Here is a 144,179-nt window from a genome sequence, read left to right on the forward strand (position 1 = left end):
TTTAATTAACATAATATTTAATTGCTATATTGCTACTCTGTGGAAAGGGGAGATTTGGCTATGGTAGGTGCTCTTTGGCAGATGAGTATGGTGGGCACACAATAAATAAGGAGAGAGAGAAAAAATAAAGTAGAAAGTATTAACATTTAATGATGTTTTTTCAACCGTTATATCTCTAAAAAATCTATGGTTTAAAAATGTGTAATTCTTATGGAGTTACACTAAGTGTAACTTGTACCTATCTATCTATCTCTCTCTCTATATATATATAGAGAGAGAGAGCAAACAATAAAATTAACAATAAAATTTGATGGTGATAACCAAAACAATTAAAACTCTAGAAGAACAACTAACTAGAGTAATCACTACATTCTTAAAAAAAAAAAAAATTAGAGTAATCATTAAATAAATACTTGTTCTTGTAGTCCCAACCAGAAAGACCACCTGCTTCACATAGAGCTTCTCTCCACCGTTGTACTTTCTTGTTATCATTAAATTTTTCTTCATGCATAGTTAATGCTTTACCAAACGTTCCTTTTTTTACGCATTTCTGATGGATCCACTTTGTAAAAAACGGATCGCACTGACTGATTTTTTTTCCTACACTCAATAATCTTAGCAAGCTCGTCCAAACACCAAGTTGATGATACATAGTTTTCAAAAAATACAATTATTGATATGGCTGAGTTCTCTATGATTTTGAGAAGCTCTCTAGAAATTTCTTCTCCCCATGGGAGATCATCATTGATGAAGGTATGAATACTCCATTGACACAAAACATGGTATAAATGGCTTATAAAACCACGGCGGGTATCTTCACCTCTGAAACTTAAAAAAATATCAAAATTCTTGGATTGGGGGGTGAAAGAGGAAGATGAGGCCATCGGATTTATGAGCAGATGGATGAGAAGATCTGAAAAGAGAAGATGGAAAGCAGTGAAAGTGTTTGTCAATATAACTGAGCTAAGCGAAGGACGAATTAGGTTTGTCAAGCAAGAGGAGACTCTGATGTAGTCTTACTTTCGGTGTGACAATCATCAAGTTTAAAGAAGGAAATCTGAAAAAGAAGAAAACTTCGTCAGTTTTCTTATAAAAAATACAAGAGAGTAGATATCGATACCACTTCCACGCAATATAAAAAATTCAATTTAACAACAAATTTATAAAAAATAATAGAAAGTTCAAAGTGAGGCCCGCACGTTTTACTTTTCTGGGAACATAGCAATACTTTAAATATATATATATATATATATATATATTCTTACAATATTTTCTAAACTATAGTTTTACATCATTTTACACCACACTACTCAAACATATCTACCTAAAGATTCGGTGCCTTCAATACTCGCCACCTAAAAGGCAAAAAATTAATTAGACGTTGACCCTTTATTCTTGTGCATAAAATATTAAAATTTTATGCTGCCCAACGTTCACACCAATAAGTCCACCTTTTTGCTGAAGTCAATAAGTCCACCTTGTCATATATGCGCGTTGAAGATATCAGCGTGCAGCACCCGAAATCAGGAGAAATTATACAGTTACTTGGTGGACTATTTCACTAAAACAGTAGATCACGTTATTTACCTATGTTATTTGTTTCCTATTTTATTAAAATAGTAGACTACATTTTATGTATTATAAATATTTTAAATATCTATCGTTTGCTTAAAAAAAAAAATACTTTAAATACATATTTTTTAAACTATAATTTTCATATCATTTTATACGACAATACTCAAACATATCTGCCTAAAGATTCGGTGCCTATTGTTTTTTGTGCATCAAATTAAAAGATTTGGCACCTTCAATACTCGCCACCTAAAAAGCAAAAAATTAATTAAACGTTGATCCTTTATTCTTGTGCATAAAATATTAAAATTTTATGCTGCCCAACGTTCACACCAATAAGTCCACTTTTTTTTTTTTTTAATTGTTTCACATTGCTTAAGAGAGAGTGTTGTGTGCAATATAATTTGCTCCACCCTCCCTTAAAAATTACCATGGTTTTTTAGTGGACTTATGGTGTGCTTTTGTGTTAAAACTCATTTCCCTCCCCCTTATGTGTATGTGTTTGTTTCTCAAAAAAAATAAAAAAATAAAATAAAATAAGTCCACATTTTTGCTGAAGTCAAATAAGTCCACCTTGTCATATATGCGCGTTGAAGATATCAGCGTGCATCACCCGGAATCAGGAGAAATTATACAGTTACTTGGTGGACTATTTCATTAAAACAGTGGACCATGTTATTTATCTATGTTATTTGTTTACTATTTCATTAAAATAGTAGACTACATTTATGTATATAAATATTTTAAATATCTATCATTTGTTTTCCAAAAAAAAAAAAAAAAAACTTTAAATACATATTTTTACAATATTTTTTAAACTATAATTTTCATATCATTCTATACAACAATACTCAAACATATCTGCCTAAAGATTCGGTGCCTATTGTTTTTTTGTGCATCAAATTAAAAGATTCGGTGCCTTCAATACTCGCCACCGAAAAAGCAAAAAATTAATTAAACGTTGACCCTTTATTCTTGTGCATAAAATATTAAAACGGAATCAGGAGAAATTATACTGTTACTTGGTGGACTATTTCACTAAAACAGTGGACCACGTTATTTGCTCACGTTATTTGTGCACTATTGTTGTTCAAGAAATATATACAAGTATTCATATATCTACATATTTAGCTTTACTTTTATGTTATTTTGTAACTGATTATATAATATCTTTGTGTTGCAGGTAACAAGGGTTTTACTTGTAAAGTGGGGCTAGGCCAATTGAATCAAGCCAACTTACATCGAGCTAGGCATGAATTCAAGAGAAAACTAACCCAATTAAATTTAAGTCCAATTAGAGTAAGGAATTAAAGGAAATTTGCACCAAATCTAAGTCCAATTCGGATTAGAATTCCAGCTGCACATCAGTTAGTATTTTTGGCATAACTTTTGGCTCAAATGTCCAATCGAGATGATTCAAGTTGGGATAGAAATTCAACTTAAAGAGCTACAACTTTGTAGTTTACCAAAAGTCCAAATTATGAAGTTAAATGGGCTAAAATTGTCGGTTAAGTAAAACCTAAAAATCTAGAATTTTCTCCAAACTGGAATTCAACTTGTAATTGGATTCCTTGACCTATTTAAAAGCTCTTTAGGGAAAAATTTAGAGGAGGCTGAGGTTAGTGCTAGGGCTGAGGGCTGAATATATAGAGAGTTGCAGCTACCTCTTCCATGACAGTTAGTTTTAATGATTTTTTCTAGTTTAATGTTTAGTATTTTATTTTTGTGTTTTCTTTCAATTATCATGAGTAGCTAAATTTATAATTAGGGTTGAGGATGAAACCTTGTTAAGGATTATTAGTAATATTTATGTGATTTGATTTTTTCCACAATAGTTGTTTTTTCATGATTTAAATTGTTCTCACTTCATATCAATTGACTAAAATAGGATTCTATATATGAGTTCAATCATGTTTTTCTCATGATTTAGGATTTGTCTTAATTAATTGAATGCTTGGTTTATTAATTCTTGATTATAAAATTGGATATCGCTTGTGATTTGTCTGTCAATTGATACAATTTATGATTTGATTTTTAGAATTAGATATATCTTGTGATTTGTTTGGTTACGGATACAATTGATGATTTGATTTTATACTTAAGAAGCGAAGAAGAACATGCTTTTGATTTTTAAAATAAGGATTTTAATGAGGATATTTTCCATGATAGCAAGATTGATTTCTAGATTATCATGTAGTGAGTTGGAAAAAATTAATGATCATAAATATATGCTGATATGACTTACCAAGCAGATTCCAAAACTTTAATTCTTTTCCCTTGATTGTTTACATCTTTTTATTGCTTTATATCTTTTGCTTAGTTTAATTATTTGCTTAATTTTATTATTTGCTTAGTTTATTTAATTGCAAACAACCAATTTTTATTAAACTAGATTAGGATTAATTTGATTAAGGTTTAATTAATTTCTTACGTTTATTCAAGTCCTTGTGAGTTCGACCTCGTTCTTGTCAAACTATATTTCGGTACGGTTCGTACACTTGTGAGTACTTTAAAATTTTACAATAACTATTTTACTAAAATAATGGACTACATTTTATACATTATAAGTACTTTAAATATTTATCGTTTGTTTTCAAAAAAAAAAAGAGGTACTTTAAATATATATTTTTACAATATTTTTAAATTATAATTATCACATCATTTTATGCAACAATACTCAAACATATCTACCTAAAGATTGGGTGCCTATTGTTGTTTTCTTTTTTTTCTTTTTTTATTTTTTGCATCAAATTAAAAGATTCGGTGCCTTCAATACTCGCCACCTAAAAAGAAAAAAATTAATTAAACGTTGACCCTTTATTTTTGTGCATAAAATATTAAAATTTTATGCTGCCCAACGTTCACACCAATAAGTCCACCTTGTCATATATACGTGTTGAAAGATATCAGCGTGCAGCACCCGGAGTCAGGATAAATTATACTGTTACTTGGTCGACTATGTAATTTTAATTTGTCCATTATTTTATTAAAAGAAATTTATTTGTTTAAAATTATTGAGTTAGTAATAAGTTTTTGTTTAAAAAAATTTTCTAACTCAAATATTTTAAATGAAAATATTTTAGTAGAATGGTGAAATACATTACTTGTCCACCATAAGAACCTTATAATTACTCCAGAACCAGGGCGAGGAGACTTTGATTTTGATATAGTCTTGCTTTTGATGTGGCTGTTGAGACTAAGGCTAAACCTCAGTCAACTGTCAAGCTAAAGCTGCTTCCCAATTCTACACCAACGGCTAGTTAACGACTAGTTTATTTCAAAGATCAAAACAGAGGGTCTCCATATGACACCGTTTGGATTAATGACCCTATGCCACGCTGTCACTCTTGGAGTCTTAGAGTTTGTTATCTTTAGGCGGGAAAATCAGTTGTTATGCTCAACTGATTCCCTGATTTGTGGGATTAGTCCCGTGATTTCAGGAACTATAATTATACAGTTATTAGATCCAATCTCATTGTATATATAGATTCATCTTGTACTTTGTATTGATTAGGCAAAGCAATTCTTCTAGAATTCTCTTTCTTTCTTTCACTCTCAGTTTCTTCTCTCACACTCTTAGTTCTTCTTTTCTTCTTTTCTTGTTGATCTCTGTAAATCTGATTCACTTGCTTCACTTGCAAGCTCAAGCTTTGCTTAGTTTTTCTTCAGTGGCCAGTGAAACTTTTTAAACTTTCCAAGTCACACTTTCACATTGCAAAACCATGGAAGTTTTTGAGTGAAACCCAAAATAGCTCTTTAAACTTATTTACAAGTTACAACCATACCTGTCGTTGCGGTCTAGCTTTTCACATTGCAAAATCATAGAAGCTTCGCACGAAACCAACCAAAATAATCTCTGAGTTTGAGCTTTACAACTTTTATAAGCAAAACTCCCCCCAAACGTAACAGTGAATTCATTTCTGAGTACTTACCAAATAGGAAAAAGAAATTATTTTCTGAGAACAGTAAATAATAAATGGCTATGTATTTGGGCAATCAATATAATTGATGACGATGCCACTTAAACAACGTAATAAATGTTGTTTTAATTTTTTTTTTTTTGAGAAAATATTTTTTTTTTATGAATTAAGATAAACCATAAGAAAAATATCAACAGTTTATTACTAGACACAGTTTTGTGTACGCACAAAAACTTCCCTGTCAACAGTTTTGTGGAGTTTTCTTGTAAATTCACATTGTCCTCAAAAGGTCTTATCCTTACATGAAATTTCATAAACACATACTAGACACACGATGTAATAACCCTCAATATACTGTTTCCATGGTTGTCATAGAAAATTTCAGAACTTTAAATTATCAAACGATTCAACAGATTAGCACAACTTTTAACAAGTATATGAAATGCATAAGCTCAAATCAATCAACGACACATGCAGCACGTAAATAAGCAATTTAATAGGTTCATTTAGTCATTTTACTCATTTAAACACTTAATTACCCAGAACATATTTTGCCTTAATCTATCGTCTAAGTGTACATGCAAGCATAGGTTTCAACTTTTTCAAATCAAATCATACATGCAAGCCATATTCTTGGGAAATCACCACACCCACATGTAAATTCTTGTAACTACTTAACTTCACAGCAACGTCCATTAGAAAACAGTTTCTACAAGAAATTTCTCAAGCGCAAACAACAACCAACTAATAATTTCATGGAGATTCATGGTTAAAAGAGTTTAAACCTAGATTTTTCTCACCAATTAGCTTAGGGTTCTTTGAGGGAAGTGGAGCTAGAATCAGTTTAGCATGAACTTGTGGTGGAAACCTTGTTAAGAAATGAAGGACCCGATCGAGGGTAAAGACGGAGAGAGTGCTTAGAGAGTTTTTTTGTTTTCTAACTTCTTTTTAGAGATGATAACTAAATGAGATGAGGATTGGCCTTTAATTTGCATGGCCCGTTGTAGGGTATTAAGTGGAATAGGTGTCACTCATGCATGATAACTTGGTCCACGTGTCTTACTTTGATTGGCCACTAGGATGTGCGAGTGAAATAACCAATTACCCTTCCCTTTTTTTTTTTTTTTTTTTTTGAGAATCAGATACCAATGTTCTAATTTACTAATATATATACCACTTTATATATCTATTTGTCTACTCAAGGAAATTAACCCAATATAGGATATTTATATTGGTTTGCCCCTACAAAGAGATTTTATAACGTACACGTTATGTGTAAAAGAGGAAGTTTAGTTTTTTTTTTTTGTTGATTTACAGATTTCATACTTGATGGTGGCTAATGCCTATCCAAAACTAGTAGTGCAGTTTGCTTCGACGTTGGTATATAAAACATTATTAATTCGTAAGGGACTATCAGGGCCACGTTGAAATAGTTCTTATTGTCGTTATCTTGAAGTTGTGGAAAGCTGGGGGAATATACTTTTAGGACAAAGTACTCTTATGTACCATATTCTTTAGATTACTGATTACAATGCAATATACAATTTCTACCTGTTTTTCAACCAAAAAAAAGAAAAAAAGAAAAAAAAGAAGAATAATCTACAAATTGCCTATGACACTTGGTCTTTCACAATAATTGAAATTAAATTTTTCATATTGCAACACTTCCTAATTAAAAAAAAAAAAAAAAAAAAAAAAATCACATACCAAACCAATTTTTTTTCACATTCTTTTAATTTAAAAGGTTTTGTAACTGAATTATATTTCTTCATGCACAAAGTTTGAAGAATTAAAGGGAAATAGCTTGAGCTACCGGGTTTAAAAAAAAAGGGTAAAATGGAAATTGAACTCTTTAAGTTTGATTGAAATTATTTAAGTTCTTTAACTTTAATTTCTTCAACTAAGTCCTTTATGCTTGTAATTTATTCAATTCTGTTTTTCGTTCAATTATGTTAAAAAAAAAATTGTATTAAGTATGCAATTAGTAATGAAAACAAATTCTCACCTAAAACATCGATAAAATAAATACTTTCTCCGTCCCATTTTGTTTGTCCTCTATTCCATTTTGACTTTGAGATGTCCCAAAATATTGTTATGTTTCTAAAAATAAAGTCATTAATTTACTAATATAACCTATTATACCCTTATTAATTTACTAATTCATTTTTTGATAAATTTATTTAAGGGTAGTTCTGAAAACTTATATATTTTTAAAAGGTAGATAAGACAATAAATGATATTCCCTTAAAAAAATTGACTTTTCAAACAGGACAAACAAAGTAATCTTTCTCTCACTCTCAGTTTCTTCTCTCACTCTTATACATTTTTCTCATGTGAAAATAATATTTTTTTTTAATGAAATTTTTAACAAAATTAGATAGAAGACATGAATTAAATAAATTTGAAACTTAGAGAACTCAATTAAACGAAAATAAAATTAAAGGATTGAAATGAATTTAGCCAACGTAGAAGGTGCGATTTACCTTTTAGCTAGCCTTCATCCCTTCACTAATTGTTTTTTGCTTCAAATTACATATTTAAACTTCTTTACGTAGATTTTTTTTTTTAGAAAAAACTTTATTTACGTAGATTAATCTCTTGAATTAATTTTTATTAGTTATGAATTGATTATTGTTTTTTTTTTGTTATATAATTTTTTAATATATTTTTATTAAAGCTGACTATATATAATATATATATATATATTTTATCAATTTCGCCTCTAATCTTATCTTTTAATCTTGCCTCCTAATTAAAATCCTAGTTTTGCCATTGTACATATATATATAACTTGCCAAGTAATTACTATCAACTAACCACTATATATATATATATATAGAACTAACTAACTCAACAATCACTTATAGACACATCAAATTAGCTTAATCTATGCTAATTGGCTATTAAGAGCCATTGCACTTAATTTAAGGTTCTAAATGGTGTGGGGCACTGCACATTTTCCGAATTTGGAGCACAATGAAAACACAAATTTTATAATGAGGTAGATGTTGGACTTTTCAATAAAAATATATAGAGTTTCAGGTTAGCTTAGATTGTAATCCATGGGATTAAAGTCAAGGTTTTCAGATCCGGACCGTTCATTGAACCATAAAAGTGAGAGGTTCAAGGTTTTTGAGGTCGAACCAAGGTCGAACATTGATGACGTCATAATTAATTTAATAATTATTTTAAATATATATAAAAACATTAAATTAATAAAAAATAGAAAAATTAACTAAAATAGTCCAAAGCAAATATAGATAGTATTTTTTATAACATAACTTTCATAATACAAATAAAAATTATTAAATTCTAAAAAAACAATAGCTATTGAGTTTCTAAATTATTTTTAAGTCGTGACAAGGTACACTTTAGTACCCTATAATTTTTATTTTATGAAACCCAATAAAATAATTAAGAGAAAAATAAGTTTATTTGCTCATGGCCAAGCCCATTTGACTGCCAATCTTTTTTTTTTTCCCAAGCCCATTTAAATAGTCAATGTTCACCACTATATGTACTAAAGCATTATACGTGGAGAGCATTATATATTTATATGTACTAAAGCATATTCAAATACTATGGTTCCAGTTAGCTCAACTGGTAAAGTTTCTGATAATTGTATAAGAGATTTGGGGTTCAATCCCCGCCTACACTAAAAACTGATTGGTGTCTTGGTCTAATGATAAAGAGCTATCATTAGGAGCGGACGTCATAGGTTGAAACTCTCTAAAAAAACATACTGAGAGCTCTTCTTTTATTCAAAATTTAAAAGCTCCCAGCAGCTAGTGTTAGTGTACTGTAGACACGTGGAGAGCTTAGGAAGCTTTCTATATTTCCAATGCAAGGCAGCTAGTGTCAGTCAGAGTAGTCATAACAAATACAAAGAAAGAGAAAGTGAGAACCCAGACCACATACATAACAAAGTTCAGCAAAAAAGAGAGAGAGGGAGACAGACAAAGAAGAAGAAGAAAAAAAAAAGATAGAAGAAGAAGAAGCAGAAGCAGCAGTTGCTTCATGGCGCCACCCCTACTACATCGTCGTCGTCTTCCTTTTCTCCGTTTTTTTTTTTTTTTTTTTTTTTAAAACCTTATTTAGAGCATTTGTTGAGATATATGATATGCTCTGTGACTTTGAAGTTTGAGATATACTTTTATTCCTAAAATTTTAAGAAACGTAATGCAATAGAATTTTATTTAGTAAAGAGTTAGCTAAAATTTAATGAAATAATTTTAATTTATTTATATTTTTTATTGTTGTTACTTATGAAACATTGAGTTTGAATAATTTTAAGTGGCTTGTTTTTTAAACTTAATTTTAGTTAATAATTTAGGCTTGCCTTATATTTTTTAATTTACATAATTATTTTATGATTTTTTTAAAACAATTTTTTATGATTTTTCAAACTAATAAGTTTTATATATATATATATATATATATTTTTTTTATCTAACTTTGAAGTTCACCTGGTGACCCATTGCCTAGTAACCTAGCTCTTAAATCAGGTTAAATGTGGTTCAAATCCCCCAAATCTCTTGTTTGATGATAAGAGATTTTACGAGCTAAGCTAAATTCATAAAATTGAGAATTTAAAATGGTTCTTAATAAGGGATTTAAAAAAGAGGACTTAGGGTTACTCCTGTAAAGCCCTCTCTTTCCTACTAAAAAAACATCAAAAAAAGGTTATGCTATATTGCTATTGAGCCTCCAATGAAACAATACCACATCAGCTAATTTCAAATAAAAGAATATGAATTAGCACACTCAATTAAAATCCTATAATCTTCTCAAAAAAAAAAAATCCTATAAACCCCTCCATAAATTTTTTTTTTAAAAAAAAAAAAAAACCGTATAAAACCCTATTTAGTATCTACTTTTGAAATATTAAAAAGAAAAGAAACAAAACAAAAGAATCGAAGTAGTGTTGCGGTAACCGGTTAATAGATGCATGTGAGAGATTTGAGGTTCAATCACTGCCCACACAAAAAATTTATTGGTGTCTTGATCTGATAATAAATAACTATTATTAAAAGTAGACGTTATAGGTTGAAACTATCTCCAAAAAAAAAAAAGGTTCTTGTGAGTTATTTTTATATTTTGTTCTATTTTTTGTTTTCCATCTCCATTTTATGGTAAAAGACTTTGAGAATCTTTGGCAATTCTGTGTCTAAGATTAGTTATCATGGGATGTGATATTCTAGGCAAAGATGGCATCTTTCAATCCGTTAGGAATTGAAACGAGGTGGTTTGTGTTTCCTTTCGCAATTTTATTTGGTGTGAGTTTGTCATAAGCTTTTTAAAACATTACCTTTACAATTACAAGTACATTAACCCATTTTCAACAAAGAAGACGACAAATTTAATGATTCCAAATAGACACTATACATAGCGTTTAGGTGGGCTTGGTGGAATTTGCTCAATGGTTTACTTGATTTTGTTTAGAATTAATGAATTCAGTGAATTTCTTTCCAGTGGGTGCATAGTATCTGGATTAGTTTAGTTGAATTTTTCTTTTTCTTTAATTATTTGTCAACTTTTCTTAGTTTATTTTGAAATTTAATATTACTTGAATTTTGCAAATATAAGTACAAGCAAGCAAGGAAGAATTTGAAATAATTCATATTGTGAAGATATGATAGAAGGCTTAGTATATATTAAGTAGGAAATAATAGAATTTCAAAATGATGTAGACTTGTTTTAGAATGATTTATAATAAACTTTCTACATGTCTTGGTATGATATTTGATGATTTAGAAGATAAATGTGTATATGTTATAATGTATATGCATATGATTTAGTAGGGGTGAGATAGTTCGTGTTGAAGGGTATTTTACTATATGGGTCTAATACTAACTCAATCTATTAACAATTGTGCATCCGTCGTTTACTCTCTAGGGGTAAGTGGCTCTAAAGGGCCTTGGATTGGCGAGGTTCCACATCATTAAATTAAAAAAAACAAAAAAACAAAAAAAAAAAAAAAAAAAAAAAAGTTGACATGATTCATGAATAGAACCTATTCACTCATTTAAAGAATATGACTAAATTGATTAATATATTTTTGTGTTTTGTAAACACATATATATTATAATAATAATTGTGTTAAAATACTTAGTATTCTCAAAAGAAAAAACAGTGGGGTAATTCCATATTAGAAAATGAGTGTGAGTTATAGAGGTTTAAAGTCTATGTTGTGTATCTAAAAGTTAGGCCTTTTTGGATATACACCACTATTAGTTTCTTTAATATCTTATCCTCTCTCCCCTTGTGCGTGTGCGTGTGTTAAAATACTTAATATTCTAAAAAAAATTATAATAATAATTGTAAACAAATAAATTCTACACAACTTCAGATAACATCAATTAAAATACTAATATCATACTATAAGGACTGGAAAAGAGGCCCAAGCCCAATTAACTTAATAATTTCTAGTTCTTCAAGCCCAGTACATTAAATTTGTAAGAGAATGGGCTTACAAGTCAATTGCAATGCTAAGATGGCTACAAGCTATAGAAAAACAATACTAACAGGATTAACGTAAACGAAAGAGACCAAGATTTAACATAACTCTATCCTCGGGTAAATCCGAGGATGGATTTCTTACAATAGTTAAGGCTAATATTTTTACAATCTCATACAAATTTTCTCTCTTTTTCTCTTGTAGAATGTTCATCCCATTTTCAAAGGGATTTTCTTCCTTATATATCCATTTACATTGCATCTTAGCCCTCCATTTGTACGTCTCAAGGGAGCCATTTGAATGCTTGTCCCATCAAAACCCTTCTGGAGGTGGTTGAGAGAGAGAGAGATGTGAGTTGTGTAGCTATTGTTCAGGTGTCTTTTCCTCATAAATGCAGCTAGTTCAGTTGGTGCAAAGCATTAAATGTGGAGGTGGTAGTCACCTTGCCAGATGTTTCCCCCTTCCATTGCTCACACGACTCTGTTATCTCCCTTAGAGCTTTACTTTCCTGTGTAGGGAGTCAGATATAGGACTTCCAAGGTGCTTCTACCTCCCGTGGTCCTTCGCGACAGGTTAGTTAACCTTTTCTCCTCGGACCTCTTACTCTTGGCTTTAGTCCGGTCCTGAATGGACTTGATCTCTTCCTTTCTCAGTCTTGACACACGTGCTAAACCTTGGCTTACACATGTGTGGGCCTTTGATCGTCCTCGAGCCGGACCCATAGCCTTAATATGTCCTCGGACCATTTGCTTCCACACATACAATCTAAAAGTTCTTATTTCATTCCAATAAAGTTTTACTTAAAGTTAGAAACGCATAATCTAAGAAAGATATAATGAAAAAAGTTTTTTTTTTTTTTTCCTTTAATAAAATAGTCGAAAGCTTAGAGTTTCGAAGAATAATTTTATCAATAAAACTGATGATACGGTTGATTAGTGGTGTGTCCTCGTCCACAAATACCCGCAAAGAGGAGTGAAAGAGACCAAAAAACTACCACTGGTTTGCCAACGAGGGATGAAAGGAATTGCTTAGGAGATTTTCGTAAGGTTAAAGTTCATACCTTTCATGGACAAAATTGCCCTTTGCCCTTTTCGGGCAAATTATATAGCCTTATGCCCCATTTTCCAAACTAATTAGAGAAATGTCCTCTTTTAAAACTCAATTAACTACAAATCGAGTTTAAAAAAAAAAAAAATTTCCGAAGCCTTATAGTGACGTTTTAAGGAGCCTATAATGACATTTTAAGGACCTATAGTAGCGTTTTTTAACTCGACTTCCATAAAATCAAGTTATAGGCAATTTTTTTTACCTATAACTTGAGTTCATCAAGGCCGAGTTCCAAAACGCCATTATAGGTCCTTAAAACGTCACTATAGGCTCCTTAAAAAAACTACTATAGGACTTAACTTGATTTGTAGTAAATCGAGTTTTAAAAGAGGGGTATTTCCCTAATTAGTTTAGAAAGGGGGGCATAAGGCTATATAATTTGCCCGAAAAAGGCAAAGGACAATTTTGTCCTACCCTTCATAGATTTTTCTGTCATTGTAGCTTGAACTTAAAATTTGAATTTTATCTAGTTTTGGAGATTAGGACGAGAATTGGGGACCTTGGTGGGGGTAGGTACTTAGAATTAAATATGTTTCACTATGAGGAATTAGTAGACTTTGAGATTTTCTCGCTCAAGAGAGCTTGGCCTAAAGCTCCTCATGCATTTGATAAGCTGCCATGTTATCTCAATTATGCTCATTCTTGCCACACATCATAATTTCACCCATCAATGACCATTCAAACTCTTTTAATTAAACAATTTTATATTTGAAATTAATTTTTTATAAATAAAATAACGTTGATTTATGTGAGTTAAACAGATTTGTATCTAAATGAGCGCCTTGCACAAATAATGAACCGAGTCATTTCATGCTGGTTGCAAGTCATCAAACTCTTTTCGTTAAATAATTTTGTATTTAATTTTTTAAAATAAAAATAGCATTTATTTGTATGGATTAAATAGAGTCGTATCAAAATGGGTTAACTCATCTTATTGACACAAATAATGAACCAAGTCATACCACCGCACACTTTTGGTGCGATGATCATTCCACAAGTATAAGTGTTTGTGGAGTGTGGGAGGCAAGAGCCGGAGTTCAAATCTCCAGGAGAAAGCTTCACACATATATACATTTAGATTAGGCTAGAGTAAACTTCTATCTTATAAAAAAAAAAAAAAAAAAAAACAAAAACCGAGTCATTAATATTTCGCATTGATTGCAAGTCAACATGAAATGAACCTATTTATTAATAATTTTAAATTTACTCAACCCACCTTGATATGAACTTGTTTACACTAAAAACTTACCCACAAAAAAGTGTGCATGTTTGACTGCCACTCTATATATTAGCATTTGAATTGTGAAATGAATATATATATATATATATATATATATATATCACTTATAGAAGATTTCTATTTGAGAGAAATGTTTCGTCATAAAGATATCAAAAGAAAATAAGATTAGGTTTACAACCTGAAAAAATGAGAATTGGATGCACTAAAAAATGGATTGTAAGCAAGTTTGTGGCTAGTCACAATTATGAACTTCTTACTCCTATTTAGTATGCGTATACTTTGTGGACAGAGCGATAACCCATGCCCAAAAGAATCTTATAGATACACTTAATGAGTCAAGTGTGCTTCCAAAAAAGATAATGCCAATATTGAGTAGAGAATCTAGCGGTGACCATAACAATAGTTGTGTTGTAGTTGATGTTCCAAATTAGTTACGTAATAAAAGAAGAAAGTTTCTTGAAGAAGGAGATGCACCAAAATAATAAAATAATATATTTGTAGAGATAAAAAGATAAAAATAAAAAAAAAATACTTGTAGAAATCTTTTTAAAAAATAGACAATACTTGAAATAATTGTTACTTTTTATATATTATATTCTATTATATAATATTTATATATTTCTAGGCATTATGTAGATTTGTGACCAGTTTAAGCTAATATTCAAAACACTAAACCCTCTTTAACATTTGGTTTAGAATATCATAAATTGATAATACTATAATTAATTTACAACTCCAGCAAATCGATCAAATGAAGCAAATACACCGAAAACACACCAATCCAATTATTCGCAACATTGTTTTTCCTAGAAAAATTGCCATCAAAGTATGTAATAAATAATTATGTGTNTGGGTAAGTTTTATGTGTAACAGTTCATATCAAGGTGGGTGAGAATTTAAAATTATTAAATGGTCAATTTCAAAATGTTGCTTGAATCATGGATATAATGAACTAGTTCTCTTTTTTCTTTTTTTTTTTTTTTTTTTTTTTGTGTTTTTTTCTAGCCTAATCTAAATGTATTGCCTAAGGATTAATAACATAAAATTGAATGTAAAATTATTAGTTATATGTACCTTTGATTCTCCAAAATTTAACCTTCAGGAAATCCTATCAGTAGATTCCCATTTGACGATATCACCTATGTATCTCCCTTTTGCATACATATATCAATCAAAATAATCACCGCCTTAAGCATTTTAAGTTGTCCTAATCCAGTCAGCCAACTACCTTCGGCCCATTGCTAATTTCTGCCTAAGGATTAATAACATAAAATTGAATGTAAAATTATTAGTTATATGTACCTTTGATTCTCCAAAATTTAACCTTCAGTAAATCCTATCAATAGATTCTCATTTGACGATATCACCTATGTATCTCCCTTTTGCATACATATATCAATCAAAATAATCACCGCCTTAAGCATTTTAAGTTGTCCTAATCCAGTCATACAACTACCTTCGGCCCATTGCTAATTTTTGCCTAAGGATTAATAACATAAAATTGAATGTACGAGGGGTCAATTTGCAACTGATTCGAATCCCAAGAGGTCTTTATGTAATTTAACCTTAGGTTTTACTTTTTGACTTTAGTAGTTTTATTTTTTATTTCTCTCAATATCTGGTAAAACTTCTATGCTTGTGGTGATTTGATTTGTAAGATATGTAACAATTAATTGGATTTGTTGCATCATAGGAGACAATGTATTAGTAGACTCTTAACATGGAAATCTTATTGGAATGACACAGAATGTTTGGAAAGAAGAAAAAATCTAGTCCACACCACTTAAAACCTTCTTTGGTATAAGGGCTGCCCTTGAATATAGGATAAGGATTGAAATAGGAATAAATAAGCCAACCAATATAACTGCAGAAAAGCTGCCAAGAGTACTATAAACCAGATACGCAAACTGATGTTGTTTGTGGGTAGGAAAGCAATGGAATGATCGAATTGCATGAGTGAATTGCAAACTTATAAGAGGGATAGGGACAGAGCAGTATTGGCTGATACGTAGATTCTGTTTCTTTCTGAAGGTCTTGTTTGTGGAATTGTGAGTGTGACACTCTCATGTGCAAGTTAAGAAGAAAATTAGGCCAACACAATTTGAAGAACTCCACTCGCAATTCTTTTTTTTTTTTAAGAAGAACATTACTCACAATTGATTCTTGTAGAAATTGAACAATATGAACTTCTAACACATATTTTGTTTCTGATTTATTTATAAGTGAACCTGAACATAGAATTTCATAGTACCTCCCAGTGCAAGGAGATCATAAGAAAGTTATAATGATGTTTAAAGTTCTGGTTTCAGATTGCAAGCATGCTCTTTTATTATCACTTTTTCTGTAACTTGTTCTCTTTTGGGATTTTTCGGGTGGAATTTGGGAAACTCTGTTAATGAAGGGCCAAATGCGTCAAGATAAAACAAAGAAACTAGTGTTTCACTTATGGAACCTCAATGTTATTCGTGGTACCTAAAAAAATTACACCTAAGGGTACCGATCACGAGACCCCTAATAAGTGAACACATCGTGAGGCCTATAAATTTCTGGGTTGCCAGAACCAGACATTGACGCTGAATACAATAACAGCAAATGATCAAGTTAACAGTGTGCATCAACTTTTAGAAAATAATGATTATGTGCAATATAAAATGTTGCTATAGTCAAGATTTCAATCTCTTGTGACCAACATTTACTACAACAAACAACCAAAATCACACCAATGTACTTATTCAACCAAAAAAATACAATTTCTTCTAACCAACATTTACTACAACAAACAACCAAAATCATACCAATGTACTTATTCAACCAAAAAAATACCATTGCCATAAAATTAAAAATTTAACCAAAAAAATAAAAATTCATTACAATATCAAATAAAAATACCATTGCGATAAAATTATGATGTGAGTTTTTTACCTGAGGTGATACAAATTTTACTTGAGTCTGGACGCAACTGTGGAGCAAAGCTGCAGAGTGCAACCAGTTCAGCCGAAATGCAAGACACTCTCAATGGGAAGGGATGAACAGATAATATACGAGAATAACTCGACTCTACGGAGTTCGAGTATACTTTATAACTCGATTAATACAATATCGAGTTATGTTCAAGACTTGTACCGTACACCTGACACCAAGACAGGATAGACAGATATTTAACAAGCGCATAACTCGATAGCTGCATAGTCGGTTATATAACTCGGTTTTTGAATTATCGAGTTTTTCAGAAACAAAATGCCACGGTGGTAGTCCAGAGTGGTACAAAGTTCACACATAACTCGCCTATTGAATAATCGAGTTTTTCAATATAACTCGATTTTTCGTTTGTCGAGTTACAAAACAGGAGCATTTCCCTATTTAGTTTGGAGAAAAGGGCATAATGCTGCTATTTTTGCCCAAACAGGGCATTTCCCAATTTTGTCCCAATAGTTGTGTTGTAGTTGATGTTCCAAATTAGTTACGTAATAAAAGAAGAAGAAAGTTTCTTGAAGAAGGAGATGCACCAAAATAAGAAAATAATATATTTGTAGAGATAAAAAGATTAAAAAAAAATACTTGTAGAAATCTTTTTAAAAAATAGACAATACTTGAAATAATTGTTACTTTTTATATATTATACTCTATTATATAATATTTATATATTTCCAGGCATTATGTAGATTTGCGACCAATTTAAGCTGATATTCAAAACACTAAACCCTCTTTAACATTTGGTTTCAAATATCATAAATTCATAATACTATAATTAATTTACAACTCCAGCAAATCGATCAAATGAAGCAAATACACCGAAAACACACCAATCAAATTCGCAACATTGTTTTTCCAAGAAAAATTGCCATCAAAGCATGTAATAAATAATTCTGTGTTTACAATATCTATAAAATATGAAAAACATACATCATGATCATAAAATACAAAACACGTGGATTATTAGTTGTAGTTGTTTTTTTTTTTTTTTTTTTAATGGAAAATTATTAGTTATATGTACCTTTGATTCTCCAAAATTTAACCTTCGGGAAATTGTATCAGTAGATTCCCATTTCATGATATCACATATGCATCTCCCTTTTGCATACATATGTCAATCAAAATAATCACCGCCTTAAGCATTTTAAGTTGTCCTAATCCAGTCATACAACTACCTTCGTCCCATTGCTAATTTTGCCTGAGGATTAATAACATAAAATTGAATGTACGAGGGGTCTATTTGCAACTGATTCAGATCCCAAGAGGTCTTTATGTAATTTAACCTTAGGTTTTATTTTTTGGAAATATGTGTGAGTGAAAAAGTATGTAGAAATACATGTAATATTGTTTAAAAACTGAAAAGTGTTACTTAAATTACCATACCAAACGGCCCTCTTAATTTGTAAAATATGTAACAATTAATTAGATTTGTTGCATCATAGGAGACAACGTATTAGTAGACTCTTAATATTGAAATCTTATTGGAATGACACAGAATGTTTGCAAAGAAGAAAAAATCTAGTCCACACCAAAATTGTTATTACACATATCTTAAAACCTTCTTTGGTATGAGGGCTGCCCTTGAATAGGCTTGAATATAGGATAAGGATTGAAATAGGAATAAATAAGCCAACCAATGTAACTGCAGAAAAGCTTGCCAAGAGTACTATAAACCAGAGACGCAAACTGGTGTTATGTGTGGGTAGGAAAGCAATGGATTGATCGAATTGCATGAGTGAGTTGCAAACTTATAAGAGGGATAGGGACAAAGAGCAGTATTGGCTGACACGTAGAATCTGTTTCTTTCTGGAGGTCTTGTTTGTGGAATTGTGAGTGTGACACTCTCATGTGCAAGTTAAGAAGAAAATTAGGCCAACACAATTTGAAGAACTCCACTCGCAATTTTTTTTTTTTTTTTTTTTTTTGAGAAGAACATTACTCACAATTGATTCTTGTAGAAATTGAACAATATGAACTTCTAACACATATTTTGTTTCTGATTTATTTATAAGTGAACCTGAATATAGAATTTCATGGTACCTCCCAATGCAAGGAGATCATAAGAAAGTTATAATGATGTTTAAAGTTCTGGTTTCAGATTGCAAGCATGCTCTTTTATCACTTTTTCTGTAACTTGTTCTCTTTTGGGATTTTTTGGGTGGAATTTGGGAAACTCTGTTAATGAAGGGCCAAATGCGTCAAGATAAAACAAAGAAACTAGTGTTCACTTGTGGACCCTCAATGTTATTCATAGTACCTAAGAAAATTACACTTTAAGGGGACTGATCACGAGACCCCCAATGTTATTCAATGCCAATAAGTTGACCGAGCACTTAGCAACAATTCCTCCAATTATATATATATATATATATATTGACATGTACACCCTTTTTACCAGCTCTTCCTAATAGGCAATTAGCTATGTTGATTATTATCAACTTTAAACAGGGTGTATTGCCTATAAACATTTAAAAGAATGTCAAGCAAACAAACATTGTTCCACATGATATGAGCTAGCTATCTAATTCTACACTTTGTTTTGAGAGTTCATAAAGGAATGGAATGGAATGAAATGAGTAAATCATAAGGGAATGAATTGGAATAGAATACCGAAATGGAAAAGAAATGAATGAAGTGAAATTAAGTAATTCTTTTCTTTTTGGAAGTTTTAAAATAATGGAATGGAAAGGAACGGAAGATAAGTAGCATTGTTTAAGAGTAACATAGGAAAAAAAATGTGGATTCAAATTAGCTAAATTGGTAAAGTCTCTGATGATTAAATAAAAGATCTAGGGTTTAATTTTTGTCTACTCCAAAAACTGATTAGTGTCTTAGTTTAATGATAAAAAACCATCATCAGAATCGAACGTTATAAGTTGAAACCCTCTAAAAAAATAGAGAAAAAAATTAATGGAATCATTTAATCATAATATTATGATTAGATCCCCATTTTAAAATAAAATACTTAATATATAAGGGTATTCGAAGGGGAAATGAAAATTTAAGGTTTTGAGGAAATAAAGAGAAATAAGCGTTCTCTCCTACCTATTTCATTCTCTCCTACTTAATTTTACAAACACATGAATGAACTTTTCATTTCTTCCATTAAAACTCTCAAATAAGAGAAAAAAATGAATATCCTAAAATTATTCTTTTCATTCATTTCTATTCCATTCATTTCCCTCATCCTAAATGGTCAACACTCAAGTGTCAAACACTCTTCAAGTCTAAACATCTCATCCATCCACTAAGTCAACCTTGTTATATCCTTGAGCAAGACAACATTTGGGTACATGATGTAGAACAGACAGCACATACCTTCCTGGAACAGCAGAAGCGTAGCAAGTCACGACGCAAGATTAAAGGGAGGTGCCAGGAGAGGCCATTGGGGCGAAAATGTTGGAATTGCATGAAATTTGGCAGGTTGAAGGGAAACAACATTCTGATCTAGACGCATACCAAATGCCATGAGCATCGCCAAAATTTAAGCGAATTCCTTCATTAAGACCTCAAAAACAGTGTTTTTGCTATTTATAGTAATTTTTTTTTATTCTTACTAACTTTTAGTTTAAAAGTCAGAATAAAGTTCCGTCTATTTTGAGATGACCGTTAAGGTCAGTAGTTTATGATTTTGCATTTAACTCAATTTTCTATTTTTGGTAAATTTTGGTATTTTGTCACCTAATCACGTAATTAATGTGAATTAAGGTTTTAGATGTTTTTCACAGTATTTATACGTTTTGTAATTGTTAGAGTTAAATCAGACTATTATCAATAAATATAGACGTTTTGTCAAATTTTCTTCTGGTGGATTCCAGTTTTTATTTCCTTATGAATTCATGAAAACCCCTCATGGATTCAAGGTTTACTACCAAAAACTAACAGTTTAATTTTTGTTCTATAAAGAGAGCATCATGTGTGCTTTTTTCAGGCTTTTGCAACTTCAGTACACAACTTTCTCCAATTCTCTTTATAGTTGTATCAATTCTCTTTACAGTTGTATTCTCTCTAATAACCCTAATCCAATCTATGGAAAAAGATTCCACTATAAAACTTCTGACTTTTCTTGAACCATTCTAAATATTAGCTTTTACAATTTATATTGCAGGCCAGCATCTAAATTGTGTTTTGCCCCAGCTCTTATTTGACCAACATTGCATTATTTCCTTGACCCTCATACATAGAAGAAAACAATTCTACCCTATGTTTTGTGCTTTTGTTCCAGAAAATCACATTTGGTCTTTTTTCATGTTGTCCTTGTCAAAGAAGAACCTTCTTTTTTCCCTTGAATTAGCATCAAGTATACAGTCAATTGAACGTTCTAATTCCTCTACTACTAACATCCCCCACTTGAAAGATCAAGATTCTGTAATAGGCTTTTACAATTTCTGGATCAATTTAATTTCTAAAATAAGACATAGAAGATTTTATAATGGCTCTATTTAATGGAATGTATTTAGCATAAAGGATAATAATGTACATGCAACTAAATAGAAAAACATTTTGGCAGATATATACACATACATATCTAAATAAATATGTTTGTACACACACTCAAACATGTGTGTGAGAAAATAAAAGCATCTTTTTTTTTCTACCATTTGTATTGCAATTAACCAAGCCAATCAACCATTCCTCTCTATTGTAATCACACTTCAAGATTACACAGAACTAAACAATTTGTGTTGCAGTCAAGCCTACTAAATTCAGAGGAAAGAAAACAGAACAACCCTGAAGAGGTTTTGCTATGGAAGCACTTTTCCAAACAGAGGCATAGGTAAACAACTGATTCAGAGAACAAAACCCAATTCATATTCAACTATTTGATTTTTATGACATAAAAAAAAAAAAATTGTCACACCCAACTCTCAATTGGCATGATATTGTACACTTTGGGTTGCTCCTTGCAGTTTTTAAGGCCTCATATCAGTTTTGAGTTCAAGACATTCCTTGTAAAGCGCAGGACCTCACCTTACCTAGGCAATGTAGAACTCAGCCATGATTTGGCTCTCCCTCACCTCACCCCATTTAAGAGGCCTTTCGGCCTTTTGGGTTCCCACAAAAGTTCTATCAAGTTTTAATGATGTATAATAGTAAGCTTATACATCATTTAAAATAGATAAAGCTTTTCAACTTAAGTCAAAATCCACATTGAGATGAATAATCAGATATGAAATGACATGCAATTAATCTTTCGATAACCATTTACAACTATAGGATGTTCTAAAAGTAAATTACCGTCAAATAATGTGTTAGAATGGAGAATTGGTGGCTCCTATCTTCTTGGGTTGAAGTTTATAAGCATAAGCCCAAATCCACCTAAAAGATTACATTAACTAGAATGGACATACAGTCAATATTTTAAAATTTTATTTTCCTATTGATACTACAAAAAGTCCTGGTACAACAAAGAACGCTAGCCTCAGTTAATACCTGATATGAACAGAACAAAACACTTGCATCCCGTGCTTCAGTAAGTCAGAAGTGTCTTCCACTATCACTTTCAATCTTCAAGGAAGCCTTCTCTTCTTTGCGTAGATATCCTCTAATATATGACTTGCAATCAAGACAACTAGGTGAGTGCGCCCTTTAGGCTTTAGCTGTCAAAAACAATTTTTGGTTGCCAAATGTCTTAGCAGTCTTTTTTACTTGATGTATTGCAGCTGAAGCAACCAGCAAACAGTTCTTCATGTGATTTGGCAACAAAAGCTGTCACCTCTCCCCAACTTGGAAGAAGCTTGCCAAAACCCTTTAGCAGTGATCACCAACTGCAACTACCAGGAGCTGTGCACATTCTAACAGGCCTCTCTGGTCCTAGATCTTGAGGTTGCGAAGCCTGAGTTGTTTTGAAAGCACTTGAGTACCTGTAAAACAGAGACTTAGATAGCATTTGGACAGATGACAAAGACCTTTCTATCTTTTTTTACAATTTATTAGTAGAGAGTGCTTAAGTAAATCACTCTTTAGATAGTGCATTAAAAATTAAGGTCAATAAGTTTTTGCCTTCTAGGGTTATACCAACTAGCAAGCTTCCCAACTCATCAATATTCACATATGTTTACATGGCCTCTCCTCAACTACTCCTTGATGGCTCTTTGAACTTTTTGAGAACATGCTGGGCCCAACAAAGTTGCGTACTTTTTTGTTTTTTTTTATTGAATAAGATATTCAAACTCCCAAGATGGACATTGCATATTCTCTATTATCATCAATGCCCATCCAAAGAGCATTAATGTTGATCTCCACTTTTATCTCCAAATAACTTGATCTACCATTCAACTTTCATTACCTGAAATCAATCCCAAAATCACAAATCTGAGATCCTATCTCTGTATGCCATTGCGTGTGGATGCTCATGCAAACTGTAATTTTTAAATGAAAGCTACTCAAAATTATCCTATTCAATGCTCTATGATAAATATGAATTATGCTCTACAACCTATGTTACCCACTAACATTTTATTTACTTCATGAAGAAAGTGTTAACATCATTTCATCAAGGGGAAAAAAAATCCTAGCAACATTACTATGGGGTACTCTTTAATGACAACCAGAGGAAACGAAACAGCAAAATCCTCAATCCTAGCAGCATTACTTATGAGAAAACTGGTCACCTGGATATAAGTTTCCCAAATATCATCATCAGCTGTCACTGTTTGGCAAATTTCATCACTAGCAAAGCCATTCTGAATGGGGAGATCCTTTATTTCCTTGTAATCTGCCATCAAGCTTAGATTATGATCTTCTAGTACATCTTTGCCACCCAGAATGCCAAATTTTCTACTGCATGGTGGAATCATCCAGGTCAAAGCTTGAGCATTGCATGTAGGACTGATCTTATTCCTTCTGCACAAATGCTATAACTCAAGGTTAATATAATCCATGAGAATCACTTCTAGCAAAGAAGTGGTCATCCTTTTCACCTATAACTTCAAAAATTACTCTCATTACATGCAAGAATTTATTTTACAGGGAACCTGAAAAAATTGGAACAGTTATTTTGTTTCGTATTGTTTAACAACATCAATCTCAAACATTACTTGAAATGGGGAGATTTCATTGTTTTTATATGACACTTTCAGGAAAACTAAATGCAGTAATTGCATCATCATGAAATTAAAACATTTGACAGCAATACTTGGTCAAAGTTTTACATTAACTTATGCTAGAGTAGTTTTCCCATGGCCTTCATCTATACTTATGCAGATGGCCATAAAATATTGGTAAAGTCATAAATTTAATATACAAATCCTTTCTACCTATAGGCAGTATTGAGAGAGAGAGAGAGAGAGAGAGAGAGAGAGAGCATCAGTCCCAGCTCATAGCCTCAATGTCCAGTGAGTGACTGCCTTTCATCACTATTGTAATTTCCGTATATCAAAAAAAATATTTGAAATTTGGGAGTTCTATTATGTATGTTTATTCATAATATCTTAATTTGAAACTTATGAGAGTTATATGAAATTTTGCACCTTCCGAAGAATTCTAAAACAGAATAAATATGGGGAAAATCTCACCAAATGCTGCAGCCTGTTATAAGCTTGTGAAAAGAAAATCTCACCAACACCATTACATGCAACTGATATCTTGACCCACTTGGATATACCCTCCAACAGAAGCTGGATTTCCATAAATCAAGCAGAAATAAGCATAATTATCAGTTCTTAGACATCAGACTTAGGATAGTAATGACAGACATGATATAACTGAAAGAATGCTGATCTTGTAGGTTAAGGAACAACACAATAAATAAGAATATATAAGCAGGAAATAATATTATTTGAATTATTGGGGAAGCTCTCAATGCTGAAACAAGAAATATACCAATCATCAAATTGGGGTCTTTATTGTTTAAATCTGCATTGCATGAAGATATTCTGCATCTTCATTAGAAACTCGTTCAACATATATAACAGCAATCTGTAACAACTCGGAACAGATTAATTTCAATGAGACCAAGCATCAGGATGCACTTGGATTTTTTTATATATGAGCAGCATAATAGGAAAAAAAAATTATCTAAAGATACAAGAGTGGATAATTGGCAATTCATCTAGATATAAGAATCCTACACATAATCTCAACGGTCACCAAGATAACCCACTCTATTGAAGAACCTTTAGGTCATTATATTGCCTTCTCAAATGTGTGTATCTATGCCTCAGAGCATCTTTGTCATGATGAGACCAATGTCCCATTGAACAGCTTGACCACTTCAGTCCAAGCCTCAGCAATAAGTCCATGACCTACTTTATTCCCTCCAAGTGCCTGGTTTCATAACAAATCAATGAGGTAATATTCCATTGTTGATGCAGTACTTATTCTCAGACATTTACTATTGGGAAAGATAAATCCATTGGGTCCTAATAAAATCTTATTTATGGAGATAACTATTCATTCATCAAAACATTTTAGGGTGCTCTTTACTTGAATGCATTTAACTTGCTGGGACAAGGTTATTCATTGTAACACCTAATTGGTAATTAGTTTTTATCCATTAAAAGCAGATGATACTTATTAATTATACTGCCCTTAGTTCTTATTTAGTTAATGAAACAACAAATTAAGAAAATTACAATCACTTCCATAAACAGGCAAAACGGAAAAAAGATCATCAAAGCCAATCCAATCAATCAAGTATTTGCAAAGCCAAATACCTTGTGTGCTGATTTCTCTACAACACTTTCCTTTTACCCCTTTTTTTTTTTTTTTTGGTTATTGGGCTAGGGGTTTACAAGTGTTAATTTCTCCCATAATAAAGACATATTTACAAAACCTGTCTTAAGTCTTATTATTAGGTACTAGTTAGGTCATAATTGGCTTAGCTTACAATAACTATAAACAGATTACTAATTCTTGTGCAAAGCAGATCACTGTTGACTGCCCATTTTTCTTCAAAATATATTAAATTCTTGTGGTAAAAGAGTCCATCTATGTTTGAATTCACTCATAATAAGAGATGTGTGAATATTTCAATGCAATAACAAACACGAAAGATCAAGTGGAAAACAGTTTCGTTGAAAATAACAGTACCTTGCCATGTTTCTTCGAAATTTGATCAAGTGGTTCTCAATTTCTTGGACTCTGGATATGGACTGAAGTCAGAATCATCATTTATAGAGGAGGAACCCAAATCAAACCCATCACCAACGGTTGAGTCCAATCCAAAAGCAAACTCAGACCCATTTGCGACATCCATTGGAAGCCCTGAGTTAGATGGCAAGATTACCAAGGATGACCCGCCACCATCTGTATCACTTGAAATAATCTGACTTTCCAAATTGCTCGAATGCACTGAAGCTTGTCCTGCTGAATGTGTGGAGCCCACCTCCTTCAGACACCGACAACAGTTTTGAGCTCCACATAAACATGTGCAGCTCCTTGCTTCATAGTTGTCCACTGAAAGTCCCAAAGCTTCTACATTTTGAGGTTGAGGGCAATTGCATTCTACATGGACTCCTATCCGTTTTATGATAGAAGGAATGTTAGGAGGAAAACGTAGATAAGGAGCAGCAGCAAAAGTTTCACAGAAGAGCTCAACATGATTCTGATCACCTAGATTCAAGTCCTGAAATATTTTCTGCAATGAGCTTTGAGGTCTACAGTAAAAACACAGATGATGCCCATACTTCGATAGTGAATAGCAGATTGAGTTTCCGAACGACCGTTGAATACCATTGATGGAAATGTCGATAAGAATAAGTATAGTACTATAGAATTCCTCAGTAGAAACCTCCTCCTCGTATTGAAAAGCTAGACAGAGAGCAATTGTTGGAAATTTGGGACCAATTGAGAATGATATTAAATTTCCAACACGTTGATGGTTAAACCAATTTGGAATTTCATTCTCTTCTCCTGGTACTAGAATGTGATATTCACTAAAGTCACAAGAGAGGCTTTCTCTATATGAGAATGAGTGTGGGGTCTTTAAAATGTCGCTTGTCACACCTAAACAGGGTGGTAGATTTGGTCGAAGACCTATCATTTCTCGAAACTGCATTCAATTAGCAAATTCAACAAATTACATCTCAGAAAATCAAGTCAAGTAATATTTGTGAAGGTAACAAAATTGTTTCTTAATAACTTTGAGAGAGAGAGATACCTGATGAAAGAGTAATTGTGAATCTAGCGAGTGGCTATTGAATGCATCTACATGTTTTATACTTTGTGGAAGCCTTGGAATTTCCCGAAGCTCATCGCAATTTGTAATATCAAGCCTATGTAATCTCTCAAATCTGCTTATGCTTTCTGGGAGGGTAACAAATTTTTTGCAGTACCCAATTACTAACTCTTTCAATGTGAGGGGGCAACAACAATTGAGAATAAAATCTATTTCTGAGCGATTTGTAAAGCTATCAAGACACAGTTTTTTCAATCTTGGGAAAACATAATTGGAAAAGCCACCATAAGAATTGCACAGTGGCTGTCTATCAATCTCCACGTCCTTTGGAAATGTGACACAGCCAGAGAGATCAAGTGTCTCTAGATGTTGTAAAGTATAGATGCTACCTGGAAGTCTTACCTGTGTTAAATGCGCTCCAATATTAAGCGTCTTAAGGCCAGTCAAATTCCCAAATGATGGAGGCAACTCACTGATACCCGTATTCAACAGTTCTAACTCTCCTAAACCATTCATTTCGTGCAAGATATTGGGGAACTTCTTAAGTCTCTCGCAGCCGGATAGTCCAAAAGATGTAAAAGATTTCATCGTGAGACAGCTAGGAAGAGTTTCAAGTTTACTGCAACCCTTAAGGTCCCACACTTCAAGCTTATCAAGACGCCCCACGGAGTCATCAACCTCAACCAGGTTTTTACAATATCTAAGAATCAAATGCTTTATGTTTGGGGTCATTGATATGTCAGGTATTTTCCTAATCAATTCACACCCACTGAAGTCCACATATGTTGCGGCTTTGAATGCGCAAATCTGTAGAAGAAAAAAAAAATCGAAATTTAAAATATATTTTAATCTTTAAATTAGTATTTAAATTAGTAACAATTTATAAATACTAATGATCATACCTGCTTAATTGGCTCCTCTAATTGACTACGAGACATGTTGAGCACAACCAGACTTTTAGGACAAAAATTAGATGGCCAAGAAGAAAATGGATATCCATACCAATCGAGCACCCTTAATCCGTTGGGTAGATATTTAAGGCGTCCACGACAATGTACATTATGAATTGCGAGAAATTTAAGATTTTTCATCTTGCGAAATACTTTTGCCTCTAATTTCACCTCTATTGGTTTTTTTTCAGGCGACCACAATCTTATGGCTTGAATTTTATTTGATCCCTAATTGAAAAAATGGGTAAATAAATCACCAAAAAAAAAATATAAAAATAATAACAATTATTAAATTTTAAACAAAAACCATAAAGAAAAGTGATTACAACTTTCATGTGATGGAAAAGGAGAAAATGAATCATAACAACTTACCATATCTTCAGTTAGTACTTCAAGAGCATCCTCATAACACCATAATCTGCTACGTTCTCCCGGGTTTTCTGGTGATTCTTGTCGAACAATTTCCCTACCCATTTGTTGAAGCAAGTCATGCATTGACAATTGCTTCAATTCATTATTACTCAAAAGACACTTATCAATAAGTTTTTTAATACCAGTTTTTGGGTATAAACCACAAGCCTCTAATATATCTACAACCTTATCATAATCCATGCAGTATCCCTTGAAGAAACATGCAATATCAAGGAAAATATGTTTTTCAGTATCGTCTAATCCTTCATAACTTATTTTCAGTATTTTTTGAATATCTCTATTAGGAATTTTTTCATATTTATTTAAGGCACTTTCCCATTCAAGTTTAGTTTTTCCATACAAATCAGCACCCATTACAACTAGAGCTAGTGGAAGGCCTTTCGCATAATGTACAACTCGGTTTGCAAGTTCCAAATAATCTTCATTTGGCTCATGGCTTTGGAAGGCGTGCTTGCTAAATAGTTCAATAGCTTCATTTTTATCTAATCCCTTAACTTGATATGCTGATGTTGATACACCATTTCCAAAAGTGGCTAGCAAGCATTTATCTCTTGTTGTCATAATTATTCGACTTCCAGGAGCAAACCAATCACATTTTCCAAGCAAACTTTTTAACTGGACCAAATTATCCACGTCATCAAGAATGAGAAGAACCCTCTTTTGGGAAAGAATTTTATTTATCATGTCGGTTCCTCTACATTCGTTATGCACCTTCAAACTCCTATCACCTAAGACCTCAGAAATAAGAGTATCTTGTAAATGGATTATGCCTTCATTTGTCTCTGACCTCTCTCTAACATTCTCTAGAAAAAATTTTGCTTCAAAATGATATGAAATTCTATTATAAATAGCTTTTGCAATTGTAGTTTTGCCTATTCCTCCAAGACCATAAATCCATACCATGTGAACATCATTTGATTCAACATTTAAACATTTTAGTACATCCTCTACACGAGAATTTATTCCAACTGGGTATTCAGCAACATGAAATGGCATCTTCTTTAAAGTATACTTTGAGATATCTTCAACAATTTTTTGAACAAGTTTAGATTCATTACAGCTGCCATTCACAGAGCATTTAACACATGTAGAGCGAGTTAGACTATAAAAGAGAAATAAGAGCATAAACTAGAATTATAATTGAAGTATTGCTAAATAAAGTAAGCGGCATGTAAATCATTGATTGAAAAAATATTAGTTTATTTACTTTTTTTTAGGTAGCAAATTAGCTTTTAGACGAAGTTGATTGAAAAGTCTGAGTAGAGGAGGACAAGAATCCCATTACTTTATCATAATACATTTAAATTTTTTTTTTTAAATAATATGCTGCAAAAATTCCTAATTAATTAATTGGTAAGATTTTTTTTTTTTTTAAAGAATCATAGTTGGTAAGATAATATAATACTAAGTTCTTTTATTTCGATCATTATTGCCATAATAACTAGCTTAGTAGAAGATATGAGAACAGAAGAATACTTTCATATATATTTGATGCTGCAGAAGAATACTTTCAATAAGTGGCAGTTTTTATTTAACAATAAAATTTGATGGTGATAACAAAAACAATTAAAACTCCAGAAGAACGACTAACTAGAGTAATCACTACATTCTCGAAAAAAAAAAAAAAAAAAAAAAAAAAAAAAAAAAAAACCTAGAGTAATCACTAAATAAATACCTGTTCTTGTAGTCCCAACCAGAAAGGCCAGCTGCTTCACATAGAGCTTCTCTCCACCGTTGTACTTTCTTGTTATCATTAAATTTTTCTTCATGCATAGTTAGTGCTTTGCCAAACTTTCCTTTTTGCTTACGAATTTCTGATGGATCCACTTTGTAAAAAACAGGTCGCACCGACTGATCATTCTTTTTCCTACACTCAACAATCTTAGCAAGCTCATCCAAACACCAAGTGGAGGATGCATAGTTTTCAGAAAATACAATTATTGATGTGGCTGAGTTCTCAATAGTTTTGAGAAGCTCCATAGAAATTTCTTCTCCCCTTGGGAGATCATCATCGATGAAGGTGTGAATCCCCCGTTGACACAGAGCATGATATAAATGGCTTATAAAACCACGGCGGGTATCTTCACCTCTGAAACTCAAGAAGACATCAAAATTCTTGGATTGGGGGGTAAAAGAGGAAGATGAGGCCATCGGGATTTATGAGCAGATGAATGAGAAGATCTGAAAAGAGAAGAAGGAAAGCAGTGAAAGGGTTTGTCAATGTAACTGAGCTAAGTGAAGGACGAATTAGGAAGAAAGTGGGTGAATGCAAGCAAGAGGAGATTCTGATGTAGTCTTACTTTCGGTGTGACCATCATCAAGTTTAAAGAGGGGAAATCCGAAGAAAAGAAGAAAACTTTACTTTTATATCAGTTTTCTTATAATAAATACAAGGAAAGTAGATACCCACTTTACTTTTAGTCTTTCTTTCTTTCTCAAAAAAAAAAAAAAAGTTCAATTTAACAACAAATTTATAAAAAATAATACAAAGTTCAAAGTGAGGCCCACACGTTTTTACTTTTCTGTGAACATAGCAATCTTTGGTTACACTCAGATACCAAGCATCAACTAAAGTTTTTCATATAGATTTCCCCTCTTTTTTTTCCTTGAGATTGCCCAAAACCAATTCTGCTATGCACGCATCATCAGAATTTCCCCCTCTTTTTTCTTGAGGTACACTCATTTTTATCGAAATTTTCTCCTCTCTCCTGGTCTCCTCATGCTAGAGCTAGACCCACCGCAACAAAAAGGAAGGAACATGTGAAATGTCCATTGGGCTTGTTTGGTTTGGATATCTGATCAACAGTTTTCAGTTTTCAAGGTTTAAATACTAAAAATTGTGAGGTTTTAAAAAAAAATGTGTTTGATAAGTGTGTTTTTTTACTGGAATGTGTGAGTTACATTGCTCAGTTTAGGGTGTTTAAACACTGAATTTAAAAAACTCTTCTTACTAGTTTTCAATTTTTTAAGCATCATTGCTCAATGGCATTTTAGTAAATATTTTTAAAACTGTAAGTCTCACTAATTAGATTGTGTCATAACTTAAAAAAAAAAAAAAAAAAAAAAAAAAAAACACATATACATACCAAACATACATGCGTGCGTTGAAAGATATAAGCGTGCAGCACCCGGAATCAGGGTGAGGAGACTTTGATTTAGATGTGGACATGTGGTCTTGCTTTCGATGTGGCCAGTGAAACTTTTTAATCTTTCAAGTCACGCTTTCACTTTGCAATATCATGCAATTTTCTAAGTGAAACCCAAAAGAACAAAGTTTCTCTCCAAATTAGTTTGGAGAGAAACTGTTCAAACTTCTTATATATTTCTGTTTTAGGTGTAAATTTTGAAAATCTAACCGTTGAATTTCAAGTTCCTTATGTTCTTAACATACGTATCAAATTTCGTTCAAATTGGATGTTATTTACTATTTGATCAATTAACTTATTTTTATATACAACTTTAGGTTACAAAAACTTAAAATTATAACATTTATTTGATGACATAGTAATTGATCTTTGATCTTCTTGAAATTTTGTAAGCATTAAGAATGTAATAAGAACATGGAATCTAACGGTTAGATTTTCAAAATTTACGCTCAATATTGATGTGCATGAAATATATACAATAAAGTACTCACATATCTACATATTTGGCCTTACTTTTATGTTATTTTGTGACTGATTATATAATATCTTTGTGTTGCAGGTAACAAGGGCTTTACATGCAAAGTGGGGCTAGGCCAATTGAATCAAGCCAATTTACATCCAGCCAGGCATGAATATTAAATTTAAGTCCAATTGGAGTAAGGAATCAAAGGAAATTTGCACCAAATCCAAGTCCAATTCGGATTAGGATTCCAGCCTGCACATCAGTTAGTATTTTCGGCATAACTTTCGGGTCAGATGTCCAATTAAGATGATTCAAGTTGGGCTGGAAAGTTAACTTAAAGGGCTACAACTTTGTAGTTTACCAGCAGCCCTAATTCTGACGTTAAATGGGCCAAAATAGTCAGTTAAATGAAGCCTAAAAATCTGGAATTTTCTCCAAACGGGAATTCAACTTGTAATAGGATTCCTTGACCTATTTAAAGGCTTTTTAGGGCAAAATTCAGGGACGGAGGCTAGTGCTAGGGCTGAGATGCAAAACAGAAAATTGGAGCAAGAGGCAGTGCCGCATGTGGCTTCTCTGTAGCTTTTCTCCATGATAGCATTGTGACTATTTCTTTCTCTATTTTATTTGTCTAGTCTAATGTTTAGTATTTTATTCTTTTGTTTTATTTCAATTACCATGAGTAGCTAAATTTATAATTAGGGTTGAGGATGAAACTTTGTTAAGGATTATTAGTAATATTTATGTGATTTGATTTTTCCCACAATAGTTGTTCTTTAATGATTTAAATTGTTCTTGCTTCATATCAATTGACTAAGATGGGATTCTAGATATGAGTTCAATCATGTTTTTCTCATGATTTAGGATTTGTCTTAATTAATTGAATGCTTGGTTTATTAATTCTTGATTATAAAATTGGATATCGTTTGTGATTTGTCTGTCAATGGATACAAGTTATGATTTGATTTTTAGAATTGGATATATCTTGTGATTTGTTTGGCTACGGATACAATTGATGATTTGGTTTTATACTTAAGAAGCGAAGAAGAACAGCTTTTGATTTTTAAAATAAGGATTTTAATGAGGATATTTTCCATGATAGCAAGATTGATTTCTAGATTATCATGTAGTGAGTTGGGAAAAATTAATGACCATAAATATATGCTGATATGACTTACAAGGTGGATTCCAAAACCTTAATTCCTTTCCCTTATTATTTACATCTTTTTATTGCTTTATATCTTTTGCTTAGTTTAACTATTTGCTTAATTTTATTATTTGCTTAGTTTATTTAATTTCAAAACAACCAATTTTTATTAAACTAGATTAGGATTAATTTGGTTAAGGTTTAATTAATTTTCCTACGTTCATTCAAGTCCCTGTGGGTTCAACCTCGTTCTTGTCAAACTATACTTCGGTACGGTTCGTACACTTGCGAGTATTTTAAAATTTCACAACAAATATAAAGATATATGATGAGTTTGTAGCGTTTCTCTCCAAACTAGTTTGGAGAGAAACTTTGTTCAACCCAAAATAGCTCTTTAAACTTATTTACAAGTTACAACCAGTGGCGAATCTAGGAATTTTTTTCAGGGTGTTCCTTAAAAATTTCTAAGTTAAAGTCAACACGAATTTACTTAGAAGATAAAGATGAATTTTGCACAGTAGATAAATCTTGGATACGTGATTTTCTTATCAAATACTTGTCCATAATTCTAGCAAAAGAATAAACAATAAACTATACGTTTATTTGAAATATTAATAAAATTATTAATTATTTTTATTTAGTTGTTTCATTAATTTATTTGTCTTTTATAAACTATAATTTGTTATATTGTTGTTTCATTAATTATAAAATTATTAACTATTGTTTAGCTTAATATAGTAACATAATTTAATTTGTTTGTTTTTTATAATGTATTGGTTAATTAAATTATTAATTATTGTTTATTAGTTACTTCTTCCAATTAATTATTGGTTAATTAAATAATTGTTTATTACTTACACTGCTGCACTAGCAACGCCAACGGATAACTCCAAAAACAGGGCAAATATTAATAAAAATTTATAGGACTTTGTTAACAGGTGCCGGCCAGCACCTGTTAATGAACTAGCTGTGGTTTATTTATTACCTATCACAAATTCCACTACATTGAAAATTGACAAAATTTTACTTTTTAACTGTGATTTATCACAAAATAATTTGACTTTCTCTATCTATACTGACACACATGCATATTCAGTTTTTTCCACGTTCCTAAAAAAAAGTGAATAATTTATTTTTAATTTTATCACATTAACTGGTGCTGTATAGCACCCGTTAACAGCACCCAAATTTATAAAGTAAACTAAGTAAAAGGCAAAACAACAGATAAGACTAGACTAAAGCCAATCACAAGACTAGACCCAATCAAATAAAGCCAATTAATTGTATCTCACCAAAAACACAATACCAACACTAAAAGACAATTAATTTATCACACCATCAGCACACCAATACCAACAGATAACTTCAAAAACAGGCAAATATTAATAAATACACCATCGGATAACTCCAAAAATAGGGCAAATATTAATAAAAATTTATAAAGTAAACTAAGCAAAGGCAAACCAACAGACAAATGACAATCACAGACAGTTCAAAAAGTCTTAGAGAGAGAGAGAGAGTCTGAGTCACACCTATGTACAACTCCTCAAGGCTCAAACTCCTCCGACAGATCAGAGAAAGGAGTGACTCCATGGACCACCGTTGGGTCCAGCACTTGGTGAAATTTGGCGATCTCCTTCTCCGTCCGTTCCGTTGGTAGTCTCAAGGGAAAAAGCGAGTGACCCAAGGCAAGGAAAGCAAACATTCCCTCATATCCAGGGCTAGCGGCAACGTATCCCAGTCGTCCATTGTTATCCATGCCAAGCGCGTCGCCTCCGAAGCCGCCGTCGTGTCCAAGAAGCTCCTCTGTAGCATTGGCAAGGCGGCGTGGATCGCTGGCACCACTTTCCTGATCCTAGCTGTGCCACTCATCATCAAGATGGACCGCGACTAACAACTCACCGAAATCGAGCTCCAAAATGCCAGGCTCCTCGGCACCGCTCACAGAGAGAGAGACCTTATTGCTTCTTTCATTTTCAATTAGAGTTTTCGAAAAGTTTCAGACTTTTTTTAGAGATACAGACAGAGAGAGAGTTTTTAATTTGGGTTCTGCTTGAGGCCCGATCTGATTTTACTATATTAGGTTAGGTTTTTTTTTTTTTTGATAATCCATGGGCTATTTTTGGCTTGAAATTATAATTTTTTTTTAAAATTTTTTTATTGAGGGTGTTCCTAATTTTTTTTTTAAAGGATAAACAAATAAAAAAATTTTAATTAATATATATAAATTTTTTTTTTCAGTTCAAGGTGTTCTTGGGAACACCTTAAACATAACGTGGCGTCGCCACTGGTTACAACCATATCTATCGTTACGGTCTAGCTTTTCACATTGCAAAATCATAGAAGCTTCGCTAGAAACCAACCTAAATTATAATCTCTGAGTCTAAGCTTTACAACTTTTATAAGCAAAGCTCCCCCAAGCGTAACAGTGAATTCATTTCTCAGAACTTACCAAACAAGGAAAAGAATTCATTTTCTGAGAACAGTAAATAATAAATAGCTATGTACTTGGAAAATCACTATCAATATAACACTATCAATATAATTGATGACGCGCCACTTACACAACATAATAAATTTGTTTTTTTTTTTTTTTTCATGAATAAAGATAAAGCATAAGAAAATATTTAAATTACTATATATTTTACTATAACCTACAAACTAATGTGATACTGAATGTGGTTGATGAATTTTAAAGTATATTATATAAATGTCAAAAAAAAATTCTTTTTTTGTGATTAGGGACAAGAATTTATAAATATTACATAATTAAATCACATAAATAAAAAAAGGACTTACATGGAAGGTTATTATTAAATGAAAATTGAATTAAATTAAGATTTGAATTTAAAATTCAAAATTAATAATTAAATTTCAGTAAATGATGAGAGAAAATGAGAAAATTAACCAAAAAAAAAAAACCTAAAGAGAAAACCCTACTAACACTTTGCTAAAATACAGACTCATCTCTAAGTCCAAAAATCAACTCTTGCTCCCTTACAATCAACTGAATCAAGGCTAATCCCTACTTCTTCAAATCAAAGTAGGAATTTACCTTCAACTTCCTTTTGCTTTAGTTTGGGATTAGGCCAACAACCCTCAACATCAAATCAAATACATCTAATTACACATCAAACTTGGACACATCAAAGTTCTATTCAAGATCAAGCTTCATAACCATTTGGATCTTAAAGCATTGTGGAGATCAAATCAAAGGAATTCATTGTCTTCTTTTATTATAAAGAATCAAATAGAGAATTGTACCCACTTTCATACAAGTCAATATAAACTGATCATTTGTTGCACTATTTCATGATCGTGTAATTTATCTCTTACGAAATTTTGTGCGTACATAGCCAAAAACCGAACTTTGACCCTAAAACAAATGGAAGATCAAAGTAATAGAGGTGGACAGCAAATATTAATTATAGAGTTGGCAGGTCTTTCTCCTAACCTTTCCTTCCATTGGGTAGCTAGGGGAGCAAATGTGGCTGTCCATACTCCATACTTTGGCCAAGAGGTTTTTCGAAAATAGATTTGTGGGTTATTTTGTATATGGCAATTGCCCTCCCTGTTTTTGTGCTATGTTCTCAGGGAAGAGGCTATTTTGTTCTCTCCTTTGTAATTCCCCTGCTTTTTAATAAATATTTCTAGTTCATAGAAAAAGAAGTAGACATCCGTCTTCCATGCAATCTCAACGAAGTCAAAAGAGATAGGCCACACGTTTTTTACTTTTATGAAAAAGTAGCTATCTTTTTATTTCTTTCTATTTTATTAAGAAAAGAAAAGCAAGCTATTTTCAATCTTTCACCGTTCCTAGGGGGATTTTAGCCTTTTACCTCTAATTTTTAAAATATTTGATTCGTGCCCTTATTTTGATACTCGATTACCTTAAAATCGAGTTTCCATGAAATACTCGATTTCTAGAAAATCGAGTTATGCAAGATCAAACTTTGAAAAAAAAAAAAAAAAAATTGCATGGAACTTGAGTTCCATGCAAATTTTTTTTTTTTTTAGTCAGGATATTAAAAAAAAAAAAAAAAATTCCCCCACAATTTCGGCAATGGTATTGCCGAAATTGTGGGATTTTTTTTTTTGGGCACTCACACATTGCACTCCTCACACGCACAAACCCGGGCAGATTGGGCAAAGGAATTACGGCAATACCATTGCCGTAATTCGAGTTTTTCTCTCTCCTCCAATTTTCTCATTCTCTCTCCTCTTTTTCTTGAATTTCGGCAACGCTGTTGCCGAAATTCAACATCTCTCCTCATTTTGCCAAAAAACTTCAAACAGTACCTATAATGCAAAAAAAAATAATTAATAATTTGACAATTTTTTTCATTTTCTTTAAAAGTAATGTCAAATTTTTTTTAAAATAAATTATTAACCAGTACTAACCCCTGTTAACATGACATTGTTTTATTATGCAGATTCGGTGCCGTCAGTACTCGCTACCTAAAAAGCAAAAAATTAATTAAACATTGATCCTTTATTCTTGTGCATAAAATATTAAAATTTTATGCTTCCCAACGTTCACATCAATAAGTCCACTTTGTCATATATGCGTGCGTTGAAAGATATAAGCCTGCAGCACCCAGAATCAGGTTGAGGAGACTTTGATTTAGATGTGGACATGTGGTCTTGCTTTCGATGTGGCCAGTGAAACTTTTTAATCTTTCAAGTCACACTTTCACTTTGCAATGTCATGCAAATTTCTGAGTGAAACCGAAGAGAACAAAGTTTTCTTATATTTTATTTTTAGGTGTAAATTTTAAAAATTTAACTATTGAATTTCACGTTCCTTATGTTCTTAACATACATATCAAATTTCGTTCAAATTGGATGTTATTTACTATTTGATCAATTAACTTATTTTTTATATACAACTTTAGATCACAAAAACTTGAAATTATAACATTTATTTGATGACATAGTAATTGATTTTTGATCTTCTTGAAATTTTGTAAGCATTAAGAATGTAATAAGAACATATAATCTAACGGTTAGATTTTCAAAATTCACGCTCAATATAAAGATATATGATGAGTTTGTAGGGAGTTTGGAGAGAAACAAATTGTTCAACCCAAAATAGCTCTTTAAACTTATTTACAAGTTACAACCACGCCCTATCGTTGCGGTCTAGCTTTTCACATTGCAAAATCATAGAAGCTTCGCAGGAAACCAACCTAAATTATAATCTCTGAGTCTGAGCTTTACAACTTTTATAAGCAAAGCTCTCCCAAGCGTAACAGTGAATTCATTTCTCAGACCAAACAAGGAAAAGATTTCATTTTCTGAGAACAGTAAATAATAAATAGCTATGTACTTGGAAAATCACTATCAATATAACACTATCAATATAATTGATGACGTGCCACTTACACAACGTAATAAATTTGTTTTTTTTTTTTTTTTTCATGAATAAAGATAAAGCATAAGAAAAATATTTAAATTACTATATATTTTACTATAACCTACAAACTAATGTGATACTGAATGAGGTTGATGAATTTTAAAATATATTATATAAATGTCAAAAAAAATTCTTTTTTTTGTGATTAGGGACAAGAATTTATAAATATTACATAATTAAATCATATAAAAATGACATGTGTCATAAGTCACGGAAAGCCATGTGACAACATCATGTGACAACATAGAAAAAAGGACTTACATGGAAGGTTATTATTAAATGAAAATTGAATTAAATTAAGATTTGAATTTAAAATTCAAAATTAATAATTAAATTTCAGTAAATGATGAGAGAAAATGAGAAAATTAACCAAAAAAAAAAAACTTAAAGAGAAAACCCTACTAACATTTTGCTAAAATACAGACTCATCTCTAAGTCCAAAAATCAACTCTTGCTCCCTTACAATCAACTGAATCAAGGCTAATTCCTACTTCTTCAAATCAAAGTAGGAATTTACCTTCAACTTCCTTTTGCTTTAGTTTGGGATTAGGCCAACAACCCTCAACATCAAATCAAATACATCTAATTACACATCAAACTTGGACACATCAAAGTTCTATTCAAGATCAAGCTTCATAACCATTTGGATCTTAAAGCATTGTGGAGATCAAATCAGTGGAATTCATTGTCTTCTTTTATTATAAAGAATCAAATAGAGAATTGTACCCACTTTCATACAAGTTAATATAAACTGATCATTTGTTGCACTATTTCATGATCGTGTAATTTATCTCTTACGAAATTTTGTGTGTACATAGCCAAAAACCGAACTTTGACCCTAAAACAAATGGAAGATCAAAGTAATAGAGGTGGACAGCACCTCTCATGCTTTTTTATATAATAATAATAATAAAGCCTCTCATATTATAATAATAATAATGTACAAAATAATGCCTCATTGACCAAAGGCTTAGTGGTTCACATTCAGTGGCTCAATGTAAAATAAATAAATAAATAAAAAAAGGGAGATTTGGCTCACGTGAGAGGCACAACAAACAAAATAAGGCTTAGTGGTTCACGTTCAGTGGCTCAATGTAAAAAAAAAAAAAAAAAAAAAAAAAAAAAAAGGAGATTTGGCTCACGTGAGAGGCACAACAAACAAAATAAAGCCTCTGACCAAAGCATTTAACAATGCTTTTCAAAAAAACAAAACAAAACTTATAAAAAAGAAAAAAGAAAAAGAAAAAAAAGAAACAGAATAGAACGGCAGAAAAAGGAAGAAGACGAAGAAGCAGAAAAGAAGAAGAAGAAGAAAGGGGTTAAGCTTAACAGTTAAGCCGGTGAAGACGGCAACAGCGACGTATCAAATCCACTGGTATTTTCAATTTTAAGTTTTTTTTTTTTTTTTCCTTACCGGCCAATTTCCTTTTTCCAGCCGAAACCCACCGATATTCGGCTGATACGATCCGATTTGGCCCGAACCGGCGCGAATCGGGGAGAAAAAAAAAAACACTTGGCCATACGCGACACCGACGTGCGGTCAGCAGCGTCCCTCTTGCGTCGCCGCATCGCACCGCATCCATACATCCCAGCTTGCGAATTGTTTTTGTTTCTCAAAAAAAAAAAAAAAAATCGCATCTCTTGTGTAGCGTGCAAACACTTATATCTTTCAACGTATATATATGGCAATAACGTATCTATAAAAAAATTTTACAACTAAAAAGTGATGAGTTGGAAGAATTTTCTTAACCCACTACTCAAACTACTTTATTATCCATTATTTAAAACTTGTTATTCACTTATTTGGATAGTTGCGAAATAAATTGACTCTAGACTTATTGTAAAATTTTATTTACAAGAACGAACAAAAAAAAAAAAAAAAAAAAGAGATCAAAGTTTAGTAGAATTGATTTTGGGGAATCTGGAGGAAAAGGAAAAGAGAGGAAATTGGTTGGAAAAAGAAAAAAAAATTCATAATTGAGGGTAGGGGTGTCCATGGGTCGATCTGAATCGGATTAGGGTCAAACCGTCTCTCAACCAGATCAACTTGAGTTTGGGATTAAGCCACCCACTGTCGACCATGCGTCTCCAGGTCTTCGACTACCATGGCTTCATGAATCCGATGGTTGGATCAATCTATTGGAGATTTGATGGATCTTGCCGAATGTGGCTAAGATGAAGATCTTGCTAGATTTGGTCGAGATTTGACTGAAATCTTGTGGAGAACGGTGGAGAAACCATCATATTAGTAGAGAATGGCAATATCCAATGGTGGAGATCATTCAAATCAGTTGCAATCATATTTTCTTGCAAAGACTCACCACTCAATTTGATCATGTTGTATTTTGAAGAAGGCAATCCATCATCGACCACTACATTGGGCGGATAGGTCAAATCTTGGATTTGGCCCAATCAGATTGCTCGGTTTGTTGACAAACTAGATCAAGTTTTGGATAGCCCTAACTAAAGAGAAATTATTAGATCAATTGAGAGACCATTGAAGTGGTCCTCCTTGACCTCCTAACCAATAAAATGTTGTTATTTATATAAATATGACATTACCTGATAATTTTTTATTTTTTTATTTCTTATTTTGATTAGGAAGCTCATTNTTAATATTACAAGAACGAACAAAAAAAAAAAAAAAAAAAAGAGATCAAAGTTTAGTAGAATTGATTTTGGGGAATCTGGAGGAAAAGGAAAAGAGAGGAAATTGGTTGGAAAAAGAAAAAAAAATTCATAATTGAGGGTAGGGGTGTCCATGGGTCGATCTGAATCGGATTAGGGTCAAACCGTCTCTCAACCAGATCAACTTGAGTTTGGGATTAAGCCACCCACTGTCGACCATGCGTCTCCAGGTCTTCGACTACCATGGCTTCATGAATCCGATGGTTGGATCAATCTATTGGAGATTTGATGGATCTTGCCGAATGTGGCTAAGATGAAGATCTTGCTAGATTTGGTCGAGATTTGACTGAAATCTTGTGGAGAACGGTGGAGAAACCATCATATTAGTAGAGAATGGCAATATCCAATGGTGGAGATCATTCAAATCAGTTGCAATCATATTTTCTTGCAAAGACTCACCACTCAATTTGATCATGTTGTATTTTGAAGAAGGCAATCCATCATCGACCACTACATTGGGCGGATAGGTCAAATCTTGGATTTGGCCCAATCAGATTGCTCGGTTTGTTGACAAACTAGATCAAGTTTTGGATAGCCCTAACTAAAGAGAAATTATTAGATCAATGAGAGACCATTGAAGTGGTCCTCCTTGACCTCCTAACCAATAAAATGTTGTTATTTATATAAATATGACATTACCTGATAATTTTTTATTTTTTTATTTCTTATTTTGATTAGGAAGCTCATTCACATATTTGTATAGGTGGCATTGTCTCATTAGTTGGGAGGACCATTTTAGCAGTCCTTTTGGTGGACCAAGTAATTTATTTATTTTTTAGAGTTTCAACTTATGGTGTTCGCTCTTGATGATAGCTCTTTATCATCAGACTAAGACACCAATCAGTTTTTGGTGTAGGTGGGGATTGAATCTCAAATATCTTATTTAAATATTTAAGATTTTATCAATTGAGCTAATCGGAACTATTAGACCTAATAATTTCTCTTGACTACTAGGAATGGGGGATTCTGGCATTTTACTCTTATTTTGTAAAAAATTTAGCAATATGCCCCTGTTTTGAAACTATATAGGTTCGTGCCCTTGTTTTGATACTTAATTACCTTAAAATCGAGTTTCAATGAAATACTCGATTTGTAGAAAATCGAGTTATGCCCGATCAAACTAAAATATATATATATATATATATTTGCATGGAACTTGAGTTCCATCAAAAACACCACTATAGGATAATAAAAACGTAGCTATAGGTTATGCCTGATCATACTTTAAAAAAAAAAAAAGAAAAAAAATTGCATGGAACTCGAGTTCCATTAAAATCGCCACTATAGGACAATAAAAACGTAGCTATAGGTTATGCCTGGCTAAACTTAAAAAAAAAAAAAAAAAAAAAAAAAAATTTGCACGGAACTTGAGTTCCATTAAAAACGCTACTATAGGACAATAAAAACGTAGCTATAGGTTAAGCCTGACTAAAAAAAAAAAAAAATTGCATGGAACTCGAGTTCCATGCAATTTTTTTTTTTTTTTCAAAGTTTGATCTTGCATAACTCGATTTTCTACAAATCGAGTATTTCATGGAAACTCGATTTTAAGGTAATCGAGTATCAAAATAAGGCACGAATCAAATATTTTAAAAATTAGAGGTAAAAGGCTAAAATCCCCCTAGGAACGGTGAAAGATTGAAAATAGCTTGCTTTTCTTTTTCTAATAAAATAGAAAGAAATAAAAAGATAGCTACTTTTTCATAAAACTAAAAAACGTGTGGCCTATCTCTTTTGACTTCGTCGGATTGCATGGAAGACGGATGTCTACTTCTTTTTCTATGAACTAGAAATATTTATTAAAAAGCAGGGGAATTACAAAGGAGAGAACAAAATAGCCTCTTCCCTGAGAACATAGCACAAAAACAGGGAGGGCAATTGCCATATACAAAATAACCCACAAATCTATTTTCGAAAAACCTCTTGGCCAAAGTATGGAGTATGGACAGCCACATTTGCTCCCCTAGCCACCCAATGGAACGAAAGGTTAGGAGAAAGACCTGCCAACTCTATAATTAATATCTTTATTATTATTATTATATAAAAAAGCATGCTTAACAATATATAAAATATATAAAAAAAAATATTTTTAATAATTTTTTAATTACCAAGTCCCGCCGCACCCGCACCAACCTTTTTCAAAAATTGCCGAGCCCCGCACCCGCACCCGCACTCGAGTCTCGAAAAGCACCCGTGCTTCATAGTTCACAAGCCGCGGTGCCATGAGTTGCGCAGTTAAGGCTTCAATCCATTTTTCTTTTGGGAAAAATATTGATTAGCATATTTCATCGACAATCAAGGAAATCAACCTTAAATTCAGTTACAATTAAGCCCATGTCATAAACTTCGTATGAGTATCCTATATTTTGTGAAAAGCATGTGCCAAGAATTTATTTTCCAATTTTAACAAGGAAATCATACAGGACATTGCATTGAAAAATGCCTTTACATTAATATGGGATTTGATTTACTTGACAAAACTCAGAAAAAAATGAAGTACCAAAATTATCTCACATTAACAAGCAAAATAGATGCTACTATTGAAGCTTTTCCAATAACCACTTTCTCCATGCCATGACATTGATGGCCACAAACATCTTGGCCTTTCTCTCATCTTCTAAAACTTCACAAGCCTCTAAGAAGAATTCATTAACTGTCTCTTGTATCTCTTTCTTGATGGCTCTCTGAACTTTTTGGATACATGCTGAGGTTGACAAAGTTGCATAATTTTTCGTTCTTCTCTGATGAGATTTTTCATACTCCCTAGCTGGAGATTTCCTCGTCTCCAATCATATCATCAATCCCCAATATCCTAAACTACATGTGCATGGCGCTCATCACATAAGTCGTGAATATTTGTGGTTTGATCTAGTCAGTAACGTGTTGCCCTTACATTAATTGGATATTAGTAGAGTTAGAAATTGATTCTGTTTCATAATTAATTCTGGTATTTCATCTACTTCTATTTCTCTCTCATCCTCAGCTCGTGTCTCTGAGTTTTTTTAGATATATATTAGCTTCCCAAACATCATCATCATCTGTGACTTTTTGGCTAATTTCATCCCAAGCAAAGCCATTATGATTGAGCCGATCTGTGATGTCCATAGTCCATACACTCTTTCCTCAAGCTCTAATACCAATTGGTTACAAAATAGTGAGAGAGGAGTAGAGAAATGGGTTTTGGGTGCATTTTGATGATCCGAAATGGTAATACTTTGTTTTTTAATATTTTGTTTTTATTTATTTTTTGATACAACCAAAAGGAAAGGTTTGTACAAGTTTTTATTATAAAGATCAGGAGATATTCATATATGATTTAGAAGCTAATTTAGTAAGAACCCTGTTATGAATAACAAAACCCTTCAGCAATTTGGAAGAATCTTGACAAAACCCTTCAGCAGCGAGTACCTGCAAAAGAGAGACTCAGGGAGCTTAGGACAGATTGCATAGAGCATAGGGTCTTTTTTTAACAATTTAAAAGTACAGAATGCTTATGTACATCACTCTTTAGTCAGTACATTAGAAAGGAAGGTCAATAACTCTTGCCTTCTAGGCTTATACCAAGCTTTAGCTTCCCAAATCCTCCTCAATACTCACATATGTTTTGACTACACATGGCCTCTCCTCAGTCCTCACTACCTGTATCTCTTCGTTGATGATTCTCTGAACTTTTTGAGAACACTTTGGCTCTTACAAAGTTGCAGATTTTTTAATTCTCTCTTATAAGGTTTTCGAACTCCTTAGTCGTCCATTCCCATCTGAAGGGCATTACCGTTCATCTCCAATTTTAATGCCCAAAAATGTCATTTCGAAATAGAAGCTACTCAAAAAATTATCCTAGCAACATTACTAAGATAATGGAAATGTTAGCCATTCCATATGAGGAGATCCTTGATGTATGTATACTCTTTCATTAAGCTTAAATACTGATCTTCTAGCACATCTTTGCCACCAAGGAGTCCAATTTTTTACCGAAAAATACAATCTCACAGGTCAAAGCTTGTGCAATGTATGTAGTTACTATTTATTCCTTCTACGCAACTGCTTCAACATAAGCTTAATAAAATAATGGGCCATGAAAATCACTATTAGCAAAAGATCAGTCACTCTTCACTACACTTCAAAATAATTCTCTCTATTATGAGAGAATTTATTCTAAACCTGTAAGGTACCAAAGAAAAAATGGAACAATTCTCATTTCAAATTGTTTAACAAAATCAATAACCTCCAACAAATAAGTTTACGACACTTTCATTTTATCATTGTGAAGTTAAAACTTCACAACACTATTTAGACAAATATTTTACACTAACTATAATAGCAAATTGACAACTAATGCATCTGTATTTTAAACATGCTAATACAGTTTTCACATTAATTAAAGCCCTAAATTGATCATACCAATCTGGTCAACCAATATGTAGTATTGAGAGAGAGATCATTACTCCAGCTCATAGCCCTCCACATTCAGAGAGTAACTTTAGTAATTGCTCACTAACTACGGTATGCAGAGTTACTTTCTTGACAACATGCTATTGTTATCAATGCATTCTGAAGAAGCACACATATAGTAAGACACATTGAACACCTCAACCAAATTGCTTATTAATTACAGTCCCACACACACACACACACATATATATATATATTGGCATGCCGGGAGTTGGGGGAACAAATGCTGCAGAGTGTTTACAGGTTAGTCCAAAGAAACCCACACCAACACCATTACAGCCAACATCTAGACCTGCTTGCCTAAACCCTCAGAAGTTAGCTTTCCATAAATCAAGCACAAATAAACTTAATCTGGACAGAAATTTGAGGGGCCTACTGCATCAGATTTTGGATAGCAGCGACAAAAAACTGAGATAATTCAACTGAGAAGACACTGATGTGTTAAGGAACAACACTAGGAAAATATAACAATATAAGCAGACAATACATTCTTGAATTATTTTGAAAGCTCTTATTGCTGAACAAGGTGGATTAACATACTAAAGACTGGAGAAAAATGAAAAAAGGTTGACAAACTCCAAAGAGTACTGTTAAAAGAGAAATCCTGTCCCCTTTTGATAAATACAATTTCTCACATGTCCACTTTTGTTCAATCATCAAATTCTGAACTGGTGAAAACAAAGATCATAGTTGCAACCACAATGAAAATTTGGCATGGGAAGAGAACTCACCTTACAACCTAGAACACCAGCCAAATCATCTCCTGCCCAAACCTATTCAATCTTAAGCGAAAACTTATTAGAATTTGCACAGATGCTAACAGTTGAGAAACCTAGGATTGAATGGATCCTCCAAATACTGCCTTACCAAATCCTCAAAACCCATCCTGAAATTCCAATTTAACCACTATTAAAACCACTTACCCCAACCATGGAATCAAGTCTTAAATAAGCACTAGGCGAAAATATAAGAAATCAAAATGCTTATATATTGGAGGTGGATGTATTATATTGATTCATTGAGAAAATAACAATCATCATTTTCCTTTTCTCTCAAGAACTCTCTTCAATTCTTTCTCTCTATTTCTCTCTCGTTCTCTCTTCTCTTCTCTGCTTCTTCATACAATTCCTTTTACTGTGTTGAGTTTGAATCAAAGGTCAGTGTGATTAGTTTTGTGAAACTTGTGAGTTTCTTCACGGACCCCAAACACAAAGCACCACAAAGAGTGCCTGTGCCATTGGGCCAGTTCAAAACCCATGCACTGCCAATGTTTTTTATGTTTTTCTCCCCTTCTTGATCTGTTGAAAACAAATGCTTGTACTAAAGCTGGAAGCACCAACGTATAGAAACAAAGCAGTATTTTTGTTTCTTTTTTGCTTGATATTTTTGAGCTTACAAATATACTAATGTTCTCATTAAGAATCTCTGTTTTTTGGGTTTATAAAATAGGATACTTGATACGTAAACAGGTGAATAAGAGAGAGAGAACCTAATATCATGTGATGCCCCTCAAGTGAACTTCATCATTAACAATCGTACATATAATGTTAACATGAACATTTAAAATATCTTATGGTATATAATTCATGATCTTGATTCAAGGGCTAAATGGAAAACCTTTGAATTTATCCAAAATTAGTAAGATGTGCAGACATAACTATTGAACGGAAAGAAACACTCACTAACTGCACAAAACACTTGTCTTTTTTCTTCATTTTCTTTCACTTGATCAAGCCAATAAAACTCCCCTCCACTAAGCCTTGAACATTTAGAAAAAAAACACTTCTTTCAAGTCCTCAGCCTGTAAAGACATGAAAAATCAAGAGTGAGAAGATCATATAAATGCCTATAAAAAGAAAAAATTGGGCAAAAGGTTAGAATAAGAAAGAAGAGCAATTTTTTTTTTTTTTTTTAACTTTTGAGCATTCAACTTTTAATAAGAGAAAGGGCTACCTAACATCTTAAGCAGAAAATGTACTAAAAACAAGTCCAACTAGGAAGGCAAAAAAATAAAAAGAAAGTTTGCTAAAAACAAAATTGTTAGCTCAGAGTCCACAGAGTTTGAATAAAAAGAAAGGGCCATAGTTCTAAGGCAACATCTTAAGCAGAAAATGTATTAAAAACGTGTCCAACTAGTAAAAAAAAAAACCGATCAATGCATAAGATTTCTCACTTGGTAGAATCATATGGTACATGTTTATTTGAATACGAAATTGGAGGCCAACTTCTGGGAGTGACAGCTTACCAAAGCCAATTATTCTAACCCTGCAAAGTAATAAGCCCGTGCGATTATATTTATTGATCATATTACTAATTTCTTTCATTAATTCTTTTCTTTTCTTCGCATTAACATATCCTTCCAAAGATACCCAAAGAATGCAAATCAAACAATACAACTAAAGAGAGAAACATACTCTGGCATTCAACAACACAAAATCAATGGAACAAAAACTACTTAATGGGAAACAGTACTCTTTTTTTTTTTTTGGCCAAGTACTTAATTCAAATACCCGTAAGGAGGAAATCTCTACACATTTTTTGGATACATGCTGAGGTTGACAAAGTTGCAGTTCCGCTTTCTTCTCTGATAATGAGATATTTCAAACTCCATAGTTGAAGATGGCATATCTCCAGTTTTTTATATCCCAAGCTGGGTGTCATTATTATGACACTACATGTCGCCCAATATTTATTTATTTATGAGTAGTTTTGTTAAGTCTGACACGTGTCATACTTATATTGGATATTTGTAGAGTTAGTTAGGAAGATATTCTGTTTCATAATTCAGTTATTACTGTTCATTGTGCAATGGCATTCATTTCTGGGTATAGGATTTAGAGAACAGAGACAAAACTTTCACTCTCATTTTATTTCATCTACTTCAATTTCTCTCTCATCCCCAACTCATATCACTCAGCTTTTCATATATATATATATATATATATATATATATTATAGTTCCCAAGCTGAGTTGTAGGCTTCAAAGAAACTCTGAGAGCCCCATTAGAACAAAGCTTAGAAGCATAAGCATTGCGAACTTAGGGTCATTTTTTTACAAGAGCAGAGTGCTTAAGTAATTCACGCTTTAGACACTACATTAGAAAGTAAGGTCAATAACATTTGCCTCATGGAGTCAAGGTTATACCAACTAATAGGCTTCCCAACTCCACCCAATACTCACATATGTTGAGTCTTTTGAGTTTGACTACACGTGGCTTCTCCTCAAATACTGTATCTCTTCCTTGACGGTTCTCTGAACTTTTTGAGAACATGCTGAGGATTATGAAGTTGCAAATTTTTGTTTCCTCAGATAATATCTTCGAACTCCACAGATGCATATTGCATATCCCCAAATATCATCAATCTCCATCTGAAGGACACCATTGTTGATCTCCAATTTTATGTCCAAACAAATTGACCCATCATTTTGACATTCAATACCAGAAATCAAGCCCAAATCACAAATCTAAGATCCTATGTCTGTATGCAATTGCATCTGGTGCTCCAACAAAATGTCATTTTTAAATGTTCAACAATAAATATGACTATGATGTGCAGCCATTGTTACCCACTAACANGAACATTTAAAATATCTTATGGTATATAATTCATGATCTTGATTCAAGGGCTAAATGGAAAACCTTTGAATTTATCCAAAATTAGTAAGATGTGCAGAAATAACTATTGAATGGAAAGAAACACTCACTAACTGCACAAAACACTTGTCTTTTTTCTTCATATTCTTTCACTTGATCAAGCCAATAAAACTCCCCTCCACTAAGCGTTGAACATTTAGAAAAAAACACTTCTTTCAAGTCCTCAGCCTGTAAAGACATGAAAAATCAAGAGTGTGAAGATCATATAAATGCCTATAAAAAGAAAAAATTGGGCAAAAGGTTAGAATAAGAAAGAAGAGCAATTTTTTTTTTTTTTTTTTTTACTTTTGAGCATTCAACTTTTAATAAGAGAAAGGGCTACCTAACATCTTAAGCAGAAAATGTACTAAAAACAAGTCCAACTAGGAAGGCAAAAAAATAAAAAGAAAGTTTGCTAAAAACAAAATTGTTAGCTCAGAGTCCACAGAGTTTGAATAAAAAGAAAGGGCCATAGTTCTAAGGCAACATCTTAAGCAGAAAATGTATTAAAAACATGTCCAACTAGTAAAAAAAAAAAACCGATCAATGCATAAGATTTCTCACTTGGTAGAATCATATAGTACATGTTTATTTGAATACGTAATTGGAGGCCAACTTCTGGGAGTGACAGCTTACCAAAGCCAATTATTCTAACCCTGCAAAGTAATAAGCCCGTGCGATTATATTTATTGATCATATTACTAATTTCTTTCATTAATTCTTTTCTTTTCTTCGCATTACCATATCCTTTCAAAGATACCCAAAGATGCAAATCAAACAATACAACTAAAGAGGGAAACATACTCTGGCATTCAAATAACCGTAAGGAGGAAATCTCTACACATTTTTTGGATACATGCTGAGGTTGACAAAGTTGCAGTTCCGCTTTCTTCTCTGATAATGAGATATTTCAAACTCCATAGTTGAAGATGGCATATCTCCAGTTTTTTATATCCCAAGCTGGGTGTCATTACTATGAAACTACATGTCGCCCAATATTTATTTATTTATGAGTAGTTTTGTTAAGTCTGACACGTGTCATACTTATATTGGATATTTGTAGAGTTAGAGAACAGAGACAAAACTTTCACTCTCATTTCTGGGTATAGGATTTAGAGAACAGAGACAAAACTTTCACTCTCATTTTATTTAATCTACTTCAATTTCTCTCTCATCCCCAACTCATATCACTCAGTTTTTCAGATATATATATATTATAGCTTCCCATCAGACCTTCCTTTGTTAAGTGCTCTTTCTCTCCCCCCCTTCTCTGTTTTTGATTGAGCGATGGACTACGACAATTTTGGGCCTTATATCCACACTTTCTTTGGTTTTCTCTAACTTTTTTTTTTTTAATTTTCAATTTTGTAAATTTCACTTTCCCAACGTTTTTTATTTTATTTAAAAACTTTACTTTCCCATTAGTATAGGACAATTACAACGTTTCTTCTAATTTAAAAAAAAAAAAACCAAAAAAAATAATAATGTTTCTGCGTAATTTTAAAAGTTAATATGCCCTACATAAAATTTAAAAAAAAGTAATAATGCCCCCTTTAATTTTTTGCAATAACCATTTTGTCCTCATTAATATCTTTTGTAAAATGGACAAAAACATATATTTTAAAATATTTTGTATTCAAGCCCACACTTCATTGAGAAGTACAAATGTCAAAGTCTATTTCTATGGGTTAGTTTCGAGTTACACCTGGTGTAACTCTAAGAATATTACATCCATCTAATAACTTTTATAGAGTTCATATTTTGAAAATCCCACCGTTGAATTACATGTTCTATTGTACTTAAATTCATGCCAATTTTTATGTCAATTAGATGTTATTTACCATTCAATCCGTAAACTTATTTTTTATGCATTATTTTAAACTACAAAAACTTGAATGTTAAACAATTGATTGATGACATGACTATTATTTTTGAACACCTTGAAATTTTGCAAGCATAGAAGAATATACAAAATAATGTAATCTAACGGTGGATTTGTCAAAATTTACATTCAATTAAAAAATATTAAGTGGTATAATATTACTTAGAGTTACACAAGGTGATAACTTGAACTCTAACCCCTATTTTATATTTATTATTCAGATTATGTTTTGACCTATAAAAATGACATCTATTTATATATATTCTTCCATCCATCTCAAGAAAAAAGCCTTGACCGACCATTAAAAAATTATATTATGACAGTTTGATTGGTTTAACCGAAAATAGTTTTTAATTATTTATATTATTTCCCTTTCCTAATTGATTTGAGATTTTATTTTAGATTATGTCATTTCTTTTTCCTAGTTGATATTATGATGGTCTTTTTATTTTTCTTTCCTAGTTAAGTTGTGTTCCTTTCTCTAACCGCAATTAGACTTTATTATTTCTTTTTTCTAAAAGGAGTAGGAGAAAATTTCTTCCTATAAAGACTCTGTAGAAAGAGGTGTGACTACTAAGTTGTTATTAATAAAGTTTATTTTGATAGGTTTAAGATCCTATGTCTGTATGCAATTGCATCTGGTGCTCCAACAAAATGTCATTTTTAAATGTTCAACAATAAATATGACTATGATGTGCAGCCATTGTTACCCACTAACACCCAGTTTACTTTAAGAAGACAGTATTAACATCATTTCTTTAAGGGAAAAATACAAGTGAAAGAAGGAAAAGTGTGTGTGCACGCGCATGCCATGCTGTGGGCTACTCTTTAGTGATAACCAGAGGAAATGAAATAGGAAAACCTTTTGTCTTAGCAAGATTACTAATAAAAAAGAATGATACCTTGATATAAGTTCCCTAAAGATCATAATCTTCTGTCAGTGTTTGGAAAATGTCATCCCAGCAAAGCCAATCTATTTGAGGTGATCCTTGATGTATTTATACTTTTTCATTAAGCTTAAATACTAATCTTCTAGTACATCTTTGCCACCAATAATTATAAATTTTTCATCCAATTCAAAGTTTGTGCATTATATGCAGGACCAATTTATTTCTTCTGTGCAACTGCTCTTTTTATTTTTTATTTTTATTTTTATTTTTTGTTGTTGAGAATTTAGTAATTTCATATAACAAAAAGACAATAAGTCTTCACACTCTGATAAAAACAGAGCCAACCCCTCTGGCAGACTTACAACCTGCAAACCAGAGAAATAATGGACCATGAGAATGACTATATAAGCAAATAATTGGTCATCCTCTTCACCTACAACTTCAAAATAACTCTCATTATTATGAGAGACTTTATTCTAAATGTATAAGGTACCAAAGAAAATATGGTACACTTAATTTCATTTCATTAGCTTTAAAAAATTCAATAATCTTGAACATTACCAGAAATTGAGAGATTTCACTACATTTACATGACACTTTCAGGAAGACCTAATGTAGCAATTGCGTCATAGTGAAGTTAAAACTTATCACAACACTACTCAGACAAGAAATAGAGTGACTTTAGTAATTGCTCACTGACTACTGCCCAGAGTGACTTACTTGCCAAAATGCTATTGTAATCAATGCAATCTGAACAAACACACATAATTAAACACATTGAACACTTTCACCAAATTGCTCATTGACTACCGTCCAAATAATAATTATTTTTTTGGCGGAATGGAAGCAGTGGCGACTCCAGAAAAATTTTTCAGGGTGTTCCTCATCAAGAATAAATTACACAATCTAATAAAAAAAAATTTATATTGACAACAACAACAATCAGAAAATACATAAATACATAAAATTTACAATTGCCTTCTACGAGTTTTCATCGTTTGAAATCGTTGCATAATAGTCTCATTATCAATGCTACAAGCTATATCTTTTTCAATATACACAACTAAGGTTCCCAAGCTGAGTTGTAGGCTTCAAAGAAACTCTGAGAGCCCCATTAGAACAAAGCTTAGAAGCATAAGCATTGCGAACTTAGGGTCATTTTTTTACAAGAGCAGAGTGCTTAAGTAATTCACGCTTTAGACACTACATTAGAAAGTAAGGTCAATAACATTTTGCCTCATGGAGTCAAGGTTATACCAACTAATAGGCTTCCCAACTCCACCCCAATACTCACATATGTTGAGTCTTTTGAGTTTGACTACACGTGGCTTCTCCTCAAATACTGTATCTCTTCCTTGACGGTTCTCTGAACTTTTGAGAACATGCTGAGGATTATGAAGTTCAAATTTTTGTTTTCCTCAGATAATATCTTCGAACTCCACAGATGCATATTGCATATCCCCAAATATCATCAATCTCCATCTGAAGGACACCATTGTTGATCTCCAATTTTATGTCCAAACAAATTGACCCATCATTTTGACATTCAATACCAGAAATCAAGCCCAAATCACAAATCTAAGATCCTATGTCTGTATGCAATTGCATCTGGTGCTCCAACAAAATGTCATTTTTAAATGTTCAACAATAAATATGACTATGATGTGCAGCCATTGTTACCCACTAACACCCAGTTTACTTACAGAAGACAGTTTAACATCATTTCTTTAAGGGAAAAATACAAGTGAAAGAAGGAAAAGTGTGTGTGCACGCGCATGCCATGCTGTGGGCTACTCTTTAGTGATAACCAGAGAAATGAAATAGGAAAACCTTTTGTCTTAGCAAGATTACTAATACAAAAAGAATGATACCTTGATATAAGTTCCCTAAAGATCATAATCTTCTGTCAGTGTTTGGAAAATGTCATCCCAGCAAAGCCAATCTATTTGAGGTGATCCTTGATGTATTTATACTTTTTCATTAAGCTTAAATACTAATCTTCTAGTACATCTTTGCCACCAATAATTATAAATTTTTCATCAATTCAAAGTTTGTGCATTATATGCAGGACCAATTTATTCTTCTGTGCAACTGCTCTTTTTTTATTATTTCTTTTTTTGTTGAGAATTCTAGTAATTTCATATAACAAAAAGACATAAGTCTTCACACCTGATAAAAACAGAGCCAACCCTCTGGCAGACTTACAACCTGCAAACCAGAGAAATAATGGACCATGAGAATGACTATATAAACAAATAATGGTCATCCTCTTCACCTACAACTTCAAAATAACTCTCATTATTATGAGAGACTTTATTCTAAATGTATAAGTACCAAAGAAAATATGGTACACTTAATTTCATTTCATTAGCTTTAAAAAATTCAATAAATTTGAACATTACCAGAAATTGAGAGATTTCACTACATTTACATGACACTTTCAGGAAGACCTAATGTAGCAATGCGTCATGTGAAGTTAAAACTTATCACAACACTACTCAGACAAGAAATAGAGTGACTTTAGTAATTGCTCACTGACTACTGCCCAGAGTGACTTACTTGCCAAAATGCTATTGTAATCAATGCAATCTGAACAAACACACATAATTAAACACATTGAACACTTTCACAAATTGCTCATGACTACCGTCCAAATAATAATTATTTTTTGGCGGAATGGAAGGCCTGACAAAAGAAACTCTCACAAAGACTATTATAGCCAATATCTTGACCCACTTGGTATACCCTCCATCAGAAGTTGGATTTCCATAAATCAAACACAAATAAATTTAATTTAGACACATCAGATTTTGGGTGACAAAAACTGAGATAATGCAACTGAAAGGACTCTGATATTGCAGTTAAGAAACAATACCATAATCTCAGAGGTTACCATTTCTCCTGACCTAAAGACAACCCACTACGTTCAAGAAGAACCTTTGTATTATTACATTGCTTCCTCAAATGTTTGTATCTATGCCTCAGTGCATCTTTGTGATGGTGAGACCAAATTTCCCATTGACCAGTCTGGCCATTTCAATCAAAGCCTTGGCCACGAATTCCCACAAATGTCTCTCTTTGTTTTGTTTTTTGTTTTTTTGTTTTTTGTTTTTTTTTTTTTTTTTTTGTTTTTTTTTTTTTTAAGTTTAGTAATGTGGGTACGACAATTTGTGCCTTCTCTCCACACTTTCTTTGGGCTTTCTCTAACAATTTTTTTTGGTCGGGCTAAATTGTACTGACCCATTAGTATATAAGACAGTTTCGATGTTTATGCTTTATTTTAANCAATCATTCATCAATTGATCTCCCATTCAATTGCGCAGTTCATTCTTTATATATTTCATTGCTGAAAAACTTCTTTCTACCGTTGCAGTAGCAACTGGAAGGGTCAAAGTTAGCTTCACAAGCAAATAGACTAATGGATAAGTCTCGTGCTTCCTTGCGCTCACTAACTTTTCAGCAAGTTTACTAACTCCTTGAAGCTCTAAAAAGAAGTCATTGCTGCGCATATCAAAAATGTAATTCTGCAGTTGAGAGTCAAGTGCCAAAATATCTGTCCCAAGAAAATCAGAGGGATAGAACTTAGCTAGACGTATCAATTTTCCTTATCGAAAGCCACAAATGAATTACTTGGATCCAAGCAAGCCATACAAAGTAGCAAATCGGTATTCACCTCAGAAAAGCGGTTGTTAAGCTCTTGAAGTTGCATATCTATGACTGTGCAAAATAGCTCAACACGATAATGATGTAAATTTGAATTTTTTGGGTGTTGCGTCTCGGCCTCCCACTAACTACAAACATCGCTTCCATGTCCAAGATAGGAATAACATGTGAGTTACAAAATAAAGATACTTCAACCAATAAAGATGCCCATCCATCATCTCTCATCACTTGCAACCGTTACTTAGACACTTTACAAGATCCATAACATTTACTATATCTTTGATTTTTTTTTTTGCAATGCTATTGACAACTCATTTGTGATCCCTAAAATATTTTTCATCAAGTGTAGAGTAAAGACAAATTCAAAAGTTAGAATTGACCTCATAATAGATCGAGTTTCAACTTTTTGTCGGAGAGGCATCTTCTTCAATAATCTCTAATACATCAACAACAGCAGAGAACATCAAAATCAAGTTCAGAAGTTTCAATGTTTATGCTCTATTTTAAAAGAAAATAATGCCCCCTTTTATTTATTTATTTATTTTTAAATTTTATTTGTTTATATTGTATCCAAACCCATACTAAATTAACCTTAATAGTTAATACCTATGAGAATTTGTTAATTAGTTATTTTATATTTTTATTATTCAAATTTTTATGTAATTTTTTCTTTTGACTTATAAAAAATGACATCTACTGCCTCTTGATATAAGGATAAATTGCTTAGCTCATAGGGGTAAAAAGCCCCTAAATTATCTGATAACTGGTTTTGGCGATCAATTGCCTATAGGAGTTTGATTAACAATAAAGATTGTTATATAGTATACTATGCAATATGTAACTAATCTGAGTAGAGTTCTTCTATGTCATAAAAAAAAAATGACATCTATTTATATAGAGTTCTATCCAACTCAACAGAAGACTTGACCATCCAAAAATTATCTTAGAACAATGATTGATTGTGTATAAAATAATTTTTAATAATTTATGTTATTTTTCGTTTCTTAGTTGAATTAGGATTTTGCTAGCTTTCTAGTTGAATCAAGATTTAGATTATGTTCTTTCCTTTTTCCTTGTTGAATTTGGATTTTTTTTTTCCTTCCTCTAGTAGAAAATAGAAATAGGACTATTATATATTTTTCTAAAAGTAGTAGGAGAAAGTCTCTTCTTATAAATACTTTTTAGAATGAGGTGGTGATTATTATTTTTAAAGTTTGAATGTAATAAATAATAAATGTACCTGGGTATCTTATAAAAAAAAAAAAAAATGTACCTGGGTATATATTTCTTCAAATTTTAGGTAAGAGATAAATCAGTCATTGTCTACAAAGTGATGGGCCACTGAAGAAAAGCCCAAATTAAACCCATCATCATCCCTTTGAGTCAATACCCAAATTCAGCCAACCCAAACTTAAGTTAGACCTATCTGCTATATCCATTAGAAGCCCTGAATCAGATTGCTAAAAAAGGTGCCTAGTGTCATTATTTACATAGGAAAGTTATGAAAATTTTGTATTATTAGCCTTCTGAGACATCAAAAAAAGTGGTGATTATTCTATCCATGAAATAGAATAATCAAACCAAAAATTTAGAGCAAGCCAAATCAGTGTTTGATATAGCTGAAATTGAAAGAAACCAGACAAACGGATCAATTTGAGTAGAAGCATTCCCATTTCAACTTAAACGCATATCAGTACTTACATAACCACCACCATTAGGATTAGCGTTAACTTTGGTTACCACAGTTAAATTTGCTATTTGGTTAGGTTAAAGCCTTTAAATGAGGTGGAATGTTGTAGACCTTAGATTTATTTTAGACAAATCCTAACCCTTAACTAGACACTCTCAATTTCAACTAAAACAGTAAAGATTCGGATCCGTAGAAGAGAGGACCCACCATTTTGTGCCTTATCTCCACACTTTCTTTGGGCTTTCTCTAACATTTTTTTTTAGTGGGCTAAATTGTACTAACCCATTAGTATATAGGACAGTTTCGATGTTTCTGCTTTATTTTAAAAGAAAATAATGCCCCCTTTTATTTATTTATTTTTATCCAAACCCACACTAAATCTATCTATAAATTACTAAAAGTTAAAATGTAGAATTTAATGTTACTATGTTCATGTTGAGTCACATCAGCAGTTTTGTCATTTCTATCTTTTTTTTATTTATTTGTCCAAAAATTTTAAAATAATTTTTATCAATTATAAAATCCTAATAAATATAAAATAAATCTCAATCCTTTATTCATACAAAAGCCCACTTCTTATGCAGTTAATTCCACAATAAAGCCCAAACCCAAAGCCTTTTCAACCTAAACCCTTTCTTAAACCCTTTATATTCACGGTGTCAAACTTTCAAACTTACTATTTTTCCTCTCCCCTTCCCATGTTTCAAATTCCTCCCCCTTCCCCACATTTATTTTCTCATGCAAAACCCTTTGTCTCTTCCCAGTTTTACCATTTAAAAAAAAAAAAAATGGTCTTTAATTTTTAACGTAGACCCTTTCTCTCCCTACTCTCACGGTTTCAGAAAAATAGCGCTTCAGCTTGTTAATGCCAGGCTCTCTCTCTTTTCCAAAGACAGCTTCAAATCTTCAGACTTTGGCTTTCTAACGTCAACCTCTCTCTCTTCCCACCCTCATCTCTATTTAGTTTAGGTATCTTTAAATCCCAATTGCTCTTGACTTTTATTCTTCTGACTGTTCTGCATAATAATTCAATGTGAGGATTAGATTAATAATATTGTTTCTTTAGATTGCCTTTTTATTTATTTATTTATTATTATTACTATCTCTTTTGTGTTGTGGGTCATGTATGGGTCTGTTTGTCTTTAGTATTTAGGGTGAATCTTATCCTTTGTGATTTCAACGACTATGTTTGACTCTGATTTCTTCGTGTGGTGCTGTGGTGTGGATGATTGTTATGTTGTCTTTTCTTTCTACTTGATTTTTTTTAGGATGTTCACCGTGTTGGGTATGAGTAGATGGAATTCACCAATTGTTATATAGTTTAAAGTATATTGGGCTATTCATTTTCTGCAAAATACTGACGTTGTTGGTTTCAGAATATTTATAAAGGGTAGCTTTGTGCAAATAACTACAGGTTCTTCTAATAATATAAGAACTATTAGCTGTGTCCCAATTTGGTCTTTATGTTGGCATTTTTCTGTTATTTTCAAAACAGATGTTCAGCAGGTGATCTTTGCTATGCAATCTTCTAACTCCAAAATTTAAAGCTATGGACTTTTAGTTGCTGCTATTTTAATATTTTATGCTCTTTCTAACTCAAAAATTTAAAGCTATGGACTTTTAGTTGCTCCTATTTTAATATTTTATGCTCTGTTGTCAAGATTGCATTAGTGGAAATTCAATTTCATTCTAGCCAAGCTAAATAGGGTTGCTGAAATGTTAGCTAATTGGGCAGGATGAGGCTATCTTCATTTTCGTGATTTCTCTTTTATGTACATTGTTACAACTTACAACATTATGTTCAAAATCCTAAATTCCTTGATGTCCATCTCTCTCTTTTCGTGTCATTGCTTTGGTTTTTTAAAATTTTTTCATAATAATAATGATTTTTGTTTGGTTACTAAGAAATTGTAGGAATCAAATAATGAATAATTTTGGGGTTTTATTTAGTGTGTTTGGGATTCAAGAATCTTTATATAGCTTTTTTATTTGTTTTATTAGTTGGTTGGTGTCAATTTTTATTCATGGTTATTTTTTTCTTGACTTTCTATTTTCTGGGTATTAAATTTTCAGAATTGACTTGAAGAATTTGGATCCTTTTCTGATGTTGGACGATTTTTCATGTATGAAAAATTCCAATCTTATCTTCTATAAAGTTTGAATTTTCTTTGATTGGTATGGATTGCCTTGACTCCTCCCAATGGATTTCCAAATCATCCACACAAAGGATCTACATTCATTATTGTTTTTGATGTCATGTACATTCATTAATCGTGACTCATTGTGTATATTAATTCAGTATATTCTAATGTGATTTTTGTTTTGTAGGTTTTGAGATTGTCACGCACATGTTACAGGTATACTTTGTCTTAACGCAATTCAATTACTTGATTATTATCGGGTTAAATTGTAAAGAAATTGAAGTTGAGTTTTTTGGATTTTAGGGAGGCATTACTCATCAAGATTGTGTAGGCCATAAGTGTACAATTGGACCCTGTGATGTCCAGGTAAGACATATCAATTGCTGACTTGTTGTTGATCAATAGGAATTAGGAAAATTATATCAAAGCTTTATTACATGAAACTTATTCCTCTTTGTTTCATATATTTTTTTGTGCAGTGGATGACAACAGGTAGAGGAATTATCCATCTTGAAATGCCTACAAGAAGAGAAACTCAAAGAGATTATAGCTTTGGGTCAATTTATCCTCCAAAGACAAAATGTCAGAACTCTTCTTCTTGCTAAAAGGGTTCTTAAAAGTAGTTCTCAAATCAATGATTCCATCAAAAGTTTATTATCTTGGGGTAAGTATCTGTGTTTACACCTTTTTAAAGTGGTAGTATATTGTTCTATCCCCATTAACATCCATGACTTAGATTTGCTACAAGAAGACAAAAAAAAGGGCTTTAAGTGGATAATGTTTGGGTTGGTTGAAAAATTCTTATTATAAATAAAATTACTGGGAATATGTTATTATTCTATAAGTTTAACCCTGTAAATTTATTTATATAATCCTTTCTATGTGAATTTGTGATCAAAATGACTAATATTTAAGTAATTGATAATTATCAAAGCTAAGTTGTCTTATATATTCTTTATATGTCTCTATTAATTTCTTTAAGTTATAATTTTGTTTATATAAAAATGTTAGCATTTAGATGTATTTGTGTAAGGTTGTCTTTAGAATAAGTAGATTATGGCATTGAGAATTTACTTTTTGACCTAAGTAACTAATAAATCTTGGGGCTTTGAAGCTCATTCCATTATAGTTTGTCACAATTCCATTATATATGACCTATTATCTATGACTTTCAAAGAAAAGATTTGTGAAAGGGTCTTGGCTTGTTTGATGTTTTGTCAATGGGTATCATGACATTAATCTAAATCTAATTGGCATGTACAAGTTAGAAAATTAATAGATGATGAAATTAGACCAACAACATCCCAAAGAAGCCGTGGATGAAGATTAATGTGAGCATGACAATTAATAAACCTAGCAACACAAGAACTTATTTTTATTGATTCCTTTGAAGGGATGGACAAAAAACAATGGTGTTCTTAAGGTAGTATCTGATAAGATGACTAATATTTTGGTAATTAAAAACTAACAAACCTAGCTACACAATCACATTTATTGATGGAATCATTTACATTATTTTGTGAAATTTTTGCAATTGATTTTCTTTTTAGCCATGTACTAATTATAACAAGTAGATATGTTATCTAAGAATAAAAAATCTTATCTCTAATTTGAACCCCATAGAAATTCACGAAGACAAACTTCTCATTTTGAGGTAGAGTTGGCTTCTTGATATGTACAGTTGATCATGAATTTATAAATATATAATGAGTGCTTCATCAAATTGATGGTTCTTTTTAGGTGTGTGTTTCCAAATTCTTTCAATTTCTTTTTGGTTTTTTTTTTCCTCTAGTTTTACAGTATCTTCTAATATACTTTACAAATTCTAGAATGGGTAGTGCGCATTTAGCTGGAAAGAGGAAAAAGGAAAAAGAAAAGTTGTGCACATCACTTTTAAGGATTCTAAAATCACATGTTGCTGAATGCAAATTAAACTTGAAATGTCATATTTACATTTTTGCATGTAACAAATTAAAATTTTCATATTGAGTTTCCACATACTAACTTGATTACTCATATGCATATTAAATTTTTTATTTGATGAATGAATGCTCATGCATTTTGGTAGTATTTGAGAAGAGTACTAAATATTCATAATAATATCACTTAACTGTTTAATATTGTTATTGTTGATGTGGTGCTACTTTAAAGTTTAAAGTAGTGAGAATGGGAATTTGAATTATGCATGATGATCTATAGAACAAATGGGGTTTGATGGAAGTGAGACCACTCCATAAACATTTTCATGCATGATAGCTTAGTGATTGACTTTGTGTGGATTGTAGAAAGGATTCATGCCTAAGATAGATTTGAAAGCATTTTTTTCTTTTTAACTCTTTGCTTTCTCTTTGCCAGTTAAACATTAAGTTTGGGGATGTAAATTTTTTTTAAAATATTAAATTCCTATTTTGTAGATTTTAATTTTGAAGTTAGATCAAGAGCTGTACTCATCAAGTTAAAAAAATGATCAAAGAGATTCATATTGGGAAACTAATTCAATTCTAGGTTTTTACATTATGTGTTAAGTGTGTGCTCAATACTTGATATATTCATTTTCTTAGTTGACATGGCAATGTTTTAGATGATGATTTACAAAACACATGCTCATATCTTTTGATTTTCATGATGGGAATGATGGATAGTATGTAATTTAAAGTTTTTGGTATTATCATTAATCTGAGTTACTGAATTCAATTCTAGATTATTGAAACTAAAGAATATGATTTTTACTCTGTTGATTGGACATTTTTATGTGGAGGTCTTTGTTATTGTCAAGGAAGTTAATAAGTTATTTTCTTTTTCAAGGCATAAGTTGCATTTTTGGGAGATCTAGGGTACCATGGAAAAGAAAGAACATTGCCAAGGGTTGAAAACAACTTTATATTGCTCTTTGGGGCCACAATTTAACTTTGTTTTGAGGTTAAAAATGAGATTACATCATATAAAAATACAATTGTATACAATAATGAAGATTTTCAACCATAGAAGTGGAAGCATACAAGCATAAATTAATTATTTTTGTATTTATTTGTATATGAGTTTTTGATGCTATGTTATTGCAATTTTAATATGGAAATTGTTATATGAACCTATGGTATAGCCCTCAAATTACTATAAACATTGATTTATCTGTTCAAATATACTCTGTAGATTACATATATAATATTATATCATGATTAATATGAAATTAATTAAAATTTTATTTCTTAGCGCTTAATAAAGAAAACAAATATGTATAATATATTAAAATAAAATTGTTGAACTTTCCCGTGCATAGCACGGGTTAGCGACTAATACAATTTTATTATCAAGCTTATTTAACTTGGAGATGTGATCCCAACTCTCAATTAATGAAAGACTTAGTAAGATATAGGTTTGTTTTTCAAGCTCATTACTAAGCTCATAAACCAACCTAAGCTCGGTTTGTTATAAGCTCATATGAGGTCTACTTAGTTAGGTGTTTTGAGAGCTTAAAAGAACGTTTTTAAAATTCAAAATTTTGTTTTGCAATCACAATTCCTCATAAATTTTTTTAAAATGTTCATTTTAAATTTAAAACACCGTTTTCTAGCGGCTTATACAAATGCATCTATAGAGTTGCAATGCTCCCACATTAAAATTGAGTAATATCATCTTTATAATGATTGGTAATAAGCATTTTACCTCTTGTTGTTAGAATTTCTATATAATTTAATGAAAAATTCAAATCTTATTATATAAGCTTTTTAAAAACTTCAATACTTCTATCAAAAAAAAAAAAAAAAAAAACTAAAAAAGCGGTCTGGTTGGGGATACTTGTTAATAAACACTTGGGACACTTTAACAAGTAAAAGTTTGAAATCTTGAAAAAATACAACAAAATGTAGCGGACACTCAGCATAGCTCTTCAAATCTCCACCGTCATACAAACGAACGCATACCATTGCCAGGAAGTAACAAAACAACAAATCGTCTGAACCTAAACGCATTCCAACAGTGAAAGTGGCAAATTTCAAATATTTTAGTTGTTTTTTTAACACAACGACAAATTTTATTAACGTAGTTACACGTGGCTGGTCCGGCCCCACCTCCTATTTTCCAAAGTACCAAAAATACCCTTGCCCCTTTCCCTTCTCTCTCTCTCTCTCTCTCTCTCGCCGACAAGGACTCAAAAAGAATCGCATAAATTTTGTAACCAGACTTTTTCTCCTCGCTCTCGTAGGAGCTTTTTCTCTCGCAAAGGGCGAGTTTTTTTTTCCACTGAGGCGCTGGTCGCTGGCAGTGGACCTCACTACCCTTATTCTATCCAACCCCAACAAACCCATCCCACTCCCCACTTAGCTCGTCTTCAACCCCCCATAAAACAACCACAGGGGTGGACCCAGCAGCCTTGACCGAAGTTAATCGGTGGTGGGTCCAACTTTTTGACTAAAACTAAAATAAAAAAACACTCAAAAGACATAGGCCTCAGGTGGGTGGGTCACAGTTTTTCTTCAGCCATATCTCTCCCTTGCAAGTCTTCAAGAAATTAATACATGCACAGACTACAGTGAGCGCCCAATTTCTACCTGAATATGTGCTTACCAAGTCAAAGGCGGTACGTGCACTAGTCTTTTTCTTCTCCACGCTGGTCATTGGCGGTGGACCTCACATCCTTACTCCATCCAACCCCAACAAAACCAGCCCACTCCCCGCACAGCTCGTCTTCAGCCTTGCTCATAAACTGCTACAGGAATGGATCCGGACATCCTTGACCGAATTCAACGTATATCGCTGACTGCGGAAGAGAAAACTGATATTGCGGTCCAACAAAGCCACCGCGAAAAGACAATAGAAGAATGTTCCCTCAGCCTCTTTGGACGACTACTCACGGATAAACCATACAATCAAAGGGCAGCTAAGAACCTCTTTCGGGCTGTTTGGAAGCTCGGGAATGACTTAAAGATCATTGACGTAGGGAATGGAGTGTACCAGTTCCGTTTCAAACTTGAGAGCCAGCTAAGGTGGGTTGCTGATAATGGCCTTTGGAGCTTTGACAACCACCTATTGGTAGTTCGGCGATGGGAGAAGGGCATGTTAGCGCAGAACATCACCTACCCTAGCATCTCCCTGTGGGTCCAGGTGTGGGGTTTGCCCTTCGACCTGCTTAATGCAGAAGCTGCCAAGGATATAGGAAGTGGATTGGGACGAGTTGTTGGCGTAGACCAAATGGCTCTCTCTTCGGTTCAAGCTAGGTTCCTCCGGGTTCGAGTGGAGATACCGCTCAGCCAACCACTACGACGGAGGGGCCCAGTGGTCAGTCCCGAGGGCGAGAGGTCATGGGTCGAGTTTAGGTATGAACGCATCGATGGGCTGTGTTTCTCATGCAGAAGACTCGGACATGAGACAAAGTTCTGAAACCAACCTAAACAATGCACCACGGATGGAGAACAGCCCTATGGAGAATGGCTTAAAGCGGGAGGACGACGGAGACTGGCTGGAGCAGACAGGCGATCAAAGAGCCCTCCTAAGTGACCCACCGCTGAACCCGCATCACAACCGACGGTGCCGCAAAGCCCTAGGGTACATTCCTCGACTTTGGTGACAAGATTGTTGGATGGGAAAGATCATGAAAAGAATCCCAGAGATGGGGGAGACCACCAAACCCGGGAAAAGTTATTGGGCCCCACACCAGAGGATACGTCCCATCAAGATGAACCCCACATGGAAGGCGCTGATTCAGGCAAGCCAGCTTTTGCGGAGAAAGCAATCTCTGAGATTGTTGCGGATCAGCAAGATTTGGGGGCCAGCTTTCAAGGTGAAGTATCTATGGGACAAAACCATGCAACGTACCCTAACCCCTCATCAACTCCAAAGAAGTGGAAAAAAATAGAAAGATCACAAAACATGAATATGGAGATAACTGAGCCACTATTAGCAGAGGGGGCAGGACACAAAAGGAAAAATATAGTGGCCTTGGAATCAATAGAGGATGAGGCAGGGGGAAGTGGTAAGCGACACAGAAGCATGGAAGTGTCTCACCCTATTTGGTTTTGCACTCAGGCCACTGCTTGCAGAAAATGCAACACTCCCACGTGGTGCTCATACCAAAAAAGTCAAACCCGGAATACATCACCGAATACCGACCCATTAGCCTGGGAAACGTGGTTGCTTGAGTGGTATCAAAGGTAATAGCAAACCGGGTAAGACAATCCTACCTAGTGTCATCTCAGACTCTCAGAGTGCATTTGTCCCTAATAGACTGATCACAGATAATACATCAGTGGCTTACGAAATGCTCCATCGCATGCGAAACAGACGAAAAGGAAAAATAGGACATATGGCAGTGAAGTTGGATATTAGCAAGCCCTATGATATACATGCTTTCAACTTGGCGATGCTGGCCAAACAAGCATGGCGGCTGCTCACGGAGACCCACTCACTGTTTTACCGAGTATACAAAGCTCGCTACTTCCCTTCGAGCACGTTTATGGATGCCGAGTTGGGAACGAACCCCTCCTTTGTTTGGCGAAGCTTGCTACAGGCCCTAGAGGTGATAAGGGAGGGATCGATATGGGAGGTGGGAGATGGGAGATCAATTGGGGTCAGTTCTCACAAGTGGCTACCTCGACCCCCACAATTCCTAGAGGGAGCAAATACATGTTTGAAGGTGCGAGACCTGGTTAGTGAAGAAACCAATCAGTGGAACCGCAGCTTGTTGGCGGCCACGTTTACACAGTCCACAGTGAAGGACATATTGCGGTGTAAGAGGGGAGACTTGAACTCAAGAGATAGTTTGAAGTGGAAGGAAAACAAAAACCAGATCTTCTCGGTACGAACAACATATCAAGTGGCACTCAGACTAAACAAACCTCCAACTGGTGAACACTCTTTGGACGCACAGGACCAGCGCATGTGGAAGAAGGTATGGTCACTCAATATTCCCCCCAAGGTCCGCACCTTTATGTGGCGGGCATGTTTGGACATTCTCCCCACTAAAGCTAACCTGGCTCGGCGGAAGGTGCAAATAGATACCAGATGCTCTCTATGTTGCCAGCAGAATGAAACTACGTGCCACATCTTATGGGAATGCCCATTAGCCCGTAATGTGTGGGCCTTAGTACGGGGAAAGTTACAAAAAAGCAACTCAGCGGCTGATAACTTCCTTACGCTGGCACGACAAATGATGGAGAGGCTGGACAGGAAGGAGCTCGAAGTGTGGTCTATTACAGCGTGGTCTATATGGAATGCAAGAAATCGCGTTCAGTTCAAGCATGTACAGACCCACCCCATTGATATATACAAGCAAGCGTCTGAGTTATTAGAGGAGTATCAAAGGCTGGCTAAGCCTCTCTTCCACCACCCTACGACATGACACTTACGTACTTTTTGCATGTAGGGTTGTATTTATAATACTTTTTTGGTTGTTTGTTTATGGAGTTTCTTCTTGGGCCACGGAGTTAGTGGGATGTGGGGTCAAGTTATTTTTAAACTCCTCTGACACTTGTGTCTCCTTTTTGTACCTTTTATAGATTAATATAATTCTACCACTTTTGTCAAAAAAAAGAATCGCATAATCACTCTCTGATTTCTGAGCGAGTCGTGACTCGGTTGCCTTAAATGGCGAGTACTGGGAAGACTCAGTTCGTATGTGGAGTAAATACACTGGTGTCCTGATTTGGAAGACAAAGAACCCTTGGAATGGTCTTAGTCTTAGATGTCAATTTTATGATCATCTCCTCTCCTACACCAAACAGCAGGTTTCTATGGCTGGCGCTGTGCTGCAGAACCAATCCATGTCCAGCTGAATCTGGCACTGGCTACATATTTTATAGAGCTAATTTCTACACTAGTAAGAGTTGTAATCTATGAGTTTGGATTGGATTTTGAAATTCAATGAATATTTAATATCTGATGAAGTGTTTTCATAGAGCACATATTTGAGCCTGAAAAATCTTTTGAATTCAATAAATAAAACTGATATTTTCTTTTTGACAGAACAAAATAAAAGGTTAACAAAAAAAAAAAAAAAAAAATCTTGCAAATATGCTCATAGCTGATTTTCTTTTTGTGTTTTTGTATGTGTGGGTTGACAAGGCCAGGGTAATAATATTTCAAAAGAGAGCACATATGAAAATAATGCATTTTACTAGAAGACATTCTTCGTACTTATATGTTATTGGTGAAACTGAAATACCCTCAAATTTATTGTATACGGTGTTACTTGTTAAATCCATTTGTAAATGAAATGCAGAGATGGATCCTTTTATCATTTCCTTGCTTTTGTGTGTGTGTGTGTTGTCTCAGACTCTCGGTACTTTACGTCATTATTCTATCAGAGTATTTCTTGAGTAAGGGAGTGATGGAATGAAAGAAAAAGACACAGAGGTAGGGCCTTTATTCAATTAAAACCATATAAATAAGAAGCTGCCCTGTTGCATTTCTCAGATTAAATTGGTTTGGCTTTGAACTAAGCTTTCCCTGCCTGGATTGACTTTCAACTAAAGGTTTTGTTGGATTGAATTTGTTGTTTTGAGTTGCATTGGATTACCTAGGTTAAGTGAAGATGTGCATGGTGAATTAACCATAGCAAACACGAAAGCAAGCTTAGCTATCCTCTTTGCTGATATCAACTTGCTTTTTATGTGTAAAATGAAACTTGAACTTCAATATGAACCTCAGTTTCTTGTTCAATCTGTAAAATGATTAAGTAGATTCTATGCAACCAAAAAAAAAGTGCACTTTTTTAAAGTTTTTTTTGTCACAATGTTGTTTCTTATTTTCTTGGTTATTTGAAGAGATGGTAAGAATTAATATAGACCATAGATTCCCTTGGTTTTTCTTTTGCTTTTTTATTTGTCTAATGTTTTTTAATAAAAAATAATAATGATGATGCCGAAAATCTCACCAGTGAATTGTACGATGCTTCTATGCTCAAAACGACACCTGCACCACAAAAAGGAAAAGACCTAACCGAGAGCACCGGTGTGGTGCCGGCCAAATACCCTCCGAAAGTCAAGTTAGAACTTCTTTCAACTCTAGAGTGCTAGAGATGGGTTAATTATGCGTACCTTGGCTTATGAGGGTATTGGGTCTTTTATAGTGGCTTGAGATTGACCTCCCTTCCTTGGTGCGGAAGTCTTTTCCTTATAGGACTCTTCTCGTGGAGTCCAGAACGTGATGAACAAGTCTCCTCATTATGCGGAAGATTTTTACCAAGCAGAGAAGATTTCCAAAGTCCTATTAACGCAAGGACTCTATTTGGGCTCTTACGTGAATGGGCCAGAATATTCCCCCTTAGGGGCTCAGCAGGCCCATGGATAACTTGCCCACCATAAAACAGCCCGTCCATGTCCGGCCCATTCACATTAGGTCCGTCCACAAAGGGCCCGTGCAAATGATGGATCCGTCTATTCGGGTTTAAGAGATTTTTTCCCTTTTCAGCTGCCCCCTCACCTCATGGGTCCGTCAGCATATATGAACGGACCCATGGGGTGACGGACTTAAAATTCGGTAGCCTCTGTAAATTTTCATCCGTACAATGCTGAGTCAGGAGCTGGTGCATTAATGCGTTGTGCCAAATGTCGATCTGCTAGTGGCTGTTGTTTTGGAACGAGGCGTCGCTTCGTCTTCCGTGCACTCTCAGTATAAATATTAGGCCTCCGCCTCTCATTTGTCCACCTGCTGCTGGAAGAGATTTGTCAGAGCGAGTCCGTCACGTCTGTCAGAGCGCAACCCGTTCACTCAAGCATCCGTCACCCGTTGCATCCTACCACAAGCTCCTGGTGAGTTATTTTATATCCGTCCTTCCTTTTGTTTTTTGTTTGTACTTTAATGAGCCCGTCGTTATCTCCAACCCGTCAGAGTCTTAGGTTCTTTAATTATATGTAGGAAATGTCTAGTGCGTCAAGTAACCAGTCGGTCGTTCCCGACGGGGCGGACTACGAGGGGATATATCCGTCAGGTCCTAAAGACCACGACGTCTCGAGCGAGAGTAGTCCGTCGTCATCTTCCTCGTCCTCAACATATGAGGGCCTGGAGATGATTGAAGCCCAGGAAGTTCCAGATGACGAAGAACAAATAGTGGGGTCCGTCGTAGGGGTCGACGGACTTAGGAAATTCATCTTGCCCCCAGAGTGGACGGTCCACGCTTTTACGTCGACCATCAAGGAGGGTCACTTCAACACACTAAGGGATCGCTACCAAATTCCTGACCATATCCCACTCCGTCTTCCTTACAAGTCGGAGAAGTGTTATTACGAAGGGGTGGACGGAGTGGGTGTGTACGAGCCGGTGTTAAAGGCAGGGTTGCGGTTCCCATTGAGTTCACTACATCGCGAACTCTTAAGTTGCCTAGGCCTATCCGTCAGCCAGGTGTCCCCCAATGCCTGGAGGGTCTTTATTGCCATGGAGGTCCTATACGGAGCCATGACGGACGGAGCGAGGAGGCTCACAATAAGAGAGTTCCTTCATTGCTACCGTCCAGACGAAATAGATAAGTCAAGGGGCATGTATAGCTTCGTCCCTAGGAGTCCCGTTCTGAAAGTCATCTACGAGACCCCGGACTCAAACAGGGACTGGAAGAGTCGTTACTTCTTTATGGAAGGGGACGACTGGATGGGTCATGCAGGGGAGACGGACTTCATGCCCGTCGACACAGTTTGGGGCATTTTAAACTCATCTGGTATGGTCCGTTGTAAACCACTCCGTTCATTCATGTAAATTTTAGTGTTTCTAACCTCCGTCTTCTATTTTGCAGTTCGACGGCGTCCCCAAGTTACACTAGAGGAATTTAGTTTCCTTGAAAAGATTTTCAACAAGACAACACCAGAGGAGAGGACGTGGGCTAAGCTCGTCAACCTCAATACTATTCACTGGTACTGCGACGGTCCTGAACCCACCCCGGTGGCCTTAAAAATACGAGAAAACGACCCGTCTGCGTAAGTCCGTCCACCTTTTGCTATTTTCACATCACTTTTTTTTTTTATCTTTACTATGGCTCCCTAATCCGTCATCCTTTTTCAGAGATGGAGGATGCCAAGAGACGAGCGGCAATTAGACTTCAAGCCGCGAAAAACAAGAATACTGGGACGGACGCCATGGGGACGGGCTCTAGCAAGCCTTCTCTAAAACGGAAGCTTCCTATGAAGAATGACGGTCCGTCTAAGCAGCCTAAGGTTCCTTTGGACCCAGTCCTTGGCCTGATGGCTGAGGGGAGCAAGTCAGCCCCTCCGTTCAAGCCTGGTAAAGGTAAGGGGCTGATGATGGGTCAGCCAGGCGAGCAAAAGAAACCACCCGTCCTGCTCCGCGAGGATTCCAAGTATGCCTTGGAAAGGATGTCGTCGATCATCACCAATGATGACTACGAGGACCTTGGGAATCACTCGACGGAGGCGATGGGAGAGACGGCCCTCTTTAGCATTGCCCAGGTAATGATCCGTCCACTTTATTCCATCCATTCATCTATTTTTGATTTATATTTTGTTAACTTATTTTCGTTGTCTTCAGGCTATGATCATGTCGAAGGGCCTCATGGGACGGTGTCTCAACCAAGAGACGACCATTGGCCGACTCCGTGAGAAGGCCAAGATGACGGAGGGGGATCTGCTTGACCTGAAGGCTTGGAAGATCACCCATGAGAAAAAACTAGGGATGGCCGAGACGGCCCGGGATGAGGCCGTTCAGTTGGTGGAAAAACTGAAAACAGCCTTAGTGGACAAGGACAACGAGGTCCGTCATGCCAAGGAGGAAGCCGTACGAGAGTACCGTGACTCCAGTGAGGTTATCGCGGAGCTGAGTGTAGTCTACACTGACGGGTTCGACGATGCACTCCGTCAGGTGAGGAGGTTATATCCTGACCTAGACTTGTCTGCCGTTTCCGTCTCTGCCCCGGAGCCGTCCACTGCCCAGCCTGCTCAGACGGAGGATACCGAGGCTCTTTTTGATGAGGGCGTCGTCCGTGAAGCTCCCTTGGATCAGACCGCTGTGGATAGCAAGGCCAATGATGCTGGGGACCGTCCGGATGTAGAAGAAGACCGAGCTTGATTGTGCCGGATCTATTTTGTAATAACTTAGTTTTTTTTTTTTTTTTTTTTTTTTTTTTTTTTTTTTNCCTTTACCAGGCTTGAACGGAGGGGCTGACTTGCTCCCCTCAGCCATCAGGCCAAGGACTGGGTCCAAAGGAACCTTAGGCTGCTTAGACGGACCGTCATTCTTCATAGGAAGCTTCCGTTTTAGAGAAGGCTTGCTAGAGCCCGTCCCCATGGCGTCCGTCCCAGTATTCTTGTTTTTCGCGGCTTGAAGTCTAATTGCCGCTCGTCTCTTGGCATCCTCCATCTCTGAAAAAGGATGACGGATTAGGGAGCCATAGTAAAGATAAAAAAAAAAAGTGATGTGAAAATAGCAAAAGGTGGACGGACTTACGCAGACGGGTCGTTTTCTCGTATTTTTAAGGCCACCGGGGTGGGTTCAGGACCGTCGCAGTACCAGTGAATAGTATTGAGGTTGACGAGCTTAGCCCACGTCCTCTCCTCTGGTGTTGTCTTGTTGAAAATCTTTTCAAGGAAACTAAATTCCTCTAGTGTAACTTGGGGACGCCGTCGAACTGCAAAATAGAAGACGGAGGTTAGAAACACTAAAATTTACATGAATGAACGGAGTGGTTTACAACGGACCATACCAGATGAGTTTAAAATGCCCCAAACTGTGTCGACGGGCATGAAGTCCGTCTCCCCTGCATGACCCATCCAGTCGTCCCCTTCCATAAAGAAGTAACGACTCTTCCAGTCCCTGTTTGAGTCCGGGGTCTCGTAGATGACTTTCAGAACGGGACTCCTAGGGACGAAGCTATACATGCCCCTTGACTTATCTATTTCGTCTGGACGGTAGCAATGAAGGAACTCTCTTATTGTGAGCCTCCTCGCTCCGTCCGTCATGGCTCCGTATAGGACCTCCATGGCAATAAAGACCCTCCAGGCATTGGGGGACACCTGGCTGACGGATAGGCCTAGGCAACTTAAGAGTTCGCGATGTAGTGAACTCAATGGGAACCGCAACCCTGCCTTTAACACCGGCTCGTACACACCCACTCCGTCCACCCCTTCGTAATAACACTTCTCCGACTTGTAAGGAAGACGGAGTGGGATATGGTCAGGAATTTGGTAGCGATCCCTTAGTGTGTTGAAGTGACCCTCCTTGATGGTCGACGTAAAAGCGTGGACCGTCCACTCTGGGGGCAAGATGAATTTCCTAAGTCCGTCGACCCCTACGACGGACCCCACTATTTGTTCTTCGTCATCTGGAACTTCCTGGGCTTCAATCATCTCCAGGCCCTCATATGTTGAGGACGAGGAAGATGACGACGGACTACTCTCGCTCGAGACGTCGTGGTCTTTAGGACCTGACGGATATATCCCCTCGTAGTCCGCCCCGTCGGGAACGACCGACTGGTTACTTGACGCACTAGACATTTCCTACATATAATTAAAGAACCTAAGACTCTGACGGGTTGGAGATAACGACGGGCTCATTAAAGTACAAACAAAAAACAAAAGGAAGGACGGATATAAAATAACTCACCAGGAGCTTGTGGTAGGATGCAACGGGTGACGGATGCTTGAGTGAACGGGTTGCGCTCTGACAGACGTGACGGACTCGCTCTGACAAATCTCTTCCAGCAGCAGGTGGACAAATGAGAGGCGGAGGCCTAATATTTATACTGAGAGTGCACGGAAGACGAAGCGACGCCTCGTTCCAAAACAACAGCCACTAGCAGATCGACATTTGGCACAACGCATTAATGCACCAGCTCCTGACTCAGCATTGTACGGATGAAAATTTACAGAGGCTACCGAATTTTAAGTCCGTCACCCCATGGGTCCGTTCATATATGCTGACGGACCCATGAGGTGAGGGGGCAGCTGAAAAGGGAAAAAATCTCTTAAACCCGAATAGACGGATCCATCATTTGCACGGGCCCTTTGTGGACGGACCTAATGTGAATGGGCCGGACATGGACGGGCTGTTTTATGGTGGGCAAGTTATCCATGGGCCTGCTGAGCCCCTAAGGGGGAATATTCTGGCCATTCACGTAAGAGCCCAAATAGAGTCCTTGCGTTAATAGGACTTTGGAAATCTTCTCTGCTTGGTAAAAATCTTCCGCATAATGAGGAGACTTGTTCATCACGTTCTGGACTCCACGAGAAGAGTCCTATAAGGAAAAGACTTCCGCACCAAGGAAGGGAGGTCAATCTCAAGCCACTATAAAAGACCCAATACCCTCATAAGCCAAGGTACGCATAATTAACCCATCTCTAGCACTCTAGAGTTGAAAGAAGTTCTAACTTGACCTTCGGAGGGTATTTGGCCGGCACCACACCGGTGCTCTCGGTTAGGTCTTTTCCTTTTTGTGGTGCAGGTGTCGTTTTGAGCATAGAAGCATCGTGCAATTCACTGGTGAGATTTTCGGCATCATCAGTTCTGGGATATGGTCAGGAATTTGGTAGCGATCCCTTAGTGTGTTGAAGTGACCCTCCTTGATGGTCGACGTAAAAGCGTGGACCGTCCACTCTGGGGGCAAGATGAATTTCCTAAGTCCGTCGACCCCTACGACGGACCCACTATTTGTTCTTCGTCATCTGGAACTTCCTGGGCTTCAATCATCTCCAGGCCCTCATATGTTGAGGACGAGGAAGATGACGACGGACTACTCTCGCTCGAGACGTCGTGGTCTTTAGGACCTGACGGATATATCCCCTCGTAGTCCGCCCCGTCGGGAACGACCGACTGGTTACTTGACGCACTAGACATTTCCTACATATAATTAAAGAACCTAAGACTCTGACGGGTTGGAGATAACGACGGGCTCATTAAAGTACAAACAAAAAACAAAAGGAAGGACGGATATAAAATAACTCACCAGGAGCTTGTGGTAGGATGCAACGGGTGACGGATGCTTGAGTGAACGGGTTGCGCTCTGACAGACGTGACGGACTCGCTCTGACAAATCTCTTCCAGCAGCAGGTGGACAAATGAGAGGCGGAGGCCTAATATTTATACTGAGAGTGCACGGAAGACGAAGCGACGCCTCGTTCCAAAACAACAGCCACTAGCAGATCGACATTTGGCACAACGCATTAATGCACCAGCTCCTGACTCAGCATTGTACGGATGAAAATTTACAGAGGCTACCGAATTTTAAGTCCGTCACCCCATGGGTCCGTTCATATATGCTGACGGACCCATGAGGTGAGGGGGCAGCTGAAAAGGGAAAAAATCTCTTAAACCCGAATAGACAGATCCATCATTTGCACGGGCCCTTTGTGGACGGACCTAATGTGAATGGGCCGGACATGGACGGGCTGACTAATACTCTTTCCTTTTTTTTTTTTTTTTTCTACTTTAATCTAATACTTGTGTTTCCACAGAAAAAGAAAATCGGAGGAGGAAAAAAAAAAAAAAACAAATAAGGGGAAAACAAACTTCAGGTACTAAAAGGTTCAAGTGGCCAATTTATATGTATATGTATATGTCCTGCCTTTAATACAAAATGCGATAGTTTTAAAGAAAAAGTCTTAAATGTACTAAAAGGTTCAAGTGGCCAATTTTTTAGTTACTGATCTATTTTTCTTTTAAAAAAAAAAACTGGTTAAATTAACTAATAATAAATATCTTTATCAACATTTATATATTAATTATCATAAAAGATAATAAAAGAAAGTCAATTAAGTAGGTCATATGTAAAATACCATTTAGTTCAATTGGTTAACGCTTCTTATGTTTCTAACTGTGGCATCAAATGATAATATGACCTTTTGAATATGACATACTTAGTACTGATTGTCTTCTTTCTCAAAAAAATAATAGTACTGATTGTCTTCTTACAAATTTTATGTTTTTTTTTTTTTTTTTGGAGAAACAAATTTTATGTTAACATGTCATTAGTGTACTCTTTTTTGGCTGAAGGATGTCATTTGTCATTAGTGTACTAGTTAACTTTAATAATTAATACCCAACAGACTTTTATTTTTATTTTTATTATACAAGATAGAATTTATATTCTAGCCTAATCTAAATATATATGTGCGTGAAGCTCCCTTCTGAAGACTTGAACCCCGGTCCTTGTTCCTTGCACCCCACAAGCATTTACATTTGTGAAGTAACCATCGCACCAAAGGTGAGCTGTGGTATCACCAGACTTTGTTAATCAGTCATTTTATATTTTTATTATTCAAATTGTTATGTAATTTGTTCCTTTGACTTATAAAAAATGGCATCTATTGCCTCCTGAATATAAGGATAAACTGCTTAGCTTATTAGGAGTGAAAAGCCCGTAGGAGATTAATTAACAATGAGAATTGTTATATAGTATACTCTGCGACATGTAACTAATCTAAAGTAAAGTTCTTCTATGTCATTAAAAAAATGACATCTATTTATATAGAGTTCTATCCAACCCAATGGAAGCCTTGACCATCCGAAAATTATCTTAGAATGCCAATTGATTGAGCGTAAAATAATTTTTACTAGTTTATGTTATTTTTCCTTTCTTAGTTGATTAGGATTTTGCTTGCTTTCTAGTTGAATCAAGATTTAGATGATGCTCTTTCCTTTTCCTGGCTGAATTTGGATTTTTTTTTTTTTCCTTTTTAGAGTAGAAAATAGAAATAGGACTTTATTATTTATTTTTCTAAAAGTAATAGGAGAAAGTCTCTTCTTATAAATACTTTTTAGGATTATTAAGTCGATATTAATAAAAGTCTCTTTTAAGAGGTTCACTCTCTCTTTATTATTTATTATCAAAGAACTGTGAATATAATCAACATTGTTTTGTGCAACACAACATTTACTAAAGTTACCTTTTAAAATAAAATAAAATAAAACTTGCTAAGTCACCAATAAAACTTGCTAAGTCACCAATATACCGTTTTTCATATTAGAACATTTTTCACATTTAGGGCCACTCCCAGACCTTTTGGGTTGTTCATGGCCCAAATCTAAATGCAAAATGCAAAATTCTGGAAAGGGCAAGCAAATTATTTGTATTGGGCTCAAACAACACCATCATTGCCACTTCATCATGAATTATGGACGGACTATTACTCAAAGTATTACAATTAATCTTTTGATGATTTCACAATTTATGATTGTTAGGTGATCTATAAGTCAACTACTGTCAAACACTGTGTTAAAAGGGAGAATTGGTAACTTTTATATTTTTGGTTTGAAGCTTATAAGCATAAGCCCAACCCCATCAATAAAAAGTAACTTTATTTGGAAATGAAAGACATTTTCTTTTCAATAGTTGTGCACACCCTAATAGGCCTCTCCGGTCTTTGTTCTTGAGGTTGCTAAGCTTGAGTTGTTTCGAAAGCACTTGAGTACCTTCAAAAGAGACTTAGAGAGCATTAGGGCAGATTGCATAGAGCTTTGGGTCATTTTTACAAGTGCAGAGTGCTTAAGTAATTCACTCCTTAGACACTACATTAGAAAGTAAGGTCAATAACATTTTGCCTTCTGGGGTTATACCAACTAATAAGCTTCCCAACTCCTCCCCAATACTCACATATGTTTTGAGCCTTTTGACTACACGTGGCTTCTCCTCCAATACTAGTAACTTTTTCTTGATGGTTCTCCGAACTTTTGGAGAACATGCTGAGGACTATGAAGTTGCAGATTTTTGTTTTTCCTCAGATAATATTTTCGAACTCCGCAGATGTATATTGCATATCCCCAAATATCACAATCCCCATCTGAAGGACACCATTGTTGATCTCCAATTTTATGTCCAATCAACTTGACCTACCATTTTGACATTCAATACCAGAAATCAAGCCCAAATCACAAATCTAAGATGCAATGTCTGTATGCAATTGCATCTGGATGCTCTAACAAAATGTCATTTTTAAGTGAAAGCTACTCAAAACTTTCCAGATCAATGTTGAACAGTGAACAATAAATATGATTATGTTGTGCACCCGTTGTTACCCACTAACACCCAGTTTACTTCAAGAAGACAGTATTAACATCATTTCATCAAGGGAAAATATACAAGTGAAAGAAAGAAAAGCGTGTTTGTGTGCACGCCATGCCATAGGCTACAATTCAGTGATAACCAGAGGAAATGAAATAGGAAAACCTTTTATCCTAGCAAGATTTCTAACAAAAAAAAATGATACCTTGATATAAGTTTCCTCAAGATCATAATCTTCTGTCAGTGTTTGGAAAATTTCATCCCAGCAAAGCCAATCTATTTGAGGTGAATCAGGTGATCCTTGATGTATGTATACTCTTTCATTAAGCTTAAATACTAATCTTCTAGTACATTTTGCCAGCAAGAAGTCTAAATTTTTTACTGAATAATGTAATCATCCAAGTCAAATCTTGCGCATTTTATGCAGGTCCAATTTATTTCTTCTGTGCAACTGCTCTAACATAAGGTCAATAAAATAATGGACCACGAGAATAACTATTAGCAAATAATTGGTCATCCTCTTCATCTAAAACTTCAAAATATCTCTCATTATTATGAGAGAATTTATTCTAATGTATAAGGTACCAAAGAAAAAATGGTACACTTGTCTTCATTTCATATAGCTTTAAAAAAATCAATAATCTCGAACATTGCCAGAAATTGGGAGATATCACTACTTTTACATAACACTTTCAGGAAAACCTAATGTAGTCATTGCATTATGGTGAAGTTAAAACTTATCACAACACTACTTAGACAAATTCGTACACTAACCATAATAGCAAGTGGACAACTAATGCACCTGTATTTTAAACATGCTAGTATAGTTTTCACATGGCCTTCATCTATAAATCTGCATGTAGTAATAAATTATGTAGACTCATAAATTGATCGTACTAATCTTGTCTACCTACATATGTAGTATTGTGAGAGAGAGAGAGAGAGAGAGAGAGAGAGATCATTACTCCTAGCTCATAGTCCTCCATGTCCTGAGAGTGATTTTAGTATTTGCTCACTGACTACTGTCCAGAATGACTTGACAAAATGCTATTGTAATCAATGCAATCTCAACAGGCACACATATATTTAGACACATTGAGCACTTTCACCAAATTGCTCATTAACTACAGTCCAAAAAAAACTTTTTTTTTTTGGTGGAGTGGAAGGCTGACAAAAGAAACTCACACTTAACAACATTACAGCTCATATCTTGACCCACTTGGTTATAGCCTCTATAAGAAGTTGGATTTCCATAAATCAAGCACAAATAAACTTCATTTAGACTGAAAATTGTGGGTTCTACAACATCAGATTTTGGATGAAAAAAACTGAGATAATGCGACTGAAAGGACTCTGATATTGTAGGTTAAGAAACAATACCACGAAAATACAACAATATGAGCAGACAATACATTCTTGAATTATTTTGAAGGCACTTGATGCTAAACAAACATACCAATCATCAGATCTGGATCTTCACTGTTGAAATCTGCACTCCATACAGAAATGTTTTCTCTGTTAGTAACCTCTTCACCATCTATAACAAATAATTTCAGACAGCTTGGCATATATTTATTTCTTTATGACAAAAAATTAGGATGCACCTGGATATTTTATAAATAAGCAACAAAATAGAGAAAATAAGAATCCTAGACAAAATCTCAGAGGTTACCATTCACCTTTCTATCATTACATTGCTTCCTCAAATATTTGTATCTATGCCTCGGAGCATCTTTGTGATGGTGAAACCAAATTTCCCATTGAACAGTCTCACCATTTCAATTCAAGCCATCGCAAGAATCCACCACCAACTTTATTCCTGTTAAGCAATTGGTATCATAACAATTCAATGAGGTAATGATCCATTTTTTTATGTAGGATTTATTCTAGGACATCCACTGTCAGCCACAGGAATGGCCTTCTTTTATGCACCAACAGAAATGATAAAATTTATTTATGGGGGGATAACTATTCATTTAACAAATCATTTGAGAATGCACTTGCTGGGACAGGGCTACTCATTGCAACACCTAATTGGCAAAAGTAGTTTTTATCACTGACAAACTAAAATGATCAAAAATACATGTCAACAAAGCAATAGCTAAAGCTTCAAAATAACTAGGGATGACAAATTTGATTTTAAATTCAGGGAAAGACAGGAAAACTAATGGAGATTTATTTATTTATTTATTTATTTCGATTTTACAACTATTTGATATGATTCTTAGAAAGAACAAAATATAACTATCAAATGAATAAAAAAAAAAAAAAAAGGAAATTGCACTTCAGTTTATCTTACATATCTACCACATGGATCGGCACACTCAAGAGATAAGGAAAATGGGTTGGCAAACTCTAAACTACTCTAAGAAGAGAAATCCAGTTTCCTTTTGCTGAATATAATTTCTAGCTATCACAATGTCCACATTTGTTCAATCAGCACATTTGGTACCCCACCCCACACCATATTCACACATTGAATGACATGATATAAAAACACTCCAATAGACTCAAATTAGTTAATGACTTTTCAAGACCTTTGCACTGCTGCCTCTTCTCTCTCTTCACTAAAAAAAAAAAAAAAAATTTAAAAACCCATTTATTCTTTGACATCTAAAACTTCAAATACAATTACTAATTATTTTGAAAAGTCATAATAAAATAAAAAACAATATATCTTTATTTAAATGCCATCAATTAACTAACAAATAAAATATTGTACCAACATTTGTCTTTCATACTTAGTTCCACCTGAATGACAAAAGAACAAGAATATTCTACATACCTCTATTGATCCCATGATTTACTAGTAATCTCCTCTCCTTTTCTTTTCAAGGTAAGTCATTTGCTAATAAGCCTTGTCTTAACTGAATCAAAATCTGACACTTTCTATATGCTGCAAAAGCACCATGATAAGAAGAACTACACAAAACCCACAAATAATTTGACCCAAACATAGATGTCACAATCTGTGCGTTGATAATCAAAGGTCATTCATATACAAAACTCTGCTCCTTCAATTAAGATGTTGTACAGCCTAGTATTGAATGAGAAAGAAGAACAATCTAGTGTAACAAAAAATAGAGAGCGTGTGAAAGAATTAGATTTATTTTCAAATTCAACTAGAAGCAGATGCAACTAAACCTTAACTTAATGCAGGAAACTTTAGAGCACATTTTAGTCATACTAAAAACATGTCCAACTAGGGGAAAAAAAACAGAGAAAACAAAAAAGTATAATAACGACAAAATTGTTAATTCAAAGTCTGCAAAGTTCAAATAAAACGAAGGGTAGCCATGATTCTTAAGGCAACATCTTAAGCAGAAAATATATTAAAAAAATGTCCAACTAGTAAAAAAACCGACCCATGCATAAGATTTCTCACTTGGTAGAAGCATAGTTACATATTTATCTAAATACCCAATTAGAGGCAAACTTGAAAGAGTGACAGATCACCAACGTCAAGTATTCTTACCCTGCAAAGCTATAAGCCATGAGATGATATTTGTTCATCAAATTACTAATTTCCTTTAACTAATACTATTATTTTCTTTGCATTACCATATGCTTTCAAATTGGGTTGGTACCCCTTTATGAATGAGGGCGTTAATTTAGTTAGAAAGACCGAAAAGTGATAAAGATACCCAGAGATGCAAATCAAACAACACAACTAAAGTGGGTGACATACTTTGTTCATTCAACAAGGCAAAAAAAATTGAACTAAACAATGCAAAGGAATACAGTTTCAATTTAATAACAGTACCTTGTAATGTTTTCTAGGAATTTGATCAAGAGGTTCACATTTTCTTCAACTGTGGATATGGATTGAAGTGGGAATCACAGTTTACAGAAGGATATGCCATTGAAGAGGGAGCTAAATCAAACCCATCTCCAACAGTTGAGTCAGATCCCAAACCCAAGTCAGACCCATTTTTCACATCTAATTGAAGCCCTGAATCAGTTGGCAAAGAGAAGTGCGCGGTTTCACGGTGGACATTGGGTAGCGGCTGAGTCATTATATGCAATGCGTTCAAAGGGATTGGCAATTGATGACAAAACCAAATTATAGCCATCATTGCTTGAATGCACTGAAGATGGCCCCACTGAATAAGTGGAGCCCACCACCTTTAAACAATGGCAACGGGTTTGAGCTCCACAGAAACATGAGCAGCCTCTTGGGATTAGGATTCGGGGCAATACATTCACCTTCCTCCCTCTCCCTTAGAAATTTTTTTACATTTTATTTTTTAAACTTTTACTTTTTTACTTTTGATAACTTTTATCTTAACTTTTTTTAATCAATAGTTAAGATTGAAAGTTAATTTTTGCAATTATCAATTTCAACTATTAATAGTAATTACATCAGGTATAATAACCTAGGTATTGCACTTGATCTCAATCCAGCTCCTTTCTATTAAGGGCCTATGTCGATGAAAGGTATTGTTAAATTGTTAACTGGGTAATGACTTTATGAGTCGGCTATATAATTCTAAAATTTCAACTAAATGATCCACTCCTAATCTGACTTTGATTTTTTCTAATATATATATATATATATATAATGCATTGTTTTGAATTAAGTCTTCTAGAGGAAAATCAAAGGAAGCATGGGTGTGCCGATTGGGCCAGCGCACCCAGATATGCCGTCGTGCGGCCATGGACACAACTGCACATGGCATAATTTTTTTTTTATTTTATGGTTTCCAATTCAACTCGATACGGCCCGATTTGGGCCGGTTTGGTCTGAAACAGGCCCCAAATCAGTCCGATATGGGTCGAAATAATTGTTTAAAAAAAGGTAAAACATTTCATCAAAACACACAGTTTTGACAACCTACTTTAAAGAAATAATCCTAAAATCATCTAAAGTCTCTCTTATTCTCTAACCCATGGCTCTAGCAATCCAGCTCTCCCTCAAACTCCCTCTATCTCTCACTTTATTATCTACTAATGCTCTTTAAATTGGTATATGTTTACCATTATATGAAAAAAAAATGCTTAGTAATATATAGAAAATAAAAATAAAAATATATTTATTAATTTTTATTAATAAATGTATCCCGCCACACCCATATCCTATTTTTTCAAAATTGTCGCGTCATCGCACCACACCCGCACACACACCCGAACCCATGCTTCCTAGGTCCATTCCATCAATCAAACCTTAACTTCCTAGCAACATTCATTCAAGCTATCTATTTTAGAACTAATACCACTAAGCCCGTTCAAAAACCCATAACTAAAATGCTTAGCTAATTAAAACCAATAATTATAATCACTACAAGTAATCTCCTGACTATATCCAAATAGATGTTGATCTTTGTAAGTCTAAAAAAGTATAGGCCTTTGGACTTTATTTGTCCATTAACTTGATAAATTAAATGCTTTTTCTTTTAGATAATATTAAAATCTCTTTTACCATCACAAGAAATAGAATTCAACAACAATATGACTTTTCATTCTCTTTCTCTGAATTAGTACCCTGTATGAAAAAAGCCCAAAAGGGAAAGAGAATGGGAAGTGAGAAAGACCCCTAAAGATGCAACTCAAACAATGCAAAACACTGAAGTGGATTTTCAATGTAAAGATGACTTAAGAGACATTGGGAATGGCATATGCCATATGTAGGGAAAATTTAGCATAAAAGTCCAAAACCTCCCATACAGCCGAACTTGTAAAAAATAACTATTGCAAAAAAATTTACAATAGTGCTACAGTGCAATTCTAAATGTAGAATTGCACTGTAGCTTAATTCTTTAAAAAAAAAAAAAAAAAAAAACCTAATACTTTATCTACTTACTTTGTCAATTCCTCTCTATCTCTCTCACCAAATTTGGGTTTTGGGATAATTATTTTATTGTGTAGAAATATTATTTTAATGTGTTATATTGTAAAATAAAAGTTGGGATCCTGAGAGTATTGTAAAATGGTATGGTATAATTGATAAAGTAGCTTTTTGGAATGGTAAAATAGAATTGGATAGAATTTTGGGATGTGAATGCTTAGAAAATAGTTTTAATGTAAAAATAATACCTAGACATATTTCTTCAAAATTTTAATAAAGAGATTCTCAGTTTCTTTGACAGTGGATATACATTGAAAATGGTGTCATCTTTTTAAAAAGAGATTGGCTATTGAAGAAGAACCCAAATCAAACCCATTACCATTAGGGGTGTGCATGGGTCGGGTTGGGTCGGGTTGAGGGGATATTTTGAGCCAATCCACCTGGTAGGTTAAAAAAAATCCAACCCAACCCAACCCAACCCATCATAGGGGTACAACCTAACCCACACGAATCGGGTTGGGTCGGGTTGAACCCATGGGTTGGACAGTTTTTTTTTTTTTTTATTACTATTATTATTAAGTTGAGCAGGAAAAATATATATCCCACTTGCCACCTAAGTTGATAAATAAAATATTCATAAACTAGTATTCTAACTCAATTATAAACAAAACATATCCAACTAAGTTGATAAACAAAATATACATGAACTAATATCCCAATTCAATTATAAACAAATAGAAGTGGAATGGGAGAGTGGGAGTGGGAGGCGGCAGAGAGAGAAATAAGATTGTTAGGGTTTATAAGGTAATTGGGTTTTAGATAGGAAGAGCCGAATATGAGAAAACATTATTAATTATATAATATATTTCTATATATATATATATATAATTTAAATTTTAAATATATAGGTGGGTCGGGTCAGGTTAGGCGGGTTTGTGATTGTTATGACCCACACCCAACCCGACTCGTTATTAAAAAAAATTTCATAACCCAACCCAACCTACCAACCACTAAAAATCGACCCAACCAGGCAGTTTGGGTTGAGTCAAGTTGGTTTTGGTGGGTTGGTGGGTTGGCTGCACACTCCTAATTACCATCAATACCCAAACGTAAGTCAACCCATTTGCTATATAATTAGAGGTTGAAGGGTCTCCTGCGTCTAAATCCATTGAGACGTGGAGCAAGAAGGTAGCAAAGGTGTGAGCTTTGTGTTGTCATCAACATTTTGAGAATTGTCTTGGATGTTAATGAAATTCTGAGGACATATGCATTCCACATGTACCTCCATCCTTGCAATCATAGGTGCATATTTTCCATTTCTACTTGACCAATGATAGATTTTACATGAAATCTCAACATGATTCCGATCACCTTGCATCAAGTCTCCGAATTCCCTCCGTAATCGGCTATGAGGTACACCATAAAACCATAGATGATCACACTTCAAATCATATAAATGTGTCCTACCTATGCGATGTCGCTTACGACTATTCGTAAAAATGTGGATATCACAAACCCAATCGATTTTATCATCACGAATAAAACCGTACTTATCATTATTAGCGTAACTATCCTTCAAGGGAATTAGATGAAAAGCAACACAAATAGCAATTGTTGGAAACTTCATACCAACCCAAAATGATATGGATCTTTCAATGCTTTGATGATTGATCCAATTCGGAATCTTCTTTCTTGGTACTATAATACTATATCTCTCTCCCAAGTCAATCAAATACGCATCTGGAGTGGGAAAGGACTCATGTTGAATTGCCTAGAACTTGGAGAGGGAGAGGTGGGAAGAGTAATCAATCTAATGCAATAATTTGCGATGTGAATGCAAATCCATTAATACATTGCCTTTCACTCCTGAACATTTCATATTTTGTGGAAGCCCTAACTTTCTTCCAAATTGCATGCAATTTATTATGAATTTTGAGAAATTGAAGTTTAGCAAATCTAGTAAAGCATTTGCAAAGGTAACCAAAATTATTTTTATTATTACTTTAAGAAAGAGAGAGTTACCTGAAGGATTAATTTTCTTAAAGATTCTAAATTCAACAAGATGCAGTTGGTTGCATTGACTTGTCTTATACTTTCTGGAAGCTTTGGAATTTTCTTAAGGAACTTGGAATCCTTAATTACGAAGAATTCTAATCTATCAGATTTGATAATGCAAATTTTCACTCCTTGATAATAAACATTTCTTTGAGTGGGTGTAGCAAGAAGTCAACTTTTTAAGAAAATTCAACCTTGGAAAAAAATATTTTGAAAAACCACCATAAGAATTGCACATTGCTGCTTGTCTACCAATCCTCGTGTCCTTTGGAAATTGAACATTACCATAAAGCAAGAGTTGGCGAAGATGTTGCAATTTATAAATGGTACTTAGAAGCTGACAGAATAGAAATAGGAACCTATACATAATCGCTCAAGCCCAATGAGATTCCCAATTGATGTAGGAAGCTCTCTAATGGCAGTGTGTTCCAAACATAGATATTAAATTTTCCAGTTCTTGTGGAATATCGGGGAACCTCTTAACCCTTTTGCAATTAAGAAGAGATAAATATTTAAGAGATTTCATCGCAATACAACTTGGAAGAATTTGAAGTTCAACACAACCCCAGAGATCCCAGCTTTCAAGCTTATCAAGACATCCAACAGAGTCATGAATCTTGACTAATTTTCTACACTTTTGGAGATCCAATTTCTTTATGTTTGGGGTGGCACTCAATAAGTCGGGTAATTTCCTAATGTATTGATTGGAATTGAAATTCATATATGTCAAGTTTTTGCATTGTATCCTCTGTAGAAAAATTAAATAAAAAATTTTAACTCCAACAAACGTTATTAAAATATAGTTTAATAAAGTAATAATAATCTATAAATAAATAAAAACGATTATACCTTGAAAAGCTTGTCCGATACAACCCGACTTTCAGGCATGTTGAGTGCAATGAGTTTTTGAGGATGAAAATTGGATGGTAAAGAAGATAAAGGAAACCCTAGCCAATCAAGCACCTTTAATCCATTGGGAATATATTCAAGACCTCTACAAATATCTACATTACCAACCCTTAGGAACTTGAGATTTTTCATCTTTTCAAAATATTTAGCTTCTAGTTGCAACTTTGTTTGTTCAGGCAAGACTAGCATCATACCTCGAATGTTGTCTGATCCCTAATTGGACAAAACATTTAGTGAATTACATCATACAAAAGAATTCACTAAAAATATAATAACTATTAAATTTTAACCTTGTTGACAGACTTGAATTTTCTTCCATAACTAGGGCAAAAAAAAAAAAATATATATATATATATATATATCAAGGAAAAAACCAAAAATAAAAAATCATTAACTTTTCNATCAACGTTGCTTGGTGATACTCAGGAGATTACTTGTACTGAATTGGAAATATTGGTTTAATTAGTTAAGCATATTTTCTTATGAGATTTGATGGGGCAGAGTGAAAGCTTGAATATGTGTGAATACACAAGAGCTTGTTTAGACCCCCAATAAAAAATTACAGCTTGGTTGCTTTTATTCTAACTAGTGCGGAATAAGAGTAAATGCAAGCGACCAAATGATAAAATTACTCTACGCCATATTCATCAAATATCAACAATAAAATGAAAGCTAAAGGAGTAGGGAAGAAGAATGCAAACACAAGATAACACCGAGACGTGTTATCGAAGAGGAAACCGAAGAACGTGGCAAAAAATCTCTTTGTCGCCCTTTGAGTAGTAAATCAATCCACTAGAGAATAAAGTTGGAGTACATGAATAATAAAAGATTCTTCAAGCCTAGTCTACCTAATGTACTTGAGCCCTCCAAGCTCCTGCTATCAATGGACTTCTTGAAGTCTTGTCTTCTTTAGCTTTCTCGGATCACGTAATTCAGCCCGATTGCATCCGCCAACGATTAGCTTCTTCCAATGCTTCCCAGCAGCACTAAAACCTCACTTCACACTCAAATTGGGTGTGATAAGTATTTGTGCTATCAACCTCTCAAGGATTTGGATATAGAGATGTAGGAGTAGAGGAAAACCACAAAGGATTGTGTAGACGATTGTGGGTATAACAATCTCTAACTCTCAAGTGTGTATGCTAGGGTTTTCTCTTTGAAAAGCACTCTTTACAATATGTGGGTAATGAGGGTATATATAGTGTGGGTGAAGACATGGTGGAGCAGATATTCCAAAATAGCAAAATAGAATGTTTCGGGGGAAGGCCTTACCCTCGAATTACTCACGAAAACCAGCTGTCATGACTTTGCGCATTTTAGTCATGTGCTCTGCACGTGGCTTACTTCGCGGGATAGCTTCTCGCGAATCTTCTTGCGAAATCCACTTGGTCTTCAATAATAGCTTGAGTCTTCACACTTTCTCTCACACACAACCCTTACAATAAAATCTCATATACAATATGGCGCGGAATTAAAGCCAACACAAAATAGTTGTACATAACAACTTTACACAGAGTGTCACTTGCCAACTGAGGCCAGCTAGATTTGGCAGAATTAAGCATTTAACTAGGAGTTGCTTAAAATCTTAGGAAGGATACAATAAGCAGTAAAGCAGTTATATTGACACATAAGCCATTTTTTAAAGTTAATGAGGAAGAGGGAAATGTGTATTTGTGTTTGGAGTTAATGAAACACGAACTGTATAGCACATAAACTCATTTACATACATACCCAAATAGGTTTTAACAGCTGGTTGAAAAATATTATAAGCATATGACTTAGATTTCTGATGTGCACTCTGCACAAGTCTTGTATTTTTTTTTTTCCCGATAATCTGGATGTCTTAGATTCATACAAACAAAATTTAAGTATCATTGGGAACCTAAGAAAATGATGAGGTAAGTAAATAATATAATTAATTAATAAAATTTGTGCAATGCTCCAACCTAGGAGTAATGGATCTACAAAATTAGGTGATAAGTAAGAAACAATATAGTATCATAAAATGGTGTAAGCCTTTTCATTTTTTGGAATATATTAGTATGGTTTAGAAATCTCTGTCATTTGCTTTAAATTTGGTGGGGATTAAATCTGGTTGGAGGAGATTCCATCCTACATACAAAGCCTAAATGCCACCAATGTACTGCTATTTGTAATTATTAATACTTTCTCTATATTTAAAAAAAAAAAAAAAAAAGCTTTTGGAAAGTTTAGGAAAGAAAATTATTTCAGAAATTAGCTTTTCTCTTTATTTTTTAACAAATTGTCTTTGGAATAAGAACACAACGGTAGCCAGTAATATGGGTCTATAGAGAAGAGTGATGCATGAACATTGTTTTGGATTGCATTCTAGATTCTCTGTTTCTTTTTTTTCTTTTTTTTTTTTTTTTTTTTTTTTTTTTTTGTGTACTAGTGTGACACTCATCAAATTTCTTTGTTATTAACAGATATCATTACAGGGCAAGCTGGACTTCAGCTTATGTCTCCACTCTGCATTGTGAAATTCTCAGTTCTTTTGAATAGATCCCCGACTGGCATTTTCAGCATTACAGGTGATTCACACTTCTCTATGGACCTATTATCATCTTGTGGGGATGTACAACTGAGCTAAGCCATCTTAGTTGTCTGCTTCTTTGCTTTAAGCTCCCATATTAAAAATGAAAATGGGTTCAAGTGACTTCGTTTTGATGGGAGAGTACTGGGAGGTCTTCAAGGCTATAAGGTAGGTTCTCTTCTCATTCCAAAATAAGTTTGTGGTTGCTGCTAGAAACTAAGTTTTAGGCAGTTTGGAATGTGCTGATTGAACAAATGTGGACATTGTAATTGGCAGAAATTATATTTGACAAAAGGATGCTGGATTGCTCTTTTTAGAGTACTTTAGAGTTTGCCTATTTTCCTTATCTCTTCAGTGTGCTGATCCATGTGGCAAATATGTAAGATAAACTGAAGTTCAATTTCCATTTTTTTTGATTGGTTCATTTGATAATTATATTTTGTTCCTTTCTAAGAATCATATCAAATAGTTGTAAAATCGAATTTTTAAAAAGAAAGAAGATTTTCTCCAATAGTTTTCCTTTCATTAGCCACTACTTTGTTCACATGTATTTTTTTTTTTATCATTTTAGTTAGTCAGTGATTAAAAATTCTTTTACCAATTCAGTGTCGCATTGAATAACCCTGTCCCAGCAAGTGCATTCTCAAATGATTTGTTAAATGAATTGTTATCTCCCTATAAATAAATTTTATCATTCCTGTTGGTGCATAAAAGAAGGCCATTCCTGTGCTGATGGTGAATGTCAAGAATGAATCCAACATAAAAAATGGATTATTACCTCTTTGGATTGTTACAATACCAAATGCTTAATGTGAATAAAGTTAGTGATGGATTCATGGTCAAGGCTTGGATTGAAATGGTCAGACTTTTCAATGGAAATTTTGGTCTCACCATCACAAAGATGCTCAGCATAGATATACAAATATTTGAGGAAGCAATGTAATGATACAAAGGTTCTTCTTGTACATAATGGGTTCTCTTGAGATTGGGAGAAATAGTAACCTCTGAGATTATGTCTAGAATTCTTATACCTAGGTGAATTTCCATTTATCCATTCTAGTATCTTTAGACAATTATTTGCTCTATTTAGTTGCTTATATATAAAATATCAGTCATATAGAAATAAATATGTGCCAAGCTGTTTGAAATGATTTGTTATAGATGGCAAAGAGGTTACTAACAGAGAAAACATTTTTGTATGCAGTGCATATTTCAACAGTGAAGACCCAGATTGATGATTGGTATGTTTGTTCAGCATTGAGTGCTTTCAAAATAATTCAATAATGTATTGTTGGCTTATATTGTTGTATTTTCATGGTAGTGTTTCTTGACCTACAATATTAGAGTCCTTTCAGTTGCATTATCTCAGTTTTTGTCATCCAAAATCTGATGTTGTAGAACCCACAATTTTCAGTCTAAATTAATTTTATTTGTGCTTGATTTATGGATATCCAACTTTTGATAGATGGTATAACCAAGCGAGTAAAGATATCAGCTTTAATGGTGTTTGTGTGAGTTTCTTTAGTCAGGTCTTCCACCCTACCAAAAAAAATTAATTATTTGGATTGTAGTCAATGAGCAATTTGGTGAAAGTGTTCAGTTTGTCTGAATATATGTGTTCTTGTTCAGATTGCATTGATTACAATAGAATTTTGTCAAGTAAGTTACCTTGGACAGTAGTCAGCGTAATGATCTCTCTCTCTCTCTCTTCAATACAGCATATAGGTAGACAAGATTGGTATGAACAATTTATGGCTCTACATAATTTATGACTACACTAGCACGTATAAAATACAGGTGCATTGGTTGTCCATTTGCTATTATGATTAATGTTTAAAAATTGTCTAAGTTGTTTTGTGATAAGTTTTAACTTCACTATGATGCAATGACTACATTAGGCTTTCCTGAAAGTGTCATGTAAAAGTAGTGAAATCTCCCAATTTCTGGTAATGCTCGAGATTATTCATTTTTTTTAAAGGCTATTTTAAATGAAAATAAGTGTACTGTTTTTCTTTGGTACCTCATACATTTAGAATAAATTATCTCATAATAACGAGAGTTATTTTGAAATTGTAGGTGAAGTTGCTGACCAATTATTTGCTAATAGTCATTCTCATGGTCCATTATTTTATTAACCTCATGTTAGAGCAGTTGCACAGAAGAATTTAATTGGTCTTGCATACAAAGCACTAGCTTTGACTTAGATGATTGCATTATTCAGTAAAACAATTAGACATCTTTGTGGTAAAGAAGTACTAGAAGATTATTATTTAAGCTTAATGAAAGAGTATACATACATCAAGGATCACCTCAAATAGATTGGCTTTGCTGGGATGAAATTTCCCAAACACTGACAGAAAATTATGATCTTGGGAAACTTATATCAAGGTATCATTTTTTTATTAGTAACCTTTCTAGGATAAAAGGTTTTCCTATTCATTTCCTCCGGTTATCGCTGAAGAGTAGCCCACGACATGGCACGTGCACACACACACACATTTCTTTCTTTCACTTGTATTTTTTACCTTAATGAAATGATGTTAATACTTTCTTCTTGAAATAAACTGGGTGTTAGTGGGTAACAAAGGGTGCATAACATAATCATATTTATTGTTGAACATTGAACTGGAAAATTTTGAGTAGCTTTTATTTTAAAATGTCATTTTGTTGGAGCATCCAGATGCAATTGCATACAGACATAGGATCTTAGATTTGTAATTTGGGCTTGATTTCTGGTAATGAATGTCAAAATGATGGTCAAGTTGTTTGGACATAAAATTGGAGATCAACAGTGTTCCTTCAGATGGGGATTGATGATATTTGGGGATATGCTATATACTCTGCTGAGTTCAAAAAATATTATCCGAGGAAAAACAAAACTCTGCAAGTTCATAATCCTCGGCATGTTCTCAAAAAGTTCAGAGAACCATCGAGTAAGAGATACAAGTATTGGAGGAGAAGCCATGTGAAAAGACTCAAAACATAGGTGAGTACTAGGGAGGAGTTGGAAGCTTATTCTGGTGTATAACCCAGAAGGCAAAATGTTATTGACCTTGCTTTATAATTTACAGTCTAAAGAGTGAATTACTTAAGCACTCTGCATTTGTAAAAAAAGACCCAAAGCTCTATGCAATCCGTCCTAATGCTCTCTAAGTCTCTTTGAAGTACTCAAGTGCTTTGAAACAAGTCAAGCTTGGCACCTCTAGACAAAGACCGGAGAGGCCTATTAGGCTGAGCACAACTATTGATAAAAAAAAAAAAATGTCTTTCATTTCCAAATAATGTATTTTTTTTCGATGGTTTGGGCTTATGCTTATAAGCTTCAAACCAGGAATATAAAAGCTACCGATTCTCCCTTTAAACACATTGTTTGACAATAATTGATTTTAAGAACACCCTACAATTATTAATTGTTAAAACATCAAAGATTAATTGTATGTCATTTCCTGTTAGAGTACTCATTTTATGTAGATTTTGATTTACCTTAATAAGCTTTATCTACTCAATCCCTTGCCCTCAAAAGGATTAGCAAGAGCAAGGACCAACTTAGTAACTTGTATGTGAATGGTTATACATATGTTAATTTGATTTTTTTAGTTAGTTTTGTAAAATATTATTACATAAATAATGATTAAATTGGTCATTTTGAATATATTATAAATTTATAATGAATATACCTTTTATATAGTATATCTATAATTATTTTATTAGGTGTTTGTGTATCTTATATTCATGATACAGAAAAATAAAAAATTGATTCACAATACGATTCACGTTTGACAACTATACTTATGATATCTGAGCGAGTGGTGACTAAAAAAATAGCTACTTTTCTAGAAAAGTAAAAAATGCACAGCCCTCTTCCTCAACTAGTAAGATTGTGTGGAATGGATTCTCAATCGAAGTTTTTCCAATACAAAAATAAAAGGTTTTAGGATCACAAATTAGATCACAACTTTTGCTATAGTTGTCTACGTGACAAATTGTGAGTAATGGAGAAAAATGATGCGTTTATGTGAAAAAATATAGGTCTATGTGAAATAATAGGTAGCCAATCACAATTTGCCATGTAAGATAATTATGACAAAAGTTGTGACATTTTATGGGTACTAGAATTTACTCTATACAAATAATTTGAAGCTTTAACATGGCATCACCTATCTTATATGTTTGCACGCATATATGACGGTAAATGACTTATAGGTTATAAAAACTGAATGGTGTATTATATTTTCTATCAAATTCAAATTTGAATTGAAGAGAGATTTGAGGGAGAGATTTGTGAATGGTTACTATTACAGCTCAAGTATGTGAGCTGGACTTGTGAGCTGTGATAGGCCCCTCAAGCTCAATGGTCTTGGTGAGACGGTGAGCTTGTTGCGAAGAAGCATGTGTCGTGCTATGCCAAGAGGTTTAGTCATGATGTCTGCAGTTTGATCCCGAGAGAGATGAAGCGAATATCAATGTCCTTGTTGGTACTTTTTCAGTACAAAGTGAAAATCAACTTCAATATGTTTCATGCGGGCATGAAAGATGGCGTTGGCAGTGAGAGAAGAGCACCAAGATGGTGTCTTCATCAATATATATATATATATATTTTTTTTTTTTTTGGCTTTATTTGTCCATTGAGTTGCAGAACTTTGTACTTTTTCTAAAAGAATTTTGAAAACATCTTTTCAATTAAAAGGAATGCAACTCAGCAACAAATCACATTACTAATTTCTTTCATTAGTTTTGTTCTTTTGTTTGCATTACTACATCCTTTCAAATTGGCTTAATACCCCTTTAATGATGAGCGTGTTAATTTAATGAAAGAGAGTGCGAAGTGACAAAGATGCAAATCAAACAATACAACTAAAGAGGAGACATACCCTGGCATTCAACAACTCAAAAGAAATCAAACAAAGATGATGCAAAGGAAAACTGTTTCAAAGTAATAATGTTTCCTTGAAATTTGATCAAGAGGTTTTAATTTTCTTTTGACTGTGGCTATGAATTGAAATTGGAATCATCGTTCACCGAGGGATAGGCCAGTGAAGAGGAACCTAAAATAAACCCATGTCCAACAGTTAAAGCAAATCCCATATCAAAGTCAGACCCACTTGTCACATCTATTGGAAGCCCTGAATCAGATGACAAAGAAAGGTGCACAATGTCATCAGGGACAATCTAAGCCATTAGATGATCTGCATTCATCGGGATAGGCAGTTGATGACAAGACCAAATCACAGCCATCACTGTGAAAGCCCTTCAAACTTGACAAAACCAAATCACAAATGCATTCTTTATGGACCACTATCACTTTTTTAATTTTGTGCTTTCGAACGTTCGTATACTTACCACTGATGGAAATGACAACATGATAATCAGATCCAATGGACAAGAGACTTCCACCCAGGTATGTGATTAGAGGCCTGCATTTGGTACCCCCACCATGTCAACGTCAGTAAAAGAGGATGGATTGGATATACAATTTATAAACTAATATAGATAGCAATTACCTAGTAGTTGTGTGAAAGCAAAAGCAAAATGAGAGAGTAAATGTACAGTCAACACTCAATAGGTTACAGCTCTGCTCTATATATATATATATAGTGAAACAGAGTATAATAAGAAAGAAAAGGAAAAAATGAAGAAGTAGGGGAAGAAAATAGTTGTAACAGAAAATTAAAAGCAACTCGACCTTTGCAAAGACAACGACAAATAATCAGACTTTATTATAACAGAAAGCGTGTATCTCATAAGCAAAACGGCACTGTTTTGCACTTGTTCCTTTTATTCACTAAAAGTTGAACGACGACGTTTCATTTAAATGAGGATCTCTAGAATAAAACGATAGCGTTTTGCTGCTGCTTTTCTTCACTGAGATCGATATGAGAGTTGATAATCTATCTTCAACAAGTTAATGCTCATATTCACATTGTCACATCTCACTCAGTCCTACAAACCCCATCAGGCTCAATACCAAGAAGACAAATGCAATCACCATACCCATAATCATTTCCATAAATATTGGTTGTTCTGTATCGCTAAAGTTTGTTCCAACTCCAAGCCCAACAGGCATGTCAGTCAAACATTATACTGAGCTATATATAGCCTATAGTCTTTGTCCTCCTCAGTACAATTGCAAGAATATGTCTTTACCACACATGGCTTCCCTCAACCGCCTCTTGTATCTCTTTCCGACTTTCAATACCATAAATCTAAGCAGTAAGCACAAATCAGAATAATTGTCTAAGATCTTGTCTTTGTATGCAACTGCATTTGGATGCTCCTTCAAGATTTCATTTTTAAATGAAAGCTACTCAAGATTATACAGTTTGATGTTCAAATATCAATAAGATTATGTTCTGTACCCTACATTACCCACCAACACAGTTTATGTCATGAACACTATATTAACATCATTTCATGCATTAAGGGGGAAAAGTACAGAAAGAAAGAGAGAAAGAACGAATGTGTATGTGTGTGTGCACACTCGTTTACCATACTATGGCGTGCTCAGTGCGAAATGAAATGGTAAGACCCTTTAACCTAGCAACATTACTAATGAGAAAAAATAGCACCTCGATATAAGCTTCCCAAACATCATCATCATCAACTATCACTTTCTGCTAAATTTAATTCCAAGCAAAGCCATTATAATTGAGAATATCTGTAATATCAATATACTCTTTCATCAAGCTCCAATATTGATCTTTTAGTACATCTTTGTCACAAAGGAGTCCTTTTTTTTTTTTTCTGAATGATGCATTCATCCGAGTCCAAGCTTTGTATCTATGACCAATCTTATTCCCTCTGTGCAACTGTTCTAACATAAGATCAATAAAAGAACGATCCATTTCCCTTGTCCAATTTATCCCCAGGGATCATTATTAGCAGGGGACTGGTAATCCTCTTCACCTAAAACTTCAAAACTAAACTGCCATTACATGAGAGAATTTGTTCTAGAGGCATATGTTACAAAGAAAAACGAAATAATAATGTTTCTCCATATTATTTAACAAATACAATAAATTAAAACATTACATGAAATTGGTAAATTCAGTTCTTTTGTATTAAACTTTCTAGAAAACTGAGTCAAGTAGTCGTTTTTGCATCAAATTAATACTTTTTTTGCAATGTTGGCAACAAAGTAATGCTTATTACAACACAAAAGTAGGGTATTGACTAGCTGCCAATTATCAATAGCTGTGCACACCCTAACAGGCCTCTTTGGTCTTTTCAAGGCACTTGTCTAGGTCAATAACCCCGGCCTTCTAATTGTCGGCAAACAAGTTCCTCTTTTTCACGTTTAAATGTTCATGTTAGTGAGTTATATACAAATGAAGAAAAAAAAGGATTTTTTCTTTTCCTATAGTTCATAAGAATTTGGACAAAAACTAAATGTTTGTATGACCAAAGCAGTTCCAAGGCCAACAGGCAAGTTAAATATTGCCCTAGCAGAGTAGTCAGCCATGGACATTCCTGCTGACCTGCTTTGGCAACTTCCATATCAGCAATCAGATCCCATACTGAAGTTCCCAATTTTTAGTGCTGTGAGCCCAACAAGTGCAAGCAGCAATTCCAGAAGTGCTCCAAGCGATGCCAGTCAGTTAAGCAATTCCCCAGATGTAGTGGATATCTAGGACACAATCATAACAAATGCCATGAGCAGTACAGGCATCTGCTCAGTTTTTGGGGGCCTCTTCTTCTATTATAAAGTGAAGAACTGCAAGAGAGGAGCTGGCCAAGATTAGTATCAACTAGTGAGAGAAGTGGGTGTGTGGAAGGGGGAAATCAAGGGGATGATCAAATGGCATGAACTAGTTGCAAGTATTTAAATAGCCTAGGGGGCATAGAGCAATATTGGTTCATGCATACAATTTTTCTCCATTCTGAAAGTGTCATTTGCACAATTGTGAGCTTTAAAAGAAACGAGAGGAACAACCCATACTTGAGATTGCATATGCAATTAAAAGAGAACATCAGCACCTATCAATTAAACAAATGTACTTCATTTCTGTAAAAATAAAACAATCTCAAATATAATAAAAACAGATGATACTTCCTGAAATAAATATTGCTATAAGATAAAATAGAACATATGTAATTTATATCAGCCTTACTGCATTTACTTCCCAGTTAATTAATGAAGTAAGAAGTGAAATGAACTACAATCACTTACAGAAAAATAAACCATCAGGCCAGTCCAAATAAGTATTCACAAGGCCAAGTAGCTTGTGCTCATTTCTCTGCAACATTTATTTATATTGTATCTGTGTGTCTACTGGGGCGGGGAAGGTGTTAGGGGTCCTTATTTCTCCTCTAATATGAACAAGTTTGCAAACATGTCTTATCAACAGGAGCTACTTAAGTCATAACTGGCTTTGCTTACATTCAACAGAAACCATTTTACTGATTCTTGTAGAAAGCAGCAAATGGTTGGTGATCCAAAGAGTGGCTAAAAGTGAGATAGGGGTATATAAACGTTGGAGATAGTAAAGGGTTATTTTTCTAAAAAATTTTATGAAACTCTAGTGGGGATAGAGCTCCAACTATCTTTGCATAGAATAATAAGAAGGAAAATGGGGGAGGGGGAAGTTTGGTTGCCTATAACTCTTTCTTATTTTATACACTACCTAGAATAATAAATAAGTAATTAGATCTTTGCGTAAACAAGATAATCACTACTGAAAAAAAGCTCAATATAAGCACAATATCAGTAGCATACATTAAAATGCAAATGACAAATGCAACATTTCTGTAGATCCATGACGGGATATAAAAACACACCCATATTTACTTCTTGACTCATCATCAAGGTCTATATAATGACTTGTTCAGCTGTTTCTTTCATCTGATGTTGTATTTGCATGTATCAAGCACAATTCATTGAAGATCATAAAGGCTTTATTCTGTACAATTGCACCTCCAGGTGATCCTGCATGTATATTATGTTAGTTCACTATAAAACTTCTGACTTTTCTTGAACCATTCAAAATATTAGATTTTACAATTCATATTGCAGGCCAGTATCTTAGTTGTGTTTCGCCCCAGTTCTTATGTTGACCAACATTCCTATGTTTTTGGGCTTTTGATCCAGAAAATCATATTTGGTATTTTTCCATCTTGTCCTTGTCAAAGAAGAACCTTCTTTTTTCCCTTGCATTAGCATCAAGTATACAGACAATTGAACGTTCTAATTCCTCCACTACTCAACATCCCCTACTTGATAGGTCTAGATTTTATATTAATTCAGAGGCTTTAACAATTTCTGGATCAATTAATTTTCTAAAATAAGACAGAAGATTTTAAAATGGTTCTATTTAATGGAATGTGTGCTATTTCTAAATAAATAGTTATATATGTTTGTACACACAGACAAACACACACACACACACACACACTCAACTTTTGTGAGAAAATAAAAGCGTCATTTTGTTTTCTACCATTTGTATTTCAATTAACCAAGCCAATTAACCAATCCTCTCTATTGTAATCACACTGCAAGATTACAACAAAGAACTAAACTGCAGTCAAGCCTACCAAATTCAGAAGAGGAAAAAAAGCAAAACAACCCTAAAGAGGTTTTGCTATGGAAGCACTGCACTAAATAGAGGCATAAGTAAACAACTAATTCAGAGAACAAAACCCAATTCATATTCAAGTATTTGATTTTTCTGACAACATTAAAATTAAAAACAAAATAGATAAAGCGTAAGTCAAAATCAACCTTGAGTAAATTACTGTCAAATAATGTGTTAGAAGGGAGAAAAGGTGGCTTTTATCTTCTTGAGTTGAAGTTTATAATCATAAGCCCAAACCCACCTAAAAAGCTACATTAACTAGAAAGGATATACAGTTAAATTATTATTATTATTTTTTTTTTTCTATTGATACAACAAAAAGGGCTGGTACAACGAAGAACCCTAGCCTCAGTTAATACCTGTTATAAACAGCAAATAACACTTGCATCCCCTGCTTCAGCAAGTCAGAAGTGTCTTCCATTATCACTTCTAATCTTCAAGGTAACCTTCTCTTCTTCAGCAAATAACACTTGCATCCTCCAATATCTGACTTACAATCAAGAGGACAAGTTAAGATAATCCTTTAGGCTTAGCTCTCAGAAAAGAAATTTTGATTTCCAAATATCTTAGCAGTCTTTTTCTTTTCCCTACCTGTGATTTGACCCCAAAAGCTGGCATGCCACCCCGACCACCTCTCCATCTTGGAAGAAGCTTGCCAAAATCCTTTAGTGGTGATCGCCAATTGTCAACTATTAGGAGCTGTGCACACTCTTAACAGGCCTCCCTGGTCTTTCATCATGAGGTTGCAAAGCCTGAGTTCAAAAGCACTAAGTACCTATAAAACAAAGAAATAGAGAGCATCAGGACAGATTGCGTAGAGCTTTCTATCTTCTTCTTTTTTTTTTTCTTTTTTTTTCTTTTTTTTTGCAATTTGTAAGTAAAGAGTGCTTAAGTAAAACACTCTTTAGACAGTGCATTACAAGTTTCTGCCATCTAGGGTTACACCAACCAGCAAGCTTCCCAACTCCTCCTCAATACTCACATATGTTTTGACTACACATGGCCTCTCCTCAACTATTCCTTGATGGTTCTCTGAACTTTTAGAGAACATGTTTGGGCTTACAAAGTTGTAGAATTTTTATTTTTCTCTGAGAAGATTTTGAAACTCCCAAACTGGATATTGTATATTCCTAATTACAATCAATCCCCATCCAAAGGGCATTAATGTTGATCTCTAATTTTAAGTCCAAATAACTTGATCTATCATTCCAACTTTCATTACCATAAATCATGCACAAATCAGATCCATTCTTTGTATAAAACTCCATCTGGACTCTCATTCAAAATGCCATTTTTTTAATGAGAGGTCCTAAAAAATTATCCCGTTCAATGTTCACTGATAAATATGAATTATGTTCTACAACCTATGTTACCTGCTAACATTTTATTTACTTCATGATGAAAGTGTTAACAACCTATGTAACCCAGTAACATTTTATTTAATTCATGACGACAGTATTAACATCATTTCATCAAGAGAAAAAAAATATATGTGAAAAAGAAAAAGTGTGCATGTGCACATCTGTGCTATAGGGTACTCTTTAATGACAGCCAGAGGAAATGAAAAAGGAAAATCCTTTATCCTAGCGACATTACTGATGAGAAAGCACTGCACCTTGATATAAGTTATTCAAAGGTATCATCGGTGGTCACTTTTTGGCAAATTTCATCACCAGTGAAGCCATTCTGAATGGGGAGATCCTTTATTTCCATGTAATCTTCATTAAGCTTAAATTTTGATCTTCTAGTACATCTTTGCCACCCATAATATCAAATCTTCTACTGCATGATGCAACCATCCAGGACGAAGCTTGAGCATTGCATGTAGGACCAATCTTATTCCTTCTGTACAATTGCTCTAACTCAAGGTTAATATAATAACAGTCCATGAGAATCACTACTAGCAAATATTGGTCATCCTCTTTACCTAAACTTCAAAATAACTCCCATTACATGCAAGAATTTATTCTAAAGGCCTCCAAAGCAAAATTGGAACAATTATATTGTTTCATATAGTTTAACAAAATCAATCTCCAACATTACTTGAAATGGGGAGATTTCAGAGTTTTTATACGACACTTTCAGGAAAACTAAATGCAGTAATTGCATTATCATGAAATTAAAACTTATGAAAACACTAATTAGTCAAAGTTTTTACATTAACTTATGCTAGTGTAGTTTTATCATGGCCTTCATCTATAATTATGCAGATGGTCATAAATTATCTATCAAGTCATAAATCGAATGTTCCATTCCTTTCAACCTATAGGTAGTATTGAGAGAGAGAGAGAGAGAGAGAGAGATCATCAGTCCCAGCTCATAGTCCTCAATGTCCAATGAGTGACTTTAGTAATTTTTCCTTTGATTGGTGTTGCCATTTCCATATATCAAAAACAAATATTTGAAATTTGGGAGAGTTCTATTATGGTATGTTTATTCAAGAGATCTTAATTTGAAACTTACAAGAGTTATATGAAATTTTACACATTCAGAAGAATTCTAAACAAGAGTAAATATGGGGAAAATCTCACCAAATGCTGTAGCTTGTTATAGGCTTGTGAAAAGAAAATCAAAGTTTTTACATTAAAACTTATGACAACACTAGTCAAAGTTTTTACATTAACTTATGCTAGTGTAGTTTTCGCATGGCCTTCATCTATAATTATGCAGATGATCATAAATTATCTATCAAGTCATAAATTGAATGTAACAATCCTTTCAACCTATAGGTAGTATTGAGAGCGAGAGAGAGAGAGAGAGAGATCATCCCTCCCAGCCCAAAGTCCTCAATGTCCAGTGAGTGACTTTAGTAATTTTGCCTTTCAATGGTGTTGCCATTTCCATATATCAAAAACAAATATTTGAAATTTGGGAAATTTCTATTATGGTATGTTTATTCATGAGATCTTGATTTGAAACGTATGAAAGTGATATGAAATTTTACACCTTCAGAAGAATTCTAAAAAGAGTAAATATGGGGAAAATCTCACCAAATGCTGCAGCTTGTTATAGGCTTGTGAAAAGAAAATCTCACTGGCTCCATTACATGCAACCAATATCTTGAACCACTTGGTTATACCCTCCAACAGAAGCTGGATTTCCATTAATCAAGCAAAAATAAGCATAATTATCAGTTCTATGACATCAGACTTTAGATAGTAACAACAGAAAATGACATGATGCAACTAAAAGAAGGTTGATACAGTAAGTTAAGGAACAAAACAATGAAATATGAATATATAAGCAGGCAATAATATTCTTTGAATTATTTGGGAAGCTCTCAATTCTGAAACAAGAAATATACCAATCATCAAATTGGGGTCTTCATTATTGAAATCTGCATTGCATGAAGAAATTCAGCATCTTCATTAGAAACCCCTTCAACATATATAACAGCAATTTGTAACAACTCAGAACAGATTAATTTCTATGAGACCAAGCATCAGGATGCACCTAGATTTTTCTATGATATATAAGTAGCACAATAGAACAATAAAATAATCTAAAGATACAAGAATGGATAAATGGCAATTCACCTTGGTATAAGAATCCTAGACATAATCTCAGTGGTTACCATTTCTCCTGTTTCATCCCAACATAACCCACTCTATTGAAGAACCTTTATGTCATTATATTGCCTTCTCAAATGTTTGTATCTATGCCTGAGAGCATCTTGACCATTTCAGTCCAAGCTTTGGCAATGAGTCCAAGACCTACTTTATTCCCTCCAAGTACCTGTTTTCATGACAAATCAATGAGGTAATGATCCATTGTTGATGTCGAGCTCATTCTTAGACATTCACTATTGGGAATGATAAATCTATTGGGTCCCAACAATCTTATTATGGAGATAACTATTCACTCATCAAAACATTTCAAAGTTCTCTTATCTTGAATGCACTTAACTTGCTGGGACAAGGCTATTCATTGTAATACCTAATTGGTGATTAGCTTTTATTCATTAAAAGCAGATGATACTTCTTGAAATACACATCACCACATGCTGAAACATAACCAATATAATTTAAATTAGTCATACTGCCTTTAGATCTTATCTAGTTAATAAAGCAACAAATTTAAAAGAAAAAAAAAATTACAATTACTTCCAGAAACAATCAAACAGGAAAAAAGACCCATCAAGACCAGTCAAATCAATCATGAATTTGTAAAGCCAAATACCCTATACTCATTTCTCTATAACACTTTTCTTTATCCCTTTTTTTTTTTTTTTTTATGTGTTATTGGGCCGGGGGATTAAAAATGTTATTTTTTCCCATAATAAAGACAAGTTTGCAAAATATGTATTATCATTAGGTACTAGTTATGTCATAATTGGCTTAGGTTACAATAAACTATAAACATATTACTGATCCTCGTGCAAAGCAGACCATAGTTGACTGGCCATTAGCATATAGATTTTGGAGATGCTAGAAGGCCATATTTCTTCAAAATATATTAAACTCTTGTGGGAAAAGAGTCCGTCTATGTTTGACATGACTCATAATAAGAGATGGGGTGAGGGTGGTGGGGGGGTGTTTTAAGCATGCTTTCTAGAGTAATAATAATAAATAAATCAATCTTTTGCAAAACCAAATTTATCACCACCCACAGCAGGATCAATATAAGCATAATACTAATATCAACATTTCAATGCCAATGAGAAATACAAAATTATGACATGATATAAAAACACACCTATATTCAATTCTTTAATAGCATGATATCACCAATATCCACCAAAGAAAGGGTCTAGCAATGAGTTTGAAGGCAAACATCTTAAACAGAAACCTTTTTCTCTCTCTTTTTTTTAATCACAATGATCCTCCAGGGAGTGCCAATCATTAACATTTTCTATAAATTTCACCAATGCCGCTGCCTTGTTCATCATCAATGGTCCTCCAGGGTGTGCCAACCTGTAAGTTTTTAAATAATTAAATCAAATTCCCGAATTAAAATTTTTTTTTTCTACATTTAGGGTAGAGAGGAAAGAAAGGGAGATGGCCTGATAGTTAGAGCTCCTGTGCTCCACATGCATTGACTTCAAGCTATTGACCATATTGAAGAAAACAAACCCAAATCATACCAAAAACAGAATTGTTGCACCTCAACGAAGGTTAAGCAATCAAAGAAATTATAACCAGTGAGGTATGTTCTGAATGTTTCAATGTAATAACAACCGCAAAAGATATGGAACAAAGACATATAAAGCAAAACAGTTTCAATGTAATAACAGTACCTTGCCATGTTTCTTCGAAATTTGATCAAGAGGTTCTCCTTTTCTTTGACTGTGGATACTGATCACCAATGGATGAGTCAAGTTCCAAACCCAAGTCAGACCCATTTTTCACATCCATTGAAAGCCCTGAATTAGAAACCAAGGATGACCCGCCACCATTCATAGCACTTGAGAGAATCCGACTTTCCAAATTGCTCGAATGCACTGAAACTGGTCCTGCTGAATATGTGTTGCCAACCTCCTTGGGACACCGACAACGGGTTTGAGCTCCACACAAACATTTGCGGCTCCTTGCTACTAAGGGCCTGTTTTTGTTGCTGATTTTTGTTGCTTTTAGTAATGGTTGAAGAGAAGTACATGGGGTTGGCCACAGGGTACTACGGTACTGGGTATTGTACAGTCTACGCAGGATAAAATTTGGACCTTTGAGAAGAGATGGTCTAAGCCGTCGGTGCACATTTCTCTTTGAAATTCGACGGCCTCGGGGTTGGATACAATAGTTGTCATGAAAGATACTGGATTTTTGAGGCTGATGACAAATGCATTGTACATGGACTCCTATCCATTTAATATTAGGACAAGAATCGAATGAATTATCAGGAGAGGTTTCACAGAAGATCTCAACAAGATTCTCATCACCAAGATTGAAGCCCTCAAATAGTTCCTGCAATGAGCTACAAGAAAAACGCATGCCCTCATAACACGAAATCTTTTCAATCATTATTTTTTTGGTCGTTTGTTTACTACCATTGATGGAAATGATGGCATGACAATAACAGCCAAAAGTATTTGGTGGCTCAAAAGCAACACAGAGAGCAATTGTTGGAAATTCCGGACCAATTAAGAATGATATTAAATTTCCATTCCTTTGATGGTTGAAACAACTTGGAATCTCATTGTTGACATATTTGCCAAATGGGAAAGCACTTGCACGGGATATTGTAGTAGATGAGGGAGTAGCCATTAACATGTGGCTTGTCACACCTAAACATCGCGGTAGATTTGGTGGAACCCCTATCAATTCTCGAAACTGCATGCAAGTAACGAATTCATCAAATTACATCTTAGCAAATCAAGTCATGTGGTATTTGGAAGGTAACAAAAACTGTTTCTAAATAAGTTTTAAGTTTAAGAGAGATACCCGATGAAAGACTGATTTTGAACTCAGCGGAGGAGGCCAATAATTTGATACAGCTAAACATCTTAAACTTCGTGGAAGCCTAGGAATTTCCCAAATTGGAATATGAAGCGAATGTAATCTCTCACATCTGCTTATGCTTTCTGGGAGGGTAACAATATTGCAACTGGAGGAGATCTGTAATCTTTCCAATGTGACGGGGCAACAACAATTCAAAATAAAATCTATTTCTGATTGATTAGAATAGGACAAAAGAGTTAGGTTTTTCAAGCTTGGAAAAACATATTTGGAAAAGCCTCCCAGAGAATTGCACAGTGGCTGTCTATCAATCTCCACATCCCTTGGAAATATGAAATTGCCATAAAGATGGAGTGTCTCTATATGTTGTAAATTATAGATGCTACGTGGAAGATGACTTGGCTTTTCATTCGTTCCAATATACAACTCCCTAAGCCCAATCAAATTCCCAAATGACAGATTTTGACAGCTAGTACCAAAATGCCGAAATAATGACAGCCGACTGGTCCGAAGGCTAAAGAAAAGCCCATACTTGTCCCCCACCACAAGCCTATCAAGACGCCCCACGGAGTTATCAATCTCAACTAAATTTTCACACCCACTAAGATCCAATTCCTTTATGTTTGGACACATTGATAAGTCAGGTGTTTTCCTAATGAATGGACAACATCTGAAGTCCACACGTGTCACGAATTCAAATGCACGAATCTGTTGAAGAAAAAAAAATTGAAATTTAGAAGTATTTATTAAAAAATAAAAAATAAAAACTTTAAAAATATATAATAATTTACAAATAAATACTAATGACCATACCTGCATTAATGGTTCCACTATTCGGTTACGAGGCATCCTGAGCACAACTAGTTTTTTAGGACAAAAACTGGATGGCAATGAAGAAAAAGGATATGTATCCCAATCAAGCAATCTTAATCCATTGGGAAGATATTCAAGACCTCCATGGATATGTACATTATGAATTATTAGGAATCTCAGATTTTTCATATTACGAAATATTTGTGCCTCTAATTGCACTATTGTTGATTTTGATTCAGGCGACGCCAACATTATGCCTCGAATTTCATCCGATCCCTAATTGAACAAATGGGTAAGTAAATCGCCAAAAAAGAAATAACAATTATTAAATTTTAAACAAAAACCACATTGAGAATTTTGAATTTTCTTCTACATTAAAAGGGATAAAAAAAAATGTGATTATGACTTTCATATGAGAAAAATGGAGAAAATGAATCAAAACAACTTTACCATGTCTTCAGTTAGTACTTCAAGAGCCTCCTTATAATTCCATAGTCTGCTACGTTGTCCCGGGTTTTCTTCTGATTCTTGTCGAACAATTTCCCTACCCATTTGTTGTAGCAAGTCATGCATCCACAATTTATTCCAATCTTTAGTCAAAAGACACTTATCAATAAGTTTTTGAATACCAGGTACTGGGTATAAATCGCAAGCGTCTAGTATATCTACAACCTCATCATAATCGTATCCCTTGAAGAAACATGCAATATCAAGGAAAATATGTTTTTCAATATGGTCTAATCCATAATAACTTATTTGTAGTATTTTTTGAATATCCCCACTAAGAATTTTTTCATACTTTTTTAAGGCGCTTTCCCAATGAAGTTTAGTTCTTCCATACAAATCAGCACCCATTACTACTAGAGCTAGTGGAAGGCCTTTAGCATAGCGTATAACTTGTTTCACAAGTGTCAAATAATCTTCATTTGGTTTGTTGCTTTGAAAGGCATGCTTGCTAAGGAGTTCAATAGATTCATTTTCATCTAATTCCTTAACTTGATAGGTTGAGACACCATTTCCAATAGTGTCTATCAAGTGTTTTTCCCTTGTTGTCATAATTATTTTACTTCCAGAAGCAAACCAATCACATTTTCCAAGCAAATTTCTTATCTGGTCCATATTATCCACGTCATCAAGAACGATAAGAACCCTCTTTTGGCAAAGACTTTTAATTATCATGTTGGTTCCGCTAGATATGTTATGCACCTTCAAATTCTTACTCCCTAAGATCTTAGAAAGAAGTGTCTCTTGTAAGTGGATTATGCCTTTTGCTATTGAATTCTCTCTAACATTCTCCAGAAAAATTTTTGCTTCGAAATGACATGAAATTCTATTATAAATAGCTTTTGCAATTGTAGTTTTGCCTACTCCACCAAGGCCATAAATCCCTACTATGCTAATATCATCATTTGATTTAATATTTGAAGATTTTAGAACATCCTCTACGCGAGAATTTATTCCAACTAGATATTCAGGAACAGGTAATGGCATCTGATTTAAAACAAACTTCGAGATATAATCAACAATGTTTTGGACAAGTTCAGATTCATTGCGGCTGCCATTCACAAACCATTTAACACATATAACAAGTTAGATTATATAAATGAAATTAGAGCGTGAGCTACAATCATAATTGAATTGTTGCTAAATAAAGTAAGCGGCATTTAAATCATGATTTGAAAAAACATTACTTTATTCAGTTTTTGTGTAGCAAATTAGCTTTTGACACGAAGTTGCATAAAAACTCAAGTTAAAGGACATAATCTTATTGGAATCCCGTATATATAGCCAAAATTGAGAAAAAATCTAATTAAATTCTAAATTGAAGTATAATTTTGTACCACGTGTCTTATCTAATTTTTAAATTTGTGTGCTAAGTAAATTATTAGGTGCAAAAATCAAGAGTCTAAATTTAATTTTAATTAGAATTCAATTTTGCGCCATGTGTCCCATCTAATTTTTTAATTTTTGTGGCAAATAAATTATTATGTGCAAAAACCGAAGTGTCTAGATCCTATACATATATATATATATATATATATATATATATATATATATATATATATATATATATATATATATTCATGGCTTAAAAAATGTATATATTCATGGCTTAAAAAATGTGTAAGTCGTAATTCTTACATCAAGTTTAATTTAAACTCATATATGTGTTATTGTAATTGTTTTCAAATGTACCCATGTATATACACAAAGCTACACACTAGTCTATATATCTATATAAATATAATAATAGGTAAAACTAAGAGAAAATCGAATTAAATTTCAAATTGGAATTCAATTATAATCTAATTTTGCGCCACGTTTCCCATCTAATCTAATTTTTTAAAATTTTGTGTCAAGTAAGTTAATTCAATGTAAAAATTGGATTTCAATTACATTTTAATATTGCAACATGTGACCCATCTAATCTGAGTTTTTTAATTTTTGTACCAAATAAGTTAATTTAGTGTAAAAAATGAAGAGTTCAATATAAGTAAACCATAAAAATAAAAAAATAAAAAAATAAACATAATTTTTGAATGATTTTTTGTTTATGAGTCTGTTTTTTTTGTTTTTTTTTTTAGAACTAAAAACAATTCAAGTTTATAAGTCATTTATATATATATATATATATATTAATAAGTAAAGTTGTGAGAAAATTCAATTAGATTTTAAATTGGAATTCAATTAAAGTCTAATTTTGCGCCACGTATCCTATTTAATCAAAAATTTTAAAATATTGAACCAAGTTAGTTAATTTAGTGCAAAAATTGGATTTCATATAGAGTTTAATTTTATGGCACGTGTTCTATCTAATCGAAGTTTTTTTAATTTTTGTGCCTAATAAGTTAATTTAGAATAGAAAATGACGAGTCTAATATAAATAAATCATAAAAAAACATAATCATATATCTAACACTCTAAAACTAGATATAAAATTAGAGGAAGAGAGAGTTTGAATGATTTTATATTTATGAGCCTTTATTATAACTAAAAAAAAAAAAAATTCATTTGGCACAAAATATATATATATATATATATTAATAAGTAAAACTTAGAGAAAATCCAATTAGATTCTATAATTAAAGTCTAATTTTGCCTCATGTGTCCCAAATTATTTATTTTTAGAAAGAATTTTATTTCTTAATTTTATAATCAAATGACAAATGTGGGACTATATCATAAACATTCATTCAAGTGAGTTATTGCGTACAAAAATCAAAGAGTCTAGAATTAATGAATATAAAAAACAACATCCTTACAAAACTTTTTAAAGAGTTAAAAAAAATATAAGATTGACTATCAATAATATTTCAATTATATATGTAAGATTATTATAATATGCATCTTAATGTGTATCTTTTAAATATATTCATGCATATATATGGGGTTACATGCTAGTCTATATATATATATATATATATATAAGAGAAACTCAAATTAAAATTCTAAATTAGAGTTCTGATTTTGCACCATGTATCTTAAATTATTTATTCTTAAAGAGTTTTATTTCTTAATTTTAAAATCAAATATGGGACAACGTCATAAATTTTCATCCAAGTGAGTTATTAAGTACAAAAACCAAAAAATATAAAATAAATTAATCGTAAAAAAAATGGACAATTTACATTTATACCTAATAATATCCATACAAAATTTATTAAAGAGTTAATAAAATATAAAAATGACTATCAATAATATTGAAATTATATATATATAAAAATTATATTATGCATTTTATTGTATATCTTTAAGTGTATCCATGCATATGCATGAGATTACAAACTAATATATATTATATGTTAAAACTTAGAGAAAATCCAATTAGATTTCAATTGGATTCTCAATTTTACACCACGTGTCCCATCCAATTTTAATTTTTGTACCAAGTGAATTATTGAGTGTAAAAATCGAAGAATCCAAATCCAATTAAATTCTAAATTAGATTTCAATTGGAGTCTAATTTTGCGCTACATGTCCATTTAATATTTTAATTTTTGTGAAATGTGAATTATTAGATGAAAGACCAAAAAATCTAAATCCAATTAAATTCTAAATTATATATATATGTATATATAAAATGAGAAATCATTACATATTTTAGAAATATATGGTTGAAAAAAAGTGTAAGCTAATATCATGTATAATTTTAAAATTTTCTAAAAAAAAGTATAATTTGAACCGTATAATTGTGATTGTTTACAAAACAAAATTTAGCTACAAAATTAGTTGTAACCTTACATATTTTGAAAATTTAAACGTTAAATTGTATATTATTTGCGTTCTTAATACGCATATCAAATTTTGTATCAATGGAATATTATTTACTATATGATCTATAAGTTTATATTTTATGCATAATTTTAAATTACAAAAATTTGCAATTTAAACAATTTATTGATAAGATAGCTGTGGGGCCCATAGGCCTGATAGCCTCGGCCCATCATGTAGCAGGCCCAAGGCCCATGCCGAGGAGCACAAGCTATTTTGGACTAAAGAGGGGGAAAGCCTATTTTCCCAATCCACGCCGAGGACTACCTTATTCTCGGCCTGACAAAGGTGATTTTGGGGAGAGGCTAACCCCAAAGTAAGCTGTCACTCTCGCATTTAATGCACTCAACTAACCCCCCTGGCCGCATTAATGGGGAGGTAACCCCTTGGCAGGATAACGTTGATTAGAGTGAATGTCACTCTCGCATTTAATGCACTCAACTAACCCCCCTGGCCGCATTAATGGGGAGGTAACCCCTTGGCAGGATAACGTTGATTAGAGTGAACCACTTGAGTACCGATAAGGCCTCTGATGGGACGGAAGACCAGAAGAAAGGCAAATAAATGATTAACAGATGGAAGCAGGAGAGAGGAAGATGAAAACTATAAAAGAAAAGCTAGTGAAGCAAAGAAGAGGGAGGAAAGAAGGGAGGAACATTAAGGCCTCCTCGGCCACAGGCCGAGGAGCATCCTTCCATTTGTAAAGAAACTCTTAGTATTTTTTATAAAAAAAAGTTCATGCATGGTGATTGATGGCCAGCACCTAAACCTGTCAACCCATTCTCTATAAATTTATTGTTTGGGCTTATTGGGCTGAAAACCCATCACTCAGGGTCAATCCAAATTGAGTCCCTACAATAGCTATTAACCTTTAATTTTCTAAGAATTTTGCTAGTATGAAAGATACAAGATGAAGATGTAATCCAATAATAGATTTGTTAAAATTCACCTCCAATAAAAAGATATTAAGTAAGATTATAGTTTCGAATTACAACCAATTTTATAACTAAACTTTGTCCTTGTTTTTAATTATACTTATGCATTTGCACGGAGTTACACACTAATTATTTTAAAATACTAATGAATTAAGTTTTTCTTTTAAATTTTTCTATATAATATGCGACATAAATTCCTAATTAATAATTGATAAGAAATATAATATTAAGTTCTTTTATTTCCATCTTTATTACTATAATAACAAGATATGGAAGAGAAAAGAATACTTTCATAATTTAGTAAAATTATATAATAAAAAAATAATATCAAACAATTAATGGTAGTCCTTAATTAATAATCTATATATATATATATATATATATTAAAAGCTAAACCTCAGATAAAATTCAATTATATTTTATATGGATTCTCAATTTTGCGTCATGTGTCCCATCCAATTTTTAATTTTGTAACCAAGTGAATTATTGAATATAATCGAAGAGTCTGAATTTAATTAGATTCTAAATTGATTTTTAATTAGAATTCAATTTTACGCTATGTGTCCATCTAATTTTTTAAATTTTTATGACAGGTCAATTATTGGGTGCAAAAATTGAAAAATTTAAATCCAATTAAATTATATATATATTAATAAGACACCATTACATATTTTAGAAATATATAGTTTAAAAAATGTGTAAATTAATACTATGTATAATTTAAATTGTATATTTTTTAACTTCTTCTAAAAAAAGGTAAAATTTGAATAGTATATTTGTGATTATTTTTAATTGTATGGCTTACACACTAGTAAACTTTAATGGTGATCACAAAAACAATTAAAATTTTTTAAGAACTTGCATATTAAAAAAAATTAAAATTAAAATTAAAGAAAAGAAAAGAAAAGAAAAGACTCCTTAAAAACAACTAACAAGAGTAATCACTAAGTAAATACCTATTTTTGGAGTCCCAACCAGAGAGATTGGCTGCTTCACATAGAGCTTCCCTCCACTTTTGAATCTTCTTTTTATCATTAAATTTTTCTTCATGCATAGTTAATGCTTCCCCATATTTTCCTTCTTGCTTACGAACTTCTGATGGATCTACCTTGTAAAAAATCGGTTGCACTAATTGCTTTTTTTTCCTACACTCAACAATTTTAGCAAGTTCTTCCAAACACCAAGTGGAGGATGCATATTTTTCAGAAAATACGATTATTGACATGGTTGAGTTCTCAATGGTTTTAAGAAGTTCTACAGAAATTTCTTCTCCTCTGGGGAGATCATTATCAATGAATGTGTCAATACCTCTATGACACAAAGCCGTGTATAAATGGCTTATAAAACCATGACGGGTATCTTCACCTCTAAAACTCAAGAAGACATCAAAGTTTTTGGGTTGGTGGGTCGAAGAGGAAGATGAAGCCATTGGGATTTTAGAGTAGAAAGATGAGAAGATCTGTAGGTAGGAGAAGGAGAGCTGGGATTTACGAATAGACGGATGAGAAGATCTGAAGGGAGGAGTAGGAGAGTTGTGGATGGGTTTGTCAATATAATTGAAGTGAAAAAGGAATAAGGAAGAGGGTGACTGAATACAAGCAAGAGGAGACTCTAATATCTAAGACCATCATCAAGTTAAAAGAGGGGAAACCGGAAACCCGGAGGAAAGAAGAAAACTTTTTTTATTCATGTCAGTATTTTTTTTTTTTTTTTGGCCTAGTACTTCATGTAAGTACTTGATCAAACTGTGAGCATGCATTTACCCGTAGGGGAAATTTTTTTATTATCTACTTTTCTTGTTAAAATATACAATAAAAGTAGATATCGTTATTCTTAAATATTATTCAATTTAACAACAAATTTATCAAAAAATATTTTATTAAGGGATGTTTTTAAAATATTTGTTAATAAATATTTTAAAAAATAATTTTATAGAAAAATAGCTAATTCTTTTTATAAAATTTTATTTATATATACATAAATTTTTAAAATTGATGATTGATAAATGGTCTAAAGCATTCAAGAAACGGATTCATCAAAAATATAAATATTATTAAGTTCCGAGACGGACTCACACGTTTTTGCTTTTTCTGAAAAAGTAGCTATCTTTAGTCACCGCTCACTTTTTCTCTTTCTTCCAGATTTCCCCTCTTTTTCCTGGAGATTGCCAAAGTCAGTTCTACTATGCACACATCATCAGATTTTCCCACCCTTTTTTTCTTGACGTACACTCATTTTTATCGAAACTTTCTCCCTCTCGCTCACATGGTCTCGTCATAGATCCACTCCAACAAATAAGTGAGTCCCTCATGCAGAGAAAGAATTAGAAGAGATTTATTATTTTAATTAATTTTTATTTTTATTTATAATACTTTTAGTAAAAAATTTTAATTTTAAAAAAATAAGTAGGATTTAAATAGACTCAAAATCTCGCGAAGTGAGTAAGATTTCATTATGATTATATTTAAATAAAAAAATCACACTAATATGAGACATTTTTAAGTAAAATTATATAAATTTTACATATAATTTTATTATACATAAATTGATGAGACTCACGTAAAATTCACTTTCACGTTAATAATAAAAAGCATAAGTGTGCAACACATGAAACTTGGGTGAGTGATTAATGCAAGCAAGAGGAGACTTTGATTTAATTTTGTCCGTTATTTTACTATTTAGTTTATTTTTATTAAAATTTATGAGTTTTATTACATTTTTTTATAGTATTTGTGGATCTTATAGTATTATTTTAACTAATTTTTATTTTTATTTATAATACTTTTAATAAAAAATTTCAATTTTAACAAAATAAGCAAATTTTAAATAGACCCAAAATCTCGCTTGAAGTTAGTAATATACCATTATGATTATATTTAAATAGAAAAATCACACTAATATGAGACATTTTTAAGTAAAATAATATAAATTTTACATATAATTTTATTATACATAAATTGATGAGACTCACATAAAATTCACTTTCACGTTAATAAAAAACATAAGCGTGCAACACATGGAACGAGGGTGAGTTATTAATGCAAGCAAGAGGAAACTTTAATATAGTCTTGTTTTTGGTGTGGCCAGTAAACTTTTTAAGCTTTTTTCTTCTTTTTTTTTTTGGAGAATAACTTTTTAAACTTTTCAAAGTCACACTTTTACATTGCAATATCATGGAACTTTTTGAGTGAAACCCGAAATAACTCTTCAAAGTAATTTACAACCGTACCTGTCTTTTTTTTTTTTGGTAGAAACAACCGTACCTGTCACTTTGATCACATTTCACATTGCAAAATCTATCCCTCACGCGTAAAATGGGCCCTTATATAAAATTCGACCTTATTGTGAATTCATTTTCTGAGAACAGTAAACAGTTAATTGGATTCTGTCAGTTGAAGTTGAGTTAGTAACTTCTTTCTCAAAAGAAAAAAAAAAAAAGTTGAGTTAGTAACTTCTACACACTTCCCATATAATAAATGAAAATATTAAAGTTATAATCTACTTTTATAATAAATGAAAATATTAAAGTTATTATATTTTACGATAAAGTATAAACTAATGTGAGTAGACATGGTAAAACGGGTCATAATTTTCTGACCTGACTCTACTCGAAAAATACTTGATCCAAACTCAATTTTTTTTACCTAAAGCAAAAACGAGTTAATCCATGACCCAAACCATGTTTTTTGCGAGACCCGACCCGAACCATTTTTTAAAACTTTATTTTTTGTTAAAAAAAATTAAGAAATATTGGTTTAATTATTTGTTGTGAGTTTTAAGAAAATAATTGAGACATTTACATAACTGCATGCAAATTAATTGAAAGATAAATGGTTGAACATTCTATAATGACTAAAGCTTTTTAAATATCAAATAGCAACCATGTTTTTTGCGAGACCCGACCCGAACCATTTTTTAAAATTTTATTTTTTGTAAAAAAAAAAATTAAAAAATATTGGTTTAATTATTTGTTGTGAGTTTTAAGAAAACAATTGAGACTTTTACATAACTGCATGCAAATTAATTGAAAGATAAATGGTTGAACATTTTATAATGAGTAAAGTTTTTTAAATATCAAATAGCAAAGTACATGCTAAGATAATTTAGTTACAGTAAAGTTAAAAATATAGATTTAAAATTGTAGACATGTGTGAGAAACATTCACAAGTGTGAAAATGGTGAAGCCAAAATATCAAATAGCATAAATTATGAATGCTTAGACCTATTTTTTAACAATTTATGTCCAAAATAAACGATTTTTCAAAATAAATTTTGCTATTTCCTAGAATGTGTGTTGCTTAACAGTGATATGATATTCATAAAAGATACCATGTATAAATAAGTAAATAATCAAACTTTAATATATATCTCAAATTAAAATAGAGTGTCAACTACAATTGATAATAGATTATAAAGTTAATTTTCAAGATTGTAAATTTCTTATTTTTTTTATTCTTTGTCAAATGAGTTATCCAATAAGTCATTTGTAATTTTGTTTTATATTTTCGAATATTGATATTATGTAGAAATAAAACTTGTGTATTTGTTTTACTTACTTTTGTGTTATTTTGTTTTAGATAGCAATGATATGATTTGTATAATTTTAAAATTATGGAATAAGTATTAATAAGTTTAACTGATTTTATTCTTGATATAAATGGTAAATTCAAAGTAATGCATTTTACATCAAGTAATTTGTTGCATAACTTTCCAAATGGCAAATACATGTTGTTTTCTTTATTAAAACAAAATATGTGAAAAATACAGGTCAACTTGACCTGACCCGACCTATAACCCGATTAACTTGAACCCGTTTTTAACCCGCTTAAAATGACTCGTTTTTTACCCGATTGACCAAACCCAAACTCGACCGACCCACCCGTTTTTCAATGTCTAGTGATAATGAATGTGACTGATGAATTCTTAAAATATAATAAATAAGCCCTAAAGCTAAAACCATAAATTCAACATTTTTGTTAAAATGGGCCTTGAATCCAACCTTGACCTTGACACAAATTAAGGGTAGATCAAAGTAATAGATGTACTATCAAAAAAATAAAAAAAGAGTAATATATGTAAATTTTTCTTAAAAAGTCGTAATATATGGGACTGAGATCGGGTTGGATCAAGTCGGTTTCATGGCCACCCATAGCTCGACCCGATAAAAATCAAGTCTGCCAGAGAAGAACCCAACCCAACCCGAAATTTCAGGTCTTGGGTCGGGTCGGGTTGGTTTATTGGGTATTGGGTCAGGTTTCTCTCTCTCCTTTTTTATTTATTTATTTTTTTTTTAATTTTAAATGTGGTGGTTAGGTCGGGTTAAGATTCTTCCACTTGATTCTACATTTGAACAGACAAAATTGACAATATCCAAGAATAAGACAAATTTGCAAAGCACTAGTTCAATGGATATGTATGTTTCAATTCATATACTTTTAAGAATGCAAATGTGTTTTTCTAAGAAATTATGAGACTATTTTGGAGGTCACAAGCTATAGATCATGCAAGGCTGAATCACAGCACGGTTACCTTCTTCAATTTACTATTATTAGATTAATTTAATTTTTGTGACACATAATGAAAATGTAAAAAAGGATTCAAATTTGAAATCAAATTTAATTGAGGAAGATAAGACTCAAAAGGTAACTTTAATTTTCAAAAGGATTGCATTAGGAAAATTCAAAAGATGGTTATGATTGGAAAATAATTTATGAAACATTCTAAGTTAAGAAGAAAAAATAAATTAGGAATAAAGACAAAATTTAGCTACAAAATTGGTTGTAGTCTAAGACTACAATCTTATTAATAAAATAAATATTACTATATATTTTGAAAATCTAACATTTGAATTGCATGTTCTTTATGCTCTTAATACACATGTTAAATTTTGTGTCAGTTGAATATTATTTACTATATAATCTGTAAGCTCAGATTTTATGCATAATTTTAAACTACAAAAACTTGCAATTTAAACAATTTATTGATTTATTGATGACATAGCTATTGATTTTTAATTTTCTAGAAATTTTGCAAACATGGAGAATATAAGAATAAGGTGTGATCTAATGATGGATTTGTTAAAATTTACCTTCAATAAAAAGATATTGAATAAGGTTGTATACTTAGGTTACAACCAGTGGCGGAGTCAGGATTTCAATTCAGAGGGGGCAAAATTTAAAGACTATTTTTACAAAGGCAAAAACAAAAACAATTGTATGAGAATTCGTTTAGAACTTGATTTGGACTCATTAGTATACTCAGGATTTTCCATAATTTCAATTAAGTACAAATATATATTTCATATCGAAACAAAAATAACTAATTTATAGTTACAAACAATTAAAGTAAGAGATTAATCTAATTACATAAAATTTAGATATCTAATTTGATTCCTAAAAATTTAGATACCTAATGTTGTATACACGTCTATTGCTTTGATTGCTTTTAAATAATATCTACAATTCAATTTTTTTATTTAAAATTGTAGACATGTGTGAGAAACATTCACAAGTGTGAAAATGGTGAAGCCAAAATATCAAATAGCATAAATTATGAATGCTTAGACCTATTTTTTAACAATTTATGTCCAAAATAAACGATTTTTCAAAATAAATTTTGCTATTTCCTAGAATGTGTGTTGCTTAACAGTGATATGATATTCATAAAAGATACCATGTATAAATAAGTAAATAATCAAACTTTAATATATATCTCAAATTAAAATAGAGTGTCAACTACAATTGATAATAGATTATAAAGTTAATTTTCAAGATTGTAAATTTCTTATTTTTTTTATTCTTTGTCAAATGAGTTATCCAATAAGTCATTTGTAATTTTGTTTTATATTTTCGAATATTGATATTATGTAGAAATAAAACTTGTGTATTTGTTTTACTTACTTTTGTGTTATTTTGTTTTAGATAGCAATGATATGATTTGTATAATTTTAAAATTATGGAATAAGTATTAATAAGTTTAACTGATTTTATTCTTGATATAAATGGTAAATTCAAAGTAATGCATTTTACATCAAGTAATTTGTTGCATAACTTTCCAAATGGCAAATACATGTTGTTTTCTTTATTAAAACAAAATATGTGAAAAATACAGGTCAACTTGACCTGACCCGACCTATAACCCGATTAACTTGAACCCGTTTTTAACCCGCTTAAAATGACTCGTTTTTTACCCGATTGACCAAACCCAAACTCGACCGACCCACCCGTTTTTCAATGTCTAGTGATAATGAATGTGACTGATGAATTCTTAAAATATAATAAATAAGCCCTAAAGCTAAAACCATAAATTCAACATTTTTGTTAAAATGGGCCTTGAATCCAACCTTGACCTTGACACAAATTAAGGGTAGATCAAAGTAATAGATGTACTATCAAAAAAATAAAAAAAGAGTAATATATGTAAATTTTTCTTAAAAAGTCGTAATATATGGGACTGAGATCGGGTTGGATCAAGTCGGTTTCATGGCCACCCATAGCTCGACCCGATAAAAATCAAGTCTGCCAGAGAAGAACCCAACCCAACCCGAAATTTCAGGTCTTGGGTCGGGTCGGGTTGGTTTATTGGGTATTGGGTCAGGTTTCTCTCTCTCCTTTTTTATTTATTTATTTTTTTTTTAATTTTAAATGTGGTGGTTAGGTCGGGTTAAGATTCTTCCACTTGATTCTACATTTGAACAGACAAAATTGACAATATCCAAGAATAAGACAAATTTGCAAAGCACTAGTTCAATGGATATGTATGTTTCAATTCATATACTTTTAAGAATGCAAATGTGTTTTTCTAAGAAATTATGAGACTATTTTGGAGGTCACAAGCTATAGATCATGCAAGGCTGAATCACAGCACGGTTACCTTCTTCAATTTACTATTATTAGATTAATTTAATTTTTGTGACACATAATGAAAATGTAAAAAAGGATTCAAATTTGAAATCAAATTTAATTGAGGAAGATAAGACTCAAAAGGTAACTTTAATTTTCAAAAGGATTGCATTAGGAAAATTCAAAAGATGGTTATGATTGGAAAATAATTTATGAAACATTCTAAGTTAAGAAGAAAAAATAAATTAGGAATAAAGACAAAATTTAGCTACAAAATTGGTTGTAGTCTAAGACTACAATCTTATTAATAAAATAAATATTACTATATATTTTGAAAATCTAACATTTGAATTGCATGTTCTTTATGCTCTTAATACACATGTTAAATTTTGTGTCAGTTGAATATTATTTACTATATAATCTGTAAGCTCAGATTTTATGCATAATTTTAAACTACAAAAACTTGCAATTTAAACAATTTATTGATTTATTGATGACATAGCTATTGATTTTTAATTTTCTAGAAATTTTGCAAACATGGAGAATATAAGAATAAGGTGTGATCTAATGATGGATTTGTTAAAATTTACCTTCAATAAAAAGATATTGAATAAGGTTGTATACTTAGGTTACAACCAGTGGCGGAGTCAGGATTTCAATTCAGAGGGGGCAAAATTTAAAGACTATTTTTACAAAGGCAAAAACAAAAACAATTGTATGAGAATTCGTTTAGAACTTGATTTGGACTCATTAGTATACTCAGGATTTTCCATAATTTCAATTAAGTACAAATATATATTTCATATCGAAACAAAAATAACTAATTTATAGTTACAAACAATTAAAGTAAGAGATTAATCTAATTACATAAAATTTAGATATCTAATTTGATTCCTAAAAATTTAGATACCTAATGTTGTATACACGTCTATTGCTTTGATTGCTTTTAAATAATATCTACAATTCAATTTTTTTGTTCTTTATTCTTCAAAGTATTTAAATTTGGGTTTGTAGTAGAAACCTAGACCTAGAGTTTAAAATTGAAATATCTGAGAGAGGGAGGAGAGAGAAGATAGTGGAGGTTAGGGTCTGAAACTAAAGTACAAGGACATTAGTTAGTTTTTTTTTTTTTTAATAATTATTTTGTATAAAATATTAAAATATAAGACCTACCATCAATTGAAAATTTATGAAATAAAAAAGAAAAGAAAGTTGGGATAAACGTTCCAAGACTGGTAGTGACATGCTTGAATCTGGGACTTGATAAAAGTTTCTTTTTAAAACCAAAATGATGTAGCATGTTTTAACAGTGGCGTCAATCCTTCAATCGCTGGGTAACCTTTTTAGCTTTTCTTTTTCGGTAACAGAGCTATTTTAGGGACTGCATTTTGTTTTTTTCTTTATATCAGAGGGGGCAAACAGGTTAAGCATTTAATAGAGTGTTTGCTCACTTCTACAGGATGTTACTATGAACTTATTTTGGGTGGAGTCAGAGGGGGCAAGTGCCCCCCCTCGACCCCCCCTGACTCCGCCCCTGGTTACAACCAATTTTATAACTAAATTTTATCCTATGAATAATTATTTTAGAACACTATTTTTGTTTTTGTTTTTTAGAACACTATATTTGAAATATAACATCATAATTTTTTTCTTCTTAAATATACATGTCCATAAAAGAGAAATATTACTCCTTAACTTGTTCCTGTCTTTTTTACCCTTCTTTGACTGGTTACAATGCTTTATACACTGAAGCAAATATCATATATCCTTAAATACATTAATTTTCTTTCCATTTAAACAAATTTATTTAGTTTCATTTCCTATTTGTGATAAAGGAAATTTTCGTTTTAGAGAGATGCTACGTCTACAACAATTTTACAACATTTTTACAACAAATCACAGGTGGTTAGTTGTTATTGGTTCAAATTTGAAACTAATACTAAGATTACTTTTTTGCCCCAATAATAATAACCAGTAACAACCTGCCACTTAGGATTTGTTGTAAAAATGTTGTAAAAATATTGTAGACATATCATTTCTCTATTTCTATTTCAAATTATTCTCTCTCTCTCTCTCTCTCTCTCTCTCTCTCTCTCTCTCTCTCTCTCTCTCTCTCTCTCTCTCTCTCTCTATTTTTTTGGGATAGAAAAGATAGAATATTATTATTGAGTAAAATCCACAAAAATACAATGTTAAAGAAATAGTAAGAGTATGAGAAGCTTTCAACAAGGCTTAGAAAGCTTCCAAAAGCCAGCACAGGTAACTAAGGTAAGCATGGCAGCAAAATGAAAATAGTAAATTGTTCTCTTTTTAATTGTTCATGTAAGAATTTTATGAGCTTTATGTTCGAAGTTGAAAATCCCAAAATGAATTCAACCAACCATGGCTGTGAATTTACTAATCAAAGTAAGGGTTTTTTTTAAAAAATATTAATCGGTCAGGTTGGGTGACCCGACCCTAACCCAAGATCCAAAATAAACCCAGTATTTGACCCGAGCCCGACTTCAGCATCCATCAGACCCGCCCAAGATCTTTCAGGTCCGGTGGGTCGGGTCTATGCTCAGCCACTAATATATACTTATGAAAAATTATCTTATTAGTCAATTTTATGAACTCCATGGTATGTATGGATTCCACGAATTTCACATGTTAATAGAGAAATCTCATGGGATACCAATATGTCTTCTTGACTTAGATATCCATCTTCCACACAATCATACAAATCAAAGTTCAAAGAGAGGCCCACACATTTTTAACTTTTCAATAAAATTAGCTATTAGTCTTTCATCAATCCCTAATGAATATATCAAAGCTTTTTTTATTTTTTTTTTCTTTGTTTTCCTACGTATTTCCTCTCTTGTCCTTCTCGTTTTCCTTGAGATTTTCCAATATCGATTCTGGGTGTTATTATTATCAAACTACATGCCGCACTCATTACTTCCTATGTGATCTGTGTCGTTTACATAGAAATCAGCATTTGTTCCGCATACTACATCTACAAGTCCATGAATACATCTACAAGTCATTTATAGGAGTCCAAATCTTCTATCTTATCAATTGTGCTCCACTTCATGTTCTACTAATAAAATTTAGACAACTAACCTCTCTCATTAAATGAGATATCTCATTAAATAAGACAACTAGCCTCTCTCATTAAAGTTAGAGTTATCTCATGTCAGTTTGGTTAAGTCTGACACATCACACATGTCACACTTATATTGGATAATTAGTTAGAAACTGATTTCTGTTTCATAAGTCCGTTATTACTGTTCATTGTGCAACACCATTCATTTCTGCCTTTCTGGTATATAAACTCTACCGTATCCCTAATTCCGTAATTTACCATAGTGAGAACACAGCCATAACTTTCATTCTCATTTTATTTCATCTACTTCAATTTCTCTCTCATCCCCAACTTAGTATCACTCAATTTTTCAGATATATATTGTAGCTTCCCAACGGACCTCTCTCTCTGTTTTTTGATTGAGAAAAGTGCCATGACAATTTTGGGCCTTATTGTCCACACTTTCTTTGGGATTTCTTTAACATTTTTATTTTTATTGATATCTATATGCAGTTAAAAAAAGCAAAAAGAATTAAACTTTGATCCATTTTTCTTGTATATAAAATTGTATGCTTCTCAATCATTCCATTCAGTTCTGTGAAAAAAAGAATATTTTTTGCATCATTAAAAAATCACTTTATCTATTTTATTTAATCAATTTTATAATACATTATTCATCTGTTCTTCATTTTAAGATTCATGATGTTAAAATAAATAATTTTTTTTCTTTCTCACACAGATTTTTTTGTATTGCCTTTCTCACAGGCGAATCACAAATCAACCCATCACAATTTTTTTTTTTTTTTTTTTTTTTTAGGGGAACCCATCACAATAGTTCATTTTCTATGTTTGCATTTCAAAAGTGGGGCCGCTCACCACTTCGATAACTAAGTTAATTTTTTTTTTTTTTTTAAATCGATATTTCAAAACGTAATCTATTGAGAAATAGTATATCAAAGTCTATGCAAACATGATGAGACTTTTCTAATTAATGTAGTCTTGCTTTTGGCGTGACATGTAACTTTTTAAACTTTTTAGGTATCATACTTATGCTGTAATTTTACATTGCAATATCATGGAAGTTTCCGTGTTAAAAGTTGGACCTTATAGTCAATTCAATATTCATGTATTGAGAACAGTAAATAGTAAATAGCTAGCTTCTTATCAGTAGTATTATTTTTTTTATAAAAATTAGAAACTTCTTCTCAGTGAATTTTTTTTTTTTTTGAACTAGAAAGTTTCATTAAAAAAACAGAGAAAATTACAAAGGAGAAAACAAAAGAACCTCCTCCTTAAGAAAATCGCTCAGACACGAGGGAAGGGGCAACTGAAGGTGAGTTGTAACATTTTTTATTTTTATATTTAGATAGTTACAATAATCGAACTTTAAAATCTCAAGCACTTTTTGCATTAAAAAAATGTCAATTAAACTATAAGGCTCCTGGCACTGCTTATTAAAAAGGTGAGTTGTAATTACTATCCAAGGTGATCATGCATTTACCCATAAGAAAAAAATAATATTATTTTTAAAGATAAAAACCATAGAATCAAGGTTGTCAAAATCGAGATTCTACGTAAGATTGTGGGAGGTAAGTAGGATCGTGAATCGTAAAATCCTATCTATTTTCAGATTTTAAGCAAAAAACCTGTTGATAGTGACTTTGTATGTTATATAATCACTTAAAATAGAAATCCATCCATTAAAAAAAAAAATTATACCATAAAATGTAATTTGCACGCACTACATCATTCATATGTCATTCTAACAAAACAAAATATATTCAAATTTTGACATAATGTATCTAAAAAGTTCAATACATGTTTAATTAACAACTAAGTACCAAAATATTGTCTACACATATGGAAAATGTTTTCCAAATTCTAAGTTTCAAATCCAAAATAAGTTAGGCTAGTTAGCATATAAAAACTAGCTAACTACAAATTTACAATATGTAATCCAAAAGAGAATTATTAATCTAAGGTAAACTAGCTAATTACAAATATGAAATCCAAAAGAGAATTCCCATTCTAAGGTTCTTCTAATTTAATTACTATCATTGTCATATCCCATTTTATCATTTATATCCTTCCTAGTGTCAACATCCAAAACGTTAAACTTAAGTACTATAAGTTTTTTGAGATTTTATGTTGACATAGGGGTAAATTTGGGACTTCAATTCATTATTGGGCTTTTGATAACCGGGTTTTGGTAGATTATCTTACCCAAATGAATCCCACTTGAAAAAAAAAAAAAAAAAACAACAAGCCAAATGGTAGGATTGGTAGGATCCCATACGATCCTACAATCTTATACGATCCTACAATTTTTGCAATCCTGTTACGATTTTAAACTTTTTGTTGAGGTGGAATCGTAAAATCGTGCGATTTTACGATCCAGATCGCGATTTTGACAACCATGCATAGAATCCAACTTAAGATCATAGTAATGTCTGGGTTAAAATTAACCATAAACCTAAACGAATCAATCAAAAAGAAAATTATGCTTCAAACGTGAATGTTTGAACTATATTTCATTATTGGTAACAGATTTATGTACTAAAATATATATATATATATATAGGATACACAATTAATTTTTAACTGTTTAGGCAATGTTTGGTACATGTGTTTAAAAATGTGTATTTTATTATTTAACAATATATATTAAAATATATGTGAGTAAAAAAAATATATAAAAAAATATATAATATTATTTAAAAATTTAAAAAATATATTTGAGCAAGTATACTAAACGTAAAAATCAAGCCCAACAGGAAACTGAAATGCCCAACAAGAATTTAAACTTTTATCTACAAAATACCCTCTTTCACGCAATACTACCGAGTTCAATGACAGGTGTACGCGTTTTCTTGAAAGTAGTCATCTTAATGGTTGGTCTGACTATAGGCTTATAGCCCCGACATTGGCCTCTGTGGTCAGTTTGTAACCTTTGTTCTGCTTGTTCTGTTTTTATATTTTCAAGTCTGTTAACCAAAAAAGAAAAAAAGAAAGAAAGTAGTCATCTTTTTTTTTTTGGGGTTAAAGAAGTACTCATCTTTATTAGTCTTCACCATTCCCTAGAAATCAACTTTTTCTTTTTCCTACCAATTTCTTCTCTTTTCCTTTTCCTTTCCTTCGATTCCCCAAAATCAGTTCTGCTACAGGCGCATTATTTATAAAGTCTTTTTTCATTCCACTACTATTATCACTTGAATGCTCACTAAGAAAGGTTTGGAATTTATTTATTTTACTGAAATTAAAATTTTTTGTACTAAAAATATTATAGTTAAAAGTAAAATTTAGTTAAAATAATACAATGAGACTTATAAATAATATCAAAAAGTGCAATGAGCTCATAAATAATAATAAAAATAAGTTAAATAGTAAAATAAGTTCATTTTTTAAGCTGAAACCAAACGCATACTAATTATAAGTTGTCATTTCAACAATTGTGAGCAATTATAATTTCTACTATCTTTCAACTCAATTGGCCTACCATAGTGGCGAATTCAGAAAATTTTTTTAGAGTGTTCCTCAACAAGCATAAATTACACAATCTAATAAAAAGAAAATTTTATATATTGACAATAACAACAATTAAAAAATATGAGATGAATCTTGCACAGAGGATGAATCTTGGGTACATGGTTTTCTTATAAAATATTTGTCCATAATTCTAGCAAAAAAATAAACAATAAACTATAAGTTCATTTGAAATATTAATAAAATTATTAATTATTGTTGTAACGTTGTTTAGTTGTTTCATTAATTTGTTTGTCTTTTATAAACTATAATTTATTATATTGTTGTTTCATTAATTATAAAATTATTAATTATTGTTTAGCCTAACATAATTTAATTTGTTTGTCTTTTATAATGTATTAGTTTATTAATTATTATATTGCTTTAATTATTGTTATTTAGCCTAACAATAAACTATATTGCTTTAATTTGTTTGTCATTAATTATACCGCTTTAATTTGTTATATTGTTTAGTCTCATGTGCACATTACACTAAAAGCACTAAAAGAGCCATTGATGTGTACATTATTTACGCATCCCATGTGTAGCACAATAATTAAAACACTAAAACTGTGTAATGAGCACTTGTGCAGCTCGGCCCCATCCCATGTGCCCATCCACCCCCACCCCCACCCCACTCAACACACAAGCACGCCTCATGATGCCCCCTGCCAATTAGAAAATTTTACAATCACGCATACACTAAAAGACAATTAATATTTCACCAACACCAACACTAACACACTACACACACCAATACCAACACCAACACCAATAGATAAGATAAACTGATAAAGCCAAATTCAATATATATTGGGTAGAAAAATAATTTCTAAATGTTTATTCTCCCAAGATCAAATAAACTAAAATACATGGCAAGAATTTAAAATTTATCTACAAAATTAAGTAGCGAGCAGTGTCCAAGGCATACCCTCTTTCACGCAATTCTACAGAGTTTAATGAGAGGTCCACACGTTTTTTACTTTTGTGGAAAATCAGCTTTTCTCTAGTCTTCCACCATTGACTTAGATATGAAGTAAAAAACCTTTTAGTTTTTTCTTACAGATTTTGCGGTTCTTTTTAGAGTAACGTTGGAGACACTAATTTTGTGTCACAACTTACTATATGACGAGTTGTGATTAGTAAGGGTGTGTCATTACTCTTCTTCTTAAAGATATCATTATAATTTTTCCAATTATCAAACAAAAGTAGATGATCAGTGAGGATGAGATACCCTCTCGCCTGCAATCCTACAAAGTTACACATGTTTTTTACTTTTGTGGAAAAGGTAATTTACAATTTATTAGTCATTCGATTTATCAGATAACTAAGAAGGAAGGATCACAGAATAAGAAGGAAGGATCACAGAAGAAGAAAGAAAGGAAGAGCTAAACGACAGATGAACTACAAAGCTTATTTAGAATAGAAGATAAACGGCATGTAGTTTAGTTGTTAAGTTAAGTCAGATTGTATCACATGTGTTATAACTAATCTATACACTTGTTGTAACTGATTTTCCTTGATTCTTGTTAGTTGGTTAGGCCTCTGTTTTGGGGGTTTAGGTTCAGAGATGTATATATACATAGATAGTGTACAGATTCATTATCAGATCAATTAGAGAAAACTTTATCATCCTTTTCTCTCAATTCTCTTTCTGTGCTTGTTCATTCCTTCATTCTTTCTCTTATTTTCTTATATGGTATCAGAGCTCGAGCCTCCTTCAATGGCGTCGAATACTCAAACTGATTCTTCTTCTTCTGGTTCTTCTTCCCAGCGAGAGCTAACTCCAATGGAAGATCCACGAAGTCCATTTTTCTTGCACCATGGAGAAACACCAGGTGCGATTCTGGTTACTCAACCATTAACTCAGGATAACTATCCTATGTGGTCCAGAGCAATGAGAATGGCTTTGGATGCCAAAAGCAAAATTGGATTCATTGATGGTACTGTCAACGCATCAATGGCTGTCATACCACTAGAGAAGCAAGCCTGGTCCAAATGCAATTCGATGATCTCCTCTTGGATCTTGAATTCAGTTTCCCCTCACCTTACTGCCAGTGTGATCTACAGAGACACTGCGTTTGAAGTGTGGAATACTCTCAAGAAACGATTCTCTCAAGCAAATGGACCAAGGATCTCTCAGCTTCAGAAGCAAATCTCAACTATGATGCAAGGTGCTGCCACAGTAACAGGTTTCTTTACTGATCTTCAAGCTGCCTGGGATCAATTATTGAATTTCAGGCCTTTGCCTTGTTGCTCATGTGGAAAGTGTACTTGTGGTGTGAATGATAAGATCACAACCTTTCAGCATCAAGACTCACTCATGCAGTTCTTAAATGGCTTGAACGATGCTTATTCTCAAGTCAGAACACAAATACTCATGATGGAGCCTAGTCCTTCCATTGATAAGGCATTTTCTTTGGTGATTCAAGAAGAAAGGCAAAGGTACTCAGGATTTCCTGTTCCTCCTTTGATTGAATCAACTGCTCTTGCAGTTCAGAATCAAGGATTCAATCAAGGGATTTCATATCCAGGAAACAATAAGTATATAAAAGGGATCAATGCTAAAGGAAGGCCTGTATGTGGTCACTGTGGCAAGCTAGGACATATTAAGGAAAAATGCTACAAGTTGGTAAGATTTCCTCCAGGCTACAAGCAGAAAGGTAGAGTGGCTATGGCTAATCAAGTCATGATTGAAGATGATCAAGACAATTCTAGCAGTAATGGTGTTCAACAGGTCAACTCTTTTCCTATCACCTCTGAGCAGTATCAACAGCTAATCTCAATGCTCAGCTCTCACCATGCATCTACATCTGGTGTTGCTAATGATGCATTACACTCAGCAAATTCTGCCCTTTCAGGTAATGCATGTAATACTTGGTCAGATTTTGCTTCCTTAGATTTGCATCATTCAGTGTTTGCTGTTAAACCTGTCAATAAAACTGCTTATGGTACTGATGTATGGATTCTTGACACCGGAGCAACTGACCACATAGTTCATTCCCTATCCTTGTTTACACATATCACTAGCTCCATTTCAACATTTGTTCAATTACCTAATGGTGAAAAGGTCACTGTTACACATATAGGCACAATTCAGGTTACTTCAACCTTGAAACTTGAAAATGTACTTTGTGTGCCCTCTTTCAACTACAATTTGATTTCTGTCAGTCAATTAACCAAAACACTTCCATGTTGCCTTGTGTTTCTATCAAACTTGTGTTTTATTCAGGACCTTATTTGTTGGAAAACGATTGGAGTGGGTGAATTACATGGCAATTTGTACCTGCTGCACACTGAATCATCCTGCAAATCTATGTCAGAAGCTTCTTCTTCAACCCTTAAGTCTGTTTTTCAATCTTTTGCTAACTCAGTGTCTGATTCTATTTCAATTCCTAGTGTCACAAAGCCTTATCTTTGGCATATGAGGTTAGGACATGCCTCGGATAATAAGCTTCATGCTTTACATAGTCATATTCCTGATGTACAAAGCTTTCATAGCAATAAAACTTGTGTTCTTTGTCCTGTTGCAAAGCAGAAAAGACTTCCATTTCCATCTTTTAACCACATTTCAGACAATGCTTTTGATTTAATCCATTGTGATGTTTGGGGACCATTTGCTAAAATTACTCATGATGGTTTCAAATACTTTCTTACCATTGTGGATGATGCCACAAGATCCACTTGGGTTTATCTCATGAAATCCAAGGCTAAAACTAGACCTTTGTTGATTTCATTTTATAACATGATAAAAACACAATTCCATGCCAATATTAAGATCATTAGAACTGACAATGCCCCTGATTTTTTCTTAAAAGACTTTTATGCTATCAATGGTATTATTCACCACCATTCATGTGTTGCCACTCCACAACAAAATTCAGTTGTGGAGAGGAAACACCAGCATATTTTAAGCATTGCAAGGGCATTGAAATTTCAGTCTAATATTCCTATTTCTTATTGGGGAGAATGTGTTTTGGCTGCTGTCCACATCATAAACAGATTACCCTCTAAAATTTTGAACCAGAAAACTCCTTTTGAAAAACTCTATGGCAAACCTCCTTCCTTTGNTTTAGCTCTTCCTTTCTTTCTTCTTCTGTGATCCTTCCTTCTTATTCTGTGATCCTTCCTTCTTAGTTATCTGATACTCCCCCTCAAGATGAGACTCAGAACCATGTATATTTAAGACATTCATCTTGGAGATTAAAAACTTCAATTGTTGACTGCATAAGGCCTTGGTAAACAGGTCTGCTAGCTGTGTATGTGTAGGAGTAAAGAACAACCGAATCACTCTTTCTTGCACCTTATCTCGAACCAAATGGCAGTCTACTTCTATGTGCTTTGTACGCTCATGGAAGACAGGGTTCTCACCAATATAAATTGCTGCCTGATTATCACAGAAGAGCAAGCCAGGTTGAGGATGATTAACCTCCAAATCTTTCAACAAAGCTAACAGCCAAGACATCTCACAAACAGTCAAGGCCATTGCTCTATATTCAGCTTCAGCTGATGATCTAGAAACTATAGATTGTTTCTTAGATTTCCATGAAACCAGTGAATCTCCTAAGAACACACAAAATCCAGTGGTAGACCTTCTAGTATCTACACAAGAGGCCAATCTGCATCCGTGTATGCCTTCAAGTGCAAATCTGACTTGGATGACAGAAGAATGCCTTGACCAGGACACCCTTTAATGTATTGTAAAATCTTATATGCAGCATCAAGGTGTGGCTTTCTAGGCTTAGCCATGAACTGGCTTAGTTTGTGAACTGAATAGGTGATATCCGGCCTTGTTATGGTCAAATACAATAGTCTTCCTATTAGTCTTCTATAGATCCCAGGGTCATCCAATAATTCTCCTTGATGCTTGCTCAGTTTTAAATTCTGTTCCATTGGCACCTTGCTGGGTCTGCAACCCATCATACCAGCATCTTGAAGAACACCTAATGCATATTTCCTTTGACATAATGAAATCCCCTTCTCTGATCTAGCAACCTCAAGGCCAAGAAAGTATTTCAAATTACCAAGGTCTTTCAACTTGAACTCACAATGCAAAGAAGTTTTGAGATCTTCAACTGCTTGAACATTATTACTTGCAATGAGAATGTCATCAACATAGACAAGCAAAGCAATGAAAGTCTGATTGAACTTCTTAGTGAATAGAGAGTAATCAGATTTTGATTGCTTGAAACCATATTTTAAAATGGTTGTAGAGAACTTGGAGTACCACTGCCTTGATGCTTGCTTGAGACCATACAAAGACTTGTGAAGCTTGCAAACTAGGTTCTCCCCCTTGCTGTGAAAGCCCTGAGGTAACTGCATATATACTTCCTCATGGAGATCACCATTAAGAAAAGCATTGTTCACATCAAGTTGAACCAAATTCCAACCTCTCACAGCAGAAATTGCAAGCAAAGTCTTGACAGTGGTGAGCTTGGCAACTGGAGAAAATGTGTCAGTGAAGTCTAAACCAGCTTGTTGAGTGAATCCCTTGGCAACAAGTCTAGCTTTGTACCTTTCCAAGGACCCATCAGCATTATACTTAACCTTATAAACCCATTTACACCCAATGGCCCTTTTATGAAGAGGCAAAGATGTAATGGTCCAGGTCTGATTTGCTTCCAAAGCAGCAATTTCAGATGCCATAGCAACCTGCCCAATGGTATGGATTAGGAGACTCACTGGTTTCATGGAAATCTAAGAAACAATCTATAGTTTCTAGATCATCAGCTGAAGCTGAATATAGAGCAATGGCCTTGACTGTTTGTGAGATGTCTTGGCTGTTAGCTTTGTTGAAAGATTTGGAGGTTAATCATCCTCAACCTGGCTTGCTCTTTTGTGATAATCAGGCAGCAATTTATATTGGTGAGAACCCTGTCTTCCATGAGCGTACAAAACACATAGAAGTAGACTGCCATTTGGTTCGAGATAAGGTGCAAGAAAGAGTGATTCGGTTGTTCTTTACTCCTACACATACACAGCTAGCAGACCTGTTTACCAAGGCTTTATGCAGTCAACAATTGAAGTTTTTAATCTCCAAGATGAATGTCTTAAATATACATGGTTCTGAGTCTCATCTTGAGGGGGAGTATCAGATAACTAAGAAGGAAGGATCACAGAAGAAGAAAGAAAGGAAGAGCTAAACGACAGATGAAGCTTATTTAGAATAGAAGATAAACGGCATGTAGTTTAGTTGTTTAAATTAAATCAGATTGTATCACACGTGTTGTAACTGATCTATACACGTGTTGTAACTGATTTTACTTGATTCTTGTTAGTTAGTTAGGCCTCTGTTTTGGGGGTTTAGGTTCAGAGATGTATATATGCATAGATAGTGTACAGATTCATTATCTAATCAATTAGAGAAAATCTTATCATCCTTTTCTCTCAACTCTCTCTCTCTGCTTGTTCATTTCTTCATTCTTTCTCCTATTTTCTTATAGAGGGTGATGGTGGAAAATTTAAATCCTGAAGTCTTGGAACTGTTGAATTGATTTGGTGCTTGTTGTCTGAGATTGAAGGTGAATTTGGGGTGCTACATCTTTGTAGGTAGACTTTCCCTGACTGCAACCATTGCAAAAGCACACAAATTCACCATTAGCATAACATACTCCTACTCAGAATTATTTAATGTCATTCAGCAAAATTACTCCTATCAAGAGAATTCCATGGTATACACACTTTTTTTTAAATGTACCATGTATATCTAATCTTAATAGTTTCTATAGAGTATTGCCTTTTTTTTTTTTACTATGTCTTTTTTTTTTTTCAAAATCTACTAATAGTAATTCGTTAAGATTAAAGTAGGTATGATACATTAAAAAAGAAAGTTTGTGTCATAGAATGATCCCTATTCCCTCAGCCCAAGGTCAAAAATACTAGTAATTAGTAAATCATAAGTTTCCAATTTTTTTATTTATTCCCATATTCCTAGACATTAATGATAGATTATTCTAATTGAAGATATTAATTTATTAGATTGAGAGATTCAAGGGAAATAGAAAAGGGTTAAAGAGGATACAGAGTGGGATTGGAAGTGGTAAACATTGAAGAGCCACAATGAATAAATGGAAAATAAACATCTTCATGCTCTTTATTACTCCAATCCTCTATTATTGAAAACCTTTAAAGTCATTTAAAGAGAGCAATAAAGGCCAAGAAATTAAGCAAATTATTACATGGGCCAAACATAAAAATGAATTATTACCTGGAAATTAAAAGGTTTGGGGTTGCAGACTAAGAAAATATATTGTACAATTTTTTAGAACAATTGTGATGGAATGAGTTAACTTGGGTTGTCAATATTGCTCCCAAAAAAAAACTTGAGTTTTTCATATCAGCATATGATTGAGAATTACAAAAATGGAAATTTCTGAATTTTCACTCCCTCCTTTTCCTTCAATTTCTCTGTATCCAAACACAGAACAAAAAGACAAAACAGAAAGTTTTCAAAGACAACAATTTCACACAACAGACGAATCAATATATCCTCCATTCAAAAAAAAAAAAAAAAAAATCACATATAAAAATAGAAAGTATAAGCAAAGAACACAGTTTTCTTCATGAAAACATTAACTTTTCCAGAAATACAAACAGACCCAGATTAGAAAATGGACAAACCTTCAAGTCTAGGTGCTTTTCCCAGCCATTTGGGACCTGCGAGTCGAGGTCCAATTCCTGGGAATCAACCACAAGCTTAGAGGTTGAAGAAGAAAAAGAGTTAGACCCACCACCAAGCAAGTCACGAGCAATCAGAGCCGTAGATTTCTCAGAATTCGAATCATTCCCAACCGTCCGTCCGATGTTGATTCTCCTTGTTATAGCCATTGAGAACTCGGACCAGAGAGCTCACGTGATTAATCTTTGCTCAATTTCATTTTTTGCATAAGGCTCTTACAGTTAACTCTGTCGTTCGAACCTCTCTCTTCTTAGCTTTGCAATTCATGCATTGAAAAATGAGAATTGACCTCTCTTTCTAACTTCGCAATTAATGCATTGAAAAATGAAAATTGAAATACAAAACTATTGCGAATCTATCAAACATTAATTTATCTTTAGAAATTATAGAACAAAACTTAGGTACTGTAATTTAGACGTTGTTTCTTAAATTTCATTCTTTAAGTGTAAATTACGTGGCTGCTTAACTAAAATATATACTCCTATTTTATGAGAAAAAAATCTACATAACAGAATTTTAGAAGAAAAACCAAAAAGACAGTACTTAATTACTTAATTACTGTAACTAAGTCTTACTCCAACTGGTATTGTTACAAACAAAATTTGGAGGGAAATGGGGACCAATTGCTTCTTTTTTGCTGAAAGGTCTGCATGCCCATACATTAAGGTTATACATTATTTCACTGAAATTTATGGCCAACATGATTATTCCCCCATGAAAGTGAATAAACCCCAAGCACACGTGCCTTTCAATGTTCACCACCAAGCTCTCAGCCCAAACATAAAATACATGGGATGAGACCAAGTGAATAAACCTTAACCTTATGATGGTCCCCCTAAATCATTTATGTTGCTTGGGACCTTTCAAATCTAAAACAATTCATTGATTGTTACCCGTGGATCATTAATTCAAGTTACCGGTAAAGATTTAGTTGAACCGTTGAACCAATATATTAATGATGATAGCGATGCAGACCAACTGAGCCTTAATATTGGGCTCCTTAGCCTTTTGAAAAAATTTAGGCTTATAGTGTGGGCTTACTTAGAAAATAGCTCCTACTATCACCACTACTTTATTGGTCAAAATTCTTATTCATTAATAGGTGAATATTCATTAAGCCAAAAAGTGAAATTTATATATCTAATAAGCCCATTTATTCATAGCGAGAGAATCAAATGGTAAAACATTTTTTTTTTCAGTTTATTGTTCCAAAACTCTCAATAATTTAATTAACTTAAATTTTAAGTTTAGAAAAATCACCATAAGATTTTCTATGGATTATAAATTGAAAATGGGCTATAACCATGTTAATATTTTTAGGTAGAGCCCTACATGGTGAATTACACTCTCTTTTTTAATAATTTGATAGCTTCAGTAGGAGGAAGATTTAAATCCTAGATTTAAACACCATGTCCTTCTAATATGTTTTTTTCTTTTAATAAAAAGTGACCATGTCCTTGTAAGATGTTTGCTAATGGTCTTATGGCCTATAGGCCTCCTTATTTTTGTGGGGGGTGGGGGGGGTGGAGTGTTAATTTAGGTTCAATCACTCTTATAGACTTAGAATATGTGTGTGTATCAGTGTATATACTATTTTTTTGTAGATAAAATCTTTATATTATTGTGGCTTCAATAATAGTCCAAATTTGAGCAATTAAAATAAGGTTAAAATGCAGAGACAACCCTCCAATTTCGACCTTTTTTAGTTACAACCTTAGTTATTAATTATTTTAGTTGAACCATCTATACTAAAATATTAATTTAATGGAACCCTTTTTAGTTCATATGGTGAACAAAATGTGTCACAAAACTTACAAATCAGTAAACACATGATACATGACTTAAGAAATATATTGTACACATGTTTACCATTTTTTATATTTAAAAAAATAATTATAAAATACAAAAAAAAATATTTATTTTTATTTACAGATAAAAAATTATTATTTTTCCCCTGAAGTCACATTTCATGTACTCATTTGTGTAAAAATAAAATAAAATAATGCAAATTGACATACTTTTACTGAAAATAATAAGATTATAAAGGATGGAAGGGATGTAACTAAACCAATCAATGAAACAACGATGTGTGAATTAAAATAATAAAAAACTGAGTGTGTGTGATTATAAGTCATATAGTCTCACTTTCCGTTCATAAATTTCAAGTGACATATTTGATATTTCTATTGATGATTGTCAAAGTTATAAATAGATGAAATGGATGTGATTTGATTTACAAGTCGTATTAAGAAAATTTTTGCAGTCTAAGCCACCGAAGCGCAATGTTCAAAATCTTAGGTTCAGATCTTTTAGGTTCTTATCCAAAAATGGAAGAGCATGCAGTCATCCACAAAGCCAATCAACTTATAGAAATTCTGATTAATAAAAATTTAAATCTTAAACAAATAGTAATTTCTTGTTTTCATAAATAAAAATTGGGTTTGATTAACGGGTACGTTTTAGAGCATTTGTTTATGAACAATGAAAGTTTGGATTGTATTTTTATGGAAAATAGAAGAAAAAAAAATTGTCAAAAAACTAGATTTTTTTTTCCTTTTCCCATAAAAATTATAGTTCACTAACAAATACCTTTAGTACATATATTAACAAAATCCTAAAAAACTTGAGCATGAGAATGGGTCTTAAACTTTTATTTTGACTTTGATTAGTTGGTAACCCAATTAAGAAATGATTTTGGTTTAGGTTCGGTGTCCAATTGCATTAGATCCATCAAGATCTTGACACATGTCATGATCTTGATGGGTCCAGTACAACTGAACTCTGGACTCAAATTTGACCGACTTAGAAATTGCAATATTTTTATGTATTTTATTTTGGGTCCAGTACAACTAGACTCTGGACTCAAACCTAACCGACTTAGAAATTGCAATATTTTTATGTATTATATTTTCCTAAGGAAAAATAAATATCAAACTCATAGGAAAAGGCAGATGGGCAACTTTAAATAGCTTGATAACATTAAATTCTTATTTATAGCAAGTTAGGTATATGCATATTAATGACCATAATTAGCTTTCATGTAGCAGTAGCAGTATCAACCCCCATTAAATACACCAGTTTGACAATTGTAGGTGAATGCTGTTTTCAGACATTGATTTATAGTACGCACATAAACAAAATTTCAATACGTCACAATCCCTTTCACAAGCTACCAGCAAGGTGAGATAAGACCCCTCAAGGTATGAATGGCCAAGCTGTTGAAGTTTGAAGCACTCGAAAAATAAAATCAAACTGGTGATGGATGAAAGTCTCAATCTGAGATATTAATGAGTTTCCGTTTTCAGTTTGGTCTCTGACATTTCCTTAGCCTTAGGTGTTCTCTCTTTTCTTCAATTGGCTCAGTTTTTCTCTAAGTTAATTTGCTGCTCAACTTGCTGGTTCAGCGACAATTTTTGGATTTTTATTTATTGCCGGGAAAGCGATCATTTAATTAGATCTGATAAAATTGGACCCGAACGTGTTGACTTTTCCAAACTTGGAGGAGAAAATGTCACATAGTTATTTTGTTTTTTGTTTTTAAATCACCGATTTAGACCCCCAAAGTTGGTTAGACTACGGATTTATTGATTAATTATCAATTAACCAAATTATGTGATCACAATTCTAAATTTATAATTATATAAATATAAATCATAGTAAGTCATCAAATCTATGAAAGCAAACTTATCAAGATCACATGCTTTGATACCATGTTAAATTACCGATTCTTCCGCCTATTTGTCATGCTCTAATACTATATTAAATTACCGATTCTTCTGCCTATCTGACATACCAATCATAATATATATATATATATATATATTTCCTAACCAGAATTTTCAGTTGTCATTCGCTAAAGTGCTCCTTCTAGTAAATGCATAAGCTATGATGCAAATCATCAAACTACTCGTTTTTCGTCAAAAACAGAGTCAAATTATGAATCTGGCATGCATGGAACGCACCTACTACCAATAAAACCTACTAAAACCTTGACTTAATTTGATCGTGGAAAGTGAAATCCAAAGTTTGGAATTTTTCGCAGTCCTAAAGATTAGTTTCTGCATTACAAGCTCCCCGCTGATGTCAAAATAAAATAGGAGAAACCAAATAAATATATTTTTTCTAACCCAAATGAAAAAGAAAAAAAATAAAGAGAGTTTTATATAAACAATAATAAATAAAGTAAAAAAGAATACGGAAATAATGGGATCCTGGTACCTTGAATACCATAATAACCCATTAACCCAAACGCATATTGAACAAAACCCTAACAAAAATAAAAACAAAATTAATGCTTTTGGTTTGAAAAGTTGTTGGAGTTTTTTGATAATTCGATGCCAACATAATGGGAAGGGGTACATAAGTTAGGGAGATTTAAACTCTGGTTCTCTTAATATAAGAGAACAAGGATCCATTTAGATACAACTTATTTTGCTAAAAATTGAAAACTGAAAACACTATAGCAAATAAGTGAAAAACGCATATGATTACTTTTTTATACCGGTACTGTAGCTCAGCTGAAAAACGCAGATGATTTTTTTTTTTTTTATTCACTTCTCGCCCACCCTAACACCTGTCTTCGAGAAGAGAAGTCCATGCCTACCAGAGAAATCCACAGAGGAAGACAACCCAGTCCGATGCCGGTGGCGGTTCCAGTCGGTGTCCACCTGTCTATCACACCCACAGAAAGGATGAGATATCTAAAACCAAAATCAAACCCAAAAAACTCAAGGATTCAAACCACAAATCAAAACTTAGATCAAATCTAAATATCAAAAGATTCAAAACCCATTACATACCCAAATATTAAAACCCAGACAAGCTCAAGATTCTTGGGACTAACCATCGATTGACTCACCTGCGAAGTCTAATCGAGTAATCAACCACCAGGCAATGGAGGTAGAGACAACAACTTGAAGATCTGACCTGGGTGGCAGCAAAAACAGAGGTGCATAAAAAGCTGAAATGGTGGTGAGTTTTGTGTTGTGAGTGGGGATGGAAATCTTAGATCTGACTTGAAGGGGGTAGAAATCTCAAGTTTTGTATATATATAAGCAAATTAGTGCGGTTCAGTGTTCACCAAAATCCAAAAACCTTCGCCGACAAACGTACCGGCCTACTTCGGTGCTTGAAAATCACTGCCGACCACCGTGCCTAACACCTGTGGTGGAGATTTAAGGTGCGCAAATCGGTTCCGCTTCGACCGGTTTCGTTGGTGGTGGGCGGTGCTTGTACAGCCTTAAAAAGAACCAAGTCCAACGTCGGCGAACCTTCTTGGATGATCCTCTGTTGTTTCAGTGCGCACTAAAGAAAAAAAGCTAGGACATGTTTGGTAGACTGTAATAGGCGCTGTAATGTAATAGTTATTCATATGGTTTAGTTATTCTTTAATTTGGTTATGTTTTTATTATAAGGAATAGTCATTCCTTATGAATAGCTATTCTTCAAAATGAGGAATAATTATTCCTCTTTAAAATGTTGTATTAGCTATTCCTTGGTAAGTGCAATAATTTCAAAACTTAATATATTTCTAAATAAACAAACTTTCCATATACATCTAACAATTATAAAAATAAAAAATCATAAAAAATAACACATATCTCTCTTAAATTTAAAAATAACAATCTTTAAGGAGATATAATTGTATAAATAAGATATTTCCTAAAATAAATGTTGAGTTTCATTATAATATTATAACTCACAACCAAACTAATGAATAGGTTTAGTTATTACATTACAACATATTTTATTACTAGTAATAAAGATTACAATTCCTATCGTAATTCCAATTCAGTGTACCAAACATACCCCTAGTGTTTTTTCTCATTCCTGCGTTTCAGCTTTTTTCATCTCAACGTTTTTCTTTTTGTCTACTGTAGTGTGGGTCCCAGCACATTCTAAACGCAAACGAAAAATGCAATTACAAAACGCAGATCCAAACAACTACCAGGTTAAGCCATTGAACTATAAGATCCTTAGTAACAAATTGCTAGAATTAAACCTAAAAAAATACACAATGGACTGAGTTTGTCAATTTGTAAACATTTGTAAGACAATTGGTAATAATTTAAATATTTTTCATGAAATAATATCAAGTAGGGATGGTAAAAATTCTCTACTTTGCCCTACACATCAATACAAAAAAAAGCTGCCTATAGTGGCCTTTATAAAAAATGTCGCTATAGGCTTATCAATAGCCACGATATGAGGGCTCTATAGTGGCATTTTAAAACACTAGGCCTATGACAGCGTTTGCAATGGCCTATAGCAGTATTTTAAAAAAGCCACTATAGGTCTTAGGTTTTACAAGGGCTTATAGCGGCGTTTTAAAACGCCACTATAGACCCATTTTTTAAAAATAAAATAAAATAAATTCCAAAGCTGGAAAAAAATTGTAGTTATAAATAAATTGAGGACCTATGATGGCGTTTATAAATGCCACTATAGGTCCAAGGAAAAAAAAAAAATTTTGAGGACCTATAAAGGCAATGAACACCACTAGGGGTGTTCACGATGCGATGTAGTGCAATTTTAGGTCATTTTCAACACCACACTTTACAATACAGTTTAACTAAAACCATAACTACACAGCACCTTATTTTTGCGATCATATGTGCGGTGTGGCTCGATTTAGAATTTAGCCAAAACCATAACCGCATCTTACCTTATCTAATTTTTGCGGTCACATATGCGGTAATATGTATAAGATGCAATTTGAACAGTTTGAAGTCGGTATATTTTTCAAATTTTGGGCTTTTCCTACCCAGCCAAAAACTAATTATTCCCTTTGTTTTGGGCGAAGTTTTAAACTATTGAACTAGTTTTTCTTTATTTTGGGTTAGCTTTCCTAGTCAACACTTGCTAAGGTTATCAAACTTTTTCTAAAAAAAAACTGGGGTTAGTAAACTATTAATAATATATTTAATATTAAAAATAAATAAATATATTAATATATAGAAAAGATGCGGTGCGGTGTGGTTTGTGCAGTTTTCTTATTATAAAATCGCAAATTGCACTGCACCATGCAACACGGTGCATTGTTACTTGCGGTGTGGTGCTGTTATACCATTTTGCGGAAGGTTTTACTGCGGTTTTTGCGGTTTGGTGAACACCCCTAAACGTCACTATAGGTCCTCGGTCTTACAAGGGCCTATAGTGGCATTTAAAAATGCCACTATTAATCTTTTTTTAAAAAAAATTAAATGACCTATAGTGGTGTTCGTGAATGCCCCAAGTCCTAGGTCTTAAAAGGGCCTATAATGGTGTTCATGAATGCCACTATAGGTCCTAGGTCTTACAAGAGCCTATAGTGGCGTTTCTATAGATCCTTAAGAAAAATATTAAAAAAAAAAAAAAAAGATATAGTGGCATTCATGAACGCCACTATAGGATAACCAAAAAAAAAAAGGGTTGCCGTCTTCACCTATAGCTAGATTCATAGGAAATTTCAATTAATCAAAGAACAAAAGCATTAGAGCAAGTAAGATACAAGATAAATAAATATAAATGTACGAACTCTATCTAGTTTATAGTACATTAAGCGCACTTCAGGTTTTTTAAGTATCACTCTTGGTCCTATGACTGTCGTTCTATTTCGTACCAAGTTTTTTAAGGATTGGACCTCTATGTAGCTCATGAGCTTATCATTAATTTGCAACTTTAAAAATGATACTCTAGGGCACTGGTTTGCATAGTCAGACATTAACAGCTTGTTTGGGAGGAGAGAAAGGAAATGAATGAAAACTAGTCGCTAATCCGTACTATACATGAGAACGTATTTGTTTGTGTAGTAGACTAGAATGATTTTATAAAATTTTAAATTGATTAAGAAACTACATCATCACATGAATTGCTCTTGTACAACTTCAATTTGTGTTACAATTTGATGAAGAAGTCATTACTTGAATATGCAATGACTTACGAAAAATATTAAAGAATCAAAAGATGCATTGCTTAGAAATTATTGAAACAAAACAATATATATATATATATATATGACTACACAATAGAGAAATATAAGAGAAAGATGGGTTACATTCAAAAAAATAATTCATAACTATAAGCCTATAACTATTGAAAAGAATCAAAAGATTAAGAGCCTACAAATTATAGAAAATATATGTGTGTGTGTGACTACACAACAGAGAAATATAAGAGTCCGTTTGGTTGTAGGGGTGGAAAAGTGGGAGGATAGAAAATATATTAATTTCTCTCATTTTTGTTTGGTTGGGATTAGTAAAATGGAGGGATGGAAAAAATGAGTTTGTATAAATTTACTCATACACCCTTGTTAAAAAAATAATGACCAATTAAAACAAAACAAAAAATGACAAACAACTAAAAAAAAAAAAGCAATCACCCAATTTATTAAAAAATAAAAATCATGTCTAGTTAAACAAAAAAAAAAAAACAAAAAGAAAAACAAAAAAAACAAAACAACTATCACACAAGGAAAAAAAGAAAAGAAAAGAAGAAACATCTAGGAAAGAAAAGGAAAAAAAAAAATGGTAATGTGCCCACCCATAGCCACAGCCCCAGGAAATCAAAAAAAAAAAAAAAAGTAGTGGAGATGGGCATTTTTGTCTATTAAGCAACCTCATTTTCTCCCTTTAGTTTTCTCTCCATTTTGGAGAGAAAACTTTTTGGTGGGTATGAGGAAAAAACACTTAGACCCCACCATTTATTTTTCTTCCTTCCCACCAACCAAACACACTCAAAAAAGTTTTCCTTCCTATTTTCTCTCCAAAATTTTTTATTCACCCTATTTCACCTCCAAACAGACACACCCATGAGAAAAATTTCTTACACTCAAAATAATAATTCATGGCTATAGTCATTGAAATTTTCCAGATAGTTTAAGATCTTGCAAAAATATAACTAAAAAATTCAGATGTTAAAATTTCTGAAAAGCCAAAAAATATTAAAGAATCATAAGATTTACTTCATATAAATTATTGAAACAAAACAATATATATATATATATATGATTATACAATAGAGAAATATAAAAGAAAATTTGATTACCTTCAAAAGAATAATACATGGTATAGTTGTTGAAACCTACTAAACATGTTCAAATATTGCAAAAACTAACACAAAAATTCAGATGTTAAAACTTCTAAAATGCCAAAAATATATGACCATTCAAAAGAGAAAAATAAGAAAAAGAAAAAAGTACATGAACCCATAAAATAATAAGTTTTAAATTTTAATGGGTCTAAACTTTAAAAGAAAAAGTTTCAAATTGTGTGCTCTTTAGTTCTTTTTCCTTTTATGTTTCCTCAAACTTTTTCTAATTGACCAAAATATCTCTCATATATGTTAACATCAAACCTAATAAGAAAACTTTACATCCCTTTTGTTTTGAAGGCCCTCCAAGAACCAAAATCAATGCAAGAGACTGCACAGAAGAAAGAGAAATTTACATTGCTGATCAATAACTTCAAAGAGATATTTATCTGTGACTCAAATTAACAAACCAAAACCAAATACAAATTTCCATAGAGCATAAATTAAAGAGAAGACTAGCAAACATATTTGCAACACACACAAGCCAAAAACAAAAGCCCCTAACCCGTGCAATGCACGGAAAATTTTATTTCCATTTTGAATTTATTAAATTTTATTAGAATGAAAAAAAAAATTATTTACTAAACTATCTACTTAATTATCAATCATTCTAATTATAAATTATTAAGCAACAAAATTTGAGTAGAGGATCAACATCAATGCCTGGGAATTCACTTTGCTTTTTTGATAGGTTATACCTAGAAATTCACAACCCTCATCGATCTAAAGAGCTAATAACAACATGAAACATAAAAACAAATTATAGAAATTCAAATATATATTCCCAAATGTATAGATTGTTATCCATGACTATTAAAATAGGAAGGAAAATCTCATGCTCACTACATGCATAGATCTTAACATATAAAAGAAAATAATTAAAACAATTTCAAATTTCTCTCTAGCATTTTGTCTAACACTTTTAATGGTGATGACGCTAAACTTTATTCATGTGTGTAAAGGCCCTAAAATTTCAAACACTTTTAATGGTGATGAGGCTAGACTTTTTTGATGTGTGTAAAGGCCCTAAAATTTCAAACACTTTTAATGGTGACGAGGTTAGACTCTCTTATGTGTGTAAAGGCCCTAAAATTTCCAACTATTATAGGGTCTATGAGTGCAAATATAAAATTCAACTACAAAATTTAGACTGAAATTGTAAACTAAATAACTGAATTCATTTGATAGGAGTACATAGACTTTGAATATATTTAAATATTTATTAATTAAATTTTATATAAATACTTAAAATTATATGTGCATATATTTTAACTAATACACCTATCTATTAGTACTTAAATTTCAGCATTAATAATAATAAACGTGGAGATATAATCAATTGGATTTGGATGATAACAATATATAATAATAATAATAATAATAATAATAAACATAAACACATTCTTTTTGTTGCCAAATGAAAGGCTTGTTGTGTATAAATGAAATTTCTAAAAGTTGTTTCAAGTTTCAAAACACTACCCTAAAAAAAGTTTCAAAACACTACAGTAAATTCACATGAGAGGTCCACGTAAACCAAGAGCCACAACTGCCACATAAAACAAAAGAAAAATAAATGATGGTCCAACCGAAGCATAAGAAGAAGGAGATGGCCGGCGAGGTGGGGATGACAATTGGAAACTTGATAAGCACATTAACGTGAGTTCTGCCACTAATTTCTCTTTCTTTCTTAGTCCTAAATTGGTTTTTTTTTTTTTTTTTAAATTATGTGGGTCTTTTTTTGAATTAAATCAAACTAAAAAATAATAATAAAAATAAAAAATCTTAATATGGAAAATTGTGGAGAGGTC

The 144,179-nt window shown here is 33.2% G+C and overlaps 3 protein-coding genes and 2 long non-coding RNA genes across 26 annotated transcripts; 2 read left to right on the plus strand and 3 right to left on the minus strand.

Moving 5' to 3' along the window:
• Positions 1-20,498: 20,498 nt before the first annotated feature.
• Positions 20,499-112,817, minus strand: LOC112002316 (disease resistance protein RPV1). Of its 12 annotated transcripts, none has more exons than XM_065765706.1 (15): positions 112,154-112,817; positions 106,441-107,545; positions 105,991-106,266; positions 105,163-105,885; positions 104,022-105,051; positions 103,481-103,698; positions 102,322-102,520; positions 102,090-102,122; positions 101,776-101,877; positions 100,401-100,712; positions 99,377-99,560; positions 99,145-99,271; positions 97,992-98,139; positions 96,692-96,927; positions 94,193-94,630 (listed from the first exon to the last, which is right to left on the minus strand). In XM_065765706.1, exons 1-5 carry the CDS (start codon positions 112,624-112,626, stop codon positions 104,047-104,049), a joined length of 3,582 nt encoding a protein of 1,193 aa, XP_065621778.1. In that variant the 5' UTR covers positions 112,627-112,817; the 3' UTR covers positions 94,193-94,630; positions 96,692-96,927; positions 97,992-98,139; positions 99,145-99,271; positions 99,377-99,560; positions 100,401-100,712; positions 101,776-101,877; positions 102,090-102,122; positions 102,322-102,520; positions 103,481-103,698; positions 104,022-104,046. The 12 variants fall into 12 exon arrangements, with proteins under 12 accessions (XP_065621787.1, XP_065621778.1, XP_065621781.1 ...); XM_065765709.1 differs by lacking the exon at positions 94,193-94,630 and adding an exon at positions 102,722-102,788 and having other exon boundaries at positions 96,192-96,927; XM_065765708.1 differs by lacking the exon at positions 94,193-94,630 and having other exon boundaries at positions 96,192-96,927; positions 100,401-100,630.
• LOC112024915 (disease resistance protein RPV1) lies at positions 22,437-31,164 on the minus strand. 11 transcript variants are annotated; one of them, XM_065765700.1, is made up of 10 exons: positions 30,447-31,164; positions 28,712-29,831; positions 28,292-28,567; positions 27,372-28,196; positions 26,303-27,263; positions 25,387-25,537; positions 25,094-25,189; positions 24,787-24,888; positions 23,884-24,126; positions 22,437-23,133 (listed from the first exon to the last, which is right to left on the minus strand). In XM_065765700.1, the coding sequence occupies exons 1-5, from the start codon at positions 30,920-30,922 to the stop codon at positions 26,328-26,330; spliced, it is 3,633 nt and encodes a 1,210-aa protein (XP_065621772.1). In that variant the 5' UTR covers positions 30,923-31,164; the 3' UTR covers positions 22,437-23,133; positions 23,884-24,126; positions 24,787-24,888; positions 25,094-25,189; positions 25,387-25,537; positions 26,303-26,327. The 11 variants fall into 11 exon arrangements, with proteins under 11 accessions (XP_065621772.1, XP_065621771.1, XP_065621767.1 ...); XM_065765699.1 differs by having other exon boundaries at positions 25,374-25,537; XM_065765695.1 differs by having other exon boundaries at positions 25,342-25,537.
• LOC111992019 (uncharacterized protein At4g02000) lies at positions 64,698-65,360 on the plus strand. The gene has a single exon (XM_024023825.1). It carries the CDS (start codon positions 64,698-64,700, stop codon positions 65,358-65,360), a length of 663 nt encoding a protein of 220 aa, XP_023879593.1.
• On the plus strand, positions 89,073-90,658 carry LOC136064226 (uncharacterized). Its single transcript, XR_010625898.1, has 3 exons — positions 89,073-89,384; positions 89,493-89,595; positions 90,421-90,658. It is a non-coding gene; the product is annotated as an uncharacterized LOC136064226 (long non-coding RNA).
• Positions 112,818-131,791: 18,974 nt separating the features above from the next.
• Positions 131,792-134,149, minus strand: LOC136064225 (uncharacterized). Its single transcript, XR_010625897.1, has 2 exons — positions 133,245-134,149; positions 131,792-132,188 (listed from the first exon to the last, which is right to left on the minus strand). It is a non-coding gene; the product is annotated as an uncharacterized LOC136064225 (long non-coding RNA).
• Between the last annotated feature and the right edge of the window lie 10,030 nt (positions 134,150-144,179).

This window comes from Quercus suber, unplaced genomic scaffold (assembly GCF_002906115.3).
Source record: "Quercus suber isolate HL8 unplaced genomic scaffold, Cork oak 2.0 scaffold_648, whole genome shotgun sequence".
Taxonomy (NCBI): Eukaryota; Viridiplantae; Streptophyta; class Magnoliopsida; order Fagales; family Fagaceae; genus Quercus; species Quercus suber.

Bases quoted from the DNA above. Each gene is read 5' to 3' on its own strand.
- LOC112024915 (XM_065765703.1), bottom strand. From the start codon at position 30,922: ATGGCCTCATCTTCCTCTTTTACCCCCCAATCCAAGAATTTTGATGTC. The intron at 29,832-30,446 runs GTATTTATTTAG...TGTGAATGGCAG, and splicing joins GGTTGGGACTACAAGAACAG to CTGTAATGAATCTAAACTTG. The intron at 28,197-28,291 runs GTATGATCATTA...TTTCTTCTACAG, and splicing joins TAGAGGAGCCAATTAAGCAG to ATTTGCGCATTCAAAGCCGC.
- LOC111992019 (XM_024023825.1), top strand. From the start codon at position 64,698: ATGGATCCGGACATCCTTGACCGAATTCAACGTATATCGCTGACTGCG.
- LOC112002316 (XM_065765715.1), bottom strand. From the start codon at position 112,626: ATGGCTTCATCTTCCTCTTCGACCCACCAACCCAAAAACTTTGATGTC. The intron at 107,546-112,153 runs GTATTTACTTAG...TGTGAATGGCAG, and splicing joins GGTTGGGACTCCAAAAATAG to CCGCAATGAATCTGAACTTG. The intron at 106,267-106,440 runs GTAAAGTTGTTT...TTGTTCAATTAG, and splicing joins AAGTACTAACTGAAGACATG to GGATCGGATGAAATTCGAGG.